Source organism: Chiroxiphia lanceolata, chromosome 2 (genome assembly GCF_009829145.1).
Source record: "Chiroxiphia lanceolata isolate bChiLan1 chromosome 2, bChiLan1.pri, whole genome shotgun sequence".
NCBI lineage: Eukaryota > Metazoa > Chordata > Aves > Passeriformes > Pipridae > Chiroxiphia > Chiroxiphia lanceolata.
In genome coordinates, this window is record NC_045638.1 from 8,033,130 (window position 1) to 8,174,663 (window position 141,534).

The 141,534-nt window shown below is 50.2% G+C and overlaps 1 protein-coding gene across 8 annotated transcripts; it reads left to right on the top strand.

Moving 5' to 3' along the window:
* Positions 1-25,979: 25,979 nt before the first annotated feature.
* On the top strand, positions 25,980-85,650 carry BCOR (BCL6 corepressor). 8 transcript variants are annotated; one of them, XM_032679806.1, is made up of 16 exons: positions 26,013-26,042; positions 26,565-26,614; positions 45,286-45,415; positions 46,960-47,038; positions 47,915-50,737; positions 51,441-51,494; positions 51,947-52,130; positions 60,094-60,375; positions 60,773-61,126; positions 67,182-67,510; positions 67,848-68,117; positions 74,689-74,855; positions 81,639-81,784; positions 82,911-82,988; positions 83,199-83,349; positions 84,518-85,650. In XM_032679806.1, exons 3-16 carry the CDS (start codon positions 45,330-45,332, stop codon positions 84,810-84,812), a joined length of 5,298 nt encoding a protein of 1,765 aa, XP_032535697.1. In that variant the 5' UTR covers positions 26,013-26,042; positions 26,565-26,614; positions 45,286-45,329; the 3' UTR covers positions 84,813-85,650. The 8 variants fall into 8 exon arrangements, with proteins under 8 accessions (XP_032535694.1, XP_032535700.1, XP_032535701.1 ...); XM_032679803.1 differs by lacking the exon at positions 26,565-26,614 and having other exon boundaries at positions 25,980-26,042; XM_032679809.1 differs by lacking the exon at positions 26,565-26,614 and having other exon boundaries at positions 25,980-26,042; positions 60,875-61,126.
* The last annotated feature ends 55,884 nt before the right edge of the window (positions 85,651-141,534 follow it).

The window sequence follows — 141,534 nt, forward strand, 5'->3', positions numbered from 1 at the left end:
CCTATGGTTTAAAAATCTGGCTTCCCCTTCTAGTGCCAGGGTGTACCTGCAGGGTAGTCTCTGCCTTTCTGTCTCTCGTCCCATTATTCCACTACAATCTAATCCTTCTGTTGTGACCTACAGCAGAGCTCTGATTTATTTTTAATGCGTTCCGATTCCTGTTCCGTTGTCAAGAGATGCATTGAGATTCATTTTCCAACCCCTGCTTTTCATACTTCTGTTCTGCTGGAGGGACCCGCCAATAGAGTTTAATTCGATTTGATATGATTTAATGAACACCTTTATCTTTTGTTTTTAGCAGAAGGATAAAGAATACAACTGCATTCAGCTTTTGCTAAATCAGACATGTTTCCCACCGAAATCCTATCTGGTGACATACACTCACTGTAACATTTCATTAACAACCCCCTTGATATATTGATTTTTAATATTTGTATTAAATGTTGTGTAAAATTGAACTCAGGCGTTAGAAGAGATTGTGCAAGTCACAAGACATGACTCCTACTTAATTGTTATTTTTTTTTTCGGTCCTGGAACAACAGTTGGAAAGAGGCCAGCAGGAGGGAAAAAAATTAAAAATAAATTCTCCGGGGGGCCGAGGGAAATAAAGGGCAGTGCCTGGGAGAATGCGGAGGAGATGGGGAGAAAGCGCAGCCCGGGCGGGTAGCAGGGCCTGGCCGATGCCCCGCCGAGACCCCTAGCCTCTGCAGGCCCCTCTGGGGACACTCCCGCCCGCCCCAGCGCCCTGGGCCGACGAGGCCGCCCAGCTCCCCGCTGCTTCCCCTGCTCTCCCGGCTCGCTCGCTCCGTGTCGCCTCCCTCCCTCCTGCTCCATATGGTTTCTCCCCTCCTCCTCCTCCTCGTCTTCTTCTCCCCCCTCCATGTTGTCTCCGTGACTCTCCCCGCTCCGCGTTGCGTCTCCGTTCCCCGGGGGAGTGTTTCCCCACCGCGGCGTGGAGGGGCCCCGCAGAGCGGCCCGGCCCGACCGAATGTCTGAGGGGTTCAACTGGGCCAGCACGCAGCTCAGAGGGGCGAGTGGGGGACACTGGGGGTCAGGAGAGGGCCACGAGGAGGGGTGCCAGCCAAAACTCCCGGCCAGAGAGAGTTTCCCCGGTGTGCGGAAAAAGAGCTTGAAGAAGTTGATCTCCACGCCCTCCCCCCTTCTTGTTTTCTTTCTCTCTCCTCCCGATCTTCTCCGCACCTCCCCCCCCCCCCCCCCCCAGGAATACGAGGCATTCAGAGATCAACATAATTCACCTGCATCAAAAAAAACCTCGCGAGCTATAAACTAGCGGCTGATCCTCCGCTTAGACTAGTGTTTAGCCGTTCATGCATCATAAGTGTCAAATAAATGCTTGATTGAGGCCCTCAGCGGAGGAATTAGCTTTTCTTGTGCTGGAAATGCATAATAGAGAAAGTGCTGAGGCATCCTCCCCGGAGTTAGCTCGGGCTCCGCTCCCTGCTCTCCTCGTTTCGGGAGTTTTCCCCCCCTCATTCCGGCTCCGTTCTTCTGGCCCCCCCCCTGCCTATTGCCCGCCCTTATCAGCATGCCCAGCTGGCCAGGGACAAGGGACGCTCTCCGGTGTGTCCCGGACTGAGGGGGGCCGGCTGAGGGCTGAAGGGAGCAGCCGAGCATCTCTGCCGCTGCCCCGGCGGCGCTGCGGGGCACCGCGGGGAGCGCTGCCTCCGCCGCCCGGGGCCGGGCGGGGGCGGAGGGAGCGGCGGGGGGGGGCCCCCTGAGCGAGCTCCTTGTCGCTTGGCCGCCCTTCCGCGCCGGGGGCCTCATCCTGCCGGCGGGTACGACCCAGCCCCGGAGTTTAGTAGCCAAGAGGGGCGGGGTGGGGGGTGGAAGGCTGGTGCAGTGCTCGGTTCCGCCGTCCAGTCGCCCTCCGCTGTTCCGCGCCCGGCTCGCTGCCCGGGCGGGTCCGAAGTCCCCCCGGGCAGGGGACGCCGCCGGAGCTGGCGGCCGAGGCACACAGGGGTTAACCGGAGGAGCAGTTAAAGTGCACGGGCTGCAGATGCTTTTCAGGCCTCGGTGTCTACCGTTTTAAATTAAAAAAATGCACCCGGCCCGACCATGCACCAGTGACCTGCAATTTCCCCTTCTTTTCAAACTGAAATACAGCCAAACTATCTTCAAGTTAACTTAAGGGCTGGGGACTGGGGGCGGGGGGGTGGGGAGAGGGGGGGGGAGGAGGAAATCGCTCTGGGTTGAGATCTCTGTGTCAAGTTTCATCCCCCCTGACATGTCTGGCTCCGTGCCAAAGTCCTGAAAATGGAAAATTGGGGAAGGGCGGGCTGCGGGGGGGTGGAGGAGGGGGGGGAGCGGGCCAGAGCTCTCGGCGGAGCGGCAGTAGCGAGAGGCTCTGGCCAAGAGGGATGCATGAGCGAGCCCGTGTGAGCGGAGCGCGGCGGCATCTTCCGCCATCCATTCCGCCGCCCAGGCGCGTGGAAAGCCGCCGGCCGCTGCCATTGTTACCGGCGGGCGATGCGGGGACCGGAGCCGCCGCTCCGGCGAGAGATAAATAGCCCCTGACAGCGTCTCTTCGCACCCACAGCTCGGCAGATTGGATTCGGCGGACGGCCGCAGGTCTGTGTCGCTCCCTTTCGCGGGAGTCCCTTTAAATCACCACTCCACTCCTCCCCCCCGCCACCTCTCCCGGGGGATGTTTCCAACCGTCTCCCACACAGCAGCCCTGTCGCCCTCCCGTGCTCTCTCCCCCTTCGCAACCGCTTGTGGCCTTGCTGCCACGGCTCGGCTCGGCTTGGCACGGCTCGGCGCCACCGGCCCGGCGCGGAGCCCCGCCGGGGGGGGGAAAAGTCTCTGCTGAAATACTTTCGGCAGGCTACGACTTTGCCAGGAGAGGTCTTAGCGTCGGATCTTTTGTCTTGGGGCCTTCGGCTGCGTGCCCCGGGGTGCCTGGCGGCTCTCCCGGGAAGAGCCTCCGGGGAAAGCGCTGGGGAGTCCCAGGTTGTGCCGCGGGCAGCAGCGCCCCTGCCCCCGCTGCCAGCGCCCGGCAGGCACTTCTGCAGGGTCGCCCGCCTTCTGGCCCCCCTCTCCCGCCACAGCAGCTGAGGGGTTCGGGCTGAGCCCTGCCCTCCGGAGCCCCGTCCTGCCCACGCCGCCCCTTCCAGTGGGAGAGCGTGACAGTGGCCCCACGGGGGAGTGGGGAAAGCGTGTGTCCCTCGCCACCCGCGGTGCTCGCCTGCACCGGCCATCCTGGAAAGAGGACCAGGGGACAACTCCGGTAGCCAGGGCGCTACTTTCCAGCTGAACCCCCCTCCCCGTGCCCAGTGGCCACGTGCGTTCCGGAGCCGCCTGGCACTTCTTGGGGCTGCTTTCCCCGTGACACCGGGCAGTGCCACATCCTTCTCGGGCTCCTGCGAGCGGCTCGGCGTGAGGCGAGCCCGCACTTTGTTGGTTTCTTTTTTTTTCATCATCCCTTTCCTCACCCCCCCGCCCCAGCCGGGGCCGAGCCGGTGTGCGTGTGTGCGAGACGAGGTTATTGCCAGCCCGAGTCATTATTTCCAGGCCGGCTGCCGCGGGAGTCTCTCCCAGGTGGAGCCGGCGCGGGAGGCCAGTACCCGGGGAGACAAAGGCGGGAGCCGGGGCTGCGACCGGAGCCTTGCAGCGCGGGCAAGTGCGTGCTCGACCGGTCCCGGCTCGGCCCCCGGCCAGCAGCGGTGCTCTGCGGGGTCGCGGGGCGCTGCCGCCGCCCCGGGGAGCCCGGGCTAGGCTTTCCGAGTTACATTTGTTACATTTCCGAGTTATATTTTCAGTTATACTGAATCTACTTTTAGCCGATTGTTTTCCCTTTCCACTTGTTTGTTTCCTGGTAGCCTCGTAAACTGCCTCATGATTTATTACCTAGGCTAAGTGCTTAATTTGTGAATATGAAACAGATTAAAAGGAGATCGGCGTATTTTAGCAGGCAGGCCAGAGCAAAGCCCAGCAGCTGTTTCGAGTTTGTAGGCATCTCCAACCTCGTGTTAAGCAGCCCAGCCTGCTAGTGATCAAGGGGGTATCCCCTGGCTCTCTCCGACAGGCCCACCGCCGCCGGCTCCCCGTGCGCACGGCTGGCGCGGAGACCGGCCACGGGATGGCCGCTCTGGGCTTTTTGGAGGGGGTGACAACCACAGGACTGATGCCGTCCGTCAAAGCGACACCCGCGGTTCTGGGATTTAGGATCCGCTGCGTCCCCGCTGCAGGCGGGCTCTGCCGGCGGAGGGCCCAGCAGGCACGCAGGGGGTTAACGACGACTCTGCCCTCTCTCTCAAAGGACTCAATAGAGATAGAGTAAATACGGTCGGGGCGGGGGGGATGTGTGTGTGTGTGTGTGTGCCGCTCAGGCCACATGATGCAAAAGTAAGACAAGCACACTCCGGAGAACAAAGGCTTCCTACCCCTTTCCTCCCCCTCCCCCCAAAATCTGTCTTAATTCTGGAAGTAAACTTGAGCAGCTATAAAACAAAGGCAAACGATGAAAGTTATAGCCAAGGGACAATCAAAATAAATACCTTTGATGCAGTCCAAGCATGCACTTCGTATTTTTGGGAGCTCCCCACTACCCTCAGCGAGGCACAACATCACAGGCTCTCCCCAGGACAGGGGTGCTGTTCACCGCTGGGGTTGTGGATCAGGCTGATGTAGGCCACCTTCCACGGCCCGGGAAACACCCGCTGCCCGGGGCCAGCACCACTTCGTAGCCCTGGGGGAGGTGGGCAGGGCCGGACCGGGCAGGGCCTTCGGGTCTGGGGCCGGGGGCTGCAGCACCGGGACAGGGATTCTCTGGGTGTCCCACGGGGTTAGCTTGCCGAGAGACATCCCTGTGAGACGTGCCCGAGGCCCTGCAGCATGGGGCCGGCAGTGTGTTCTGGCTCCACCGTGAGCTGTGCCCCTGCCCTGCGGGAGCCTGACAGGAGCCAGCCAGAGTGGTTTGCCCCCCGACCCGGTGGTTGTCCTGGCCCCAGGTCATGCAAGTGACATCTCCCAGCCCGTGCCCCCTGCTCCTGGCTGCCCTGCATTTGCAGAGCAGACCAGCTACTTTCATGCTTGTCACCAGCACCCCTGAGCAATTCCCAGCTCCAGTGTCCCACAGAGCCTACCTTCTCCCCCTGCCACCCCCTCCCTTGGCCCTTGGAGGACGTTTTAACACATCAGGAACGGCAGAGGAAGCGAAGGGGGACAGCAGCAAAACAGCTGCCTGTGCAGCCTGGCAGACAGCGAGGCCTGACGAGTGCAAAGTATTGCTGCTAAGCTCAAAAGTCAGAGAGACGCAAAAATCTATAACCTGCCCTGTACCTCTGAGAACCACTTAAGAAGTAGGAGCAAGAGCAGTTTGCCACTCCTGCTGGAGCACAGCAGAGAGGGCTGGCTAAGAGGTAAATGATTCATGTGCCCTTGTTGCACCAGCGCATTTGCTCTGGTGTTGCAGACGTGGCTGGTGTTGGCACAGTGGAAGGAGCAGGAGATGGGGGCAGACTCTGGGCAGAACATGGGACAAGGTGTGGTGTGGCACATGTCTGGGCAGGCTGAGCCCTGGTCTGCCTGGGAGTAGCAGAGCAAAAGACCATGACCATGGTATTCAAAAAGATCCCTCTGTGTATGTGTGTGTGAAGATGTCAGAATAAACTGTCTGGAGAAAACTCAAACTGTGGTTGGGAAGCAGTCCTGTAGGTACATGTGAGTGAGGGCTTGGGAGCACCCCCTCCCATGACAAGAAAGCATCTGAAGGAAGAGTGCAAGAAAGAGATAACAGCGGATATCTGTGTGTCAACTGCTTCAGATTGGCTTGAGACAAGGTCCTTCTTCTGTATTTCGGGCAAGGTTGGTGACAAACTAATACTAGAACTCATTTCCCAGGGGCCTCATGGGGTTTAGGTGTAGTTGATTGGTCCCTGCCTTGTGACGGGAAAGGTATTGCATAGGTATTATATACCACCCCTGTTTCTAAGTCTTGGGCCTTATTGTTCATCGTCTAAAGGTGAGACTGAAACTTTTGAGCAACCTGAAGAGTAGTAGGCAAAAACGGCCCCAGAGTCTCCACATCTCCCTGTAGGTTCTGCACAGAGCTGTTCTCTGACTAGTTACATCCAGCATCTTAAAAGGGAGAGAAGAACACAGGATCGTGTCATGATGATTACATACATCACTTTTCAAGCACTATTCATAAAAAGAAGCTGGAAAACAAGATGTTAGCAATGGAAAAGGAAAGCAATCCTTTCCAACTTGTTGGCTTGGCCTTTGCAGTCATCCCTACCTCAGGGAGGGCCATGGTCACAGTGTTAAGCCTTGGTTATGCTGCTGAAATTCACCGTGCTAAAAGTCACCTGGTCCCTTGAGCACCCTCGTAAAGCACTCCAAGGCCCCATAGAAAATGGTTTGCGTGTACTTACAACTATGTGGATTTGCTTCCAACTGTTCATAATGCCAATTTCAGCCTGATCGTGTCTGGCATTCACTGAATTAATACCTGGATGGATCTAAATCCCAGTGTCTCAGACCAAAGTAGTTCAGATAGTCCTCCTGCTGCTGTCCCTTGCTGGCCCAAAGGCATTTTAAAATCTCCTTGGAAGTGCCGTTATGTGGCGATGGCTAAGCCTCAGAAACAAAGCAGTGGAGAACACCACTACAGCAGAATGGGCAAACCCTGATGGCTTGGAGCAGTTGGTTGGGTCACCAGAAGGTGTGAAAGCTCCTTCAGTTTGAGCACAGGTGCACCCCAGGCCCCTCTTCTAACCCCAGCCCTTTGCTGCCAGCAATAGTAGGCTGTAGGCACCCCCTCCCCACCAGACTGCAGCCCTTCTTGCAGCTGGGCTTACATCTTTGACAGTTTGTCAAGTCACAACGTTTCTCTTTTTCACTGTTTCCTAACCTTCAGAACACTCCTGAGATGCAGAAAAGCAATTTCAGAAGTCCTGTCACCGAAAATTCTTAAAGACTAATACATGACCACTTAAATGATACCTTCATATTCTTATAAACTGTTTCTGCTGCCTGTCTAGGCTCTGTTTTATTTGTAAGGTCTTCAGGGTAGACTCTGCCTTGTATCATCTAATGTACTGCTCCTATCATATAAACAGAAGTTTTGGACTAGGTAAGGCTCAAGACATGTTGAGATAAACAGGGGGATCAACATATGCTAAATTTCAGTGATATTTTATCTTTCCAGGTTCACAAATATTGTGTTACCTGCCAGCAGCTTTAGTGTGCTGGGCACTCTGTAGGCACAGAAGGCAGATTGCTCCTGCCTGCCCAAAAAATGGAAGCAAAAGTGTAAAATCTACAGCAGTAGATGACCACGAGAGCAATGCCAGTGGTACAGGGAGGCAGGTGAGCTCCCAGACTTAGTCATAGGCTCCTTTGCTGTAGCTTTTTAAGGCCACCACTCCCAAAGTCTGCAGTTAGAAGGGAACAGTGTGTGTTTGTATGTGTGTGTTCATGTGAATGTAATTGTGTTTCTACATAATGTGGATTACCTTTCTTTTGGCAGCAAATCTGTTCAGGGGCTTTAGATAGAAAGATAAATCCTGCAGCCATTCCCTTCCTGGGAAAGGGCATGTCTTCTGTCACTTTCTCTGCTCCTTTTTCCGAGTCCCCAAACATGCTTTTTCCCAGCTCAGCATCTGATATCACCTTGAGAGCCTGCCCACTCTCTGCATGACACACTCCCACATGGGGAACGGGGGAAAATGCAGGGAATAAGGCACAGCAGGTGAGGTGTTGCTCAGAAGAATGGAGGAGAAAGGAACTGGGGTGTATGGCATAGAAGCAGCCCCAACAGCATTGCTTCAAATGGTGCTAATGTGATGGTTACAAATCCACTGTTTCCCGGGAATCCCTCCTGGCAGGGAGGTCAGGTGTGCCGTAGGTGCAGGACACCTAATGGGTTCCCTTCTTCTGAACCCTGGCAGAGCTGCTTGGCTTTACAAAGTGTGAAGGCAACCTTGTCAGGAAAGAGAGCTCCATTGATTTAAATGCAAAATTACCCTCCTGCAGTTCTAATTTCCCAGGCGAGGGCTGTGCAGGCTCTGAAAACATGAAAGTTGTTGATGTATTGGTTCAATTAATTTTTAAAATAAGTTTGAATGCCATTTGTTTCAAATTTGATGGGAAAGCGCTGTGGATTTTTGCAAGCAAAGACTGAGGTGAGGGCAGATGGAGTGTGTGTTTCGCAGAGCCTTGAAAAGAGGGGTTAAACATTGCATTCATTTAGTACCAGGCCTCTGTGCAGGGATGAGTGAGATCCAACGGTGAAAGAAAAAGACCAGAATGTCTGTATTTGCTAAGTGGCACCCAGCAGCAGTCAGCCAGCTCACCGAGAAGAGCAGACATGTGGGTGTGAGGCCCAGCAGAGACCGCTGGGTCCCTGGTGCTTTTAAAAGGAAATAATAGCTTGTGGGGGAACCCTTTCTGGTGGCCTTGGCTCCCGTGACCCCCCTCTGATGTATGATATTTAAACAAGGAAATGTCAATATTGGTTTTCCACATACAGCCTCGTTCTGCTCTCCATGAAAACTAACGACAAACCCCTTAGAGGGTTGGAGGAGAGCAGACCCCAAAACAGTCGCTCAGACCCAAATACTGTTTGGTGCAGCAGTCTGGAAGGAAGGAAGGAAGTGCAGTTGTCATGAGCGGCTGGGCAACGTGTGCTTGCAGGTAAATTAGACAGAAGAGAAGCAATCCCATCCTGCCTCGAAGCTGCAGGTCTGATGGTTTGAATGATTATTGCTTTTTAAAATTATAAATTGCATTTTCGTACAGCGAGTGAGGATAATGTGCTGCTTACTAGAATTAAGTGCAACTCAGGGGTGTTTTGTTATAACAAAGGTGACTTCTCTGTGCTCGCTTTTTCATGGTCAGGTCTAACGGGGAATTTGATTTGAACCTGCTGGCTGTCTAGCAGTGGTTTTGGAAAGGAGTAATGCCCATCGTACGAGAAGATATCCATAAACTGGGCCATGAGATGTGCCTGCTGATATATGTGTCCTCTGAGGTAGGAAAGTGTAAGTCATAGGAAGAGAGGGCAAGTGTGTCTGACTCATAGTAAAACGAGGGCATGTGGAAAGTATAAACGAAGGGAGGGCTGCTACTAGTAGGACATAAAGGCTGTGCTATGTGTCACAGGGAAAGTAACTTAAGCTCATGGATAATTTACGCTTAAAGGGGCAGTTGTGCAACTGCATGGTGCAGAACATGAGGTGGGGCATAAGCATAAAAGAAACTTCACGCTTGATCCTGTGCTGCCCCTGTCTTGGTGCTGGTTTATGCAGGCTGGGCCTCGACAGGTGTTGCAGTAGCAGCTTCAAGGTCCTGTAACATAATGTGAATGTCATCACTGTTCACTCCAGGGTAAAAAGTGTAGTTACAGAAGCTTTATGCTCTAGCATCACGTCCCCAGAGGCAGTAGCAGAATAAGTGGTGTGCAAGTCCCTTAAGCAGCTCTGTGCAAATGGAGAATCACTCCTATATGGGCCAGCTTTCTGCTTTCCTACTGGAAGATGTCCATGGTGCAGGCCCACCAAGCTCACCAGGCCTCCAGCATATGCCATAACCTCTGTTAGGGCAAGATCTCAGTGGGAACAACCCGGGGAACTGAGCGAGCTAGAAGATGCTGTGTGCCAGTCTAATTGGCTTTGGCAGGAAAAGCACATTTGGTTCTGATGCATGACCATGACTAACATGAATCTCCAACTGGGATTATGAAAAATGACCTATTATTTGGGAGGGTGTTGCTCAGGTATGACTCCTGCTAGGAAGCACAGAGTTCATGTATGAAGCTGAGGCTCATCCATTTCCAAGAATGTGTCTGTCCTATATGATTTTCTGCTTTTGAGAATACAAGTGATATGGAAAGATTGTTGGAGTGCAGACTGTTTCATCCTTGCTGTACAAGGCCCAACACAATGCAGCCCTAGCTACAGCTGAGGCTTTTGGGAGACAGGGCACTTTGGCTTCAACTCAGGCCACCTCTCACGCAGAACAGATCAGGCTTGCACTGCATGCAGTGATTGCTGATGTAGCCTGAGAAGATCAAGATTGGGAAGGTACCAGAGCAGTGCAGTTAATCCCTCTATGACACCTCAGTCTTCTGAGATTCCTGCTGTTTCACACTGCACAGCAAGGCTGAGACAGAAGCTGAGACAGACTGAAAAATGGATAGGTATCACCAGGATGGGCAGAGGAAGGACAATTCCTATTTCTTTATCAGAGGACCTGTTTCATCTGGTATCTAGCAGGACAGCTCTACCCTGCTTAATGTCCATCTTTTGGAGCAGACATTCATGAGAAGGTGAATGGGGAATGGGCTTGGGTGTGAGAGCAGACCCTTTGACATGGCTGGAGAAGCCCTCGAAAGCTCTCTGTGAACTGTCAGGAGAAGAGTGTCTCAAAACTGAGCCCCACCACTGTCACTGACAGGACTGAACCACCCTGAGTCTTGTGGGAACTTAACTAGGGCTTTGGCATTGCTAGAGAGGAAGAGGGAAAGGAGGGAATGGTGTAGTGGAAATCGTCTATGCACTTCTCTATTACTGCACAGCCAGGGCTAGTGCCAGTGAGAATATGCAGCAGTTGCTTCTTACAGACAAAAGAAAAAAATGTAGCCCTACTGAAGGGTAGGGCTGATGGAGCACTGAAAAAGCCCCAGCTAGAAAAACTAAGCCAGCTCTGCATTTTGGTTAAGCAGTGCTCAGCATTGTGAATTTGATGAACAACACTAGTCGGCATGAAGACAGGTGACTTTTTAAATGGGATTTTAAAAGTCAGTATTGCTAAGGCTATCTATAAAGGCAATCTGCATAGGGTTTTAAACAAGTAAACTTAATGATGCCATTAATGCTTCTGACATGAATGAGACCGCTACTGGAATACTGTGTCCGGCTCTGTTTTGGTGTTTGCATGTTAAAAGTGAATTGGCAAATTAATATGGGATCAGAAGAGCTAGAAGAGTGATTCAAAGTCTGGGAATCGCATCTTATTGCAAAAGACTAAAGAAATCCCATCTATTAATTTATCCAAGAGGAGGCTATGACTTGGTTTGATCATAGTCTTTAAGTACCCTAAGTGTCTCTATGGGGAGATTTCTTATAGTCAAGATCTCTTTAATGTGGCAGACAAAGGCATAATGAGATCCTATGTTGGAAAATGAAGCTCTATGAATTCTGAGCAGAAATAGGTGCCTTTTTTTTTTTTTAAACCAGTGAGGGGACATAACCACTGGAACAACTGAGGCAAGCAGTGGTTTTTCCTGTTACTTAAAAGTCTTCAGAGCAAGATTGGATGCCAGGTTAAAAGCTCAGGCAGAATTTATGAGTCTGATACAAGAACGTCTGGCTGAAATTCACTGGCCCATGATATGTAGCAGGTCAGACCAGCTGATCATAACAGTCCGTTCTTGGTTTAAAAAAATCTATGAATTAGGTATTTCAAGTCCCCTGAGTCTCGATATTGCTGGAGGTCTTGAGGGAATGCATTATAAGCTGTCATCGTTTAATTGTAAGCAACCAGGGGCATTGCCTTTTTCCTTTTTTTTTTGTTAATACACTTCTTTTCCAAAGCTTGTTAGACACCAGGGTTGAGCAGCTGTTAGCAAACATGACAACATTTTAGAAACAGTTCAAATAATTCTCCTCCTCCCATTTGCTCAGCTTTGTTTCGCAGCAGCACAATTTCATTCATGCTGCATCTACCAATGCTTCTCTAGACAAAATAGCAAATTCCAGCAAAATGAAAAAAGCAACCTCTGTACATAGGTTAGGCTCCTTATACTATGTCCTCTCCCATGTACATCCCTTAATCTCACAGATACATTACAGGTTTTCTCTCAGCACCGTGCACGAGCAGAGCAGGAGTCCATCCGTTTTCTAGCGCAGGCCCCCCAGATAGGTAGGAATCCATTGTCTGTCACAGGAGTGCTTGGCCTACAGAGCTCCTGGTTTGTTTGAATAAATGGCAGAGAAGGAGAAAAAGGTATTAAGGAGACACCTGGTACTCCTGAAATTATTCAAGCTATTAACCTCCTTGAGGTTTCATAAAATGGCCTCCAGCGAATGGTCAGAATGTTTTTCTTACACGGGAGGAGTAGTTTCCAAGACAGCTTAAACTTTCTTAATATCTCTTCAAAGGAGAAAAAAAAAAAAAAGAGAGAGAAAATAAGATAGCAGAAAATTCCAGCCATGGCTCTCGGGAGTCTTGAAAATCATATCCACGGTTGCGTAGACATTCTAAACCTCTGATACATTCAGTGCCTCGTTAGCCCCAGTTATCAAAACTGAAACAAGATGGTAAGGGAGCGCAGCAAAAGATGGAGTTTAAAGTCGCTCGAGGACTGCACTCCCGTCGGCGGGAGCCCTCATCCCCCCTCCGCCTGCGCTCCGAACCCCCGCGGCGTTTGATATGCAGGCAGTGAGTCAGAGGGACGAGGCTCCGCGGGCTCGGCTGGGCGGCCGGGGCGGGGGGCCGCTGCTTCCCCGAGGCGCGGGCGGGGAGGTCGGCGGGGATCCGAGCAGCGGGGGGAAAGGTGAACCCGGAGCCGAGCGGGGCACAAACCCATTAGTCGCACATAACTTGGGAAGACGCTTGGCCTCGCCATGACAACCGGCGGCCCGGGCTGCTCCCACGTCCCGCCGCCTCCCCCGGGAGCCCCTTTCCGTCCCCTTTCCCGGCGCTTGGGGAATGCGGGGCTAGAGAGGCGAGCCCGGTGCGGGTAACAAAAGGGGATGAAAGGAGCTCTGTAGCTCACTTTACACGTCCGAGAGGCATTTTCATACCCCGTAATGAGAAGGGATCATTCCGAGGAAGTTCAGATCAAAGGGGAGAGCATCCTGGGCATTTGCATAATTGCCGGATTTCGGAGCACAGGCTGCAACCTGGGCACCGCACCGGGGGCTGCCCCTCGCTCGTTCAGGGGCTCTGGGGAGGCCCGGAAAGAGGGAGGCTGCAGACCACGCTCCCACGGGGAGAGATGCGAGGCCTGCCTCGCGAACAGGATACGGAGGCCGCGGGGCCCCGGGCAGGTGTTGGGGCACGGCTGCGGTGCCCGACGGCAGGGAGCCCTCGGAGACTCCGAGGGGCGCGAACCCCCCCCGGTGCGCGGCCAAGCCGTGCCCGGGTCCCCGGGGGCTGCCGCCGTTGTGGAGGTGGTGCCGCTGGGGATCAGCTCCCTGCTCCCAACCCGGCGACATCTGCGGCGCCGAGCCAGCACGTCGCCTCCCCGGCGGCTGGCGGGTGGCTCCCGGCCCGGCGGCTCGCACCGCCACCAGCGAGCGGGGATAAAGGGATTAAACGGCACGCTCGTTCCGCCGGGGGGGAGAGGGAAGAAGGGGGGCACTTGGCCGGCTCCAGCCTCCCGCTCCCCCCGAGCTCCTCCCCCGCCGCCCGCACCGCCGGCCCCGCGCTGCCCCCGGCCGGCCCCGGCAGCGGGGAGGCACCGGGCACACCCGCGGTGGCTCATTGTTTCCCCAACCAGCCGGGACTGCCGCCGGCGGCCGCGGTGCTCGGGGCGACGAGGTTCGCCGCCGCCGCTGCTGCTATTGGGAAGGGGATGCCCGGGGACACCCTTTTCAGCCATTTTAAGGAAGCAATGCTGGCGTCTCGCCGCGGGTGCCCCGATCCCCCCCTCCTCTTTGGGGCCTGTTCCATGCTCAGACGACCCTGACGGAGATGCGGGGGTTCCCCGAAGCCGGCACCACGCGCACACACCCCGCACCTGCGGTCCCCTGGCGAAACTCCACCCTGCGGGAACACCGCGCTCTCCCTGAGCCCTGTCCTGGGCGTGCGGCCAGCCCTGGCCCCTGCTCCTGCTCCTGCTCCGCTCCGGTGCAGCCATCTCCCGCTCTAGCCCCAAGGCGGGATGCAGTCGGCCCCTGCCCATGCCCTGGCTTGGGCTGCTGCCAGCCCCAGGTCGGGGTGTAATGTCCTCACGGGAACCACGGTTTTTCCCCTCACGGCCGGGCCCGGGCGGGCTGGCCGGGCGCCAGGGAGGTGAGATTGGCCTCGGAGCTGGCTGGCGGATGGCATGTTATTGTGAAAAGCGAGCGGGGAAGGCAAATAGGAGCATGGCACCGTATAGGCTCGCCACGTGACCGAAATGTGTTTATCTCGCCCTGGAGAAGCCCGGGCTGCCTGCGGAGGCCAACCCTGCCTTCACGGCATAAGCACAAGTCCCGTGGCCGCGGACGGGGCTGGGCCCTGCGAAAGACCACTTCTGTTTGCTTTTGCTGTCGCTTTGGCTCTTATCATTTGCCTTGTCATTCATCATCAACCTCTCCCGGGTTCCCTCCCCCTTGCTTCCCCCCTCCGCCTCCCCCAGGGTCAGTCGGGAAAAGACTAGGAATCCATCTGAGGAGTGAGACGTGGGAAGGAGGGTCGGATGATGATGTGGCTGGGTGGGGGGCGGAGGGGTGTGTGTGCGTGTAAAAGCAGCTGCACGAAGACAAAGGTGCTGGAGGGTGGCTTTTGGTAGTGGAGCAGAACCTCGTAAATGGGATATTTCCGTTCACAAGACTCCGCTTGCAACAGTTTCTGTCCTGCCCTTGAACTGACAAGTGAATATCTGCATTGCAACCAGAAAGTAAATCACACCGAGCCTGGCTCGGGGAGGGCGCACACGACTCCTGAGTCGGTTGCTAAGTGCGAAAAAGTGGAAGATTTCAGCTTCCCAGCTCAGCCCTGCTCCTCCGCCACAGTATTTACTTTGGGAGCCCAGCGAAACACGCTTAGTGTTTATTACGGAGAGTGCCGGGGCAAGCTCGCATTTGCGTGATTAGGAGCAAGCGGAGGAGCGGCCGTGGCGCGGAATATCAAAGCGAGACCGCCTTGGCAGGGCTCCCAGGCAGGGCTTTACTGGCACCCGCGGGATTCCGCGGGGCAGGGCGAGCGCGGCCCGGGCGGCGGCGGCTGCCGCTCCCCGCTCACCGCCGCCGGGCACGGGGGGAGCCGGCGGCCCTTCGCGGGAGGCCAAAAGCAAACATCGTCCCTGCCGTGGGCTCTGCGTTAGCGAGGCTCAGCGGCCGGGCCGGGCCGGGCTCTACCCCGCTGGCTCGGCGCTCCCCAGCCCCAGCCGCGGCCAGCCGGGCGGTAATCTCATTAGTGCCGTCGCGTTTGGGGAGCAAAGCGCCCGCCGTCCCCGCCTGGCCTCGGGAGAGCAGACAAAGGTCTGCGAGGCAAGGCCCCGCGGCCGTGCCATGCCGCGTCGGCCCTGTTAATGTTCAATCGGGAGCCGGGGAGCCGTGCCTCTCCTCCCGACCCCGTGCCCGGGGGGCGCCGACCCCCGCCCGCCGCTGCCGGGCAGCCCCGCGACGGGGCCGATCCACCGCAGCACGCCTCGCCGCCTTGCCCCGCCGGGATGTTTTCTCCCTGGAAGTTATTCTAAAATAACATTTGTGTGCACGTTAATGATTTATTTATGTGGCTAATAACGCTTACATTCTCGCTGATATTTGTCTAGGCGAAAGACCAGCTGCGAAATGCCCCGCAGCTGTAGCCAGTGCTAGAACAGAGTGCCTTGGAACCAGAAATCAATGCTCCTGAAATGAACAAGTGGACAACTTATTAGGCTCAGTCACTCCACATGCCGTCCCCTGATAACAAATAGATGAAGTAGGCGCTGTAGAAGGGACATGCCCGGGAAGGCCACACATGCCCACTCCTTCCCAGCGAGGCTGGGTAACACCGCAGGGCACAACCGGCCGCAAGGACGTCCCCGGGCAGGGCAGGGCCGCGACACGGCATTAGCGGACTGCCAGGGTTAGATGGCGATAAATACAGCAAACGCCCAGGAGAACAGCTCCGGGAGTCATTGATAAAGGTGTCCGGTTTCCCTGCTGCTCCAGAAAGCACAACCGACAGGTTCAGCGAGATCGCGTAACCGTGGCTTCTCTGCCTAGAAACAGTCACGCTAATTTTGCATTTTTACCATCCATGGGGAGGAAAAATACCTGTCGTCCCGCAATGCAAATCCTTAGGCAAATAGATCTGCGGGCACACAGGGAGCTGGTGCCAGCCTGACCTACCAGCTGAGAGCCACTGGCCCCGAGTTCAGAGGTGCTGGCCGGCAGCAGCACGACCCGAAAGCACACGGGATTTTGCAGACTCTCTGTCAGTCCCTCGGCACTCGCTGCTACCTCAGAAAAGTCCGAGAGCCTGCGGGTAATCTCCGAGGCCTTCATGCATCCCTGGCGAGCAGCGCCCCAGCGCTAAGTGCAATTAACATAACAGACACTAAAATAGGAGAGCGGCGCTGAATTTAATTTGCAGGCTTTAAAAAAAAAAAAAAAAAAAAAGAAAAAAAGAAAAAAAAGCGCCCAACTTAGCATTTGGAGCAGTCTGGTGATGAACGCAAGGAGTGATGTGGAAGGCGGCAGAGTTGCCCTCCTGCCTCGGAGAGGGACCGCGAACCCTCTCCGGGCGCTGGGACCACCTTAGTGCGCGCAGCACCGTAAGATATTTCTAGACAGGTAAACTCCTCCGACGGGGATGCCTCCCGCCGAATCGCTCCAGCGCAGCTCCCCCCGTTCCCCCCCTCCCGGCGAGTGCTCCCGTGGTGGCGGGGCAACCGCAGCGCGACCAGTCGCCGGCGCGAGCAGGCACCTCCCTGAGCCCCCTTGCTGCCCGCCCCGACACGCACACACCTAGATCCGGCTCACTTTCCTGCCCCCGCTGCCTCGGGGAAGAGGGAGGAAATGGAAGGGGGGGGAGAAACGGCGGGGTAACCCCCTCCCCTCTTTTCCTTCCCCCTCCTCCCCGATCCTGCAAACTGCCGCTGAAGTTCACAAAAGAGCGAGACATAAAGAGATCGAGATTTCCGAGAAAAGGGAGAGACGAAAATAGCGAGGTAAAGATAAAATTTAAAAAAAAAGAAAGAAAGAAAAAGAAAGAAAAAGAAAGAAAGAGAAATTGTCGCAACAGAGGGACCCACCGAACGGCTGGGAAGCTGGTGGTATCCGGCCGGGGAGAGGGGGAAGGAAGGAGCAAAGAGGGCTTTAAAAAACTGGAAGGCAAAAGCTGTTGGGGAGGAAGTGTAAACCGAGAGGGAGGCTGGGGGAGGGGAGAGAGCGCCATCTTTTCATGTCACAGTCACAGAGACAGCGCTGGGTTCGGCCACAGTGTCTCGGTTTCTTTTTAACAGCGGAAAACGTGCGATTAGCAGGCAGACGGGCGGAGACTACCAGCCCTGCGCGCACACACAGCCCGCAGCTCTGTCTCCGCACCGTGTAATCCCAGCGCTCAGCCCTTCTGCACCCCCTCATTAAAAACCCGGAGATTTCCTCCTCCTCCGCTCTCCGAGGAAAACAACGCCTGCCACTGCCTGAACCCGGGCAGCGCCGCCCGCCCGGAGGCCGCCCAGGGGCCCCGCGCTCCCCGCCGCCCTGCACGGCGAACTGCGCGGTCCTCATCGCTCGGCCCCTGCCTCCCCTCGGGAGGCTGATGCTCATCCCCCCCCCCCCCAGTCCCAAAGGGCCGCCCCCGAGGGGACGCAGGGCGGGGACTGGGGGGGGGGGGGAAACTGGCTACAGACCTCCCGTCTCCCGTCCCCCAGGGGCTGCTGTTCCCCCGCTGCCAGGGCGGCTGCTCGCTTCCCCCCCCCCCGCCGCCCTCCCTTTATCCATCCCGAGGGCGAGGGTGGGGTGCGCCGAGCTGGAGCTCTCCGCACGGGGGCCGGCAGCGGGGAGCAGCACCGGGATCCCCCGGGAGCTGGCGATCCGGCGGCGGAGCCGGGCACCGCCGCCCACGGCCCCATGAACAGCGCTTTATTCCGCAGCGCTCAAACCCCTCATTGTGTTTGGCAGAATCACCTGCCTCCTCCGGAGCCGGGCGATTAATTTAATGCGATACAGAGTGCGCTCCCTCCCGGCCCCTCCTCAGCGGGAGATCTCCGGCGGGCGCTCCGCGCCGCGGAGGAGGGCACGGCACAGCACGGCACGGCAAGGCAAGGCGGGCTGACATCCTCCGAGCACCGGCTCTCCCGGCGGCGCTCGGGGAAACCTTCCCCGCCCGGTAGCGGTGGAGCGGCAGCTCCGATCGGAGTCGCACATAAGCATCCGCCGCGCAGACCTGCTCGTGCCCGGGCGGGAGGGGGTGGCTGCGAGGCGGGCGGGGGCCGAGCCAAGCCTGGCGAGGGGATTTGCTGGGTCGTTGGCTGCGCCTGGGGAAAAGCGGGCGGGGGGGGGGCGGTTGGCTGCGCCTAGCGATGGGGGATTTGAGAGGGAAGGGAGGGGTTGCTGGGCTCGGTGGAGGGGGTGCTCACCGCCGCGACTGCTGGGGACGGCGGCTGTTATTATTATTATTATTACTGTTATTGTTATTTTTAGGGGGAGGCGGTGGTGGGAGCGGGGGGGGTGGGGCGGTCCGCGCTCGGCGGGGGGCGACGTGGAAGGGGGAGCCGCCGGCTGTTCCCGCGAAGGGGCATGAGGTGAGGGCGGTGGGAGAACCGTCTACTCTGTTTCTAATAAAGGAAACGACTTTTATTGAACGATAAATGCAGGGGAACGAAAGTCGTGTGGGTGCGCCTGGTGGGGCGATTGATTTGGAAGGGGAGGGGTGGTGGCTGCCCGTGCCGGCGCGGGCTGTTTGGGGCGGGAGGGGCCGGCTGCCCTCGGTTGCTCCTGCCCGGGAGGGATTACGGGAGGGGCGTCGGCCGCCCCAGTGGAAGGGGACGAGGGCTGCCCCTATTCATGGGGGGCTGGAGACGGGGAGCGCGGGATGCTCGCGGTGGGGGTCCGGCGGGAGGGGGGACGTAGGCCATGGGGTGGTGCCGCCTGCCCCTCTCGGGCAGGGGAGGCTGAGGGGGAGGTGTCGGCTGCGCCTTGCCAGTTGGGATTTGATAGGGGCGGTAGGAGACACGTCTCCTGTTTCTAATAAAGGAATCGGCTTTTATTGAAGGATAAATGCAGAGAACCAAAGTCGTGTGGGCTGCAGCCGCCGAGCTTCGTTAGCTGCCGATGTGACTGTGAAGATAAAACGCTGCACAATAATTCGAGCGCGAACAGCGCCGGGGATGGGGACGCGCACTCCCCGCTGGTCCTGGCCCCCGGCTCCCTCGGCCCCGGCCCCCTCGGCCCCGGCCCCGCGGTGGAAGGTGCCCGGGGAGCCTCAGACCGTGTTAACGGCTCGGCCTTGGGACTTCGCCAAGTTTCTCTGACTTAGGGGAACTCTGGGGATGAGTAATCGCGCCAGGCTAGGGTTTGGGAGGGAGTTTGTTTTTTTTTTTTTTTTTCCCCTCGCTCGCTCTCTTCTTTTTTTCCCCTTCTCATCAGCTGCTGACCCACTCACTTCGAGAGCACGGCACCTACGGGTTTCTGAGAAGGGTGGCGGGAGGACGGGGATGTGGCGAGCCAGGGGAAGCCCCACCACCGTCTCGGCTCCCCGGCCGAGCCACGCTGGCTCCGCTCCGGCCCTGAGCACGTCGGGGCAGCGCGGGGTCGCTGCTATCACATCTCCCGTGCTGTGCCCTCGATGTGTCTTTGCCGGGGGAACAGGGGACGCATACACACCCACGCCACACGCATTCTGCTGCCTCGCGTGGAGGCCCGTGTGGAGATTTCCCATGGCAGCGAGGACACGGCGCTGCTGCGCCTTGCCCTCGGGGGAGGTGTCGGGAAGTCTTTCTACTCGACATCTCGGTTTTATCGCAGGTGGAGACGGTTCAAGGACGGGAGGGGGAAACTCCGGGCCCAAGGGGAGGCCCCCGGGGACGGGGAAGAAGCGTGTAGCCCCGGTCATGGCAGGCGCGGGCGCGCCGGGCCAGGAAGGACGGCGCCCGCATCCTGCCCGCGGGCCCCGGGGCGGGCGTGGCGGGGCCTTACCCGGTGCCGCGGAGGGCAGGGCCGCCGCCGTGTGCTCCGGGCACCGTGCCCGCACCCGGCCTCTGCCTGCGCCTGCCGGGCAGCGGGGTGCAGGCGGCCGAGGGGTAGGAAGTGGCCGAGAGGCTCAAGAGCAGAACCTACTCGATATCGAGCGTGGCCGCCCACAGCAGATCCTGCAGCTTGGCTGGGGACAGGCCGGGGGTGGGGAGTGTTGCCGTCGGGGGTGCTGCAGCTAAACGAACTGGAAAAGGCATCCTGGCTCTCGCTTTGCCTCACCCGCCGCCGCGTGTGGGGCCGGCGCAGGGCTCTCCCTTAGCGCAGCTCCCTGTCCGCTCCACGGGCAGCGAGGGGCCGCGTCCCCTGCCTGCCATGGGGACGGCGAGCGGGCATGGCCGGGGAGCGGCGGGGAGCTGCTAATCTCGGCGCCTGTCAGGTTTCGGTCCTCTGATTACTTGCGTGATTTGGCTTCCGAGAGGAGCGCTGTGAAGCGGCTGCTGCCCTTGTTTGGGTACTGTGGTGGCGGGGGGTGAACGACGACGTACGAGGATGAAGTGAGGACGGGGTTTTAAATGGCACTTCTGATCGGAAAATACTTTTTTTTCCCTTGGTTTTTGAAGCTGCTTTCGAAATGAACATTTTCTGCGATAAGAGGTGACCGATCAGAATCGCTGGGGGGAGGTTGTAAGCAGACGTTTTGCCCCAGCTTACTGTTATCTTATCTTTCACACTTGCAGGGCGAAAAAGTGGCTTATCTTTATACCCACCCCCTCTCGCCTTAATTGCTAAAAAACTGTGAAGTGTTAAGTACAGGGCTAAAGAATCTCTCCGCGTGTCTGCCATGCGAGCGAAGGGGCGGGGGGGCCCTCCGACTTGAAAAATTAGGGGCTTTTTTCTGGAAAGGTACACACGTGTACACACCGAGAGCCCCTCCCTGCCCCCGCTCTGCTGCTGCTTTGATGTTGCAGGCTCTCATTTCATATGTATGCACCCCGGCGAGCCACCCGCCGCTGCCGGGCTTCCAGCCGGGGCGCAGATCCCGCTCGGCACACCGGCGAGCCCGGGGGCCGTGCGCCGCGGGCTGCGGGCGCAGAGGGCGGCGGGGGCCTCCGCTGTCACCTCTGGGGCGAGTGAATAACCCCAGTGTTTATGAACCCCGGCGCGGAATTGGTATTCAGCGCCGAGCCACGGCATCGTCTCCTCGCTTTCTCTCTCTCCCCACCCCCTTCGAAACAAAACACAACACAAAAACAAAACCAAAAGGAGGACGGAGGTGATTCATCGACTGTATCCAATTATTAACATACAAGCTGTAGTCTGCACAACACACCTTCAAACCATGGCGGTTCCCCCGGCCGCCGTATTATATTTAAACTCAGGAGCATGGTGGTTTCCGAGCCTCTGCCGAGCTGCCGCTCGCTGCCGCTCCTTCCCAGGCCGCCGAGGGATGGGGACGGGCCGCAACCCGCGCCCCCGGGGCTGAGGGACCTCCACCGGGAAAAAGGGTTGTAGCCTCCAGCTCCCGCGCATCGCCTTCAAAGGCGAAGGCTCGGCCTCGCCCGCGTCGGTCTCCGGCCGGGGGTTTTGTCTGCCTCCGGCTCCTGTTCTCCCCCTGCGCCCTCCACACCGCCCTCCCGCCGAGCCCCACCGCGCCTCCCGCTGTCCCCCGCCGGGCTCGGGGGAGGCGAGGAGAGCGACAACCTCGCCGGCGCTATTTTTACTCCTCTCCAGACTTGTGCGGCGCACGCCCCCTCCCCTGCAGGGCCTTGCCTAGCGGCTGCATCTCTCCGCTCGCAAGAGCGACCGGGGCCGCCGGCCGCCCGCCTTTCACCTCCGCCCGCCCCCGCCGGCCTCACCGCCGGCCCGGCCCGGCCCCCGCGCCCGGGGCAGCGCCCGCAGCAGCCCGAGGGGACAGGGCGGGGGCGGGGGACACACACACGGGCGCGCCGCAAGCAGACAAAATGGCCGTGGTATGCAAGGGGGAGAGGTGGAGGGGGCAGCTCGCAGCCAGCCTGCCCTCCTTCTGCAGCAGGGCTGCCGTCCCGTTCCCCAGACTGGGGCCCGGTGGCCTCGGCGCTGCGCTCCCCGCACCGAGCTCTGCCCGGGCCCAGCCAGCGCTTCCCCAGCAGCGGGCGGCAGGCCGAGCTCCCCGGCTGGGGGCAGGCCGATAGTGCATGTGTTTGTCCGCCTGTCCCTCCTGAACTGTCCGCTCGGGACAACGGGGGCCAACGGGGCCCCGGGGACCGCGAGCATCTCCGCTGTTTCGTGGAACAGAGAAGGGGTGCGGAGCGAAGCAAACACAGGAACGGTTTATCAATTTGCCTTCGTAAAAAGAAGGTAGTGGCGCTTAGTCCGTGAACTGATCGCTTCTCAGACTCTTCTGGGGAGACGGAGGGAAAATTATGGATCTCCTGTCAACGGAGTAGCCCTGAACTACGAAGTGAAATTAGTACTTCTGCTATGCAAAACCCCTTTGACTGCACGGGAGTTGCATGGCGATGTAACAATATGCTGACGCCGTGTCAGGTCTGAAAGCGCTGCAGACCCTGTATAACGCCAATTGAGGCTTGTCTTGTTTTGTTATTCAGATTTCTACACTTCCATTAAAAACAGCCTTACAATAACCAATGATAAAGGTCTGATTTAAGACACACTCAAGCAGGGCAATTCAGAGCTTAGGACAGTGATCTGTTATTTATAGGCCTTTCCTAGCACTCATCACCAGGCTGTCTGAACACCTCGCTTGCATTAATTCATTTTACCTTCGCAGCGCCCATCTCCCCTCTGTCTCATTTCCCGTGACCGGAGGACCTGCGTACTCCGGTTGCCTTTTGGTGGGCGCGGGAGCGGGGCGTGGAGGGGGCCATGCCTCGCCGCTCATATGGTTTAACCCCCAACTTTCTGAGGTGTGCGGGCCTGGGATACGGGGAGGATGGGGAAGCTTCCAATTAGAGGCGGCGCTGGAGGTAAATGAGAGCCGGCATAAAGCCATCCCACTTGGAAGCCTCCTGCGAGAAGCCCATTCTGCCATTAACAATGGATTTGTCTTTACGAGGAGGTTAAGTACTTAGCATTATCGGAGCAGCCGTTTTTGCGAGCGCATCCTTCGCCCGGCTCCTCGGCGGCCGCAGCGGCAGCGCGGAGCCCCCCCTCCGCTCCCATGGAGAGAGCAGTGTGCAGCGGCCTGACCCGGGGGTCAGCTCCCTCCGGGGCGTGTGGGAGGGGGGGGGGAGACCGCCCGGTAATCTGCAAGGCAAGAGCATGCTCTGAATTTTCCGGGGTTAGCTAGACGGTGCCCGCCGGACCCTCGCAGCCGGGCCGGGGCAGGCCGCGAGAGGAGCGAACTGAAGCCCCAATGTCTTCGCCGGGAGCCGCCAGCCTCCCGCTGCAAAGCTCGGGGACCCAGGGAACAAAAAAGGCACAGAGGCGAACAAGCACCGATCTGTTCCTCCCCGCCACGAAGGAAACTGCGTTCACAAAGAAAGAAAGTTTATGGTTAAAAATAAAAGCGGAGCAAGTTTACCCCGAGATAACTTTAAGTCATTAGTGAAAAACAAAAAAACCCCCAACCATCCCAGCCCCACGCTGTAGGCACACACATGTGATCCGTAGTTCGCAGCTCGGGAAGGGAAGAGGGCGACTTTTGTGATGCAAGTGCGGGCCGCTGGCACCGCGGATCCAGACTTGCGGGGAGAGACAAAGCCCAGATCAATGCAGCCGGAAGCCGCGGCTGCGGCCACCTCGCCAGGAAACGTGCTAGTTCTGCTTTCCTATGGAAAGAAGCAATTTTAATGAGGTTTTCCTAGGAAAAGGAAAAAAAAATCCAACAGAGGCCTCCCCTCCAGCTGTGTGCCTGTAACTCACGTGCGTTCAGTCTAATAACTTTTAATGTCTAGCCCTAAAACATCTTTATAAAAAATAGCTTTACAGCGTAATAGGCCAGGTGTCCTTCTGCTTGTTATCGGAGATTAAAAAAATGTGTGGGAGCCTTTTCAGATGCGTGGCCCGGCGCGCCAGGACTAAACCCGGCTGCTGCCCGGGGCCGTGTTCTCCGTTGGTCAGCACGGTCGGACCGCAGCCTGGTCGCCGTACTCGGCGGTTCCCCGGGTTCCCCTGTGAGGAAGCTGAGCGGTGCCGCTGGAGTTTCGGGTTTCAGATGGTGGATATTTCACTTCTGCTTTAAGATGGAAGAGTTTTTTAAGAGAGACGTAGCGAAACTCTGAGGCCCGTGATGGCAGTTTCATGAAATGCCAACCCTCTGGCCGTGACCCGGGTGGATGTGTGTGTGTGTGTGTGTGTGTGTGCTTGCACTTTGTATCCCCTTCCCGAGCATCGGCCGACCACCACGTTTGTTTTTTTTCCATACATGGCGTAGATTCTCGATTAAAAACTTTTGTATTTGGGAGGGGGAAAGCTTTGTAAGGAGAACCTTGGAGAACTGTTACTTTTTCATCTTCAGAGATAAGCAGCAGTGGCGGAGAGCAGGTAGGCAGCCCCGGCCGTCCTGCTCTGGCGCTGCATTCTCATCGTCCTTCTTGCTGCTCCGGTGCTCTCGGCGAGGGAAGCTTTCGCAGCTCGTAGCGTCACCGCAGCCTTTTCGCGCAGGATCCTGAACGAGGCGATTAAAATTCTCCCCCGGGGCGAACTGTCCGCGTTAATCGCCTGGCGTTTGGCTGGCAGTCGCTCCCACACCGAGCGGCGGCGAGAAGGGCTCGATGCGGCGCCGGCGGCGCTGAGGTGGCAGAACTCCCGCTTCCCCGGGAAGGCGCCGGGAGGTGCGGAGGAGCAGTGGGACCGAGAGCCCGCCTGGTCCTGAGGCCGGGGCCGCCCCGGGAGCCTCCGCGCCGCGGGCTCTGCGGGACTAAACCTGGGAGTATCGGCGGGGAATGGGCGTTATGAACGTGAAATTTACGAGTCGAGCTCGCCGAGCCAAAAGTTGCCTTGCCAAAGTAAATAGATGCAGCCGATAACTACCAACCCGGAGATTAAAGGGCTCCACGTTCCGGGCAGGAATCTTAAAGCAGTCGTAGAAATGCCAGCGAGGGAAACGGCGCTTCAGTCGTCACCCTACCCCGGGTTGCCACACCGCTCACACTCGGTAAAAAGCGCGTTAAGGGCTGCCAAAGCCGGATCAGGCGAAAACGCGCTTTAATAAGGTCCCCCTCGGCCCCCCCGCCCCCCGCAATGCAGACGTTGACAAACGAGTGGCTTTTTTTCCATCCCGATTCAGAGCTCGGAGACGAGGACCGGGAGGAAGCGCGGAAATCAGCGCGGCCGAGCCGCGTACCACGCGAAGCTGGGGGCGGCGGGTGGGACCAGAGAGGGGCCCCGGGGTCGGGGGGCGACACACACAGCCCTCCACGGGTGTGGAAGGCTGCGGACGAAAGGGTCCGTGCGTTAGTGTGACCCCCTGAAGGGGGTTACGACGGCTGCGAGCCCTCGGCAGGTCCTGGGGGAGCGGGGATGCCTTTTCGAGACGGGGGGAACCCGGAGCCCGGGTCTGGTTGAGGGGCGCGGGCTGCACCGCCGGGGGGATTCCGAGCACCACGGTGCTGCGGAGAGCGCGGGGGAGAGCGGGGCGGGAGGGTCGGGGGCGCCCAGCGGAGGGGCCGGGGGCGGGCAGGGTGGCAGGGGGCGGCAGCGCGGCGCGACCCGCCGCGGAGGCTCGCAGCGATGTCTGGCAGCGCCGCCGCCGCCGGGGTTTTGACAGCTTGGCGGAGCGGAGTGAGCGGAGCTTTATGGTAATTGCGGTTCTCCACTGGCCTTCTGGGTAGCGAGAGAGGGGAGTATCGGCGGGGCGGGGGCGGCTTTCCCCTCCTGCCGGCCGGGGATCGCGGGAGCGCGGAGTCCTCCCCGGGGCGCCGCAGCTTGGCAGCGACCTGTGCCAGCCGGGGGAGCGGGCGAGGCGAGGGGCTGGCGGCGCGGCAAGGGGGGGCAAATCAATTAGTCAGGGCAAGAGGGGGGAAGCGGGCGAGCGGCCGGGCGATCCCTGCCTGGGCAGGGAAACGCAGCCAGGGGAGGGGGAAACTTGCTGAGGGAAAAAGCGGTGGCGGCGCTGCTGCTGCCGCTGCCGCTGGCGGCGGCTCCCTCGGTGCAGCGCCTGCCCGGGGGAGGGGAAGGGAGGGAGGCGGCGGCTAGAGGAGGAGGAGGAGGAGGAGGAGGAGGAGGAGGAAGAGAGGGAGGGGGGATGCGAGGGGAGCGCAGCGTGCAGCAGACGGAGCCCGGTCTCCCAGCGGCAAGGTGAGGAAGAGCGGCTTTCCCGGCGGACTAAAGAGGGGAGGGGGGGGAGAGGAAGAAAAAGAGAGAGAGAGAGAGAGGGGAGAAGAGGAGGAGAGGAGAATTAAATCCCCAGCCACACACACACAAAGCCGCGGCGGCCAGGGCACGGGAGACGGCGGCGCGGGCGAGATGTGGGGAGCGCCGCGCTCGCCAGCGCAGGAACTTCGCCCGGAGCAAGCCAGCAACATGGCGCTGCCAAACCAGAGCCGGCAGCCGGAATGAGCATCGCGGGCTGCCGCTCCCACTCCCGCTGCTGAGCCCAGCCGAGCCGAGGAGCAAAGCCCTTCCCGTGGGCACCTGCCCCGTCGGCGCAGAAGGCGGCCGCACTCCGGCGCCCCGCAGCTCCCTGCTCTTTTCGCACCCCTTCCCCGACCCGCCCGCGCCGGGGCAAGCCGCGGAACACGCACCCACAAGAGAGGGAGAGTGGGATCGTGAAACTTTTCTCGCCTCTTCCTCCCACCCCTGACGGGGCTGCCCTTCCAGGGAGAGAGCAGCAGGCCAGGCGACGGTGCGGGGACCCGCGGCGCGGGAAGGTCTGTGCTCCGCTCCGCGAACAGCTCCCGTGCGGAAGAGCCGCCGCCGCCGAGTCCCGCGGTGACGGGGCGGTCGCGGGGCTCCCCCCGACCCGCCGCGGGGAAGGGAAGGCAGAGCGGCGGCGGCGGCGCCGCAGAAAGTTACAGCGCGGGGCAGCGGGGCTCGGGCGGGAGCGGCGGGGTCAGAGGGGTCTGCCGGTGCGCCTCCGGGGCTGCGGCGGCGCAGGGGAAGTTTGGAGGCAGTTGCTGGTAAAGATGCCTGTTTGGGGCAGCGGAGGCGGAGGGGGAAGCACCCCGTCGCGTTGTTGGCTCCGGTGCGTCCGTGTGGGAGTGGTGGCGGTGTTCTCGCTGTCTTCTAGCACTTTTGTGATTGGGAAGGCGCCGGAGTAAGCGGCGTTGCGGAGGCTCCCGTGGGACGGGCGAGCGAGGAGCGGCGCTGCCGACTCGCGGAGCGGGGACGGCCCCCGCGCCGGGAGGCCGGGTTCTGCGCTCCCCGCCGGGAGCAGAGCGCGTCCCGCGGCGCCGGGCAGGTGAGCGGCGGGGAGAACCCGCTGCCGGGCTGCCGTTCCTCTCTCCGGGAGAGCCCGGGCGCTGCTCCCCCCTGTCCCTCCGCCCCGGCGGGGCGGGCGCCGCGGCGCACGTGGGGTAGGGCGGCCCGGGGTTTTCCCGTACGCGGAGCTGTGCTGGCGTGAGGTCCGGCGTGACACGGAAGTTTAGTCAGCCCTAAAATGTAGTTTGGAGTTGGGAGAGCGAGCCAGAGAGAGGCTCGGGGCTTGCCATCAAAGGGCCGGTCGGAGGGGGACGGCCAGGCGGGGAGGCAGCGGAGGCTGCTTTGTGAAGCCGGGGCCAAGTGGGGCGGCTCTGCGCAGCATATGAGGCATGCATTTGATGTTCGCGGAGCGAGTCCGGGGGCGAGGGCTGCGGAACGTTCACGTTCCTCTTTCTCGATGTGTGTGTGTGTTGGGTGGTTGTTTTTTTTTTTTTTTCCTCCTCCTTCCCCCCTCTCGTTTCCGCGATGTCGTCGGATCCCGGGTTTGTTGATTGTAGAGGGGGCGAGGGGGAGGCGAAAAGAACCTCCCCCATCTACCCCGATAAGAAAAAAAAGAAAAGCCCCCACCATAGTGAGCGGTGCAAAACTGACAAAGTATGGGGACTGGCTTTAATGGTATCGCCTCGGAGCTCCTCGCGGCATTAATTCCCACTAATGAATCTTTTCCAGAAACTCTGTTCATTGCTTTCATCTGCTCTTTGGAGCCCGCAGCTTTTGTATTCGTGCTTGTATTAAAAGGGGGGGGGTGGAGGGCGGGGGGAGCCCAACCCGCACCGGGTAGCCAAGCCTGGATTTTTCAAAGGTTTCTATTAACTTTTTTTTTCCCGCCTCCCGGTCCCCGACGCCCGCGGCTGCCGCCGCCCCCCCAGCGCACCTCCACCCTTGTCCCCTACCTCGGGGCGCCAGGATCAATGCCCCGCCAGAGCCGCTTGGGAACAAAGCTGGGGCGAGAGCGGGCGAGCGGTGCTGGGTCTCGGTCCCCCGGGCAGCGTCCGCATCCCCCGCCGGTGACTCTGCCACTCCCGGGTCGCCGCTCCTCCCGCAGCTCCGTGCGGGCCGCTGCCCAACTGAGCCCGGCGTTCCCCTTCCTCTAGCCGCCTCTCTCGCTGACTTTCGTCCCCGAGACGCTGGTGCTTGCCTGTCTGTCTGGAGCACGGTGCTGTCGCCCTTGCGACACACCGATTCATTTCCTTTCGGTTCTGCTGTCGGAGCCCCTGGGTGGTTTTTTTTTTCCCTTTTTTTTTTTTTTCTTCTTCCCGAGAGGTAGCCAGCGCAGCGCTCACTCTAATTGCTTTTAGGAGGATTAGAAGCAAATTCCTCCCCCAGCCCCCCACCCTCCGCCGCCTCTTCCCTCTCTCCGCCCCCCCCCCGCCGGGTTGCCTTCGCGCGCCGGGGTTACAGTTTATCCCTGGTGCGGTTCTTTGAATTGCTGTCACAAATAGGTGACTCAGAGTTAATTAGGAAGTATGCACCGGATCAATGGGCTGCACAGCTCATTAGTTATTCCCCAGCCTTTTGCAGCGTTGGACCTCCGGCTCCTCGCCCCGTATACCTCTTTAATACGCAACCTGGAGGGCTGGCAGGGACCAGGGAGCACTTCGGGTGAGGGGGGCTGGGTGCGAAGGGGCGTGATGAATACGGACATTGAAGTTTCCAGGTTGGGAGGTTACCTACGGACGAGTGACCGGGACCCCCACTGCTTCCCCCCCGAGCCCCTCCCTCACCGACTGTCAAACCTGCCGCCCCTCACGGGCGTGGTGGGTCGTTACCCACCCTGAGGTCGGCGGGACGAGCCCCGAATGTTACCAAAAACAAACAGGCATCAAAAAAAAAAAAAAAAGTGTGTGTGTTTATTGGAGCGTACGCTCAGAGAGCAGACAAAATCTCATTTGTCAGGCATGAAGGTGGGCTGTGTGGAAGGCTATAAATATACCGGGGAGGATTGTATCGCGGTCACTTTTCTGTTCTTCGCCATTTCTAAGGTGAGTGGCGGAGGCTGAGGGACCGGGCAGGGGCTTCTCCTGGTATTGTTTGTCCGTCTGTGATAGATCGGTCTAGACAGCCGCTCAGGCTCCCTGCGAGCTCAAGAACCAGAGCCTGAAAGGGAGAGTGGGGGAGACGGAGAGGAAAAGGTCACAGCGATATTTTTTTTTTTTTTTCCCCCCTCTTTTCTTCCTTTCTTTCTTTTTTCTTTCTCTTTTTTTTTTTTTTTTTTTTTTTTTTTTTTTGGTGGAGATGCTTGTTAACCCTTAAGACCGAGAGAAGATCAGGGCTGGCTGCTCCGGACTGGAAAGCTGCGATAGCAGCAGCGATCGCAGGGATGCTGTCGGAGCCAGGGGTCTGGACGAGGCAGTGCTGCCCGTCCATCTAATGGCTTTATAAGAGATGTTTCCCACAACAGGAAAAGAGTTCACGAGGCAAGCGCCAGATGATTTTGTTCCCAGGAGTTTTCTCTCTCTGGAAACTCCGAGGAGCGCTTGGAGCCCGGGGTCGGGCCCCTCGGGCTCGGGGGCATCGGGGCCCGCCATCGGGGCGTCCCTGGGGCTCTCTGCCTTCCGCGGGCCCGCCGTGCCCCCCCTCCCCCCTTCCTGCGGGCTGCAGTGGAAACCCCGCGATGGATGTTCCCGGCCCCACGCGGGGAGCGAGTTTCCGTGGCCGCCTTCAGGTCCCGTCAACTTGTCCCCCCGGCAGCTCGGTGTTCTCTGCCCCACGGGGCCGCGTGTGTGCTCACAGTGTGGGGCAGCCCTCGGCTCATTGTCTGTGCAGGCAGGAGCCGGGCGTACCTGCCTCGGGGTGTTTGGAAGCCCACGGGAGCACACGTACCTCGTGGAGTGTAAGGGCAGGTGGAGAGCAGGGTCTGTGTTGAGGCTCGGGTGGGTTGGGGGTTATTTGCAGCTCCTGTGTGCATGTGTGTGCTTCCTTTTGTGCTTGAGACGTCCTCGGTGGATGAGATGCGATCCTGGCGTGCAAGCCTGGGCGGTACAGATTAAAAGCAGTTAAGGCTTTAGAACGATAGATAAAAGCTGGTTTTGTTGGATTCGCCTGCAGCGCAGACCATTCCCATCCCTCTTTGTCTGAGCCCTGGTTCCGGGCGCTACAGCCTTATTGGAAATGCTCCCGAGCAGTCCGCAGCCAGGGCAGCAGGCAGCTCAGCGCTTATTTACACGTCACATCTAAATACATCTCTAATTAGATAGAAGCAATGCCGGAAATGGCAGATTTGTTGCATATCTAATAGAGACCAGTGCAAACAGACTCAGCAGGGTTTCCCTCCCTTCTCCCCCCCCCCCCCAAAAAAACCCCACCATCAAGACCAAGGCAGTAATCTGAGAGCGAACAGAAATGACTTCTCCCATTTGAGCGCATTATGAACCACACATTGGCAAATGTCTCTAATATTTAGAGCAATACTTAGGATGTGTGAGCTGAATGCCCAAATATGGACTGGGTCTTGAAACAATACTGGTGCCTTGGCTTTATTCCTGTGCTGGTGGACAATCTAGGCTCCGTGTCACACGCTGTATCTGCCTTTACCAGGATGTGCCAAGAGCTGCAGCTTCTCAGGCAGTTCAAAATTGTCATCCCGTTTCCCTCCTCTTCCTCCACTCCATGATAATTCACTTTTTAAAAAACTGATGAAGCAGCCAAGGTCCCCTAACAGCAATTAAGCTTCAGGGGCTCCTGTACAGTCTGTGCAAGCAAACTTTCTGGATCTGTGCAGCTGCAAGACCGCATGAAGTTGTTGACATGCTTTCGTGTCTCCGTTTGTGGAGAAAATGGACACAGGCCACCACAGCCCAAAATAATGAGTGCTGCACATACCAAAGTAGTCCTGGCACTCTGTGGCTGTCGTTTACAAGGTCTCTCAACTTTGACCGATGAGTGGCCCCTGCAAAGACAGGCAAAAGGCCTGCTCCAGTTCAGGTCATAGCTGTAGCAGCCACATTGCCCTCGGAGTAAATGTGGCTTGGAGTATATCGATGATTGGTATGGAGGACAGGTGATCTCTGATTTCTGCATGTCTTGACAGAGGTCTGGACTCTTACTGGGACCCTGCAGCATAGTTGGGGTGGACAGGTGATGTGTGATTCACACACCACAATAGATCATGTTTTAGTGCGGGCTTAGAAAGAGCAGCATGAAGCCGAGTTTAATACTTCCTCCTTAGGCTGGTATTGCTTTAGAAATAATTGATGGTCAGAGCGGGCCTGCTCCCCTCTTTCTTGGTGTCGCAATAACCTGAGTGGTGGTGTGGAGAGCTGGGCTCACCCTTTTTAGCTCTGCTGAGCAGCGCTCGCTGGCTGCATCGCGTGTGTGTGCCGGAGGCAGCGCAGATGCCCGGGCTGCAGGCAGGGGGAGTTCCCCTGGCCGTGAGCAGATCCCGTTAATCCTCTGGCCTTTCAGGGAACCGGCTTACAGCAACCGCTGCTCCGGAGCGACCTTTCCCTCCAACCCGACCCGCTCAGGTCCCCAGGCTGCGGCGGGCAGGGACGTCTCTGCCAGGGGACTGTGTCTTTCGTGGGGGTTTCTCTGGAGCAGGCTGCCAAAGCTCCTTTGAATGGCTGAGCAGACGAGGTGGGGATGGAAAGGAGGCCAAGAACTCCTTGCTAATGTGGCTTTAGGAAAGTTCTGCTGGTTTCCAGCAGGGAATTAATTTTTTCATGTTTGCTGGACAACAGTTCTTGGCTGAGCGGGGATTTTTTTTTCCTCTCATCTCTTCCACCGCTGGAAAAGTTAGCGAGTGAGAGCACGCCTCTGTACCTGCCTGCCTGTTTTCTGAAACTATTGTCTGAATTATTTGGGACTCTCCCTTTGCTCTTTGCACCCCAAACCTACCTCGTGAGCTGACAGATTTGTGCTGTGTGATTAGACATGCAAGGAAGTCCGCTTGGAGAAGATCCTGACAGCATGAAATATAATTTGTGATCTGAAAGACAGTTTTCAGTATAATCTCATTATGCACCACAGACTCCCGTGTTATTTTGTAGAAGGCGGACAATGATCAATTTACATTGACCTAGGGCTGGGCGAGCTTTTAGATGGTAATTGCCATATTGATTTGCATGCAAAAAGAAGACCTGCTAAAATTAAAGACCGGAAGCTAAATTAAACTAAATTTATTGTCTAGGTGCAAACTAAAAGACTTGTTAAAGTCTAGGGTAGACTTGGAAAGCTATGAAATTGAGAGAAACATGATTCTCATCCCGATCTCTCCGGAAAATGAATCTACATGACGGAGACTGGGGCTGCAAAGACCCCATTGTGAGCGGAGGCACACAAACCAGGGCTGTTCCTTGTAAGCCCTGACTCCCTAAACAATCGGAGAATAAAATATCTCCTCTGTCCAATGAAAATCTCGGCCTGAATGTTGGGATTGTCGTGCTAAGGAAAACAAAGCTTTATTTGGATAAGACAATTAAAGTGGAAAGTGCAGAATCCACCAGCCACACTGGGAACAGCTCGTATAAAGAGCCGAGTGTGTTCGGTAGAACACAGGGGAAAGGGGGAGGTTCGGGGCCACGCTGTGCGGCCAAGCCCACACTGGGAAAGCCTGGCATTGTGCTTCCTCTGCCTGCTCCCCGACCAGGAGAGATGAGAGTGCTCCCAGCAAACATGCTCTCCTTTCCATGGTTCCTGCTGCCCTCGGAGCAATCTCCCACATCCAGGAGCTTCACTGGCACAGTGCTGTGGCAGGGTCATTCCCCACAAACCTCTAGATGGCCCGCAGTGGGTTGCAGTCTGCCAGTCAGCCTGTTCTTTCTCAGAGTGTATTTTGCTTTTAGTTTTCAGCTGGAGTAGCTCTTGCTCTTACCTCAAGTGCTCATTTAAGTCTTAGGAATAGCTCAACTGGACGTTTTGTATGTCTTTCAGTATTTGCATATTACAAAACATTTGGACCTGTGTCCTCTGTTATAAAAGTCAGAATTCCAACTTCATGGGAGTTTTGGAGTAGCCAGTACTTGGCACAGTTGATAGAAGAGAGAAATACACCTGTACTTGCACAGAGAGCAGACTCCATGCTTGGGACAGCCCGACGAGTGTCCTTGTGTTTGTGTGGACCAGGTGCTGTGGGGCTGCCTGTCCCTCACCCACTGCTGTGTTTCCCCTGCGTTCCCTGGGAGTGGGGTGGCATTGTAGCTGGGAGTCTCCTGGAGGGGGGTGAGAGAGCTTTGTGGGGCTTGTTTACTTAGGGCTTGAGTATGGCATTTGCCTATGATGACAGGTGGGGACAGAGAAGTGAAATCAAGCTGTAGGGGCATATTTCTCAGCTCTCCTTGAAATTAGCAGAGAAATTGTTAATGGCACGGGAAGGGATGGGCTGAGCTCCTCTAAGTGTAAATTCTCTCCCTGAGCCAAACTTTCTCCGTATGAAAGCTCCCAGCTATGGAGAGATCCTACAGAGATCTCTGATCCTCAGGCAATCCCCTTTGCTCCCACGCCCCGGTGTGCTGTGTTGTGCTTTAAGCCTCTTCGGCTTGCCCACAGCAGTAGGAGGCTGACCTGGGTGTTGGGGAAAGTCCTTCCCACAGTCTTCGGTCCCCCAGGCTCACCTTGCTCTGGCCTGGTCGTGCTCCCCATGCAGTGTGTTCAGTAGTCAAGCACAAAGTGGATTAGCAAAGCCCCGTGCAGAATTAAGCAGCCCGGTGTGAAGTTATGCGGAGCTCTGCCTGGAGGACTGGCCTGCCTTTCCCCGCAGACCTCCTCTGCTGTGCCATGCTGTGCTTTGCCGTGCCAGGGCAGCCCAGGGCCAAGAAGCAGGGATGGAGACCCTGGGGTCTCCACAACGCACTGGGTGAGGAGAGAAATAAATAGCTCTGGCTAAAGTGGGAGCAGCAGGGGAAGCCGGAACAATACTTGCAAGCAGGAAGTGATCTCCCAGGGTAAACGTTTAATGGAAGTGTAACCTGGCATTGCACCAAAAAAACCAAACCCAGGGTGGCTGCTGCCAGCTGGGGAGGATGGCAGGGCTCGGGGAGATGCGTGGGAGGCTGTGCTGTGCAGTGCCAGGGGCGCCCACAGCGGAGCCATGCGTGTGGAGCTGGAGGCGGCTGTGGTGCAGCCTGCCCTGAGCAGGTGGCTGAAGGTTGTCTTATTTTAGCTACAGAAATATCTCTCTAGATCCATTACTGCAAGATCTCGTTTGCAATAAACTGTATTGGCTCCCCTCTTTATACAAATTGCTGGTATGAAAGAAAACCCAGCCTATATGCATGGAGGCAGGCATGAGCTAGTGAGATCAGGTTCCTACTGAGCTCCCGGAGGAGAAGTCAGCATTTGATTGAAGCTACACTTGGTTCTTGGTTCCCAGGGGACAGCAGCCCTGAAACACGAGAGCCCTCCCTCCTTTTTTCCCCCTTCTCTCTCTCTTCTTTCCTCTAAAAGCCTTTTGTGCTGAAAAAGAGCCTCAGTAGGCACGAATCGCCCGTCTCTCACAAGACTCTGTTGCAGCCTGTGCTGACATTGTTCTGTTAGCAGTGGTTTTTACCAGGCCAGCAGGATTCTAGCTACGTATAGGCAATGAAAGAGTCGATGATACTGACCTGCGAGTCATACTGGCATCTTTGGTCAGTGAATCAGATTCAGAAGTCGATTGGGACTTATCACGTTGGTGTGAAGCACCTCACCTGCCTGGGGGAGTGCTGCCCTTTGGCAGGAGTCAGGCCCAGATGGAGACGTGCTTCCAATAAATCAGCTATTTTTCCTTTCTTGTGCTGGCTCTCAAACTGCATATAGGTACCTAGAAAGTGTTACTCCCATCTCCTATAGCCTCTTCAAGAGTTGTGTGGGACACAAATTTCAGAGGAAGTTGCTATGTCTTGGATTTCACTTAAAAGACGCATAATTTGGGTAATGCCAGGAGTCAGACTGGGTACAGAAAGATTCCTCGAACAGATTATTTTTCCCTTGCTTCTGTAAAGTAAATTCCACCTCTCCTCTAGCTTTGCTGCAGATGTAAAAACAAGTAAGGGCAGGGAAGGAGGTACGAGGATTTACACTCAAATTCCAGCTGTGCCCAACAGAAGGCCCACTGAGAGTGTGCAGTGCACTCCTTTGCTGCCAGGTGGTTGTATCGTGAGCGAAGCTGGGAGTCGTGCTTTAGGTTATCGGCATCTTTTTTCCTTGCCTTCTGATGGAAAGGGGAGGAAGGTGGAAGTGTCTCTCAGCCAACCGGCTGCGCGGACGGGGCCGGGGCCGCCGCGGGTTGCGGGGGTCACCGCCCAGGGCAGGGGCGGTGGAGGGGCCCCTCGGCTGGAGGTTCGCTGCCCCAGCAGTCGGACCGGCGGCCCGGGGCGAGGCGAACCGGGCAGGGACTGTGAATAACCCGACTTTCCCGGGGAAGGGCTGCTCGGGGACGCGCCGCGGGGGCGAGCTCGCCGTGTGCCGCGGGGCGCCGCGCAAGCTGCAGGCGCGGCTTTCCCCGCTACAGCGGGGTTCCCCCTCGCCCTTCCCAAAAGCCAGACCGAGAGCGGAGCTCAACTTCTGACTGAAGGCGTTTCGTCGGGCGTGAGTGCTGACTGGAAACCCCTCTCCGCTGTGGGGAGTAGCTCCGCGGCGCTCGGGACCCCGCGACATCGCGTTGGCGGAGCAGCACCCCCACCTTGGCCCGCAGAATCCCCCTGGAGCAGCGCGGCTCCGCCTGGCCAACCGCCGGGAACAAGCACGTTTCTGGCCCCTGGGCGGGGGAGGTGGGTAGAGGGTGTTCCTTGTTTCGAGTAACCAGCTGCAGTAGTTGATGGTAAAGCAATGAAGGCAGACACAATGCTGCTGTTGTTGGTTGATCTCTAACTGAGGATTGTTAGTCTGGGTTTAACTCTGTGGCAAGGCGGGGTGGGGGTGGGGGGGGGGTAAGGCGAAGGCTGTTTACAGCCAGTGCAAATAATGTGACAGCTGTTGGAGCGCGGAAAAGCCCGCGCCTCGCCGGCACTCGCACACAAAAGCTCTCGCTGCGGCCGGAGCGGCCCCGGGGCCGCTCCGCCGCTCCCGGAGGCACCACCCGGCGCTGCGGGGCCCGGCGGGACGGCCGCGGGGCTCTGCGGAGCATCCCGGCGGCGGAGGGGCGCCCAGCATCGTTCCCCGGCCGCCCGCCGCGTCGCTTAAGCAAAACGCCACTGGGCGGGGAGAAGCGTCCCCCCCCACCTCCCCCGACCCCCCTTTCCTCCTCCGCTTGATTTACAAGCGCAGAGAGGCAGCGGGAGGAGCGGCCGGCTCCGTGCCCGGCCCCGGCGCTGGGAAATCCCCCCCGGCGGCAGGTTTGCGCCGGCCCTGGTGACTTCGCGGGGAGCAGCGGGAGAGGCGTCCCGGCAGCCCGTGGGAGGAGGGGGCAGCCCCACTCCGAGCCGCTGCTGCCTCGGGCGTAGGGCGGTGCGGGGGCTGGCAGCCCGTCTCCCTCCCAAACACGTGTTGGCAGAGGAGAAGTTGTTATCGCTTGAGATGGCAGCATGCGACCCCCGATAACCTGGATTCGCAGGGACCCCTGGAGAAGGTCTTCAGTGTAAAACTCCTCGTGCATAAATTGCCCGAGCGGCTATTTTCTGCTCAAAGCCTCTGCATCTAAGCCCCTCGGTTTGCCATCTGAGCGTAGGATATAAAATGCAGTCCGTTCTTGAAGTTTGCTCCAGTACCCAGAGTGATCTCCTGGCCCTTTCAGAAGAGCCTCTGGAAAGTCAAGGGAACTTGGAGAACTGGGTTCCGGCCTATATTTGTACCTGACATAATTTCGCTACCTACGAGAATCGCTGTGTTTTATATAGTAAGTGACCTCCACATACTATTGTCTTTTTTGACTACGCGGCCCTGGGTGGGAAAGCAGGTGGTAATGGGAGACGTTTATTTCCTCTCCCCCCCCCCCTCCCCCCCCCGTGTTAGTAATTTTGGTCGATGGGTTGTCTTATCTATTTCTCTCCAGTCAATCTAATTTTTTTTTCTCTTTTGGCCTGTGACTGTCCCCTTGGTCCTTTATGGATTACGCTGTGCTATAGTGGCAAAAGTACACCAGTAGTCATTCAACAATTTAGCATCAATTCCTATAAACCGGTGTTTTATATGACATGTGCCATTTTTCTGCAAGAATACTGCTTGTGAAACTAGTTTCGCCTTGGAGCAAAGGCGGAAAGATAAACAAGCCTGCATAGCCAAAACACTTGCATAGCCAAAACACTGGCAATCGTTGCCTCTTTCCAAATCTTTTAAAGTCACGGAGCAATATTTTCAGGATTATGCTGCCTGCCTCTGAGGAGGGAATGTCGCCGGCGTTAAAAAAAAAAAAAAAAAGCTAATGCAAATTAGAGAAAAATAATTTTCTTTCAGCGATATGCAATGTATTAGTCACTTGTTATCATGCTTAGAGGCAGACCTCATTTGCGCGTCTGCCAACTCGTTCACATCTGCTCAGAGCTGTTCAGGGCATTTTAACCTTGGCGGTGTCGTGTCGTAGTCCCACGGATCAAGAACGAGTAATTAAAGCTCTAAGCAGCAGCAAAAAATTCATAGCCGCCCATCTGCATCGCAGTGATTCGCTGCTTTGTTTCGGTGCGGAGCGCCGGGATGGGAAGGCAGGGCCGGCGGCGGCCTCCGTGCTGCCTCTTCTCCGCCGGGGCACCGCCGCCACTGGCACTTTATGTCCTTTTTTTTTTTCCCCCTTCTTTTTCTACCTTTTTTTTAAAATTATTTTTATTTTACAATTTTTCACGGAAAAACCGAGCGTTGTTGTTGGGATTCCTTTCTCTTTCCCCGGTGTTTTCCGCACGCCGAGGCGGGCGGTGCTTGGCGCTGGCTGTGCCCATCCTGGACGTTTGCCTCTAAAGGTCTGGAGAAGGTTGATGTGAGGTCGGGACACCGGAGTTGCAGCGACGTTTAGTCGAGGTGCTCGTAATGCAGCTTTCGTAACCGAGGCTCGCCAGCGCTTTCCAGAAGTGCTCGGGAAAGCGTTCTCCGTTAAAGAGAAACGTTAGCGCCATAAACCCGACATAAACTTGGGGCGAGGCTAATTTTTATGCATTGTTCAGCAGAAACAGAGCTGTTTGTTTGTTGTTGGGAGGAGGAGGGGAATAAAGAAAAAAAATAAAAAAAGGAGGAAAAACCCCCAACTTCCCAAGCACTTTTTCTTACATGTGGCCGGCGAAGGTCCCCGTGCCCTGGCCCCGGCCCCGCCGTGGCTGTGCAGACAAAGCCCTGCGGGGAGCGAGAGGCTCCCAGGCCGGCGTCGCTAGGTAGAACGAGAGACGGAGGCACCTAAGTTTAATATTTCCCTGTTGTGCGCCGGCCATTTGCTGCATGAGGCGCGGGAGCCGCCGTCCCCCGGCGGGGCTGCGGGGCTGCCGCTGCGGGGAGGGAGGGAGGACCCTGGGGGGAAGCGGAGGGAGCCGCTCCCCATCCCTCAGCTCCGCGAAGCTGTTGCTCCGTAAATGAGGGAACCACAGGCCCTGTCAGCCGCAGTTATGCAAAATGAAGTCGTCCGTGATCAATATCTCCCAACGTCCCCGACGGATGCGTGGGGGGGCCGCCCCCGCCCAGCGTGCGGCGGCGGCTCCGCGCCGGGGAGCGGTGTGCCGGGGTGGCCGGAGGGAAACCAAGGGCGTACGTCCCATTAATCACTACACCCCCCCCCCCCCGGGGGTGCGGCGGGGGCTGGGGGAAGGAAACGGGGGGCCGTGCTCCGGTATTTCTGCAAGGATAACGTTGCGGAAGTGAGCGCAGGCCTTCGCCCAACTCTCTCTCGCAGGAGCGCTGGGACTTTTGTATTCGCTGGGGGGGGGCTCCCCCCCCCGTCCTCTCGCCTTATAAGTTTCCCGAGCTATTGGGGGCGGGGGGGGCTTGGCGGAGCCCGGCTAATGGCGAGCCCGTGGCGCTGCGCTCGCCCAGCCTCCCGCGGCCGAACAATGGGGGACGAGCGGGGGGAAGGGGCTGGCTTGGTGGTATTTTTCTTTTTTCTTTTTTTTTTTCCCCTCCCCTCTCTCTTATTCTTTCTATCCCCCTCCTGGAAAGCAAAAGCCATACGGAATAAGGCAACAATGAAGGGCTCCCGGGATGCCGAGTGCGCGGCGGGTTAATGGGCTTGGGGGGGGGTGTCGCGCAGGCCTGCGCTTTTCCTTCCCCGCTCCGTGAATGCGGCCTTAGATTACCTGAAACGCACATTTCTGCCTGGCCCGCGGTGCGTGGGTGTGGGTGCGTTTGCATGTGTATGTGTCCCTCTCCTACTGCTGCCGCTGCTCCTCCTGCGCAGCCCGGGCTCGGCTGCTGCCTGTTATCTCTGGCAGCAGCAGCAGCGGAAACCTCGCTCCCGTGCGTGTGTGTGTGCGAGTGAGTGAGTGAGTGTGTGTGTCTAAAATGGCGCGGACGGCCTGGGTAGGGAGATGCCGCGGCGGGTGGGCGAAGGAGGGAGCCCGGGCTCTCGCCGGGGGCCCCCTCTGCACGGGGGCCCGGGAGGTTCCTGCGACTGAGCCGGTTTGCGGCTCCCTCCCTCCCTCCCTCCTCCGCCACCGCCTCCTCCGGCAGCCTTGTTCCCGGCACGGCCGGAGCGGCGGCAGGAATCCCCCGGCCCCCCGGGGGGAGCATCCCGCCCGCCGCCGCGATGTGCGCTGGCGGGGGATGGAGACATCGCCCGCGCCGGGGGGGGCGGCTCGGGGGCGGACGCCGTAGCGGCGGTGCAGGGCTGCCAGTGCGGCGGACGGGGTCGGTGTTTCCCGCGAATCTCTGGGAAATCCTTCATGCAGTGATGCCTCAAAGTTGGGTACTAGCTGCCTCACCTCTCCCCGCTGTGTGCGTGGGAGCCTTTGCAGTCTCTCCGTCGCACCCCCTCGATGTGTTTTAACCGGAGGGAGGGAAGGGGGGGATGGGAGCGAGTGCCCCCGCCATGCAAAATGTCCCGTAACATCCAGGTGTGGGCATCGCCGTGTGCCGAGGCAGCTTTGCCCCCCCGAGGCAGCCTTGGCCTCCAGGGCGCCCCGACGAGGTGTGCGGGTGTGGGTCCGGGTCTTCCCCTGGGGCTCCACGGCGGGCAGTGCCGTGCAGGCTCCGGGGGAAGGCAGCCAGGGTTATTTGAAGGATCGCCAGCCATTTTAACTTTCCCTCATTGGCCTCCTCCCCCGCCCCCTTCCCCAGTTCCTAGGCTTATCATTAATTGAAAACTTTCCCCCCCTTCTCTCTTTTTGGCTGCCGCCGGCGCTGAGAGCGATGCAATGATTCGCCTCGCAGCATATGGGAGAGGGGGAACGCGCCGCTGCCGCTACGGCTCTGCGACTGTCTGTGCAGGGTCCAAGGCGTGACAGGCGGCGCGGGGGGAGCACGGGGGCCGCCGCTCCCTCGGGCCGCCTGTGCCGGAGGGGCTGCCCCCGCCGGAGCCCCCTGCGGGCGGGGGTGTCTCCGTGGGGCCGGAGCCAAGCGCAGCCCGGCGTGGCGGTGCCCGGGGCGGGGAGGATGCCCCGCTGGTACTGGTGCGGGTGTTGGCTCTGGCTTGGCGGCCCCGGGTGCCCTCGGTCGGCTCCGCCGCGCCGTGTTTACACGGCAGAAAGTCCCGGTCGCTGTTCGACACGTGACGGTGTGGGAGCCGCGGTGAGGGGGGGACACGGGGACGACGGGGGTGGCTGCGGCAGGAGGCTTAAAAATAGACGCCGACCCCCTTGCGCTGCCTGCACGCTGCCTAAACCGAGATGCACTAGTCGTGCATGACTCAATATGTATTTTAAATCGGTTTAGCGATCTCGCTGGCGCATTGTGCTTAGCTTTATGGTTAAATGAAATGCCACACGTCCCGGGTAAAGGTCAAACTTCTTCTCTAATCCGCGGATCCGTGCGGCGGCTACTTAGTCTGCAGCTTCCTCCTCTGGTTTACAAAACGTGTCACTAGCGGTGACTGCCGTGTGGAGGTTGCAAAAAATAACTCACAGTATTTTTTATTTTTTTATATATATATGTATAAAAAGCGCAACCAAGCCTGTTCTTTAAACACTTGTCTAATATTAGATCGCTGGCTGCTTCCAGAGCTTTATACGGCGCATTGTAAACGGTGCAGCAATACGGTGTCTCTGAAGTCTCCTTTCTAGCAGTGGCACAGGTCGTTGTTTTTGTAACTCGTAAATATGTAAGTCGGAGCTACAAGATAAACGAGGTACCTAAACACATTCATAAGCATCAACTCTGTATTTAAGCTTATAAATACCGTGCGAGCGCTGCCCTTTAAATCAAGCTCCAGATGAACGGGGCTGAGGGCTAATCGAAATGGATCGCTACGAGTCCCCGATTGCTTTTCACTTCTCTCTTAGGGATTTTCACAAATCTAGAAATGATCCTTTCACTGGCCTGGAACCGGGCGGCGGCGGGGCGGAGTGGGGGGGCAGCGGTGGCGATGTGGGGGAGGGATCAGAGCCGCGTAATTTATTGCATCGTTTTTAATATCCGAAAGGCCGGGTTGTTTGCCTGCCGCTCCGTCGGTGCCATCGGCGCTCGCAGAAGTCTTTTTTTATACCCCTCGCAGCCCTCCCCGCCGGCTGCCGCTGCGCTGCCGCTGCTGCTGCCGGCTCCGTGGCTTGTGCAGTGGAAACTGGCGGGCTGCCAGGCGGAGCTCGGAGGTGGAAAAGAGTAAAGGCGCCAAAAGGGAACTCGTGCGCCGCTGCAATTCTCCTCCCGCCCCGCTTCCTGGCTCGCTGCAGCCGCCGGCCCCGCCGGGCTTCCTCCAACCCCCCCACCCCCCACCTCCCCCTACCTCCCTCCCCGCTGAGACTTTCACCTCACAAACTCGGCACTGGGCACCCCGGGGTCATGGGGGGGGGGGGGGGGCTGGGAGGGGAGGGGGCAAAAGAAGGCTGTTTTGGCCCGAGTGGTGATGCCATCCCCTCCTCTTTCCCCCGGAGGCGCGGAGAAGTGGAGGCTTCCACCTCCTCCTTCTCCCCCCTCCCCGCGGGCATCGGGTTTTTCTCGTTTCCACGCCAGGAGCGTGTTAACAAAACTTTGCTGCTGCTGGCGTCAATGGCTGCCAAAAGTCTGTTGACGTTGCGAGGGAGACCCAAACGTTTCCCTTTTTAATCAGCGCGGTGTGTGTCTGTGCCTGCCTCTGCGGCGCGGGGCCGGCGGGGCGCGGGCTGCGCGGGCCGGTGGGTGTTCCCGGCAGGGCTCGGCTCAGCACGGCACGGCACGGCTCGGCACGCCGGGGCCCCGCTCAGCTCGGCAGCACGCCGGGAGGCAGGTTAGTGCTTGCAGGCGCTTTTCACAACTGGTTTCGCACGGCGGCATCGCTGCGGAACCGCGTGTGCGTTGCGCGTCTCACTCCCGCCCCCCTCCCCCCCTCCCCGCGCCTCCCTCCCTCCCTCCTCCGTGCATCACCGTCTATATTTAGCCGCAAATGGCTTTATCGGCCAGACACCTCCCGGAGGAAATGCCGTGCGCGCTCCGGCTGCCGAGCCCCGATCCGCGCCCCGCCGCGCAGCGGGGCGGGGGCAACCGGGGGGGCTGCGGCGCCCCGAGACGCGCCGACGGTGGCCCGGTGGGTGACGGGCGGGGAGGACGAGGACGAGGAGGAGGGAGGGAGGAAAAGAGAGACGTGTCCTCGGTTTCCTCCGTGCACTGGGGCGCTCAGCCTGCCGTCGAGGTTGCATAACGGGACCGGCTGCGCCCTCCCCCGCGGAAGCTGAGTATAAATAGGTGCGGTGCCCCCCACGCCCCCGCCGCCGTCGCTGCAGCGCGGAGGGCTCGAGGAGCTGCCGGCGTTTGGCCGAGCCGCGGAAGTCCCGTGCGAGCCAGCATCCCCGACGGGCTGCTGCCTGTGGGGAAAAAGAGGGGGGAGAGGGTCGGGGTGTGCGAAGAGTTAAGAGCCTGCTGCTTATTACAATGAAATTATGGCTGGCAGTGGCGCCGCTTCTCGTTCAGCAGACCTCCACTTTTAAACAGTTCACAAGAAGTTCATCAGGGCGGTGATGATTATAACTGCACACATGCGCACCCAGGGCGGGCAGCGACAAGGGGTGGCTTTGGGGAAGGGACTGGCAGCCGTCGAGGGTGCAGGCTCTGACGTGCCCAGTGGCTCCCAGGGCAACCCACCACCTCCCTGCGACCTGATGGGCTTTGCCCTTGCTCAGGTGGTGGGACATGGAGCCTCCAGATTACCCGCTGTGGCTGGGGAAGCTCTCGGCCCCCTGTGCAACTTCAGCCTTTCACTATCTGCACGTGTCAGGGGATTGATGGGCTCTAATTCAGGCACTGTGCCTTATCTTAATGATACACTTCCACCGAGGAAACCAGGCCGGGCACAGGGATCAGGGCCATGTGCCACCGAGGCCCTTCTCCGAGCTGGTGTCCCGGTGTCCATCCCTCACAGATAAGGCAGCACATGGGGTGGCTACTAACCTTACCTAAAACCCTAAATCACTCTCTCCATGCTGCTGCTGCCTCTATTGAAAACATTACGAGCGGCGCATCTGGAAACCAGTAAATCTGTCCAGAAAACGTCTTTCCAGTGAAATAGCTCCTTTTGAATGATAGTGCGCTATCTAACCTCCACGGATTTTTGTTTCCTCACAGCAATTTGTGCGGACTTCATTAGGGAAAGCTAACCGTTGTGGAGAGAGGAGGGTCAACATGCCGTTTCATTAATATACATTTGTTCCAGACGTGGAGTTTTGCACAAAAGGCCTCTCTGAGGGGAGAAAAAAGTGTTGGGGAACAAGGCTTTCCTGCCGTTTCAGTTCTTAAACCTCTCTGAAGGTGTGTGAAGTATTGTGTTAAAGGCCCAATCTGGGCTTCTTCCCCATTAAATGCCAAAGTGATCATTTGCATATTTTGTAGTCTGACAAAGGATATGAGTTTGCTGGGGAAGCATGGATGCTTTGGGAGACGTTAAGCATTAAACTCCCAGTGGTCAATCACCCGTTACTGGTTTGTGTGTGTGTGTGCAAAAGGAGTATCATGCCTCCTGCTTAAAGGCTTCTATTTTTGTGAGAGAGGAAGAGCTGAGGGATATCCTGTGCATTAAAGGCTCCCCCTACTTATTAACCCAGCATTTAGCAGCAGGATGCAGGCTGAAGCTCAGTCAAAAGAAACGACTCAACCTCCGAAGAGCAATTAAAATCTTGCACTGGAATAAATCATGCGCCGCGATAATCCTGTTAATAAAACGCAGCTTGTCCTGACACTTCGCTCATGCAGCAAACTAGAATTTAATGTGAGCGGAGGTGGCATTAGGCAAGGTAGAGGGGAGGAAAAGCCTTTCCCTCTCTGCTGCTGGACGCGAAAATGTGGTTACGTTTCACCTGCCTCTCCGGCTGCACACGGTGCCGATCCTCTTGGACTGCTAATACTTCTCCAGTGAGCCCGCTAATGATTTCTTTCCCTAGAGTGAGCAGGCATCATTGAATTACTGAAAGCACTCGCAGCAGCAGCAGCAGCAGCAGCAGCAGCAGCAGCAGCAGCAGCAGCAGCAGCAGCTCCAATGCAGAAGCCACCAGGGCTCAGCACTTAATCAAATCAAGGGGTGGGGAGTTTGCCAACCCACTTACTATTTTTAACCCCTTTCTCCAAGTTAGTCATGTGCAGATGCTAAAGGGGAGGTTTTTATTTAGATCCCTTCTGTAGCAATGTCTCTTCAGTTTTAAGTCCTCGTGTAAAGGCCTTATCAGCGATCAGCATAGTGAATACACGGGGTATGTGGTTGTTCTTGCCATGCTCTCCTGCTCCTGTGTGTTCCTTATACAGGGCTTTAGTGACCACCTGTGGGTAGTTCACATATTCCTCCAGGCCCATGGGGTCTCCCTCCTCAGTTCAGTCTGTGTAAGATGAGGATTTGGGGGCTGGTGTGTACTTGACCAGCTGAGTCATTTCTTGTGGAAATGAAAGGCTGCAGAGAAACTTTTATTTGTCCATAGCCTGGAATGATTCTTAATTTTCTGGATGTGCGCTGGGGAGAAGATCCATCTCCTCTGACCTATAAATGCCCTCAATTTGCTCCTTTATTGCTGGGTATCTCCCTTAGCGGTTAACGGAGGCAGCTCACTCCCTGCACCAATCCTGCATTCATTATTAATTACCCGGAGGGAGGCTGGCTGCTCCGCCGTGGTGTTTGCACTTCCTCCTAGACAAATCTGCTCAACTTTTTTTTTCTTTTCTTTTCTTTTTTTTTTTTTTTTTCTAATAGAATATAAAACCGTGAAGAAAAGCGGTGATTTTTAAGAAGACGTCATGCTTTCTGCAACTCCCCTGTATGGCAACGTTCATAGTTGGATGAGCAATGAAAGGGTCCGCATGTGTGGAATTAATGAAGACAGGTAAATATTTAAACTTCTGGCAAGTTAAACCACACTGTAATTCTGCAGAGTGAGGTTCTCGGAGTTTGCTCGCTTCCCTAGTAGTGGAGCAGATAGCTGCCACCTTGCATCGAGATCAGCCCAGCTTGGAGGGCAAGGGGAGAGAAACAAGACGCTGCCCGAGAGCAGCAGAGCAGATGCTGATTTACTATTTAACAGGCAACCTGGGTCAGTGAAGTGGGGACACCCTTTAAAGGGATTACTCCCCAAAGCAACCCTTAAAGGTGCTTTTACAATTAATTTATTATTTTGTGTTTATGAAAGGGATTTAAACCAAATAGTGCATGTGTTCTCGTGGGGACTCTTTGTGGCAGAGGGGCTCCTGCCTCAAACTCCTGCCTCATGCCTGTGACTTTTGCATTCCCTGCCTTTGGACCAACAGCTTGTCCTGTGAAAGAGGATTAGTAGTGGCCTTTCCATCTCCCACATGTGAATTTCTCCTCCCCTCTACCTTTTTTCCTCTTGAGTATAATTCAGTTGATGGTTAAAATTACAGTCTTTAATAGTTTCCTTGGGGTGACACAGTCACTGGCTGGTGTCCTTTTCCTTTAAATCCCAGCTTTCTAAAAAGCAGAATGATGCTGAGCAGAAGCTGCAGATACGCCTGTGGTTCTCTGTGTTGATTTTGTGTGGTTTTAGTGTTTTTCTGTCTTCTCAGCCCTTGTTCTCACTGTTGTGTGAAAAGCCTTCAAGAAGCTGGGGAAACTTTTTGGTCTTTGCGGGGAATACTATTTGCAAACATGAGCTAAAGGAAAATGGCCAAGTGTCTCACTTTGCTTTCTCACCCTTCCTCCTCAATTTCCTTACAGTTATTGAGGGATAATAATTTTACATGTTATTTGCAGGAAAGGCAAATTTTTTTAAAAACAAATGCGTTAAAATCGTATTTCTGCTCTATGGTGATGGTGTACCTTTAAACACTTTGATTGAAAGAAGTTCTTTTGGGTAATGCTGAAACTTTCCTTCTGCTGCATGTCAGCAATTTTTATCCCTGGGAATTGCAATTTGGTGCTAAGGTATATTCTTTATTGGTGATTTCTGTGATAACAAGCCCCAGTGCTGCAACACTGGTATAGCACAGATGTGCAGCTCCCTCTTTAGCATGGAAGAGCTGACGTTCATATGATATTAGCATGTGTGTTTTAATTTTTTTCCTCAGCAGTGTTTATGGGTGATACATGAACAGTGTATATTTAAAATGGGTTATTCTCCCCTTGGAAAAAGAAAAGGGCAAGGGGCAAAAGAGAAGACCTTGACAAAAACCACTTGCCTTGGAAGAGGCCGCTCTGAGATGTGCTTGGTGTGTTCTTGGTGTCAAAACCCTTTATGCTTATTTTCAAATGGTCCTTGCTTTTCAAAGTAGTCTCTGTGCATGAGTACAGAGGAGGACAAATACGTTGTCTCATGGTACTTCTTGAGGGGGATCAAAATATGGAGGTGATATGATCTTGTACTGATCTGAGTTGTGCAGTGTTTTCAAATGGTAAGTTTCTGTTTTTTAATAGGAAAATTCCAGTTAATGATGGCGATGCACCGAAAAGCAGACTGGAGTTGAGGGAAGAAAATCACCTGAATCACAGTGTGGTAAGAAGTTAAAAGTTTCATGCTGCAGATGAATCTGTGCTTGTCCTCACCACCCCAACTCCTGCCCCTGGATATTATTATGTGATCCATTTGGAGAAATGATTAAAACAGGTTTCTGTTGCAGCTCTAGCAGGCTCGGGGACATGAGTGAAACTGGGGCTTTGTTTGTTTATCTCGTTAATCTCTTGATGCTGGCTTTGTGTTATATGTTGTATGACGTCAGATTCTTAATTTTGCTCTTAGAAATAATGTCATGCAGAATACAGGCACGTAACAAAAATAGTTCATGTAAGCATTAAGTGCATCAATGTTTCAGCAAAGTTGGTGGGTTTTTTCTTTCTTTGAGTGTACATGGGGAGTAGGAAGTGGGAAAGAAATTCCATGGAGGACCTTTCTTCATGCTGCATCCTCAGAAGTCTCACCCTGTGAAATGTGGTGGTGAGTCCTGGAGCAGAGCTGTGGCGAAGGGAGAGATCCTGGAGGAGGAGGAGGAGGAGGAGAGGCACTCCATCCTTCTCTTTCTGGTGTCCACGCCACAGCCCACATGCACTTGCTCTGGCAGGGCTGGGGCTGAGAAGCCTGTTGTCACACAGAAGTGGTGCCGCTGAGCATCGTCTCTGGACCACTTCTGGCTGCTTGGGTCTTCACACCTTTGTTTCTGGCTGTTGAATTTTGGATATGGAGAGATTGGTGCTGACATTGCTCCCTAGGTTCCTGTTCTCCCATTTTCAAGTGTGACCAGCCTCTGTACATTTTCAAAACAAATACCGTGTTTCTGTTGTTACTGTTTATCTTCTGAAATGCTGATCTATCTGTAGCTTGAGTGGCAGTCGTGTTAGTTAGATGTGAAAGTAACATACTTCTTGTTCTGTAAAGGTGGATGCGACTACAGCACATCGCATTGACAGTCTCGCAGCTCTGAGTATGGACAGGTCTGGCCTCATGCGAGAAGGACTCAGAGTCCCCAGTATCTATTCCAGCTTGTGTGGACTTGGCTCGGAAAAATCACGGGATGCTACGAGTTCGATAGCCGGTCTCGGATTTACTCCTGAAAGAAATCCAGAGATACAGTTTAAGTCTAATCCCCCCGAAGCGGTAGAAAGCACAGCTGTCTCTGGAAAAGCCCCGAATGGCTTCAGCGCTATTTACAAAACGCCACCTGGAATACAAAAAAACTCTGTCCCGACGGGGGAGACACTGGGTTTGGACCGAGCTGCGGGTGACAGGCAGAGTCCTCTCGGTGTCAATGGTGCTAGTTACCTAAGGCTCCCCTGGGTAAACCCCTATATGGAGGGCGCAACGCCTGCCATATACCCTTTCCTTGACTCACCAAATAAGTATTCGTTGAACATGTACAAGGCATTGCTACCTCAGCAGTCCACCTACAGCTTGCCACAGCACCTGGCTTACTCACCTGTATGTACGAATGGTGAACGTTTTTTATACCTGCCTCCCTCCCACTACGTTGCTCCTCACATCCCTTCGTCACTGGCGTCGCCCATGAGGCTCTCGACTGCTTCGGCTTCACCGGCAATCCCACCTCTGGTGCACTGTCCGGATAAGAGCTTGTCGTGGAAGATGGGTGTGAGCCCAGGCACCCCTGTCGACACGCACGCCTACCCCCACATCCAGAGCAGCAAGCAGTCCCGCGTCCCCGCTGCCAAGCCGGCCCCTGCCAACATGCCGGCAGATCCCGCGCTCCTGCTGCCACACTCGCCCCGGCCGTCCCCCCGCCTCCCTCTGCCCGCCCAGGTGGGGGATGCCTACACAGATTTCCACAAACACTTCCCCAGGATCACCACCTCTCCCTCCTCCGCTGTTACTCTCCCAAAGCCCTACGTGAACGTCGGTGGCGAATTTCCACCCTCTCGCCTCTCCAATGGGAAGCTTCCCAAAGGCAGCGATGCTGGTGAGGCACCCCCACCATCTGCTCCCCATGCACGGAAAGCTGGCCACGACCGGAAAGACAGCAGGTCTCCCCCACTCCTGGAAAAGCAGACCCCAACTAAAGATGTCACCGACAAACCTCTGGACTTGTCGGCGAAAGTGGTTGATGCAGAAACTGCTGGCAAGTCAGACCATGGTAAGAAAATTATGCCAACAGTGCTGGTGCATGGAAGAGCAGGAGGGGGGACGCACTTGCCTGGCAGTGACATCATTCAGAAAGAAACTATTTCTCCTGGGAACAGCTGCCCCATCTACAGGCCTGAAATTATCAGCACGGCACCATCCTCCTGGATTGTTCCTGGTCCCAGCCCCAGCGAGGAGGCTGGGAAGAATGTCCAACTGAAAAACAAGGCACTGGAATGGGTTATCCCACAGCAACGGAGCTCCTCCTGCCCCAGGATGGGTGGCACGGAGGCAGTTGTGGGCAGTGTTTCGGGGACGGTGTCGGCAGGAGGGCGGCCGGCGTCAGCATCACCAGCTCCCAACGCCAACGCGGACTGTCCCAAGGTGGCCCGGAGCTCTGCGGAGAGCACCGCCTCGGTTATCCAGCATGTCGGGCAGCCCGTCGCCACCCCTGCGAAACAGAGCAATAAGGTGGCCAAATCCTGTGGCCAGGAAGCCAACTTCAAGGCGAGTGAGACTGCCCTGGCCTCCAGCCCCATCTTCCTGCCACCCAACGAGGCGTTTCGCTCTCCACCTCTGCCCTACCCCAGGAGTTACCTCCCATACCCGGTGCCGGAAGGGATAGCCATCAGCCCTCTCACCCTCCATGGGAAAGGACATGTGTATCCACATCCTGTCTTGCTACCCAACGGCAGCCTCTACCCCACCCACCTTGCTCCCAAACCTGGCCTCCCCTACAGCCTGCCAGCAGGGCGGGGGGAGTTTATGACCTACCAGAATGCACTGGAAATGGGAATGGTGCACCCCATGCTGCTGCAGCATTCAGCTCTGGAGATCAATAAGGAGGAGAAGCCAGAAAGGAGGTCACGGTCTCACGAGAGGGTCCGATATGAGGACCCGTCTCTGCGGGGCCGGTTGCCAGAGCTCCTGGAGAGTGGCGGGAAGATGCACTTCGAAATGCCCAGTGACAAGAGCATGAAATTGCACCAGAGCTCTGGCCATAATAAAAACTCGGCAAAAAGCGACAAACACCTCTTCCCGGATCTTCTCCGAGACGAGCAAGAGGCTAAAAGCGAAGCAAACGTAACGAAAGCCAGCTTTGCCACGGAAAGCAGTAATCAGACTAATGACCCCACAAAGCACAAGGTAGAGCAGGCGCCGCAGCACAGAGATTTTATTGTAATGAGAGAGGAGTTTGGAAGAAATAACGATCTTCATGAAACCTATAATTTCAAGCAGGCCCAGAGTTCATCAGTGTTCGGCTTAAGGAAAGAAGATTTGTCTGTGAGCCAGCCTAAAGAGAGAGTGGCGGTCCAGCCTTCGCCGGTTTTCTTGGAAAGCGCTCACGAGAGTGATGCTCCAGCTCTGGCTTTTGGCAAGGTGCAGGAGGACGCGAAGCCATTCTGCATGGGGACCGCACCGCCGAGCATCGACACCAACCAGACCTATACCAAAGACGGAGCCGACGATGCAGAATCTGCCGATGGCAAAATACTGAAGCCCAAGCCGTCTAAGTTGGCCAAGAGGATCGCAAACTCTGCCGGTTATGTAGGTGATCGATTCAAGTGCGTGACGACTGAACTGTACGCCGACTCCAGCCAGCTCAGCCGGGAGCAGCGGGCGTTGCAGGTGAGTCCGCGTGGTCCAACAACTGCCGCGCTTTTTGTCGTTATTTCTCTGTTGCGAGTCACAGTTGAGTTTTAAAATTGAGAGAAGCAATGCAGGTGGGAGAAAAACAAAAGTTTTTTTTCGTTAGGAGCATACTCTCCAGAAACGGTTTTAAATAGCAAAGTAAATCTGTTAATGAGAGCGAGGCGATGTAAAGAATAGTACGTGTGGCTTTTAGGTATGTACGGGCTAATAAGCTTTTAAGGGCTTTTACTGAGATCTGATAAAAATGTTAATGCACGTTAATGAAATGTTTGTGCAGTTACGAGGGGAGTCGGACAGGCATGCATGTTACCTTGGCGCTAGCAATGGCTGTAATTTCTCAGCTGGCCTGTAGTGCCAGCTAGCAAAGCATACCCAGAAGTTGTGATTAGTATGCCAAATGTGCCATTTGATGGAGAGGAGTCGCAGTCATGTATTAGCGGGTCTCAGGCAACTTTTGCGCCAAGCGAACGCGTAGGAAAGAGTAGGAGCGGTATTGAGGTTGATGCTGAGGGATGATAGACAGATATTGTGTAGGAATATTCTTAGGGTGTTTTACTTTTAATGAAGGGATGAGTTAAGCCAAATTGTTTTGCATTGTTAAGAAAAGAATTGGTTTATGCTTATAAAAATGGATGAAATTATCTAAATGATCCATTGAGTGCCCATTTTAATTACATAGATGGAAGGATTACAAGAGGACAGTATTTTATGTCTACCTGCTGCTTACTGTGAGGTCAGTTCTTCAAATTTTTATTACTAGACTCTTACATAAACCTTTGAGTTAAATTTCATTTCCAAATACACAAAGGGAAGTTTGTGGGCCATGGTCGTCCTTATTCATTGTACAGTTTTGTGTTGTTGTTTTTTTTATTTTATTTTATTTCTTTTTGTTTTCGTCTCTTTTTACCTCCAAATGGAATGTTTTTGTTTTATATACAATATACATTTATATATAATCTTTTATATATATATACTTATATATGAAAGAATTGTGTGGCTATTTGCTTATAAGATGCTAGAACACTGTTTTATGAGTCAGGTGTGTTAAACTCCTACCCTTAGCTATCTATCTGAAACCTTTGGTTTTGAGTCAGTTTTTCTTTGGAAATGCTTTCATGTAAGGTAAGGTAAATGAAGTAGTTTTTATTGCAAGACTTTTTTTTTTCATATCAATTCTCTTTCTAGCGTGCAATGATGCGCTTCTCAGAGTTGGAGATGAAAGAGAGAGAAGGCCAAACAGCTACCAAAGACTCAGAGGTCTGCAGATTCAGCCAGGCAGACTGGGAAAACTTGAAAGGAAACAGTGAAAAGAAGCCAAAGTCTGTCGCTCTGGAAGATGCCATTGCTGACCAAAATGACAATGACAGATGTAAGCGAATTTAGATGGCTTTCTGAAGCGTGTATGTGTCTCTGTGCCGTGGCAGCTTGCAGGAAAGCAAGCATATCTGTGTGTTCTCGTGGTGTTGCTGGTTAAAGTCACTGGCCTTGGCCTCAGCAGGTGCACAGCTGCCACAGATGGTGCCTTCTGTGCTTTGTTTTGGGGTTTGCAAGTTACTGGTTACCGCTGTACCTGCGTTTCAGGAGATAGTTGACTAAGTTACTGCCGTAAAGAGATCCTCCCTTTAATTGGTGTGGTACCACATCAGCCAGTGAAAACAGAGGTCCAAGGTTATATTTTAAATACAGAAAGGAGATGGGGGAAGAGAGGGAGGCAAGAAGGAGTTCAACTTTCTGAAGTTGCAGCAACACTGGGAGATGCTAACACTGTAGCTTTCAGGCAAATCAAGGATGGAGGACAGAAGAGTGATGGGGAGTGGGAAAGGACATTATCTGCTAGGCTGGCTTATCCATGAAAGCTGATGGTAACAACCTCAAATGATGAGAAGCTAGTTTGCCTGGGTGTTTTCTTGCTGCAGTGGCTGGGGAGGTGCATGTGGCACAGGTTCTTGCAGGCAGGCAGAGTCTGTGAAATTCCCCATGGGGCTGGCAGTTCCCTCCAGGCTGCGGAAGGGTATCAGAGGACTATGGAAAATGCAACATCCTGAAAGTAAGATAAACTCAAATAAATAAATAAATAAATAAATGGTATTAGGGGATTTTTTACTGTATGCAGGAAAAATCACTTCTGTTTTGTTTGAACTCTCGGTGACCACGTGGCTTCCATCAGTTTCTACAATTTTTTTTGCTTTACCTGTGTATTTAAGGAATGGATCAGTTCCTCCTGTTGCTACTTTATTTTGAACAACTCCAAAAAAAAAAAATCTGTGCTGAAAGCATTTCAAAACAAGAGGAAACACACTGGAGACTGCACCATGCGTGTGTGTGTGCACTGTGTAACTCAGTGGTTAAGTGTGCTCTTCCGTAGGTGGAGATTCATGAGTAGGGCTAGTAGAAAATTCTGTTCAGGCAATTTAATAACTTTGAATTATTGTTCTGGTCTTTGGTTAATGCTTTTGGCGGAGAGCATGCTGGTCAATCGTACTTGCTCAGTTGCTCACCTAAATCAAGTTACTGTGGTGTTGCTGTCTCTGGAATAACAGCCTCAACAGAAATCAGCCTGGCAAAATAGCAAGGGAAAGTTTTCATTGTGGAACTGGAGAGGGTACCAGAGTGGGGAGGGGCAGACTGAGCCCCTGGAGAAGCTGAGTGGCCTTTTCCTTCTCCAAGCTATACCAAAGGAGCCTTGGAGAGGAAGGCACAGCTGCATTTGTAGTCCCTGTGTTAAAGCTGAGAGCTGGGCAGGCTGCTGCGCTAGCTTCCCCCCTCACCACAGTCTTCCTTGCCCCTCAGAGGACTTGGGATGCCCTCGTGATGTCCTCTGTTAAATTCCACCCCGGGTGGGCTGGAAAGCTAGAAGAGCAGCAGCAGCAGCAGTCTTGCTGGCTAGTTCTGGCTGCAGGGCAGGATGGGTTCAGCAAAGAGGGGGATGGTGGGCTGAGGGGTTGAGGGATGGATGCAGGGGACTAACAGAGAGAGGGAAGGCTTGCTCAGGGGCATGTATGTGCTCCTTGGGACGTGGGGAGGTCAGTGAGGGGCTGTGGAGAGGAAGAGTATTAGAGCATCATTGTGTGCCAAAACACCGTCCCCCCATCCTTGCAAAAGGCTGATGATATGGTTTGTCTGTAAATTCATTTATTGAGGTCTCTGGCACTTGAATCTGCTGGCTAAAATGTGTTTGAGACTGTTAAATAACTGTTGGAAGCAGGGAAAGTATGTTCAGTCTTAGGTTAGTTCATTCCTCTCCTCTGTTAATTAGCTCTGACTTAACAGGCTATTTCAGAGTTTGGCCGAATGTCTGAACTCCTAAAAGCACAGATCTGTTCTGCTGAGGGAGCTCCTTCTCTGTATGCCTGCCTGGGCAGCAGCAAATACTTAGCAGTACAGATTCAGGTCTCAGTAAAAGTTTTTTTATCGTGGTGGTTCACCTCCTGCCCCTCCGGATAGCAGCTGATAAATCAGGAAGCCGAGTTTCACACCTCTTGAATGCCTCTGCTGTGGTGGCTTGTGCTCTCCGTTGGGGCTTGAGCCACCAGTGGTCTTAATGCATCTCTCACTGAGCAACTGGTGAAGGGGCGATGAGTTCTGCCTGCTCTTCCTCAGCAAGAGCCAGGGCTACTTACCTCTTGCCTTCTCTTTGCTTTCAATTTCTAACCACGCTGTTGGTGCCTTTGGCTTTAAAGCTCCTGAAGGGGAACGAGCTGATGGTTTGCAGCCTCATCTGTTCTCCTTTCTGCCTCCTCCTGCAAACGATCTTGCTGCTTGAAAAGTTGTTACAGCTTGTTTTGTGTAGCGTTTGTCGGGCTCTATCTTAAAGTGAAACACTGTGCCTTTGCCTGTGTGAGCAGGGAATTTAGGAGTGAAACTGGTGAGCTGTTAGGTGTGACCCCTACTGTGCCAGCACTTCACCTGCCCGATGCCGGCAGGGAATTAAAAAACCTGCAGCCAAAACTGTGCTTGTGGCATGGAGCCAGCTCACAGGGCTCCCCCGCTGCTGCCTCGGCACAGTCGCAGCCGTGCTTGGCTTGGAGCACTGGAGCCGATCGGGGCCCTGGCAGCTGCTCGGCCCCTTGGCTCCTCTAAATCTACCAGTGCCACAAAGGGCTAAATAACACAGGCAGGTGATGCTTACAGAGGCATCTGATGGGATGGAAACTACTTTTTTTTCCCCTAACTGTACTGCACATGTACAGACTTCCTTGGAAGCAAATGAAAGCTCAATACCCGATGCCTTAAACTTTTCCTCTGACTTGGCAGTGCATGGCTTTGTTGTACTAGGAGTCTTCTTAAACTTCATCATGCCTTCTGGAGAAAGGTGAAAGAGGTGGTGGGCTTTTGGGTTTTTTTAGGGGTTTTTTTTCTGTTTTGGCTTTTTTTTTTTTTTTTTTTAAGGCCCAATGTAAGGGAGGTAGCCATGTTAGCTAATTAATGAGCAATTAAAGCCAAACAGTAAAAGTAGAAGTGCTTCGGCTCTCTCCCATCTCGTTTAGGTTTTGCCGGGCATCTGAGACCGGGCATCTGAGAGCAGCCGTGAAGCTGCTTTGTTGCCAAGGTGACTTGTAAATGTTGCTGAGGCAATGCTGCTCTGGTGCATTTTCATAGCACAAACATGATAAATTATGGGATGCATATGTCATGAGTCATAGGATTGTTCAGAGATCAAGTGATTTAAGCTATGGGCACGGACACACGCATCAATACGGGCATGTGATGATCGCATGTTGGTTCGTAACAAAGCTCTCCTAGAATTGAAAATCATACCCGAGTGTGAAAGATTGAATAAATTCTACAAGCCATGAATTTCTTGGCTGGGCAGCATGGTTTTGCCTGTTCATTTAATTTTCTAGGAGGAAGACACTGCCTGTTTAAGCCTTAGCTGGGAAAAAATTACCCCAGTATGTTAGAAGCCTGATCTTAAGGCATGAGGTCATGAGGAAGAAGTTAAAGCAGTTTCTATGTGTGAAGGTAAATGGTGTGATGTGCCAAAGCACATTACACTATTGATCTTCAGTGCTGGAGAGGTGCTGGTGTCCCTTTGCATGGTAATCCCCTGCTTTGCTTTACTCTTGCTGAGCTGTGTGTATACTGGAACAAATGAAAGCTGGAGACAGTAAACATGTCCTTTGCTCTGGTCAGTTATTACCTTCCTGCCACGGGACCTAGTGCAATAAAAAGAAGAGAAGAAACAGAAAAGTCTGTACATTGAGACTGGTGGTTGCTTGTTTGTGCAGTGTGGTAGTCTTGGGCAGAATGAAACAAATGCTGAAAGCTCCCAAACAGAGGTACTTGGAGGGAAAAATGAAATCAGCTGGGTTCCCTCTGCCCCACAGGATACTCAAAATTGAATACTGAAGATGTCTTAGGGAATTTCTTACGGTTGTGATGTCTGTGCTGAATACTGGGTTTTAGCACTTGGATAGTCATTACCATTCTTGGATGAATAAAGGGTGCCTTGCATAAGTGAGCGCAATGAGAGGTTGCTCCTGGGAAGAGGAAAGGCTGTTTTTAGCTGCCATGTTATTTGAACAAAAGAATCGCAGCTTAAATACTAAGATGTGTTTCCTTGTTTGCATTGCATGGGAGGGCTTGGTCTGAAGCAGCTGACAGCAACAGGAAGATGGAAAAATGAAAGTAAGTTTTTTTTGGGTGGTGTGTTTGTGCGTATGTGTAACCATTTCTCGTTAGATTGTAACCCATGTGCTGAGGAGGTACTGCTTCAGGCCGAAACCAGATGTTTCTAGTTTGGTATGACGGTGAGAAATGGTTTGGGTTCTTGATGCTAGTTCTCACAGCTGTTGTGAGACTGGCAAATGCTGGAGACTTGAGGAAGGAACACAATTTAAGAGTTTAATCTCCTTACTCATAGAGGTGTGTTGCTATGAGAACTCAGCATTCATCCTGTGTTTCTGGCTACCTCATCACTGTTTGAATAATGATGATACGAAAACTCCCAAGTATTTTGTTGTTGTTTTCTTCCTCGGGTGGAGGAAAGGATGTTGTAGATACATGGCACGGGAAGAGGTTGGTGGGAACAAAAGCACGTAAATTCTCTTCATCCTTGTCGGGCATGCACGTTATGCTTTTGTTGCTGTGCCTCTTGTTGACATTTATATCTTAATTTGGGGAGACATCGTGTCTGATCCGGGTTGCTTGCAGAACAGTTTGAGGATAGAGTGGAATCTGGTGGTAAAATATTAATAGAGCCTGTGCTCCGTGAGGCGGTCACTGCTGTGCCAAAGGGAAGGACCTCTGGGCACGCGACGTGCCCATGCAGGCTGCGCAGAGCCTGACAGCCTGTGGGTTACGCCGTGTCCTGAACAGTGGCTGACCTTTGTCCTTTGGCATTGAAAATCTGGCTGTGGGAGAGGTGGGGAGCATCGGCGTCGGAGCAGAGAGGCAAGGACGCGTCCTGCGCGGCTTCCTGGCCGCGCTGCCGGTGTCCTCCCGTGTTGCTGCAGGATGATTACACAACCGGGATTAGTGTGCGGAGATGCCGCTTCTCTAATGGTCTTAACTGCATCTAGCGGGACGGATTTCAGAGGCGCGTGTGCCGCAGGCGGTCCTTGAGAGGGATTTCTGGCTCGGCAGCCAAGGAGATGTAGCTCTGATCCCCTGAGGGGTCCCTCTCGGATGTGACCGGGGCGCAGAGGCCAAGGTGTCACAGAGCTGCTGGCAGCGGCGGCCTTTTGGATGAACCTCAGCAGGTGTGTGCTGTTCTCCTCAGCACGTGAAGCCCTGGAGAAACGCTGACAGTGACAAACTGATAGTGAGGTCTCTCTCCTCTTTATTTTTTTAGCACAGTCTGAGCGAGCAGCGCTGGCATCCCTGTGCCAAGTTCTCTTGCAGATAGAGAAGGAATTAATCTGCAGCAGGTCGCGTTCGGTGGTGGCAGGCTGGAATTAGCTTGCTGTTTCCTGCAAGCTGTAAAGATTAAGACCATCATCCCCCCTCCCTACACCCTGCTACTTCCTCTGACCCTGCAAGAGCTTCTCTGGGAATTGGTCAGGATGTGCCTGCCTTTTCTCAGGCCAGACAGTGTTAGGAGCAGGAAAGTTATCCTGACATAGAGACTCAGCATGAACCGTGGCATGTAGCTGTTGGTACTGCTGGAGTTAAGAAGGCTCTGAACAGCAGGAGCGTGGCTGAGAGTGCCCTTACTTGATCTGTTCAGGGAAACTGACCACAGGAGTATAATGTTTCCTTATGAAAGGAGGAAAATAGCAGATTGCATTAAAAATGTAAAATGAAATCTGATACAAGCATTTATTTCTAAAGTGATACTTAAAACGTGGCTGGTCCAGCTTCTTTTATGCTGTGTGAAACAGGACTGCTGGTGCTGTTGGTGTGGTTATAGGGTAAAGCTGTGGGGTAGCATCTTCACACCAGATGTGCAACCATAGGGTGTTCCCAGATTCATCCTGGTTTGGGGGGACATAGCATTTTAGAGGCACAGTCATAGTAAGCTGAGATACCTGTTTTCTGGAACATGTCAGCATTGATGACTGGAAGAAGTGTGACGAAGTGTGTTTTAAAATCTTGAAGGGAGCATGTGTCGGCCAGGCAGCCTCTTGGAGAGGAGCATCACCAAACAGCAGAACAGCCCGAGCGTCCTGCTCGCCTGCAAAAAGTCAACCTCTGTTTTGATTTTTCTTGGCCAATATCTTCTGTTGTCTTATAAGCAGCCCTGCAGGCAACTTCCCAGGCAGCATAAAAATGAGGGTGGGGTGTCTTCTGGTGCTTGCAAACTTCTCCAGAGCCCTTGGTGCTATTTGGAGCCATTTCCAAATTGCAGTGAAGAGAAATTTCATCCGAGGAGTTTGTTTCCCCCTCCCCCCTCAGCCTTCCATTGCTGACAACAGGTATTTCAAGGACAGTCACGAAATCAGAAGGTGTTGTCAGAGCTGTAGGAGGGTGCTCTCAAGATAAGGTGGGATAGCGTTGGGCTGCATCCAGAGGCTGCCAGTGCCTGGATGCTGCTGTGGTGGGGCTGCAGGGAAGCAGTGTTTGCCCTGGTGAAGGGGAAGAGCAGAAGTTGAAGGCCAGGCTGAGGGAAAGGAGACTGAGTAAGGTCAGGGAGGATCGGGGGAGGGAAGGACAACAGAGCTGTCAGGAGTCCAGGTAGGAAACCAGCAGATGTGTTTGCAGGAAGGCAAATGGGAGATGGAGGAAGGGCAAGAAGGGGGAATAGGAAAAGGGACAGTGAACCGAGGAGGAGTAGGATGGAGCATAGTTTGCCAAGCAGCAGCAGTGATGCAGAAAGAGTATTGGTCAACCAGGAGAGGAGGGCTAAAACGCATGGGAAAACTAACTTGTTTGTGAGAACTGTAAATAGGAAGTTGATTATCTGTGTTGCAGTCTGTACTGCATGTTTGCCTAACCATGCCTCAGCTAGTTTGGTTAAACCCAAGAAAAAACACCTTTTCAAGATGATGATAAAGTGTAATTTTAAGTCAAGCATCCATTTAAAATTGCTTAAGCTGTCTCTGAATTTGGGTGAACAATAGTGGAGAGAAGCTGAAGTTCAGGCAGGCAAGGCAACATGGGTGTTTTTGTGGCTAATTTGTCAGACTAGTTTCTAGTAAGCTTTTCAGTGCTCACCCGCTTGCTGTTGCTCGAAATATTCCCTGAAAAAAGTGAGATCTATTTTAAAAGGAGGTGACAAAGATAATATGAGGTACAGTGACTGGCTGGTTACTTGGGGTGAGGAAGCCTTTTTATAACCTTGGATTCAAGTAGCGCTTTTTGCAAAATATCACAGCTATTCTTAGTGGTATTACTGTGTCTGTGTGTGTGTGTGTTCTATATCCAGTTTATACCTCCAGAAGAAGGGACGAATGCTTTTAAGTCAGACTCTGCAATTCAATGGGAGAAGTTAGCAAAAGATAAGGATTATCATCAGAAGATATTTTTGAAAACAAAGTTGCAAAGTGGGGCTTGGATTGTTACTTGCCACGGTTTTGGGGGATGAGGATGCTTTCTGAGAAGGATCTGTGTTTTCAGTATCTAAAGATGTTTCTTTATTTTAAAAAATATATTGTGATGTTTCTATGGATGCAAGTATGGTGAAAATTGTGCTTCTTCAATTAATGTAAAAACAACACAAAGTAGTGTGCTTTTGAGGGTTTTGTGCTTAACTGTTGAGAAAACTGCTACCTTAGGATGACCAGAGGTGACTTGTTCCAAAGTACAGTTTTGTGTTTATTTGCATGTCTCATGAGCCATCAGTCATGGTGGAGATGACACTGAAGAGATAAGAGAGCAAAGCTTTCTCACAATGAATTGTGCTGTATTTATTAGGTCTTGTAGAGTTTGTTTCTTTTTTTTTTTATTTTTAGGTAACTTTACTAGTACAGAAAACACCCGGAGTCATTTTCTTGAAACTCCAGCGGAAAAAGATCTCTCAAGTGAGAAATGTTATTTAGAGAGACATTCTGTATATGAAAAAGCAGAAGACCAGCCAACAGAAGATATTGGCCAACATTCATGTCCACGTCTGGACAGGAAACGTAAACACTCTGGTGAGAGAGTGCAAAATGATGGCAGCCAAAATGAAAGCTTTGTGGATGAACAGCAGGATGAAGTTATATCAAAAGCAAAAAAGAAGAAGAACTCCAAAGGTAAGACAGCATTTTGCTTTGGTCTCTCTTCAAGGAATGTCTTGTGAAAGGAATGTCCCTTTGGCTTAATGTGTTTCCATTTTTGAACTTGCTAGTTACTAATGTGAGCACTGTCATTTCACTTTAAATTATATATATGTATATATATGTATGTATATATATGTGTATATATATATGTATATATAAAAAGCTTGGTATATAAGGATAAAGCACTAGTCATTGGACACTGTAGCCACAGCAGTGCAAGTTACTGTAGTGCATGTAACCCTTAATGAGCGAACCTTTAAAATGCATAGTGTGGTGGTAAAGCTGAGACTATATGCCCCGAAAGTGAAATGTAGCTTTTGTTTTAAGTTGAGGGGGCTTTTTGATTAATTTTTAGTTATTTTTCCATTAGATGACTGGCCTGAGAGGGAAATGACAAACAATTCCTCTAACCACTTAGAAGAGCCCAATTGTAATGAGGTGACCAACCTGAAGGTGTGCATTGAATTAACAGGGCTCCATCCCAAAAAGCAGCGTCACCTGCAGCATCTTAGGGAACTATGGGAGCAGCAGGTGTCACCAGAGAGATCCCCGTCCGGCAAGTTGGGCCGGCAAAGCAGGAAAGATTTAGCTGAGGCTGTTCAGCCAGAGGCCACTGCAAAGGTCAAAGACTTCACAGAAGAAAGGCACACCAAGAAAAGGTCAGAGGCCAAAAGCAATAGAAGTTGGTCTGAAGAGTCCCTCAAAACAAGTGACAATGAACAAGGTATGCAGAGACTACTAGGGAAACCAGCCGGCTTTAGCCTTTACAGTGACGCATGCTGCCACCGATGTTAAGGAATTGTTGAGAGCTTTTTTTGTTTATTTTCTTTTTAAGTTTTATATATATATTTCTGTAGCTGTCCATTTGTTTAAGGACTGACACCTCCTCTTTAAGAATTGCGCTGTAGCTGATATTTGTCAGACAAGAAAATGTGTTTGTGTGTGTAACTATGTGTTTGTGTGTGTGTGTGTGTGTGTGTGTGTGTGTTTTGGCTTTAAATACTTTAATAGATGATGCAAAGATGAACTTTATGTTTCTAGAGGAGAGCTGGGGGGACATAAAATGCAGGCATGCTTCTGGGTGAGGGAGGGAGGGAGCAAACAGGCTGCTGGTTCATGTAAGGATGTTTAACCATACATAGGATTTGAGGGGCTGTGAGCCTCTGAAAAAGCGTCAGCACAGATAGCAGTTCTTGATCTTGTGGAACCCAACACCTCCAGCACCCTCAGCACCGCTGGGTTTCCCTGCATTTCCCAGGCTATATGCTCAAGAGCAGAGCTCATCCTCCACCCGATGAGGATGCCTTGCTGGTTCATCCTGAGCATGTTCTGTAAACCCCTGTCACCCCACTTCCTGGCTCCTTGGCAGAGATCTTCCCAGCAGCTCTCTCCTAAGGGGTTGCTTCCTCAAAGCACATCAGCTTTCCTTGATTTGTTTCTGGCTGCTTCTTTCCCCCTAACTCCACTTTTTCCTTTTCCCCATCCTTTCTCCCATTTCTGCCAGTTCCCTGTCCTGGGGGAGTGGAAACCGTGGAGACGATCTGTCAAATTTTCATTGGGATGGACAGGTCACTCTCCTGTCTCTACTCTCCTCAGCCCCTAAGCACCTTTTCTGCTCTGATGCTTTTCTCCTTCCCTGCTACATTTTGCTGCTTAGTTGGAGAACTGGTGGGGAAGAGCATCAGGCAGCCCACATAGCAAATCCCCTCGTGCATCCCCTGTACCTGTGAATCCCTGTCTCCTCTGGGCACAGCAGCAAGACTTTGTCTCCTCTTTTGACTTGTCAGGTAGAAGGTTGCAAATACTCTTCTTTCCTTCCTCCTCCTGCCTCTTTAAGTCCTCTGCTTGTTTTTGAGGAAAGGCTGTTTCTGGGAGGGGGAGCTCTGAATTGGATGTTTGGGCTCCCTTCTCCTTGACAAACCTGGGACCTTCATCAAACTTGGAAGACACTCACACTCCAGTTGGCCTACCCTGTAGTTTAGCTGAGATCCCCTTAAAAGAGAGAAGCGTGAAGAGAGTGGATCCTCTTGTCCCATATCATGGAAAGGACTGAGTCCAGATGATCCTGTGCCAGTGAGGGTTTTCCTGGGTAGTGTCTCTGAAACAGTCACAGGCAAAAGTATCAGCTTGTCTTCGGCCCTAAGGTTCCTCATATGTCCTTCCCCTTGGTAGGATTGTCTGAGGGCAGAAAACCTCAAACTTTGATGCTTATTGATGGGGAAGGTTCTCCAAAAGGATTTGCGGAGCGGAAGATCAAAACTTGGTTTAAAAGAAGCTTTGACTCTTACTTCCTTGCTTTATGTGCTGCCTTGGTGAGCATGGTATCGGCTCACACACCCCTGCCCATCACCTGCCCCCCTTTGTACTTTCAGAGAGAGATACCTTGTAGAGATTAAACAAGGGTCACTATCAAGAAGCTGCATTGTGTAAGGACGCTCTCACTTTCCCCTGCGATGCCTCCCGTGGCAGTGACAGACTTTCTCTAGCACATGACCTAAGGGAAGAAAAGGAGGTGGCTCCCGATTTATGCACCGTTCCCAGTGGCATTCAGGTTCAGTCGCCTTATGGCTATGAAAAACCTCTTGGTTTTGGAAACTGCTGTAAAATCGTAAACTTGACTAAATTACGCCTTCCTATTCATTGTACAGGGGCACTGGAGATCGTTCAGATCATTTTGCTGGTGCTCCAGCAACTCTGTTGAAGTGTAAATCTTTGAATCTCCTTGGTTTTAGTTCACGAGGATGAGGACATTTTTCTCTGTTGTATGACAGCATCCTCTGTGTGATAGTTGCATTGAGATGGAGACTTCCAGCTTGTCTGTCTTGCCTGGGACCAGTCCTCAAACTTTTCTTAAACAAGCAGATATTGTCAATGTGAGAATACACACTGTCATTTGTAGCTTTCTTTTTTTAATCTGGAGCTGGGAACAGCTGTTTCCTGTGCCCAAGCACTGCATGCAGATGTGGTAGTCTCTGCTTGTGGGAAGCTGGTTGTATCCCAAACAGCGAGCCGTAGCACGACATTGAGGTCTGCCTCTATGCCGGTGAAGCCTTAGTCTAACAGCAGGATGATTTGCTGCCTGTGCCTGCAAATCTCTTGGAACACGGAGGGTTCTGACTTCTGTGCTTGTTGCGCCAGTCGTGTTGAGCCTGGGATTTTAGTGTGGGAGGAGTCACGTGTTGCATTGTAAGCTGCCACCGTGCTGTCACCCCTTTGTTCCCCAGTCAGTGCCAGAACCATGAGAGCTGGCATGTGACTTGCCCAAAATAAGTTCAGGGGAGGATGGATTGAGAGCAGCCCTGTGGAGAAGGACTTGGGGATGTTTGGGGAGGAGAAGCTCAACATGACCTGGTAATGTGCACGGGCAGCCCAGAAAGCCAAATGTGTCCTGGGCTGCATCCAAAGCATTATGGGCAGCAGGTCGGGGGGGGAATTCTGCCTCTCTACTTTGCTCTCATGAGATCCCACTTGGAGTGCTGCATCCAGCTCCTGGGCCCCCAGCATAGGAAGGACGTGGACCTGTTGGAGCAAGTTCAGAGGAGGCCATAAAGACAGTCAGAGGGCTGGATCACCTCTTCAATGAGGACAGGCTGTCAGAGGTTAGGGGTTATTTAGCCTGGAGAAGAGAAGACTCTGGGGAGACCTTATAGCATGTTCTAGTACCTAAAGGGGACTTACAGGAAAGCTGGTGAGGAACTTTTAACAAGGGCATGTAGTGATAGGACAAGGGGGTAATGGATTTAAGCTGACATAGGGCAGGCTTAGATTAGGTATTAGGAAGAAATTCTTGACTGTGAGGGTGGTGAGACAATGGAACAGGTTGCCAGAAGAAGTTGTGAATGCCTCATGTCTGAAGTGTTCAGGGTCAGGTTGGATGGGGCTGTGAGCAGGCTGACCTAGTGGAAGCTGTCCTTGCCCATGACAGGAAGGTTGGAACTAGGTGATCTTTAAGCTGTCTTCCAACCCAAATTATTTTATAATTCTGTGATCCTGCTTGCAAAGTGACGTTGCTGCACAGAGTCTCCAGGATGTGGCAGGTCTGTGAGCATGGGGATGTCTGCAACCTCAGGGCATCATGCTGCTTCCCCAGACCCATGACCAAGGTAAAAGCCACGGTCTCTGCTGGGGTCCCAGCTGAGCTCTAACCTCGTGCTGCTGGGGGTGCAGTAGCCAGCTCTTTGGATGGTCCCCCAGGGAGCCGCAGCCGTTCACCCGGTGCGAGGAGAAAACCCAAGCTGCGTGGAACCAAAAGCTCTGAGGAGAGAAGCCAGGAGGATCTTGCCTACCAGCAAGCCTCTGCCAGCCCCTTGGAGCTGCCTCGGGTTACAGGCAGTGTGGCAGCCGCTGGCTTGGCAGGCAGGAGGAGGCAGCTGCTGGGATGGGAGCTGAACAAGCGAGCATTCGGGTGACACGGCAGCAGCTGCTTTTCCGTGTGGACCTCTCTGCATCCTGCTGCTGTGGGAAGGGAGACAGGTCCTGCTCTAAGTCAGACTTGCCACAACATACATTAGTCAGAGGTCTGGGTTTTTGGGGGTTTTTGCTTTGGCTTTTTTTTTCCCATGGATATTTGGGGATATTCCTGCTCACCCTTGTTTTTCTTCTCCCTTCACGTGGTTAGAACAATGGGGTGAGATTCCAGGTTTAATCACTTGCCTCTTTTCTGCCAGTGTTGTCTTGCATTTCCCAGGCTGATGCTTGGCTTGTTCTGTGTGGTGCTGGCCTCTTGCAATGTTATTGATCCTGAAGCTCCTGGGCATAGTGTAGCTACTCTCCATCACTTAGCTCTGCCGCACGTTTAGCCTGGTGCCTGCTGTCACCACCCCAGTGGAGGGTCAGAGTGGAGCACAGTTTACATGGAGCTTGCAGGTGGGAATACACATTTTCTTGTGGTTATTAGACTTCTGCTTTCAATACCTCGGCATCTCTGCATGGGAAAGCCTGCAGTTCTTTGAGATAGACTTCCCTTCCTGTGTTTTTCTTCTCCATCCTTTCAGTATTTCTGTCATTCTCCAGACCTGGGAGTTTTTCATTATCTTCTAGTTTTTCTGTGTGCAACAGTTTGTTCCGTTTGCACTCACCAGAGCTCATCACTGCTGCTTGCCAGCTTTTCTTTTTTAATTTTTTTTTCAGTAAGTGATTAAGTAGATAATGATGATACTTCTGTATTGGAATTGGGCTTTTTGTGTACTACTTCAGTTAGGTTGGTTGGGATAAAACAGGAGAATTAAACACTCCTTACTTCATGCTGTCTACTGAGTTGGAAAGACAGCCTTGCATCCATAGGCTCAGCCTACAACTGGGTGCCTTCCTTCAGGATTGCAAAGCCTGAAAAATTTACAGGATTTTTGCTGAACAATCTGCACATCCTGTGTCCCATAAATTCCCTGACATCTGCTTGGCAAGCCACAGTATGCGTCTTTCTCTAGAAAGTGTCTCGAAAGAACTGAGGGATTTCTGTTTTCATCTCTAATCTAGAAAGCCTTCTGTGAGTTGCTTTCACAGATCTATTTAAAGGAAGACAAAAGTGTGAAACTGCCCACCAAGAGGATTCTAGATTTTATTTTCTTTTTTACCAACTGGCTCTGGATCTCTTTAAATAAAGGTGTCTCTTCTGTGAGCACCTGCTTATTTGCTCCTGCCATCTCTTCTGTTCTGAAAGTAGCATCACTTCAGAGACTTTGGAGCAAAGGAACCTCTTTCAAGTGCTCAGGGTTTTTTCTGCACCTTCCCTCAGTGGTGTGGCATTGTTTGGCCGAAGTGTCCCTTCCTTTCCAACAACCTTTAATTTTTCTGCAGAGGAGTTGGTTCTGAGGTCACCTCAATTCTCTTCCCAAGGGAAATTTAGACTATAAAAAGTCAACTTTCCTGTCCTTGTTTTGTTGTAAACCTGCTTGCACTCTGAAAAAAACCCAAAACTTAACCATGCTTTTTGCATGTGGCCCAGATTGTGGGATCCAGCTTGTTGGAGCTATGACCCCTGGAGAAAACCCAGCCCTGCCAGTATCCTGCCACGGGCAGCAGAGCACTGGCCTCACTGCCCCAGTGTCCCAGAAACAGTCAGTTCTGGATGGAGTTCTCGGGAAAACACATCCGATTGCTTTTCCTGCAAAATCCCTGCACTTTCTGATAGAGCTTGCACAGAGCTTCTGTAGGGATGGCTCCTTGAGTAGTCTTTCTTCTCTTGGCTTGTTTTTGAAGTCAAAATGCTGCTGAGGAGATGTTCCCTGTCTTATGGCTATCTTTGGGCTAAGCTCAACGTTTCCTCTGCTGCCCCATTCAGACCTGATCCACGCTCCCACCTCTCTTCCTTTCCCCTCTTCCCTTGCCACCCTTGTATCTGCCATTGCACCCCACCGAGCCAAGGGCAGACAAGCCCATCTGGGCCCAGGCTGCCGGAGGAGTTGGTTCCCCTTCAGATAAAGCAGTTCCCAGGTAAGGAGGCGAGTTTTTCTCCAGCGGCGTTCCGCTCCGCCCGTGGTGGCCGGGCTGCGGCACTGCCGAGCTGGCATGGCACCGCCACCGCCCGTCCCCGGCGCTGCCCCGGCACCTGGCACGGGGCACTTCATTCAGGGATTTTTATTAGGGCCTGATAAACTGTTAACGTAACGTCAACTGGTGAGACGCTGTTTACAGTTGGGATGTGGAATGCTTAAAATATTAATGATTTGAAAATGTAATTGTAGATCTCTTAAGCAGACGAGGAGCTTGTGTTAAGTGCTAGCAATGCATTTTCCTTTTAACGCACCATGCGATGTGTAATGCCTTTCCTTCCCATTTAGGCTTGCCCGTATTCCCGGTGTCTCCGCACATGAAGAGCCTTTCATCCACCAATGCAAACAGCAAAAGGCAGGCTCAGCCAAGCTGTACTCCAGCCTCGAGGTTGGCTGCCAAACAGCAGAAAATTAAAGAAAGCCGGAAGACAGATGGGCTGTACACAGACGAAGAGGAGGATTTCCAACATGCATCTCTGCTGCAGAAATACAGCGAGTGTGAGAAGCCATCAGGGAAACGTCAGTGTAAAACAAAACACTTGGCACTGCAGGAGAGGAGAAGGAGGTCATCTCTGACAGGGGATGACACCACAGATATCGAAAATGCTGAAGATAAGGTATCTTTATTTAGACTTAATTGTCCACTGGCCTCTGAAAAGGCAGAGCCAGCCTGCTTAAAACTAATGCGCTGTTGTGCATGCAGGGTAGCAGGAATTGCATTCAGATTCATCTGTGGATGCTTTGCACATTTTGTATTTGTTTTTCTTAAGCTGAGCTAAAGGCACTATTGCTGGGGGTGAGGCATCTTGTGTTAAAAAGCTCTAGCGGGTCTTTCTTAAAAAATTAAATATGAGTGGAAAAGCGTAATTCTTTGCTGACAAAATATAGTCCCACTGCTGTACTGTAAAAACAAGGATAAAAAAAAAAAAGCCAACACCGTAATGGTTTTGACAGGTAACGGTAACGAGGAAAGTCAGGAAGCGACCGGAGCCTACTTCAGACTGCGACTCCTCGCCAGCCAAGCCGTACGAGCAGAAGCCGTATGATCGCCTGCAGCAGACTCCCTCATTACTACCCGTCTCACAGCCCTCGCAGCTGCCGATTGCCAGCCCCCCTCAGGAGACCACCCCGAGCCGGCCGATGCCGCCCGAAGCGCGGAGGCTCATTGTCAACAAGAACGCAGGGGAGACGCTGCTGCAGCGGGCGGCGCGCCTGGGGTACGAGGTAAGGCTCCCTGGGCGCCCCGCGGGACGATGATGGTTTGGGTTTTTTTTTTATTTCAAAAGTTAAAATCCTCTTTCCAGTTTTATCGGTGGAAATTCTGCGAAGTAGCAGCTTTCAGCGCGCTGAAAATTTTCAGTTGAATTTGCTGCCCCCCCTTCCCCTGCTGAGTTCCCTTCCCTGGCATGTGGGGTTCAGAGGCAGGTTGCTGCAGGAGTGAGTCCCCACCGCTGTTGGGTCAGCTGGCAGGGACACAGGGTGAGCAACATCCTGTGGGAGTGAGCAAATGGTAAAGTTTTATTGGTAACCCTCACTTCCCTTTAAATATAAACCATCTGCAAACAGAACGAATGCCTTTTTTTTTTTTTTTCTTTTTTTTTTTCAAGTAATCTTTATGGTGATCTTTAATGAACTGTATGTTTTCTGCTTTTGTTGTTAGTGAAGAGCGTGTAGTTTAGGAGAAGGGTTTTATTTTATATTCTTTTCTCCAGGGAGTATCTGGTATGTGACACAGGATGTAGCGCTTGGAGTGTCCTCTTGCATGATCAGACGCATCATAGGAGCACTCTACTTGCTTTATACTTGGAGTCTGGAGCTGCTTGGCGTAGCTGGAACAATGTTGTCTAATGAAACGGGCCCCCTGTTGCTCCAAAAATCAGAAACCGATGAATCCTTCAGCTCTGCCGTTTTGAAGCATGCTTTTATGGGGGAAATATGGGCATGAGCGCTGTTGTTGCTCCATGTCACGTCTTGCACAGAGGTGTTTCATTGCACAGAACAACTACTGCTTTCGGCAGAGCTGCAGGGTTTGCCTTGGTGGTAAGAGGGCTGCCTGGACCTCAGAGCTGGGCTTGAGCCCCACGTGGGAAGGTGGCATCAGCCCAGGTCGGGGTGGGGCTGTCCCAGCCTTGGGAATTTGTTGAAACCTTGAAATGCCCTTTGTATAGCTGGAGACCTTTGTGTGGAGAGAGGCCTTGTCCAGCTCTGGAAGGGGGGGGTTTGTTGGAAAGGTTTTGTTTACCCTAGACAAAGGCTTCTTCTAACTCGGGGCACTTCAGCTCTAGCTGAGAGGAGAAACCGTTGTTACAACATTGCTGTGGTATTCTCCGTAATTTAAATGGTTTAATTTTCTGTGGATCCAAAATCAAAATATGTTGTAGGATGTGCTCCAAGCTATCGCTGTGTATTTTCTTCCTGTGTGGGGTCTGTCAGGGTGAATATGCTTGGACACTTCACTTTCTGTGCCCAGCACACTCCACTGGGCACAGCTTAATGGGAGCAGCTCCGAAACTTACTGTTGGGGCGATGTCCTGCTTGAGAGGGGCCCAGGGCTCTCCATTCCTTTGATAGCAGGAGCTCTCTGCAGCATTGGCTGGTTGCAGAAAGCTGGAGATGCCCAGGCTTGCCAAGGTGGGGGGTAACCTTGTGTGCCACCCATGCCTTCCCATGATTAGCTGATGGGGGATTTTGATTTTCTGACTTGAATTCACCCAAAAGTTCAAGTGAACACCCATGTTTTTAATAGGCTTAAATATTCAGATCATTTGATTTGGTTGCTCAGCCGGTGTTGGCAGCAGTTGGTTTCTGTTGTTGGGGGAGAGAGGAGCAGGAGAGCTGAGTGGGGGCAGGGAAACAGGCTGGTCTGTGCACCTGAAATCTGGGATCTGACATTGTCTGTGTCTTTCAAGGCTCAGAGTAGTGGGTGACTGTACCATCCTGTTGGGGCTTCATTTGGCCTGTGGTGAGCTGTGATGATTTTTAGGCCAAGGAGGCTTGTCAGGGCGATGAGGCTAGTGAAGGATCTGGAGCACAAGTTTGATGAGGAGCAGCTGAGGGAATTGGGGATGGTTAGCCTGGAGAAGAGGAGGCTCAGAGGAGACCTTATTGCTCACTACAACTACCTGAAAGAAGGTTGTAGCCAGCTGGGGGTTGATGTCTTCTCCCAGGCAACCAGCACTAGGACAAGAGGACACAGTCTTAAGTTGCCTCCCCTTAAGGGGAGGTTTAGGTTGGTCATTAGGAAGAAGTTCTTCGCAGAAAGAGTGATTGGAAAGGGCTGCCCAAGGAGGTAATGGAATCACCATCCCTGGAGCTGTTTAAGGAAAGACTGGATGTGGCACTTAGTGCCATGGTCTAGTTGACAAGGTGGTGTTAGATCAAAGGTTGGACTCGATGATCTCAGAGGTCTTTCCCAACCTAGCTGATTCTGTTATCAGTTGTGGAAACTCTGTAGGTGAGGAGTTTTTCTTGCTAGTAATGAGACTACAGACAGTTAGAAAAGCTGATTTTCCTCTGTGTCCAGAAAACATGAGAATGCTCAAGAAGTTACAAATTCCTTTATTAAAGAGGAGAAATCTGAATGAGTCAAGGTAATGTGCTGGTCTGTGAGTTGTGGCAACTGCGCATGTCTATTTTCTGCCACCCCGGTTATCAGGGCAGCAACCTTTGGTGGGCACACGAGGGCTTCCCATAGCTGCTGCGAAGGCAGCGGGCAGCCCCGTGGCCAAGTGCCAGCTCGGTGGCAGGGGAGGCAGATGAGTTTGCATCGTCAGGGCCACAACTCGCAAAGGGATGCCGGGTGCTGATTCAGGACTCAGAGCTGCAAGTGGCTGGCACCGCAGGGCACCACTGAGCCCTGGCAGTGGCAGGAATGGATGAGCTCGTGCCTGCCCTTGGCAGCCTGCCCGCCTGCCTTTGCAGCAAGGGATGCCCTGGGGCCGTGCAGGGATCCCACTCCAAACCCAGAGGCGGTGCTGGCACCTTCAGCAGGCAAAGGTGCTGGCAAGCTGTAAATGCCACTCCCGGACCCATGGGGAGCCCAAATGCTGCCAGGTCATGTGCCTCTGCCCTGCTCTCAGTCCCACAGCACAGATATGCCCCAGATCATTGCGGGGAGCACGACACAAGCGGTTACAGTTTTGCATGTAAAAGCTGACGCGAGAGTGAAATGTCGAAGGACAGATGTAGCTTGTGTCTGGTCAGATAAACTGCAGGGCTGCAGCCAGCAAGGCTACTTAAAGACAGTGCAGCAAATGGTCTTCAGCTCTGGAAATCCCTGCTGAAGCTTTGCCTTTTCTTCACTAGGCTTCTGCTCCAGGCCTTGCTTTGGCAGGGTGTTAGCAACCCATCCCAGTGTACGGGCACTCTCCAATCCATTCTGTTTTCCCCGTTTTAAACAAGTGACTTGAGATAATGGTAGTCTTAAAACTGTAATTTACTTTTTGTGAAGAGGGAATTACAGGGAGAGTAGAGTCTTTTGGGGGGAAAAAAATTACAAAAAGGCTTGCGTAATGAATTTGATGTGAGAGGAAACACTGGCTGTCTTTGTGCCGCTTTTTGGTGTGTGTCTGGTTGTGGTAGTGTTGGCTGGGGTAGAGTTAATTTTCTTCACAGTGGCTGGTATGGGGCTGTGTTTTGTGTTTCTGATGAACCCAGTGATGATAATACAGAGACGATTTTGTTATTGCTGAGCAGTACTTACACAGAGCCAAGGCCTTTTCTGCTTTTTGTACTGCCACGCTGCTGTGAGGAGGCTGGGGTGCGTGGGAAACCGGGAGGAGACGCAGTTGGGACAGCTGCCCCCAGCTGACCAAAGGGATAGTCCATACCACATGACATCATGCTCGGTATATAAAGTGGGGGGAAGGAAGGAGGCGGGGAACGTTTTGGGGTCATGGCATTTGTCTTCCCAAGTCACCGCTACGCGTGATGGGGCCCTGCTCTCCTGGAGATGGCCGAACCTGCCCATGGGAAGCAGTGAATTAATTCCTTGTTTTGCTTTGCTCGCATGCACGGCTTTTGCTTTCCCTGTTAGACTGTCTTTATCTCAACCCATGAGTTTTCCAACTTTCACCCTTCTGGTTCTCTCCCTGATCCCACCGGTGGGGGAGTGAGTGAGCAGCTGCGTGGTGCTTGGCTGCTGACTGGGGTTAAACCATGACAGTGGACTCGCAAAGTTCTCTGGTCAGTTTGGTATTAAATCCTTCCTGCGAAGGCAGTGAAATTAGAGGAATGTGTGGTGTATGATAGGGGGTGGGGGATAGAGGATATTTGTTTCCAGAGGGTTTAAACATACATGAAGGTAGGGCTTATCCGGGCATGGGGAGAGGGTTTGCCCTGGGAATATGCCTCATATTCCAGGATCTGGCCCTGAATCTCCTGTGTCACTTCCACAGGAGCTCCTGAGCATCATCCTGCCCTTGCAGTGCTCCCCTAGGGCTCCTGCACCCTGCACAGAAATGGGCATCACTCCTAGGCTTGGTGTGGTGCTGTGGGGAAGTATTAAGGCTCAGCATAGAATACCTCACCCAAGGGCAGTGTTTTGAGGTCGGATGGAGGGGAGTAGTGCATCTTGGTGGCAACAGGCGTTCTTGGGGCATGGGGGATGTGCAGGGGGATGCTGACCTCTTCCCTTGGAAAAGGAGTGGGACTTGCTGCAGAGTACAGGTTGGGTGGGAGACTGATGCAAAGGGCACATCTTTGTAGATGAGGATGGAGTATGCATATTTGCATATTTTAACGCTGCTGTTTGCAATTTGGCTAACAACCTGCAGGCAGTGGCAGTGGCTGTGGCACATACCTTGGCTGGTGAGGTGCTAGTTTGACTCTTTGGATTAACTGCTAGTGATTTTCAGATTGCTGATTTAAATAGAACACCTGAGCAGACATTAAATTGCCCCGTGGCATTCTCATAGCCTTTCCTGAATGTTAGTGAGAAATGCTTGTGAAACCAAAAGTGTGTTTGTGGCACCACATGTTCCTGTATTCGGCAACGATGGCTAATTTTTTTGTAAATTGAATAAATCATGTTAAAAAAAAGTAAATGAGGCATTTAATTAATTAACAATGTAGAGTTTTATGGTTTTTATAGTTACATTTTGTGGTTAATGACATTCTTCTTATAGCCTCTTAACACAGAATTGCCCGACAAAATTAGCCTTTTTGTCCAGTAGTAGGTATTCCACCCTAGGACAAGCCTTTGCTTTTTACAAAAATAGATGAAAGGTCTTTTATTTTGAGTTGCAGAATCTATTTTAAATGATAACTGCGTGCTAAAAGCAGAGCTGAATACGGCAGCTGCTTCTGCTACCTATATCCATCTGCTAATTTGCCTGGCAGAGTGGTCTGGTTTTGAAGGAAAATTCATACCTCCAGAGTATTATTTTGCACAGCCCTTTCTTCTGGGCTTGAGCATGTGTAGGGTAAAAAACATCCGTTCTGGACCAATTTTTGGCCTTTGGGCTGGTTAGCAGGAACATAAAAAAACCCTGTTCTCTTTGGTGACAGGGGGAACTGTGAGGGTCCCAGGTTAAACCGGTGGGTGAATCAGGTGTAGGTGGGTGCATCACTGGTGGCAGGTGCAGGGGATGCTCTGGTGCCTGGGACAGGCAGCTCATTAGCTCCTGGCTTTAGCCTGGTTAGTGAGGGCCTGCTAAAAGAGCAGCTTCATGCTGTATCCTGGATACCGGCTCTCGAGTCAGGTATACCCAGAGCACAGATTATTGTGGGCTTTCCGGTAGATTCTGAAACGGGAGGAATAAATGCATCATCCCTGATGTTGTTTTCTTCTCTTGTTTTGGCAAAGCAAACACTCACCCCTTCCATGCTGTACCTGGCTTTGCAAGGGTGTCAGCCTTGGAGAGGAGCAAATGCCAAATTAATGGTTTACCACTAATCTGGGAACGTGTGGGCTATTTTATACATTGAGCATCTCTTAGAAATGTGTTTTGTTTTGTTTTGATTTCTTTTGCGTCTGACACAAGTTGAGGAAGATTCGCACCATCCTGAATTTTTAGTTGAGTGATGGAGCAGTCATTGTTTCAAGGCTGCAGGACAGCGAAGAGCTGAGTCTGGCCTAGGCTCTCGAGCGTGGTATATTTGACTGCAAGATGAATCGTGTTAAATTCACATGGCTTCCTGCGGCGCCGGGCTCGTTACTGGAACCTGGCGCCTGGCTTTAGTTCTGCATGCAGAAACCGGGGTGGATGAAAATGGGATTTCCCCGATCTTGATAGAGCCGGGCTGGTTTTTGTTTGCCGATAGCAAACCATCCTTTGTGTGTCTTAAATGTGTTTTTGTGTCGGGTCACGCACTTTTTCTTTTCAAAATCGAACCGACTGTGTCGGCTGTGCTGCTGTTGCGCTTGCAGAATTTTCTGCTGAAAAATGTAGATGTAAGAGTAAAAACCTTCCAACTAGCTTTACGTGTGGAAGTTTTGAGAAGTGGAAGGTTATGGGTTTTATCTGCAAAGTTTGCACATTCCATCTCTGTGATGATTCCTGAGGTTGCGGGTTTCAGGAAGGTCCCCGTGGGGTGCAGAGCTCTCGGTGTCGCTTTGCCCAAACTAGTCTGCTCAGGGAAGTCGTGGTCTCTGCTGTTTCCTGAATAAATAGGACTTTCAAGAGCTCCCCCTTTTATTTTCCCTTTGACTGACCCATCTCAAAGAGGGCATATCACAGGGATTTTCTCTTTTGCCCTTCTCCCCCCCCCCTCCTTTTTCCTTCAAATAGAGAAACCTGTGCGTTCACGCACCGAGAAATAACTCTGATGCATTTGTTTTTCCTCCTGTTTCCAGGAAGTGGTTCTGTATTGTTTGGAAAACAAGGCGTGTGATGTGAATCATCGTGACAACGCGGGTTACTGTGCCCTGCATGAGGCCTGTGCCAGAGGCTGGCTGAGCATCGTGCGGCATCTCCTCGAGTACGGCGCCGATGTCAACTGCAGTGCTCAGGATGGAACCAGGTTAGCAGCACCTCTGGCCCCGGCATCGGGTGGTCACCACCACCGGACCCCTTCCCTCTGTGCCTTCTCCATTATCCCCCCATTGTCCCACCCTCCCCATCCTGCATGAAACCCTCGAAGCTACCAAGGTCCTCCTTGTTGCTGGTCGTTTGGCAGGCGCATGCAGTTAACAAAGCAGTGGGGGCACACTTCTGTCGTGACTTGACTTCAGTGTAATTTAATTTTTTTTCTTCTGGGAATTTTCATATGTTGTGCCTTGGTTGTTTTTTGGTGGTTTTTTTTTTAGAGTTAGTGAAATTGCCAGCTGCAGGGCAGGAAGGAGGGATACTTGAGCTGCAGCCCTGCTCGCTCGCCCTCCAGTTCCTTTGAGTTGTGCCAAAAGAGTGGGTTTTGCCTTGTTAGCAGGGTTACTTTAAAGAGCACTTCAGGCTTTTGTGGCGATTGGGTGTGCAAGTCCTGTATATGCCGTATAAAAATGTTGTTTTGCTGAACTGTTAAACTATCTGCTCATTTGATATTTTGGATTTACTTTTTTCCTAAATCCTGAATTAGCCTTTTTTAGTTTCCTTCACAGAATGGTAGGGGTGCTTAGTTCCTGTGCTGGCAGAATAGATAGCAGGCTTTTCTTTTTTGCATTGTGGAGATAAAAATGCTGCTCCCACCTTTTTTCAAGCTTCTTGTGTATCTCCTAAAGTACCTCTTTGACCACCTCTGCGGGGCTGACCTTGGGGTAACTTGTCCTCAGCACATGCGTTATTCAGTCTATGCATTTTGGAGACAGGTCGCTTTGTATTCTCTGAATCTCCTGCAGCTTGTTATCTTAAATGCTTTATCGCATTCCCTATCACCATCCAAATAGCCAGGGAGGTAAAATTAGCGTAACTAAGAGCCTGCTTTTGTTTTTAAGCTCTTTATTTATTAACTCGAGAAGGGAGGAGTCAGGAAAACAAAAAGAGGGCTGGTTAGGATGGTCCATTAAAAGTTCATGATGGTCTATTGTTACCGGCCCATCACTGGCCCATCACGGCCCAAAGGAAGCCTTTTTGGAGAAACATTGAGATCCCGACTGGATTCTTCCTCTGTCGCCCACTTCTTTGTAAGAATTCTGAGTTCTGTAGGTTACCAAACAGCCTCGCATTTTCTGCTGCCTTCAGCTTTAATACATGACCTATGCAACAGCGGCGAGTTGCCATAAAAAGAAACCTAAATTATTTTTGTCTCACTTGCTGGAATAACCTATATAGAAAATTATCCCCAGGAAGTTTCTGATCAGTCTTAATCACCCGCCAGTTTGGAGTCCACCTTTGATTTCTATTCACAGATGGAGCTGATTTCCAAGAAAGAAACTTGGCTAGTGTACCCTGAGAAATTGTTTTGGGGAAAATGCATTTTAGAAATGAACATAATGATGATCTGATCATAGGCGGTAATGTCAGAACTCAGCTTGCTGTTACCTCTCTTTTCTGAGGACAGACTTCGTATTCATTTGGAAAGCTGCCCAACAGACAGCGTGAATACAAACCACATCTAATATGCAGATGAAAGGTGGTCTGGATGCCCTGAGTTGGGCAGGACAGAGAGCAGAAGCTTCTGTAAGGAACTTTGGATTGGTGTTATCCCTTTCCTTTTGGCAGGACCAGACTTCTCTGCCTCTGTAGAGTCAATCAGGACATTCATAAGATAAATCCCATTTCTCTCTTGAAGTTTTTCTCCTTTAACTTTTAGGAGGAAAGAATCCTCAGTCTTCCTCAACCGATCATCAAAGACTTGTCCCCTTCCCCTGCTTTTTTTAACGACACTGAATATGCTTTTTATTGTCCCCTCTGCCACCTCACCTGGAAGCCTTCAAGTCTGCAGACAGTAACAGTGGATGTGTGTAGTTCTGTTCAGCACAGAGGAGTGACTTAACTGCATGTGCTTGTTGGTTAATGTGGCAGTCTGGGGTGTCACTTGGATCTCAGCTGCCTGAAGCTTTGGTCTGTGTTACTTGCTGCCTCTGCGGTCAGCTTTTTGGAGGACACTCTGAAAAGTTGTGACGAGTGAGGATGTGTCTTTAGTCTGTACAAAAAAATGTCCACGTGAATGTGAAGGATGTAGTGAAGTTCTGCAGAGTCAGGGCATCTCTCCTTCCAGTCCTGCCTGAAGTGCAGCAGGTGCTCTGATCGGTGTGCTGGTTTTGCACATGTGTGTTCTGGGAGCGAAGCAAATACCTGAGCCTCTTGCTTTGGTGTTGCCTTTTATGTAGCCACACAGCCAGTCTGCCTTAAGTTTAGTAGGTAAGGCAGGCTTTCAGCCTCTGGTTCCTAATACCATCACATATCTTGGTGAAGCCAAAAACAAACAAAGCACCAGACTGTAGTGGCAGTGCAAGGAGGTGACAGTGTTTGGGAGTGTAGGTGTGGTGCAGTCCTTCCCTTCACCATCAGCTAGGCGCCAGGGCTCTGCCTGCAGCGCAGGATGTCCCTCTCTGCCCTATTCACAGCACATCTGGCCAGGCTAAATGTGGTAGGTTTTCGACGTTTTTCCCCTTAAACTCTGCTGATAGACCACATGCAGCGCCTGTAGACCCTGAATACACAAGCAGTCTGCTGCTCAATTAGTGCCTAATCAAAGATTATTGTAGAACCCGGAGATCTTTAAGACCTGTCTCCGAGGTGCCGCAGTCACTAAGGGCTCTTAATCGTCTTACCTATAAATAATAATAGACCGTGCTTAAGAGTTGAGCGCTTCCCTTCCCTTACAGGACCCCAGTAAGTGCAGTAGATTATCAAGGGGTTGTTCGTCGACCGGTGCCAGACATTAGCAAGGATGTTTGCCGAGTGTCTTTGGCCTTATCTCCTTGTTCTTCTCCTCTTACCTCTGCAGCACACCCTAGCTGAACCGGTGCCAGTATAGAAACAAAACCACATGCCAAAAATACAGGCATCCCCTGCCTGTTAGCGAGGGCTCTCCATTGCTCCAGAGTTTGTTCCCTGGATTTGCTCTCCGAAGCCAGTTTTGCTGTATCCTCCTTGCTGGCAGCTGATGAGCTCAGCCTTTTTTTATTTTTTTTTCCCTGGGAGGACCATGCCAAGATGGCTCTCTTCCTGTGTCCTTTCATCTGGTCTTGGCAGAGCCATACCTTCCAGCAGCTAATTGCGTTAAAGAAGAGTCAGCCTGCGTAGCTGCCCTCTTGCAACTTGTGCCTTGCCTCTTCCGAGGGGCAGCGTCGTGTAACGGAGTGGATGGAAATTAAAATAAAACGCCAGAATATGGTATTGCTCGGCGAGTTACAAGACCTCTTACTGCAGTGAGGAAAATTCTGGTGGTGCCTGAAAGGCTGGGAGCAAACCCTGACTGGTCTAAATAGTTTATAATTTTGGTAGTGGAATGATAAACCCCCAGTGAAATGTTTTCTTAACTGTAGTGGTGGTAAAAATAGTACGAAGATTTCGACAGTACACAAGAGAGGGTTGAGATGTGTGTCTTCTGTAGGATATTGCAGCTCTTGAATGTCCCCAGATCCTTCTGGGGCCTTTTGAAGGGTTTGTTTTAGAAACGAGCTGCACTACGTTAACTGTACCATTAGGGATAGAGAGTGTTTATTTCCACGATGCTCAGGGCGGAAAAGATTGTATGGGCAAATCCTCTCCAGGAGAGGACTCCCAGGGATCTATTTTTTTGACATCTGAAAAAGTTGCCTATTCCAATAGTCGCTTTTGCATCCTACAAAGAGGATGGTTAAACTCTGCCAAGACTGAAAAATACTCCCTGCTCTGCTGGCCCTGCTGGGAGAAGCAAACGAATAGCTCTGCCTTTGCATGGTCCCGCTTGTGAGCTTGCCAAGAAGCTGTTCTAGCCAGTGAAAGAGTCTGTCAGTGCTCTGTTTTTGCCTTTTTTCCCCGACTTATCTATGGGGAATCTCCTATTCTCCCCCCTCCCTGCCAGTGTTTTCTTTCCTTCCTTCTATTTATTGTTCTTCCTTCTTCCGCACGGCTTTACTACGCCTTTCCTTCCTCATGCCTCTGTAAAGCCCCCTCTCATGCCTGGGCAGCCTCCTGGTGCACTCTTAGACAACAAAGGTGAGTCTACCTGCCCTGCTGCCTCTGCCTGTCTGCACCACCACACGGGGCTTGGTGACCTGTAGAAAGGGAGAGAGAGGTTCCATCACGGGGTTGCAGCCCATGTGCTGCAATTTTTCCTTCCTGGGGAATGCCCAGGCACCCTTTAATAAAATCGTTTGAGTGTCGTTAAATCAATTGAAACACTGAGTGGTGATTTAGATGCTGTTTTTAATAAGTTAAGGGATCATCTTGAATTCATTACTGCTTCAAAAGCCACTTAGGTAAGTCAGTTTAAAAAGAAGAAAACCCCAAGCAACACAAACAAGTAAACCCACAAGCCAATAATCCTGCAACACTCTTCAACCCCCCTCCCCAAACCAGAAAATCGTAATTCTGAAATTAAATTTAAAACTGTGCGAAATTAAAGACTCCAGTGAAGTGAAGGAGTGGGGGAGAAAAAAGCGTGATTTGGCAGCAGCCGTAACTCTCGTCTGTTCCCGGTGTCTGTTGCCAGACTTGCAGCCAGGGATGCTTCATGCCCAGTGGGGGACAGGAGGGTTTGCAGCAAGGCTGACCTTTCCTGCTGTAGATGGTCAGAGTGCCATGACCTGGCAGCTCCGGCCTCAGACGCCTGCTGACAGCCAGAAACACCCGATACTCCTTCAGCCTCTCTGTCGGCACCTCTGTTATTTGTTCCCTCTTGCTTTGTGTCGCCTGGGATGTTCAGCACCGATCCTGGATGCTCCGGCTGCCGCGTGGGCGCGTGGTGCTGCGACAGTCCCTGTGCGGAAGCACTGAGTCAGGAGGTGGAGGTGGGAGGGTGAGGCTTGTGGGGGATCCCGGGAATGCTGGCTTCTCCAGCACTGTTCTGTCTCAAAGGCGTCATATAGTTTCAGTGTTATGTTAGAGATGTTCCCTCAGAAACTGAGAAGGGATATCCTGACCCCTTTGCAAGTGATCCTTGTGGACCTCTCCAGTCTTAAAATGTTAAAGTGGCTTTCCAAAGAACAGGATGTTGGGCTTTGAAGGCGTCCACATCTTGTGCTCTCTGCTGCCGGGGTTCTGAGGGTTAGCACAAGCTGGATTGAGGACTGCGCTCAGAAGCTTGAGGATCACCTGCTTCTTCCCTGATGGCATGGGGTGTGCAGGAGGTAGGAAGCATGGGATAAACCCTCTCTCCATAGGGAACGAGCTGCAAAGCCCCCAAGTGCACCTCCTCATGTCAATAGTATCGTGCATGTGTAAAGCCAAAATGGCATACAGCTCTCCAGCAAGATAGGGGCAAGCAAGAGTCCTTCACGTGTGACAGATGTTAATCACCTTAAGTCATGCCCTACTGAAAAGTACTTGGAATAAACACATCTGGAGCATCTTTTTGAGATGTGTCAGAGTCCCCCTTCTCCTTCTCCTCCCAGCAGTGCTGTGTGATAGATGGGAAAACAGCGGTGTGCCGTCCTTCTGACTGATTTGATCCTCCCCTCCTCTGCCCTCAGCTCATGTGGGTGCCAGTTCATGCCAAAAGAGTGGTGACATAGAGGGAACATTGCCACGTGAGGCAGAAGGAGTGGTTGGACGTGACCTCTTCTCAGGAGGGAGTTTAAGCTCTGGTTGTTAGCTGAGCGTTGCTTGGCAGATCAGTAGACAGAGCGGAGAGGTTTGCTTGGCTGTGCTTCCAGATGACTTCCCCTTGTAACACCATTCTGAAAGCTTTCCAGGAAGGCAGTATGTGATCCTAGTTAAAGTCCTTCCTTGCCTTTTAATACAAGCTCTGTGAGAGCTTGAAAGCCTTGTTGGGGGCAGTGGTGTTGACGGCCTAAAGGAGGAGTGCTGAGCTGAGCTGAACGGCCATGATCACTGTCCATGCATTTGACTCCCCTTTCAGTTCCCTGCACTTGTTGTCTAAGGAAAGGATGGGATTTTAACACATCTTCATTGGTCCGAAGGGTAATATGTTCTACTCCCAGACAACTCCCCGTTACGTATAATCAATTTTAAAGGCAAAAGTTAATGCGATTTATAATTAGCGATAAGGAATTCTAAACCTGGAATTGCAGGCATGTGTATTAATGAATAATCCTTCTGTAGGCTCACAAAATCTATGTCTGAGCTTGTATAGATTGCTCATGCCATGTTAAATATGTTAATTTCTGGGTGGACTACACTTAAAATAACATGTTTTTCTGTTCTCTGATTAGGAGGGTGGAATTGTGCTGCAAATATATTCACGAGTACTGTTTAAAGAGGATATTCTGCACGGAAGTTTAATTCCTAGCAAATTTTCATAACTTATTTCTGTGTACATAATTTAGGAGCTTTGGGTAACTGATTTCCGTGCTTGCCCAGAGGCAGCCTGAGCGAGCCTTACTCCACAACACGCTGTTAAATTGGCAGAGATTTGGAACGGTAGAGTGACTTGCAGCAAAATTATGTTTGTGAGGCTTCACACAAACTCCTGCTTTCTGTAACAGCGGTGTAATTATTTTACTGGCCCTCAAAATGTGTGCAGCAATGAATAGACGTAACAGAAATATCTGCCCTGAGCACTCTGACTGTGAAGACGAGGGGAGGGGGTGATGTGCAAGTAAAACCGACAGTAAGGTGATTGGCAGCTGTATTAATAGTGCTACTTTCTATAAATAACTTTGATCTACAGTCAGAAGTTTCTTGTCAAACACATTTGCATAATACTGTTGAGTCAAAATGTAACGCTGTGATTCTTTTTTTTTGTTTCTCCCTCCAGACCAATCCACGACGCCGTCGAAAACGACCACTTGGAAATCGTCCGCCTGTTGCTGTCTTATGGTGCTGATCCAACACTTGCAACCTACTCTGGGAGGACCATCGTGAAAATGACCCACAGTGAGCTCATGGAGACCTTCCTCACAGGTCAGTGCCCACATTGCCTGGGGGCTTTGCTGGTCGTGGCAAATGGGGGGTTTTGTTCCCTGGCCTCCCAGAGTCCCTCCTGCCTGGCGGGGATGGCTCCACGCCAAGAAACCTCGGGGTGAGCAGCAGCTCCCTCTCTGCCTGCAAAACCCCAGTAGCTGCAGGTGGGAAGCACAGCCATGCATGGGGGCTCCTTCTAATTGAAACTCTTAATAAGTCATAAGGATTATTCCACTGTCAGATTTGCTAGGTAGGTGGGAGGTCAGCGGACTGTTTCCGTGCCTTCGGTTTTCTGTTTGAAATGAAAATAAGAAACTTGCCAAATCGAATTGTTGCTTGTTAAACATACTCATATTTTCCTGTGGTCTTACTTTTTATCTTAAAGTGTTTTTCTTTTTGCAAGTTCTGCCTTGTTTTATATCTGAAATGCTATGAAACTACATTAAAGGTTCTTGTCTTTAAACGTATCCATGTTGTAACATGGATTTAGGGTTTTTTTTCCTCTTAGTGTTGGATGAAGACACTGCATTTCCTAATAACTTACCTCTGAAGGTGTTCACAGTCAATCAGTTTAAGAACTCATCCACTTATCTCTTCAAATGGTGTAGTGTAGAAATCCCATAGGTGTATCAGGACTCCAGAAAAATTCAGTATCTTGGACTTCTTAGCATTCTGAATCACAGTATCTTTTCATCAACGCAGTTAGTAAATCTCCCAAATTATGTCTGTAGAAAAGAATTACATCTTCTGAACATATCTGTGTGGAAAAACCTTTTTTATCAGTTTATTTGGGGCCACAGTTTCACCCCCAAGCTGGTGTCCAGAATAATTGGGAAGGCCAAAAGGTGTGATGCATCCTGTTTTCACAAAACTAAAATGCTGCTCTCAGTTTCTGAAGCTTAGGGTTATGTCTGTCCCTGTTAGACCCTGGCTGATTGTTTGATGTGGTGGTTCATTATTTGATGTGAGAGAATGGTGTGTGGCATGTGTACCAGGAAAATAGTGTGGGATTTTTTGATGAAAGGTATGGAGGATGCATATTGAGTCTGTATGACACGCGGTCTGCTAAACTTACCAGCTTTTTGTTCTCATCAGTATGTTTTTGTTGTTGTTTTTTCCTCTCCAGAGTATTTAACTGACCTGCAAGGTCGAAGTGTTGATGACCCTGGTTTGTACTGGGATTTCTATGGCAGCTCTGTGTGCGGTGAGCAAATGTTGCCCTTTATTTCTTTGTATGCGGAGACTTTAAAAACATGCGGCACGTGGGGGTGGGGGCTGTTTAGTTTTCATGGTGGAGGAAGCTAGGAAGGAAGCAAACTGATTTTATTTACAGATCACGTTATTTGAAGAAAAAGCAAGGCCTGCAACAGTCTTTTCAATGCTGACTTGGCACCTTTTATTCAATTTTATTCAGATCCGAAAGATGAATCTGGATTTGACATCTTGGCAAATCCTCCTGGCCCAGGTGATGAAGATGAAGATGGCTTTAGCGATGTGTTTGAATTTGAATTTTCAGATGAGCCTCCCTTGCCGTGTTACAACATTCAAGTGTGTCTCTCTCAGGGGTAAGAACAAATGCAGGTTTCGGGCTAAAAACAGCTGAGGCGATCAACTTGGGCTGGTGGCAGTTTGTGTCTGCGGGGAAAAGCATTTGCATTTATGCAGTGTGAATGAAAGATCAATGCCGTGATTGCTGGGAAATAAACTAATGGGAGGTGAGAGGGGGAAAGGCTGATTTGTCAGGGCTGAGTTTTGAGTGCCATACTCTCAAGCGGCGCAAGTGACATTTGAACACAAGTTCCTTCCCTCACCCCAGACAGCACCTTGTTAAAACATCCCAAAATACCAGTGTTTCTAGCACTTAATTTTGGATACTGTGTTTGTAAAGTATTGTTAATTGTATTTTATGGGCTTTTCTGTTCTGCTGAGTGGACACGCTTTTGCGGATGACAAAATGACACCATTACTGCTTTTCTAGACTTTGTAGCAAAACTGGTTTAAAGCTGTGAATTGGAACAAACAAATAAGCATCTTAGAGAAGATTCTATGATGTTTAATAATAAGCAAAGACCTGAAAAGTTGTGTTATCTATTATGTTCAAGATACAAATTAGCTTTGTAAACAGCTACTGTTTACCATTTGCACCAATTTCGATGACAGCTGTGAGAAAAATAGTTTTAAATATTGATCATGAAGGAGTGCAGATTTTACCATGTTTTTTATTATTTGGGTGATGGATGTAACTTAAGTTCCCCGAAGTGGACAAGATTAAATTTAAAATACCTGAGAAAAAAACCAACTCACTGTTTACTTCTGTTTAATATCAGCATCTCTGGAAGTCAGAGGTGCTGAATTTTGTGGTTATAACTATAAGCCATCTCCTAACTTGCTAAATGGGGGTTGGGCTCAGCCAGGTGAACCAGCTGTACGAGCAGCTGTTGGGATGGCTGCTGGCCCACATGTGCACTCATGAGCCCAGGTTTTATAGGCTCCAGTGCCCCTGCATGCCTGGACCTCTCCTTCCTCAAAGCTGTGGGCAGCAGGACTCCAAATAAATACGTACACTCCTGCACATCTGTTATATTCGACCCCCTGGGTGACAGCCTTGATGTCAGAGAGGTTGTTTGCGAGGGTGTGGTCAGGGAGGGTTTGTCACGCAGTGACACAATGACAGTCAAGAAGCCCATGACTTAATGTCAGTTACTGGAGCCTCTTTCTCCTTCGCTTCCACAGACCACGGAACTGGCTTTTGCTCTCGGACGTGGTGAAGAGGCTAAAAATGTCGTCTCGCATCTTCCGCTGCAACTTCCCCAATCTGGAAGTCGTCACCATCACGGAGGCAGAGTTTTACAAACAGACTTCCCTCAGCCAGTTGTTCTCTTGTGCTACGGACCTTGAAGCGTTTAACCCAGAGAGCAAAGAGCTGTTGGACTTGGTGGAGTTCACAAGCGAACTCAAGACTTTGCTCGGCTCCTCGCTTCACTGGTTGCATCCGCAGGAGGACCCTCCCTTTGACATCCTCTGGTGAACCATCAGGCCATTTAATGTACAGTGCTCTATACAGTTACTTCTTTATTATGTATATGTGTTCAAATTAAATTGTTTCTGTAAAGAAAGGACACTATTAAATATGAAAATATCTTTTCCTTTATATAAGAGATCTGAATTCCAGTTGGATGGATTTTGGAAAAATTTTTTTTTAACTTCAATCAGTTTTTACAAAATTGTTATATAATGTTTCTTTAAATGCACACAGGCTTTGGGATAAGTTTGTTATTACTCGGAACACACTTTTTTTTTTTAAAGAACACACCCACACATTGACTTTGTTTCATACAAAGCACTGATTACACAGAACATACTTTTTCTAGGTGATGTGATCAAAGTCGTGTGGCTTGTTTGGGAGATAGAATTTGGTAAGGCACTTGGTTATATTATTTTTGGTTTTTTTGTTTACAGAATTACCTGCTTTGGCCAGGTAAGCACTATTGAATATAATTCAATAGTTTTAAATATAAATTAAACCATATCCATACGCATCAACTAATTGTAAGAACTTTTATATCCTAATTTAAAAGCTGTGAAATTTAGTTTTCACACATCAAACCGGATTGTTTATATATGTTTAAACATTTTATGCTCTTTATTTAAAGAAGACTTTGAACTATTTTTTCTGTACCTTGTAAAATATTGAAAAACTAACATATGTTGAAGTTGCTTGAAACTGTACATAAACTAAATTTTCTGAATTGTGTGTTTATGTTTGAGATCTGTGTTTTAACTTTGTAAGTAAATCTTCTGCCTTTGTATTTATATTTTACAAAAATTTTCTTAAAGGCAATAAAACTGTTGAGAAATGAAGAGGCTAAAGTGACTCCCGTTAATTCCATGCCTGGCTGTGACATGAGCTTTGCCTCATTAACGTTTATGAAAAGAGGCTCTGGGAGTAGTTTCCAAAGTGGAACAGGGCTGGCACAGGTGCTGGTGAGGTGCTGATGAAATCTGAGGTAGAATCTGTATCAGCTTTCTAAATTCAAGGTTGCAAGAAAACATCAGGCAGACGTACTCGGTGGGACAGAATTTTAAAACTGGTGTTCACTATACTTTCTGCATCACCTTTTAGTTAAAGAATTGTGAGTAGGCTCAATTATTTTCCCTCCTTTGTTATTGCATTAATTTGAGTTGGCCGAGTTCTCCTTCCACCAGAGTCTGCAGAGGAGAGAACAGTACCAGGGGAAATGCTTTAATGTGGAGCATTAAAGCTATGAGCACACTTGGGGGGGATCTGAAGTGACAGTGACCCAAATGTCACTTTTACACAGCTCAGGAACTTGCATCTGAGAGTCTGGGCACCCTGGGCCTTGGGCAGACCCTCTCTTTGGGATCTGGATCTGCCCTTCCCCTTGTGGAAAGAAGTTGTTGCTGTGAACCCAAACTCCTGAGTTTTACTTTGGGGCTGTTCTTACCAGAAGTATGTCTTGTGATAGCCAGTTACCTCTGAGGTGTTTAAATCGTGGTGCTCTTCTGGTGAGGGCCAGGACCCACACCAGAAGGGTCTCGAGCAGAGCACCTGCTCAATCTTGAGAAAAGCACCTGGGAAAAAGTTTCTCCATTGTCCTCAAGGCCTGGGAGAATGATGCCTCATTTCTGAAGGTGCACTGGAGGGAGGGACTCAGAGCTGGTGCTTCTCATGGTGTGTTACCAGAGTCTTTTGCCAAACATTTTTACTGTGTGTCTTACAGTGGGGCTGTTTCTGTGGGTAAGGTGGTTTTGTAGCCAAACCAAGAGGTGAGAGAGGGGTCAAAAATCTGTCTGCTGCTGGCAGCTGAAGTTCCATTTCTGCACAGGACAGGGAATTTTTAGTCCTTATGCAACTACCGATGTCTCGCTTCAGACTTTGGATAATGTGGATAGTGATCTCTCCTGCACGGGTTATACGGGCATGCTGGGAGAATGGAAACACAGACATCTCTACTATTCCCTGTTACCGGCTGCTTTTACCCCCTGATTTTCCCAGGAAGAAGAGATGGGCCAGAAAATTAAGGCAAGGGAGAACATTAAAAGCAATTGTTACAGACTCCTTTTATCTGGCCAGCTATGTAATGCTTGGATGGCTTGAGCTGAGTATAAATCAGCTTCGTGCTACTTCCAGGGTTGTGTGGCAAACACCTCTCTGAGCCCCTCAGGCAAACAGAAGATTGACATGGCTTCCTCTTTTTGCCCAGCTCCTCCTCAAATAATCCTGAGCACGTGCTCCCCAAGCATCTCTGCTTAGTCAGCTTTCCACTATCTCCACCGAGTACAGTTGGGCCTTCTCCATGCTGGCGCTTGCATCCGTGCTCAGATACAGTAACAGCCTCATGCTGTTGTAATGCAAGTGTGTGCCTGTCCCGGGGCTGTCTGTGCTCTAAAAATAGGGTCATGGCGGGGAACACCTGATCCCAGTGCTGTCCCTTGACATAACTGTAACCATTTCATCTTTTAGGATGTACCTTTTTAAAAAAGATTTGCTTTGTGAGGGTGCTGGAGGGAGCATGGAGGGTTCAGTGAAGCAGGAGGGCAGCATCCCACGCTGCTGGGTGCAAGAGGCTGGCTTGGCTGGCGCTGTGCTGGGTGGTTTGGGAGAGATTGTCACGGGAAAGGCAGGATGCACGAGTAGTTTTGCAGTAGGCAAGCCCAGGGGATAGTTGCCTTGTGGAGAGGAGAGGTGGCAGCATGCTGGCAGGGACTGAATTTGGTGACAGGAAGTGAAGGCAGGGAAGTTGAAATGCTGGCTGCCTTGCCAACACTGGGATTGTCTAGACCCCACACAGTGGAAAGCCAGGAGTGGGGTAGCTCCAACCAGCATGGCTGAGCAGGGCTGGGAGGAGGCTGTGTTCAACATTTCAGTTTCTGAATTCATGCTGCTCTCCTTTAAAGCACTTTCCTGTGCATCCTCCTTGGGCCATGGATGCTTGCTTTGCACCACTGGCATTGCTCCAGGTTAATAAAAAATAAGGAAACAGAAACGCAGCCTTTGGGGATGGTAAAACCCTGCTGATCCTGTTTCTTGCCTTCTGCAGGGTGGAAGTGCAGTGTTGATGCTGCTGGAGCCAAAGCCGAAGTGTTTCCTTGAATTTCCCATGCTTATCACTTGGATTTGCCTGGCTGTGAGCTTGTGCTGCCCTGTGGAGGTGTTGGGAGAACCACTGGTGCTATAGGGAAAAACCCCATCTCCAGCTAGAGCAGGCAGGTGAGTCTCACTGAAGGGAGGTTCCTTTGTGAAATTTTTACTTGTTGCTAGCTGGGAAATCCCAGGAAATACCCAGCTCCAGGCTGGCTGCCTGGGGGGGGGGTACAAGGGGAAGCCCTGGCATGGTTAGTGCTGAGAGGTTTCCCCTGAGATGATGCTACTGAGGGCACAAAGTACTAAACTCCTCCTTTGCCTTACCCAAGAGGACTGGGTTCTGCAGAGTGAGGTCAGCCCTGGGAGTTTCCCCTTCGGGTTATTTGTCCCTTCAGCCACTTCTCTCATTTCTTTGCTCTGGTGTCATAGCAGGAATCTTGTGCCAAAGACTGATACAGTGTGACAAGAAAGGGCCAGAGGAAGTGTTCAAAAAGATGTGTAGATGTGACTTAGGCACATGGCTTGGTGGTGGACTTGTCAGTGCTGGGTTAACAGTTGGACTTAATGATCTTAGAGGTCTTTTCCAACCTTAATGATTCTATGATTCTGGTTTGCAGGATCACAGGAGCAGAATGGAAATTGTTTTAAAAACTGCTCCCAGGGGCCAAGCTCACTCCATGAATAAAAAGAGTTTGAAGCTGACTCCTCCCTTCATTTCTGGGCAAAATAATAAAACTATAGATGAGGCCCATCATTTGTGCATTAATATGAACAAGGTGTCCGGGAATGGTTAGTGCAGACAGCTGCCATTCCCAGGCTCTGTGGGGCTGCTGGTAAACATTCAGCATAATTTCTTTAGTTCACACAGGAAAAAGGCACACATTACTACTTTAAACTTGTACAGATGCAAGGTAACAGGAAAAATTGTTTGAAACAACTTGAAAATTGTTTGTAGAACATCTTATATTAGTTTCAGTATGAGTCCAGTGTTTGTAGGAGAGGTCTTGGCACCACTACACAAGAAAGAAGAGTTGAATGCCATAATTGTGAAGATACGTATTAGATGTTTTCTTAATGTGCTCATTCACCATTGCATTTCTGCTAGAAGGAGAAGTAGGAGAAGAAAGTGCCTGGAATCCAACAAGTTTAACTTTCTGAGCTTGAAGTGACATCAGGGGCAAAAATCCCCAAACAGATCTGAAGCAGATGAAATTCTATCTGCACCATGATGTCCACCCACATCAGCCTTGCTAGTTCTACATTTCACCCCTTAGTGTGCTTTTCATGGGTTCACCGTGATTGCAGAGTGAAGGGACTATTTTCCTGTGGGTTAAGTGTGATAGATCATTAAAAGCAACACTGCCTTCTGCCTTTGGGGTGAAGGCAGCACATTGCTTGTTTCTGGTTTGCCAGTCCTGGAGCAAACCTTGTCCACACCATGTGCACATATCATCCAGCAGACTGACGTGACTGTAGATGGTTGCTCTCTTGAGCCAGGTATGAACCACAAATCTGTCACTAAATAGATTTTCCTTTTGTTGTCATATTAATTTGCAACTCATTAATAGTGACAGCAGTGAGGTACTGCGCTGATGCAGATTTGCATATTCATGGTAACTTATTATTAAACAAATAAGATTTCCCTAGCTTAGGAAGCACCCAGAGTAATGCCACATTGTGCATTATAACAGCCTGAATGTTTTATTTTCTTTTTAATATGTTAATAGATGCAAGGGGTGCTCTTTTTTTTTAAGTAAATGTGCATCTATAAAATAGTGTGTAATTTAAAATATCACAATTGTTTAAACAGTAATCCATTAGCAAACCTGCCAATAATTGAGCACAAATACCTATTTAATGTATGAATCAATTAATCAATTCTAAATGCTGGCTTTGTCGCCTGATGACCGTAACACAGGCAGTACCAGCAAGGCACAACCAAGTCACTGTACCGAGGAGGTGAGCCAGAGGCGGGGAGATGATCCCATGTTTTATGGTTCATTACAGCCAAATTGTTTGGTTTTCATAGTTGCTTTTGTTTCTTTGCCCCAGAGGAGTGGTGGGGGAGAAAGCGAAGACTGAGCTTGGTGTGATACCTGCTGCCACCTTCTCATCTTACTCAGCATGGCTGAGGAAAACATGACCATCTCAGTTCCAACAGGGACACCCCCATTCCCCCTCTTCTCTGCCAGCAGGCACTTCCCACAAGTACTGCCTGAACACCAGCTGTGGCTGGGAAGGGGGAGGGCAATGCCCTGGCCCCCAGCATGACGGGTGGGCAGTGAGCAGCATGCTCCCCTGGCACAGTGGGTTCCTTCTCCCTGTGCTGAAGAAACCATGGTGGAAAAGCCCTTGGAGTTCAATATCCCCTCAAAATCTGCAGGTGGGAGGAATGGGAGATGTGGGGCCATCCAGCAGGCAGGGGTTTTAGTTCATTTGCTGGTAACAGTGAAGATCCTTTGGCCGCAAAGCAGCACAACTTTTTTCTATTGAGCTGTTCAAGACCAGCCAGCACTCATAGCAAACCTCTTCAGATCCCTACTACCACATTTTCTGTATAGATCTTCTAACAATTTGTAGGGTACTGGGCATAATTACGGGTGTTGGAACCAGCTGGTTATTGCAGTTCCCCTCAGTCCTCAAGTTAGGTTTTTTCCTGAACTTGACTTTCCAGAGGCCTTTGACGGTGTTGCCTGACCGCAAGGCCAAATGTGGTTCTTACCCCATCCTGCTGTTTCCTTGTGAGTCACAAGCCACCCCCTTTGAATCACTGGCCTGTGCTTCCAGACTCCACAGGCTCTGGAGCTCCTGTTTAATTGCAAAGGTTATATGGCCCTGAGGAGACACAGCTAAAACCAAGGGTGGAGAAATGCAACCATAAGTCACCCCAAAGACTGTATCCCTACAAGTGCAGAGTAGGGTGAGGCTGTTTTTAAAACTTGTAAACAGCAACCTCATAGTGCCCTTCTCCATCAGGGGATAATTTCATTTTCTGATGTGGGATCTGTCTTTATCTTCTTCTCCTTGCTCAGGTCTTTCCCTGGCACAATGAAGGGTGCCAGTGGGATTGCAGCCTGATTTCCACTGCTCTGTGGCTGCAGCCTTTTCCACACACTGAGGATGTAGAGGGTTAGGCAACACATGTGGCAGACACTCATGATGTCAGAGACAGTGTTTAGTATTTGTAGCTGTCGAAATTTCAAGGAAAAGGCTACCTAATGAACCCCCTTTTCCAATATGCCATAAACCTCCTGTTTAAGTACAGCCTATGTGAAGACAAGTCCTGACAGGCCTCCTGAAATGAAAAGGGCAGATTATTTAACAGCTGATCAACACTAATAACCCTTGGCAAATACAGTATGCAAATTCAGCGCTGGAGCCAACGTGTGCCGAAGGGACTCTTCTCTGACAGCCTGGCCTGGCTGCTCTCAAACCACTGCTGTTAATCACAGAGCCCAGCACTGGGAGTGGGGAGACCTGGGCTGCCACTGCCACGTGTTGTGTCAGTGGTCTGCGGGTGCTTGTTTAGGAGAAGTTCCTCCACCACCACAGGAATCTAATGGGCATTTGATGTCCACTCAGTGGGGCCGGTCTCGGGCTCCCTTGCTGAGGTGCTGGAACTGGTGGCACAAAGCACTGAGGGAACCAAAACAAATAGTTTGAAGCTGGGTATCTTATCTCCCCACTCCATGACATCTTGGGCTAAATACAAGTATCTTTGTGACATGCCAGTCTACACAAAAATAATTCTCCTTTCTGCTTTGGGCCAACCCACGGGTAGAGTTAAGCAAGGGATGGAGCTGGGTGCAGAGTGGAGTTAATCCTTCTGTCCCCTAGCCCTATGTCACGAGGGTAGCTTTGTCCCTTGGCTTCCCCAGCCCAGGGATCCTACCTATGCTACCCACTGGCTGCTGTGAGCACCTGGGGATTTGGGATACCTTCCTGCAGGGCCAGCTCAGAATAGGGCAGTGATTGCAACAACTACACGATAGAGCACTGCCTGTCTCAGGAATTACTGATGCTGGGTGGGGTGGACCGCTCTGGGAATGTCCCCACATGGGCTGGTTGCTCTTATTAAACAAGAAGAAGCCAGAGCCAGAAGACCCTCAGGGTTAGGGGGTACAGTGTGGGAGATCACCCCAGCCTCCTGCAAGGGGAGGAGAGAGTGCTGCCTGGGCCTGGGAGCAGGGCAAGGGGTCAGGGACAGTGAAGGAAGTGTTGCCCCTTTTGGTGGCAGTGTGGCACTACCTGGGCTCAGAAAGATGGGTGAGCCCGTGCCTCCGGAACCTGGATGCTCTGCCCATCCACCAGCTGGTGCTCCCAGCACAGCCCTTAATAGGTTAGTGACAAAAGAGTGCCTGGTCCCCAAGGGGTTACCTCTCCTGAAATGGCTGCCATGCCCAAAGAGCCAGAGTGCCTTTGAGTACTACTGCTTTCAAAAGCTCAGGAGTGAGCTTGATTAGCAAAGTCAACAAAGAGATGCAAATATGCTGCGGCAAAAAGGTGTTTTGTAAGTCTGGGAATCAAGGCCCCGGGTAGCGGGAAGCAGCAGCTCTGTCTGTTGGGAAACATTAGAGAAGGGAGGATGTGTTATTCCGGAGAAACCAGCGGCTCAGAGCAGCGCTCGGCTCTGCGGACACAAAGTAGCGTCTCAGTCTTCAAGGTTATTTAATAGTAAACAACTGCTGTCAGGAGGGAAAGAAACCACTGCCGCCCAAGCACTCGGGCTGGGGCTATCTTGTGAGCACAGCAGGAGATATGACATGAGCTGTGCAGGTTGGAGAAACCCAGAAAGCCCCTTCCCAGGCTTATTTCTATAGCTGCGGATCACTTTAAAAAGTGCAGCCTCATGCTCAGCCCACGTTTGACTTTCCAGGGCTTCAAACGTCCCACAAGTTTCTTACGATGTTACAGTCTTTCCTGCTCAGTGTTTGCTTAAACTTCACCTGCAGTAACTCTCAGTGCTACGGGGCCCTGGGCTTTGCTTTAGAGGCAGAACAAGGTGAGTCAGCCCCATCCTTCACCCAGCCAGCGCTGGAGGAGGAGAATGAGGATGAGGATGTGGAGGAGGAGGAGGAGCACAGTGGGTCTACTCGGCAGCTGGTGCCAAATCACAGCAAAACAACCCCAAGGACGGTCCCTCTTCTGCTGCTGGTGGCTCTCCAGCACGGAGGAATGCAGTATCCCAGGCAGAATGTTTGTGAAGGCGTGGGGCATTTTTTAAAACACACAACAGAGACTTCTGCAGGGCTTGGTCTTTTCGTAAAGTAAATGCATTTGACACGTTTATTTCTTTATCGGGTATTTGTCTAACCCCGTGACACTGAGAGAGCCGATTTCCTGGTACAAACATTAAAATGTAAACTCCCAGAGATGTGTACTGTCACAACCAGTGTCCAAAATATCCTCACCTCGGTTTCTAGTTAAGAGTCCTGGCGTGACAGCAGGGAGACCCCAGAGATGCTGGATAATCTATGCTGTGATCACACCGGGACACCGTGATGTGCAAGAGCCAGGAAAAGAGGCAGCCTCGGTTAGAGGAAAGGAGACGGGCTTCCCTCCGGTCCTGTCTGAGTGGCTGGTGGACTCAGGGGTTAAAAACAAGCCTTTTGCAAGCGGTGCCTCCATCCAGCAGGATGGGGAGATTAGAAACACCTTAAGCGCCTGAAGGTTTTGCAGCACCGCTGACTGATCAAATAAAAAGACATGAATCATAAATCAGTGTAATTTAAAGCAGACTTATTTAGAGATTGAGATCGGGCACTAAGGGACTTATTCAAATCACTCTGGCTTGCCAGTAGCCACTCCCCCCACAGTGCATAACTCCCTTGGGGTAGGTGAGGTGGGGGTGCAGATGTGCTGCCTCCCGTTTAAATCAGACCCGGGCAGGGAGCTGGGACAGGGCGGCTGGGAGGGTACTCAGGGTGAAGGAGGGACTCAGCTGCCTGCTCACCCCGGGTTGCTGCCTGGCGCTGGCTACCGACAGATGACAGCCAGACGGCAGGAGCAGGAGTGCAGTGTGGCTGCGGGATGACATGAGGTCTCAACGCAGTCCAGTGTGTCAGGGACCACAGTTGGTCCCAGCAGAGACAGACGCTCTGGTGAGTCCCTTCCCTCGCTCATTTGGCTTAACAGGGAGCTTTTACTGTGCTTCTGCCATCTTTTGCCACCTCCCCTCCTCCGTATGCAGCAACCCTGAGCATCTGAGGGGGGGCACACCGAAGTTCTACACAGTGTGTGTGTGTCTGTGTGCGTGTCTGTGTGTGTGTGTGTGTGTGTGTGTGTGTGTGTGTGTGTGTGTGTGCACGGGGTGCTGGCTCCTTGGTCCTAACCCCAGCTGTGCAGGAGATCCTATTACCCGACCCAGAGCAGGAGCTGGGAGGGGGAAGGTTGGCTCCCACTTCCCATCAGACTTGCAGCCACCCTGCAAACACTTTAGTTTTCCTAAAAAGGCACTGGAGAGCTTGAACAGCAGTACCACCTTGGCATTTATTAATTTTTTAGCTTAGCTCTCCCCCCACCTCCACTGTGATTTGCATACCTGTTAATCCTCTCCCTGCTGCAATAATTCTGTGAAGGATAGGGAAATTATATCTGAGCAATAACTCCTTGACTCTGAAGCTATGGAAGACCCTGCATGCCATCATGATCAGAGCAGAGACTTTCAGTGAGTAGAAGCAGGAGGTTTAACCTCCTAAGAGCTGCATGTCACCTACCAGACCCAAAGAAAGCCATCCCTCTTGAGTATGTGAAACTCAGCCCTGCCAGTCTCAGATGGCTCTGGCTCCAGGAAAGCCCTTGGCCTTGGTAATATTTTGCCTTGACAAAATTGCTGTTCCCTACCAGCAGCGTCCCCGCTGCAGCAAAGCTGCTTCCCGTGGGAGAGGGGAGGAAAGATCTGCACTCCGGAGGTTTCATCACTTCCCCCAGCCCTGCCTGGGGAGCTGGGAACACCACCCGCTTCCTGCACATGCTGGGACTGAGCATCCCATGGCAGGGCTGTGCTGCTAGGGTAGCTCTGCCCCTGGCCCTTCAGATGGCTTATGATGAGTTCTGTGACAGTTTCAGCCACTGAGAAGCTACAGACCCTAGCAGCTTAATTCATCACTTTTCTTACTGCTCTCTTTATCCTCTTCCCCCCAGCTTTTTATTTCATTTGGGTTTGTGGATGAAAAACATCTCTTCCAGTAAAAATCCTAAAGATGAGTCAATCAGGTCCAGCTCCAGGTCCAGGGGGAGAGAACAAATTGCTCCAGAAATCCCTGGAAAAGCTGAGCCAGTTTGTCATGTCATCCTTCTTCCTCTGTGACCAGGAGGGGACAGGGTAAGTAGGCAGAGGAGGAAGGACAGCAGGGTGATGAGTAGGTGGTGGAGAGCTCTAGGGAGCTCACTGTCCTTATTTGGAGCCAGCAGTGTGGGTGGACAACAGAGGAAAGCACAGGAGAAGAGTAGGAAACTAAGTTTCAGGAGGCAACTTTTATCACATGATGATAAGTCCCCAAACAGCAAGCATCTCTCAGTGAGAGAGTGACTAAAACCCCGGTTTGCTGCAGCTCTGATAAAACTGTGCTGTGCTCTGGCTCTGCTGGAGAAATAAATAATTTTTAAGGCCTGAAAACTGCATCTTTGAAGGCTCTGGCATCAGCACAGCATCCTTGTGTGCTGTACGTGCCCTTACTTATACAGCTGTATAGACTCAGTGTGCAGTGGTGAGGGAGGTGAGAGAAGAGAGGTGATGCTCACTATCATCTCTGTCCTGTGTTCCTGAGAAATAGCCCCTGTTTGTTTTTGGTAAACACAGGCAGTGGCTGCTGGTTGGGGCATCAGAGGCATCAGGACAGCACACCCAGCACACGAGCCAGGGTGAAGAAAGACTTCACCAACGTCCTGTACGCCCACAAAGGGAGTGTCCTTGGGCTGCCTAGGGACAGGCCCTGAGCTCAGGGGCTCATTCCACAGGCAGGGGGAGCTGGGAGGGTGGGCAAGGCACACCAGGAGCAGGCAGGCTAACACAGGCAGGCTGGGTGTTGATGCTCACAGAGTGCACAGCCTTTCAGCACACTGGGACAGTCGTTCACCAGGCACATCGCCGCTATCGGCAGCACTTGCTTCATCAGGCACTGGCAGCGAGGTCTGGGAGGTTCCTCTTTCTGGGCTATATTAAGGCACACACAACGGCTCGAGAGTGGGGTGAGAGGACAGCAAGAAGTTGTGAAAGAGCAGCACGCCAGAGCCTGTGAGTAACTAAGGCCTTTTGGCAGTGTTTCAGAAAATGGGGTGGTCCAGTTAGGGAGTTCAGGAAATTGTCTGAGTTAGATTAAACATTTTCTAAAACCTTCTGGGTGCTTGAGAGCTGACTTGAAAGTTGGCAAAGTTAAATAAAACAAAAGTTAACACATTCCCCTCAATTTATTTTGTTACAGGGCTAGTATAAAGTCAGCCTATTTTTCATTAGTTTCAACATCCCCTTCCATCTGAGGGCAGGCATATCTGCACAGTAAAATCCCGGGATGCTTGCACAGCAGTGCAGGGGGCCACATGCGACATATAAGAGATTAGAATACATTCCAAAAACCATAAACCACACAACTTTCAGGCAGAAAACCAAATTTCTCTGGTTGAAACCTGGGTGTAAAAGAGTTTCTGTGGGTCTGTGGCTCACTGGAGTCTTCCTTCAGTACCAAACCCAGGGAGCACCCCATAGCATACAGCTTGCTCTGGACATGCTGCTTGTTCTCTAGTAGCCACATGTTGTCCCACAGGAGACAGGACAGCCACAGTCTGGGCAAGAGAGGCATCAGATCTCACAGCCCTGCACAAAATCAGCAATGGAAACAACAGTGGTTTTTCTCTCCGGAGAGGACAGGGAGTACTGAAGTGCATGGTGTCTGAGCAAAGCAAGAGCCCCTCTACCCTCGTGCCCAGTGTTTGAGAGGGCTGACTTCAAGTTGTGTGTCTCCCCTTTCCTTCACAGGCCAAGTGATATATGAGCTGCCTGGAGAAAAGGATTTCCACTGCTCATGTAGACTGTGCCAGGAGTTGCAGAGCAAACCTTCACCGTGCACCTATCCATCTCCCTGGTGGAAAAGAAACAGAGTCCCTGATGCAAAAACCCCACCAGCCTGGGAAACTACCTGCTCCTGCCTCTTGGGAAATTTTCCACTGGTGGAATCGGAAGTGCTATCAGGCACAGAGCAGATGTTGGCAGCTTCCTCACTCCATGGAAGTACGGAAGTAGGAAACCCATTTAGACAAACAGTTCCACATAAATCTTAGCCTGATGTTTCTTGCCTGTACAATCTCTGCAAAGGGTAAATTGAACTCTGCTTCATTGACGAAGCCCGGTGTTATTAGTTATACCTGTCTTTACAGCAGAGCTGCTTTGGGTGAGAAAAGAAAAGCAGTATGGCCCCAGGAGAGAGAAAGAAATCAGAACATAAATGCAGGTATCAAAGCAGAAAAATGCAGAGAGGGGTATTAGCTCAGGGTATGTTGGAGAAGAAAACAAACTCTTATCACAGCAAGAGCAGAGGAAGCCGTCCCACTGAAGGGAGGAGACAAGGAGGACAGCTGACATCCTGCAGAGAGGGAATCTAAGGTTTGAGGGAGGGAGAGCACAACCCCAAAGGCATGGCATTGGGAGGGCATGCAGCTCTTAAAGACACAGCTTCACTGAGCGCCTCTGCTGACAGGCAGCCAGAGAGAGCCAAAGGAGCAGTTCCCAGGCAGCCAGGGGGGCTGAGAGCCGGTCTATAAGCACTCCTGTTTTCAAATGATGTGGTTTACAGGCTCCTTGCCATCCACAAAGTCCTAGGAGAAAGTGGGAGCCTAAACGCTCACCTGGAATCTGGTCAGATGAAAATGAATTATAAAAGAAGTGAAGATTTATTGCCTTTAAAAATTTATTAACAGGACAAGGAGAACAACTTTCTGCAGGAGCAATGGTGGAAGGCAGCAGTAAGAAACGGAGTTTTGCCTTTGAAGGTGGTCATCTCTAGGGAGAAGCTGGTAGCCTGTTTCTGACCACGTAGGGGCCAAAAGCTCCCACTCAGTGCCCAGTCCCTTCTGACAGATGCTGAGCATCCACAGGGCAATGCAGAGGGACCAAGCAGAACCATTAAGGACATATCTCCCTTCAGGGTACAAACCTCACATCACAAAGTGATGGGCACTTTGGATAACCCCTGCAAAAGGCACAAAAGCCTGTTTGTTCCCCTTTTGGAAGGAGCAATCGCTGATCCACCCTCAGACACCAGATTTCCAAGATATCACTCTTTTTATATTTTTATAGCCAGGAATCAAGAAGCAATTCCTGCTCTGACCTCTAGCAGAGGAGGACTGATGCTGTGGGGATGAGGGAAGGAGGAATGATCCAAGGGAGGATTCCCAGCAGTGAATCAGAGGGGAAAGAGACTGAGGTGGAACTGATAAAAATAGTTTAGGGAACAGGGACAAATCTTAAAAGAAAAGCGTCTTTGTGCAAAGAGGATAAAATAAAATCAGAAAGGGCTGGAGCAGCACTAAAGAGATAGAGCTGAAACTGAAGACTAGGAAGAAAAGACAGGAAGGGAACACAGAGAGGTTCCGGTCAATCCTGGTGGTAACCTTTTAACACTATTGTAGCATTTTGTAACGTTGTAACACAAAATACAATATTTTAACACCGGGGTTTATTGGAGGTCTTGCTATTTCTAGAAATCTGTGAGGGTTGTCTGCACTGACAGGCGGGGGTGAAGACACTTCCCCTCATGACTTCAGCTTCCAATTACGTTCTTCGTGTCCACAGGGGGGTACTTGAGGCAGAAAAGCTAAAGGAAAACCCTGTTCCTGTGTACAGATACACACAGCACACACAGACCCCCAACCCTAGCACACCTTACATACGGCTGGGTAGAAGATGGAAGTTTATGAGTCAGGAGTTAACCTTCAGCAACTCTATTGCAAGAACATTTTCCCATTAATGCTGTTAGGGGGATTGTGATTGCATTGTTTAAGAAAGCCACAATCAGCTGACAAGCAGAGTTGAGCTCTGTATGTGCACTCTGTGTAAAAACATTTTGCTTCTTTTGCTGCCTAAAATGGGGGTCTTGCTAGAAGAGGTGTTGAAGACAGTTCAGTGGTTTAGGATCTTGATCTTGCCCTGTCCAGTGACCAGAATTCACCTGTCAGTGTTCAGTTCCTTGGTGTGAGACTGACCAGCCAAGGACACACATAGTGCTTTCTTGCAGGTGGAGTGGTGGGCCAGCGGTGTATGTTCAGAACCAACCTTAGTCAAGGGCATTCGTGTACAGCTCTCCCTCCCAAACTCTCAGGTTGATAACGCACAAGGTACTCGGCAGCACAGAGACATGTTTTCTAAACTGTAACCACTTTGTCAAGCTCTGATATTAGTTGTAGTCTTGTAAGTATTTTCTGGTGAGTCCACCTCATGTTGGAGATGGCAAGGAGTAAAAATTCCTACTGGTGCCCCTACCCATGTGAAATACCACAAGACAACAACTACCCTACCATTTTGGATTCCACTCGTTAGTACCCAGACCTACGGAAATAAATGTAGGCATTTGTCTTCCCCTTCTTCTCCAGGGGATCTGTCACATAAGCAAATTACAATTACAATGAGAGGGACAAATCCCATCACGCTCTTGGACTTCCCACAAATCCATCCCTGCTCTTCACCTGCTCTCCATCTCTGGCCATCCACTTCTGTGGGCCCTGCTCTGCCTACATCATGCATTTTCTTTTGAACTTTTATTTTTCCTGTCTGTGGTTGAACATCCTTCCATGCACATAACATTTAATTTATGTCTGTCACAGTGATGTTTGCCACACCATTCTCAATGCAACAGAAGCCATTTTTCTCTTGTTGATTTACTGTAAGGGCTGCTTTCATTTGTTGACTAAGACGTGAACTTTTGCTCATTCCTGTTGGAGTGCACAGAAATGTGTAACGATGTTACTACAGCTCAGAGCTGTGACCTAGGCCAGAGGAAAGCGTCTTGGAGCTCTGACAAAAGCTGCAAGGGAAGTCCCCCTCTGATCCCTGAGCTGTGGTTTACAAGCCAGATGGTAACTTTTATGTATGGACGGCCTTTAACCACACTAAGACACTTATTTGCAGAAGACCTGGCCTGCTGATAGAGGCTCTGTATTTGCAAACAAACAAACTCGATGAGATAAAAACAAAGTTCTGCTTTAAAGTGTGTTTCACTGGAAACAATACCAAAACCAAGTCCAGCCATTGTATTCAAAAGACAAGTAAACTCTCTCCCCAAGCCCCATATCTTGGAAATCCCATTATCTCAGGAACAAAAACTATCAGGGACCAAGCTCTTTGTCAGAGCTATTCTCTAGAGCTAAGTCACACGGTGCCTGCATCAGGGTGCTTTGTAGGTGGGGGAATACCACAGTTCTGTACTGGCAAAGTGCTTCTACTGTGGATGCAGATGTAGCAGCAAAGCTACAAAACCAGCCCTGACAAAGAGCAAAGCTTCAGCAGCTGTCAAGCTAACTGAGACTGGTTAGCTTGATGTGAGTGTGCCTGCATGAGGCAGGATCACACCAATGCTCACTCACAACTGGCTGTGGTGGACACGCTTGGTGCAGAGCTGTCTACCTTATAAGAACTCTCAAGTGTTATATTATTCCTTGCAATGGTGTGTACAAATACTTATCTGCAAAGTAAGTTAAGATAACAAACCCTGTGGTGACTACTGCACACTCGATGAGAGAAGAGAAAATGGGATTTTTCTGCACTAAAAAAAATAGGACAAGGCACCAACTTGTCGATATTCTTATTATGCTAGTTAGCCTACCTCAGACAGGTACACAACAAGGCCAAGCAATTGTGGAGTGTGTTTGAGATGAGAAAGAAGAAAGGGAAAAAAAGAAAAAGTTCTCTAAAGGAAAGTTCAGGTACATTTCAAAGCACTACAGCTCTAAAAACACCAAAGGAATTTGATAAAACTTCCCAGCAAAACTTTCCTCTGAGAGGAAATAGGGCAAGTGAGATTTCAAAGGGAGACATCTGAAATGATGACTGAAAAAACCTCCAACCCTGAGCCTCCTGAATGTGCATTTGTCCTGAGCTGTACGTAGCATGGCTACTGTCAGGCTGTAATTAAGATGAGAATATGCACTAAACTCATTAACTAAAGTTCTGGATTAATCTTGGCTATAGTTGAGACCTTGGATTTAACCAAAGCAGCTGAGTTACCACAAAGCACTAATTCACCAACCCTTAAAAAGAGTGTAGCCTTTTTTATTTTATTATTTTTTATTATTTAATTTCTCTTCTAATTAACAGCAGGTAGTGAATAGGAAAGTGTTTATCCTGCCCCCCCCCCCTCAGCTCACTACCCTGCTGTGTTATGACAGATGGAATGTTAATTAACATGACCTGGCAGAGAATATTTAATTCGAGACAGAGTATCATGGAAACATCTGACTGCCTCAGGGCTGGTCACCTACCAGGTACACCCTGAAAAACCCTCCTGTGCGCTGTCCCAGGGGCACCCACGGCTTTTAGTGGAGCTAATCCAGGAAGAGGCTAAAGGCTGTGCCTACACTAGGTTTTCTGGGGGATCTGGAGGGCCTGGAGTTGCATGCTGAGCGATTCCTCAGGGAGGAGAGGTTTATGGAACTGCCTCAAGTCAGTCTCCGGGTGTCCCTGCTCCACTGCCTGTGTGCCTGGCCTCCTCCTCTCCCTGCTCGCAAGCCCAGGACTCCTTGTCCTTCATCAGGTGTTTCACTAAGTGATTGCTGCTCCCTCACCGGTGTGCCCAGTACACCCAGTGTGCCCAGACGCAGTCAGCTGGGAGCCAGAGGTCAGGACTCCATCTGGCCTCACGAGCTGCCAAGGGACATGACCCTGAGCACAAGGCCTGGCTGGTGCAGATCGTCCCTCCGAGACAGACTGTCCCTCCAGCACATGCCTGAAGTCTCCTCAGACAGAAACTGCAGGGAGTATTTAAAGAGAAACCACACAGAGCATGGCTTTACAAAGCCTCGGACTAATGCCAGTACATCCACGTGGTGGAAGAGTAAAGCAACAAACAAACAAACAGTCAGTGGAGGCTTTTTAAAGCTCTGTGTTGCTACAGAAGGATTTGAAAGGGGATTTGACTGAAAACTTGAGGTGAAGAAAAGCATCTGACTCCACTATTTTCGCTCTGCTCTAGCCCTGTGAAGGCAAGGAGGAAGCAAGTGCTGAATTACAGGTTATCATATTATTTTTGTAGTAGTTGGTGTGAGGTTATAAATAAAAGTAAGAGAAGAAACTCGTTCCCTAGGCCTGATGGGAGCACCAGGACAACAGCTGCTTGAAGACTGAGGGATATTGAGGGCCTCTGTGTCCTCAATGTGTTTTGCTCAGCAGGAGCCATGTGTGCACAGCACCCTGCAAGTCACACAGTTCTTACACCAGTGTCAATATGCGAGGTGTTCAGTCTGAGCAACTTAGCTGTGATTTTAAATTGAGGGTATTCCTTTAAAATAGTGCCATTCATTTGCAAATACAGGAAGATACTGACATGGTGAAGAATCTTTGTCAAGCTGCACCCAGCCCCGTATGTGAAAGATCGAACTTTCTGTTATCCTTGAAAATACGAATTTAACAGACGAGTTACCAGATGCTATCTCTTAAGAGATTTGGGACAGTGATTTCTAATAACTTTTACAAATAGAAGCAGTATCATGCACACAGGCACACACATGCACACACAAATACATCTTGAAATGTAGGAATCAAAAAGCTTCTCTATCTGCAAAAAACTACATACTGTTATTGCCAGGAGCAGCCTTTCTGACCACAGATATCTAAAAGACAGAGTGGTCTTTGGGTACTATTTAGTTCCAAAGGGGCTATAAAAGGCAGATGGTCTCATTAGAAACAATTTATGCATATATATTTCTAGGAGTTGTACACTGCCAGAATAGGTTTAGCTCTTTCACCATACTGAGGAAAATATCACCACTTGCAAATGTTTCCAGTTTGCAAAATAATGACCTATCCAAAGTAGCTAAGCAACTAATTACTCAAATACTAGAAGGTTATATGCCAATATTATCACATTGTTGGTCTCCTGGGCAAACAACTTCACATTCCTCAAACTGCCATACAGTGTCATTAGATTGTGCAGGAAAGTCCTTTCTTAATAGTACAGCAGCAGCAGCCCCAGTGCCCCTGCGCTTATGCCATCATTTCAACTATTATTTCCAATCTCCAAGTCAAATCATTTATTAATTAGAGAGGCAACTCTAGCAAACCCAATTACCTGCAGGCAGTTTCTTCCCAGATGTGAAGCCCTTCTTGGAGATGGACCATGATGCCACTTGCTGGGGAATGTTTGTGATTTTTCTCTCCAACACAACAACTTTTACACTTAACTCTGGCAATACCTCTTCTGGCCGCTGCCCATGACATGTCTGCCTGATGCATTCCTCCCCCAAGCTCCAAATCCTGGAGAATTCAACCTATACAGCCTCAGGATGTGTAGAGACAGCCGTGTGCAGGCCTGTGTACTTTTAAGGCCTGTACTCAATGTCTTTGAATGTTTCTTGGGGGTAGAGCAGGCAGAGCACAAGGCAAGCAATGATGAATTGTGTAGAGAAGTGGGGTTGGCTCAGGAAATTGCAAAAGACAGCAGTTCGAAGACTGGGTTTCTGGATTCACTTAAAACAAACAAATACTTTTGATGATGGATTTTTCATCAAAAAGGCATAGAGAGGACCTGTTTTGGAAGGGGGAAGGGAGAGAGTGCTTTTGTGGAAGATATGTGAGGAGCTGTGTGGAACACTGGGTTTGCGTGCCCTCATCTCCACTTTTTAGGATGTTCTGAAGACAGAGTTTTTAACAACAAACACAAACTATTCTTCCTTGTAGATTAATCACTAAAGGAGCCATCACGCCTATTTAACAAGTACATTCCACATGCAAAGACTCCTTCTATGGGACTTGTGCATTTGACTTGTATGGTGGTTTTGGAAGATGGGATTTGGTGCTTATAGTGAACCCTATGGTGTGCTTTGTGTTGCATGTAGGGTGGCAAATAGCAGGTCTATCCTTCATAATAGTTGAGGAACTAATAAATACTTGGGTCTGTATAAAGGATAAGGAGATGAGGACGATGGAGAAAGAGACCTGGTAGGATGACTAGGAGGATGTCCCTGTTTCCTTGGATAATTTTCTTATTGTGTCTTCAGGATGGCTGAGTTCCAGTTCAGACACTCCCTCAGCAGACGGTCAGTGACACTAATTATGTCCATGCAGAACAGAAGTGTGCTTGAGACATGAGACTATAGAAAAATCTGTGTCAGCATGAGCAGTTGCAAATTATGGTCTAGACTCCTGAAAATAGCCTTACCTTTGCCAGGCACTTGTATGGTACCCATGCCCATAGCATCCAACAACCTCAGTTTGTAGCACATGTCTACACTACCCCAGAACTGTAACAAAATATTTTGCCATCCCCTTCTCTTCCTCACTCACTTCAGGTACTGTCCCAGTCATCTTCTGCCTATCGTGTGGCTGTGGGCCAGCAGCCTCCCTTGTAAAGAAGCCAGGATTACCCAGCTGAGGCTGTGTGCCTTCATTCTTCTCACCTTGCCCTGAGAGACAAGGTGATGCTATTTTGCAGTCTGTGAACTCAAGCACAGGGGATAGTGACCATATTCAAGGATATTTACGCATCAGTGTCACATGGAAAATCTGCAGCAAGCAGAGACTCAAATCCATATCTCCTAAATCCAAGGTTAGTAGATTAATCATTTCCTTTCAGCCATCTGTCCAACAGCAAAGTATTTCTGAATTTGTATTGGATTTCTCCAGGAGGAATTAACCACTGACACACTTTTACCTTACAGGTGATATAAAAATATAAAACACAAGACAAAAAAAAAGGAAAAAAGATGGAAGTACTTAATTACATCATAAATATGTATAACTTAAACCCTTGGCTTAACCTGACCTCTCCAAGACTGATCCTCAATTTGCTGCAAGTTATATTTGCTAATAGAAAACAAAATGTATTGCACCATTGAAAATAAGTAACTAAAAAAAAGTTACCCTCACCAAACAATATAGGAAAATACAGGAAAAAAAAGGATGTAAGTTGAAGCTCTCTCTCCCTCTGTGTTTGTGAGTCAGCCTACCAGATTTCTGGGAGCAATTTCCAATTGTACAGCACCATTGAATAGGTGCAGCATAAAGCACCCACTATATCTTTATGTACTAGTTCATGCTCTCACCCATGTGAGGTGATCCCCATAGCAACATACTGCCACGGCAATACAGAGCCTCTAAAGGTCAGCCCAGAAAACAACAACAGTATTTCACAAAATCTCTAAAACAAATACTATTTTATTTCAGCAACATGGAAATTAAACACACTCTAAATTCTATCAGACCAAGGACATTCAGGCCTCCTTTCAAAGCATGACAAGGGAAGTTCCCCAGCCTTTTTGTACTATGGAGAATCCACCCGACAGACACAATCTGCCAGTGAAATTTCTGATTTAAAAAAACCCGACCGGACAGAACATAACAGTGTCCTTCTTCCATAGGAGTAAAAGCTGCAGGTCTATCTTTTACAGCCCATCACACTTGATGAAATAAAAGAATTATTCAGAGGATGTTCACCTACACTTCTGCAAGCAGTCACTACTTATTCACAGGAAGGCCAGTGGTGGCAACCATGAAATGCAACCATACTCATTCTTTCTCACACTGAGCACATCAAGGAAGACACAAAGTCCTTACCCAAAACTGAGAAACGAGTTAAGTAGCATTTCTTCCAACAACCATAAACCAGTGCCATTTAGAGAAAGTTCATACCTCTTTTATCAGTTGTGCCAAGGGGGCTTTTTAGCTATTAAGAGACCATCTAATTGCAGCTCAGAATGACTGGGAGGGGCAGGTGTGGGTCCAGACAGTACAAACTAACGTGATGCTCATGGGTTAGGAATGGAGAACATGAACTTTCAAGGTTTAATTCACAGAAGAAACCTCTCCTGGCATCTTTGATTCGTGATCAGCCATTTGCATTCCCACAGAATAGCCCTCCCCTTCAGAACTGTCCTCTGCTGCTGTGACTGGTTGGGGTAGGGAAAGTCAGGAGTGAAGAGCTATGGGAACACCAGCATAGCATCTCTGGGTGTTATCTACACCAACTAGCAAACCAGATGTAAGCACCCAAGGGGAGAGTTTCTGGAAGCCAGTGTGCTTACCTCTTGTAGAGTGAATGCTCTGGAGAGAACACTCATTGCTCCTGATGCCCTGGAGATGGGAAGATTCACACACCTATCTATTTTACACTGGAAGGTTGTCTCCAGAAATGTGTCCTTACACTATTTTTTCTGCTCTTGTCAGATTTGTCTCTGTTAAATCAACATTACTGGCTCAGGACATGAGATAGAGCCAGAGGCAGGGGCAGTCAAATCAGGTTAGGACAACGCAAAATTAGGACTCATTACAAAAAAAAAAATCAGCAAGAGGGAGAAAAAGGAAAGGAGACCCCTGAGCATTTCAGTGCTTTGAGCTTGAGCACTAAATATTCTAGGGAAAGATTTTTTCTAGTTTCTTCAACCTTTGTATTCTACTTGAGTGTTCAGGGGCTGTGAAAGCTCCAAACCCAGAATTTGAGCCCTCTCTTGGTTAGGACATTATAGCAGGACACTGTAGCCCAAGTTGCTCTTCTTTTCTTCTCCTCTACCCCCAGGCCCAGGAGTACTACGAGACTGAGGAGTTTCTGCGAGGCACCTGGGGATGAAAACCCCCTTCATATTGGAGGAATTGATTTTGTCAGAGGGCTGCACAGTTCCTTATTGTGGCCTGGGATTAAAAGGGCACAAATCCCTCTTTGTCCCCCTGCTTCACTTCAACTGTGTGCCCTTTTCTGCCATTCCCAAAGTCAGAGAAGAGAATTTTGGCCCAAGCCTTTACAGAAGATAAAGTCTAAATGTCAGGTGTCTCCCTAGGCAAGCAGCAAACATTCCTTTCACCACAGAGCACTAGAGGATGAAAAATTAAATCCAAAAGAAAGCATGAACCATCCATATATCACTCCCTAGGCTTCGCAGTACTAACCTCTTACCAGTGCAACAAACATTCTGTGCTCAACCTGAGAAACAGTCAAAACGCTAAAACATTTAGAAGGCAATAAACCAGGTCAAGGAAACAACCTTGAGCACAGCAGGTTACTTCTAAGGAAGTGACCCAACCTTGTGACAATGGAAAGGGTGTAAAAAGGGGGTGAAATCTTACCAAAGACACTACTGTGACCAGAAACTGGTGATGGAAGCCAGGAAAAATCAAGGCAGAGTTGATTATACCACCAGTATGAGAGAGAGAAAAAAACTTGTGGTTTTTTTTTTTTTCCTACTGTCCAAAGCGCAGGAAGGCATAAAGCAGCCCACTGCAGTGTGAAGAATGGAAATTCATGTGACAAAGCGGGAGGAGACAACAGAACAACTCTACATAATGCCATAATCTCTAGTCCTTACAAGTTGTTGTGTCTTCTTACCCAGGATATATTCTGTCTGGTGCAAGGGTCAGCCCATGATCTATGTTCATACAACATCAGACACAATGCTGCAAAAATAGAAATAAATATTACATTTTTAAAAATAATTTTTTAAATACAAGTGGACAAATTAATAAGCTGAATAAAGCCCTAAGCAGTCTGAATCTCCATTCCAGGCAAACTGCATCTACCTCTAATGAAGATCTAAGGGATCTGTTTCTTGATTTGGCAACCACAGTGTAACTTTCCCTGCCAGTAGAGCACTGTTGACTTGGATAGCATGAAAATCCATGTGGAGATGTGGATGTACTTGTGGTGCCTGAGTTGCAGAGAGGGCTTTGGAAAGCACTCCTGTGGAAGTGTAGGGGTTATATTTGGGATGTTCACAGAAGAATGTGCAGTTTGTAAAGTGTACAGGTGTGGGGCTATGTGGAGAGTTCTTGGGAGATATGCAGCACAGTCCCGGAGCCAGGGCTTGTGTATTTGCACATGGGGAGCCAGACTGGTGGGGAGATATGTGTGATTCAGAACATTTGCTTCTGCAGTAGGGTTTGTCCATTACAGCAGTGTAAGAGAACAGCCTGGATGATAAATGTCAGTGGGGTACAGGCAAGTGGTGAGTACAGATGAAAACTTTGTGACATTGTGTGTAATGGAGCTGGTTGTGTGACTGAGGTAAATGCAGTTGTGAATGTGGTAACAACATTTCCTAAGAGGGAGCATGCTGGGTGACCAGGTTTTAAGGTCTCTCTCTACTAATGGTCTGATCACACCTCCTTGCTGTCTTTCCACTCAGTCTCCTGCCTGTACAAGGTCGATTATATGTACCTCTACTGTTCTGAATCCACAGGTGTGTGCATGCTTCAGGTGCCTGGGCTGTACTGGGGAGCGAATGGGTCTATCTGTGTAGGGTGTGGAGTAAATCTGGTATGCAGACAAGGCCAAGAGAGAGGGAACCCTCTGCATGGGGTGGGGTGCTGTCTTTGGCAGTGTGTAGAAGAAGGGTATGTCTTGTCCATATTCTGGAGGGGTTTGCAGAGGCTGCTCCTTGTGTAAAGGGTTGTCTGAGCCCTGTGAATGAGAGAGGCCTGTGTGCAGAGGAAGGAGGGCAGAGGGAGAGGGGCTGTGCAGAGCTTGAGGGTGTGGGGAACTGTCTGTGTGGGACTGTCTGTGAGCCATTGGGGAGTCAGGGCAGGGGGAGCAGGGTAGTGTGGGTGAGGTGTGGGCAGCCTGAGCAGGACATGCAGTGGGGCAGCACAGGCAGCAGCGTGGCAGAAGCAGGGCAGGCAGAGAGTGGGTGGCAGAGGCAGGGTCCAGGCAGGGTCCAGGTAGGCCGAGCATCAGGGCAGTGTAGGGAGGACATGATCCAGCCCCGGGGGCACTGAGCCCGCGGCTGCGCTCACAACAACAGAGGCGGCAGCGCGGCAGTGGGCACGGAGCCTGCCAGCTGCCCTGGCTCTGCAGACACCCAGAGCTGCGTGGGCAGGGCTGGGCTGCCTGTAGGGGCACTGCCCTGCCCCGGAGCTGTTGTGTGGCTCAGCCCTGTTTGGAGAGGCGCCCTGCCAAGGAGGGGTGGCCGTGCCGTGTGCCACGCATCACTGTAATACTTGGCAGTGCTCTAATTGCCACCTTTTGGAGTGTGTGCGTCCCATCTCTGGCAGGAATACAGGAGACTTGGCAAGGCAAGGAGAGGACTCGCTGTCATGCTTCGAGCAGTACAGCCCTCACCTCTTTAATGTCACTTGCATTAATCCTCATGGCCATTCCCATCAAGAGCTGTTCCCCTCTCATAAGAGGGAACTGGAAGATTGAAAAGATTGAATGATTTTTTCAAACTATTGGGCAGAGCTGAGAATGGAACCTAAATCTTCGAGGGCTTCCTGCTGTGCTTTAACCATGAAAAGAATCCATCCTTTCCTGGTGTGCTTGTGCAATGCATTGTTATAAAATTATGTCCTCACGAGGCTGCACAGATGTTGCTGGGGGTTGCATTAGACCTCTAGAGTGATCTCTGATGGGGAAGATGTGGAGGAAGGACAGAATGCAAACTTGGGTCTCCACGTCTCAAGGTGTTTGTGAGTGCATGAAGAGGAATCATCATATAAATACTCTGAGTGCTACACCCATTTCCTCTAGGAATAAACCAAGGCATAGAGAAGCCCAGTATGATTTTAAGTCATGTTGAAAATCTTTTCCAGAAATTGAAGTTAAACCTACTGATGTTGATGTTCAGTTCACATCACAAGCCCACCTTCTTCCCCAGGTAGTTTAGTCTCCGGAAAAGGACTAAGTCCCTTTACCTGCCACACAAGAATGTCCCCCACTGCTACACCATGTCCCTCGCCATCCACAAGCTCACTGGAAGGTTGCTCTTGGAAAGTGGTGTCAGAAGAAAGGTACTCTGACTGGTTGCTATGTCTTTCTATACTGACTTTCCCTCTTTAGGTGGATAAACATAATTGCATGTGCTCCTCCACCAAAAGAAAGAGAAAGGAGGGATGAAGAAAACTGGAGAAAAATGAATGCCTGTGTAATAAATCAAATAGTAAAAGGGACTGCGTGAAGGCATCCATCCTATAGGAAGAAGAAGTTACCTAGATGGGGATGCCAAGCAGATGACTTGTGTCAGCACCGTCATTCTCTAAAATAGTTGAAGGTACCAAGTGGTGCAATTGCTGTGAGATGCTGGAAACATGACTAGCAAGAGAATAGATGGGGACTTTCATCCAGATTTCTTCTGCTGGTGTTGTGGATGGCCTCCACTTGGCTTAGTGGAGGATAGGGAGGAGATCCTGGAACATTTTACACTTAAGGTGTGAATATTCTGCCCCTGTTAGGCTTGTGGCTTTTCTTGGGCAGTAACACGGCAAAACATTCTCCTGAGGAGTACGGACTTTCTCTAGCAGCTTGCTTAACGGTTGTGGAGAGGGAAGATCCTGAACTCCTCCTTGTCATGAGCAGCCTTTCCAGCCATCTGTAAACCTCAGTCCAGTTCCAGCAGGGCACAGAGGGCCCTGGGCTGCTGGAGCTTGTCTTTCTCAAAGTAGCAGTTCTGGCAGACTGGTGGCCCTGTGGCCATGACAAACTGCAGCCCAGCCCAGGAAGAACAATCTTAGCCTCAAGCCTTGCCTTGCTGCTCTGTTTTCCTCGATCCCACATAGTGAGTCAAGCTTCCCACTGCCACTGTCTGTATAGGGAATCTGAGACCAGGAGCTGGCTCAAAATGGCCCTTGGCCTGACCTGCTCCAATAGCCATTTGTGCCCTTACATGCAATACTAAAACAGAGGCACCAGGTCTCTGCAAAGACTTTTTCTATACTTGACATTTTTTGACCTGCAGTCATTCCCAAAGCAGAGAAAGTGATTGTAGCCCTTCTCTTGCCATTTCCATCCATTCTGGTATGGTTATTTCTCATGTCATGGTACTGGAGGTCTATGGAGCTCCTCCTCCTCAGATGGTGTTTGTGACTTGTCTTTCTTCAGATAACACCTGGACAAGAGAATGGAAAGTCAAGAGAGCAAAATGTGATTTGGTGTGTTTTGTGGAAAAGTGGGAAGACCATCTTCAAACCCTATGCTGTTTGCAGTCTGTTTTGGTTTTGACTTCAAGGCCTGTTAGAAATCCTCCTGCAGAAAGATACATCTTTCAAGGAACTCCAGTATCTTGAACAAGGGGAAAATACCTGATATTCCCCATTCCCTATTCCATCCTCTGTCCATAAAATCTGTGGGCACAGAGCAGTAATCAGAGAGGGTTCTTTTGGGGGGGTAGAAGGTACACAAAGCCCACAAGATCAGTAAGCTTTCTTAGTGTTGAATTTGAAGTCTGTTTCTGTGGTAAATTAAAAGAGAACTGCCACCCAAAGAAAAGCAGACAAAGAAACCCACATTTGTCTAGTGTGTTGGTCTTTACAACTCATGAGTTCAACACTAATGAGTTATGGGTTGGCCCATGAAAACATAATGTGTAAATTAGGAATTTAATGATGTGTAAGATTAAAAGCTGTGTGGGGTTGCATTTATTTAAGGCTGCCATCTTGTGTTCAAAGAGGAATTACTTTATCAGACAATGTCCCTTTCACTAGGTTTAAATTGATTCCGTTATGCATGTTATGGAGGGTACTCAAGTGCCCGAGACTGCCAGCTGACAATATTTCCCCACTAAACGCCCTTTCTGTAGCTCCATTTGCAGCTTCATAATAGCAAACATACTGTGCAAGCCATAATGACTTCATCTTAACTTCCAGGAATAAATAAGTGTAGATTTCCCACCCTACATCCCTCCCCATAAATTTAGTTGCAGGAAAGATGGGATTAAAGACGAGAGATGTAAAAATGAAAGTCCTTGTTTTCTTGTCTATTTAACTTGCTCCTCTGATGCTTCACTGCCAAGTCTTCTACACCTACAAAAACCCTCTTCCCTTTCCAAACCCAACCCCCAAACCGAAACCATACTAAACAGTGGGGGACCTCTACAAGTCCATTTTCATTGCAATGTGTGCAGTTAACTTCTAGCTACTTGCTGGATGGCATCATGGAAGTATTTTGCAAATGAGGGCTCCTAGTTCTCAAGTCATGCTCTGCTGATGTCGGTAACCAACGGGAGCTCTTTCTGGGGCTGGACACTGAGCCAATCCTGCATGCTAGAACTTCCTGGGATGGCAAAGGGACTCTTGGTGGGAAGGGCTCAGTCTGTTTGGTATCCTCTGATCAGCACAGTTTTAAATTGCATGACTCCTCCTTGATGCAGCAAAGGAAAGGAAAGGTGGCTGAGTGTTCTGCCTATCAAGGAGCCTTGATGAAGAACAACTCTGATCTGATTTGGTTCATGTACGTACCAAATTTTTAAGATAAGACGCAAATAAACCAAGGCATTCAAGCATCTAGTTAGGTAAGCTGAGAGGCCCATGTGCCCCACTTAGCTACTTCCTGAGCTTGTGGGGAGGTTCCACCCATCATCCATTGGTTAGAGCAATCTCTTAACAGATGGAAAACCTGTTTTTAGAGCCTCACCCTGCCTAATTTGGGCAGATCTAAGTGCTTCTCCTAGTAAGGTGGCCTGATCGTCAAGCTCAGGACTGTATAGACTGCTATTAGAGCTAAGATGATTGCTAATTCTGTGGCATCTCCCTGAGCTAGAGCTGAGAAAGATGCCAGTCTCTGCTTCAAGGAAAAGTGAAGTGAAACGGCAGCATGAGGAGAGGCTGCACCCATAGAGATTCAAGCCTCTGCCAAGTGGAGTTTTAAGACAAGTGACCCCTCTACCAGTGAGTGTCCTGAACCCATGGATATTGAGGAAAATATGATGGATGTTTAATGACAAGGCAGTGGAGTGGTGAGTCTCTAGAGAGGATAAGCTTCTGCTGCCAGTCCGAAGTTGGGAGGTTGATGCTGGTTTAGGTCTTACCACTTTCATTAGCATTTCCTCCTGAGAGTATATGGGGCTTTGTATTTAATATTTGAGCTACCGTGAATGCCTTTTTCTAGCCATGTATGTTTCTAAAGTTGGGTTCAGATAGGACTAGTTCATATCTCTCTTTTCAGCTGATCAGATATGGATGACCCCAGCCTGAAGCTGTACCTGTGTTTGTGTGCCATGTTTGTGAGCAGTTTATTCCTCACTGCTTATTAGAGGAGCCGTTATTTTTAGTAGCAGAACAGTATAGATTTCCATACTTTACTTTGCCTTCTTTAGCTGGAGTAGAGACCACGCCTTACTATCGTTTATACAGTGTTTAGCATTGAGTTGCTCAAAGTCTCAGGGGCAAGTTCAACAGAAACATTAGCAAGAAAGACATCTGTAAACATGCTAACAGGACATAGTTCATATTCCTGTTTTCAGCCTCGTTTCCCAGGGACACAAAAGTTACACAAACACACTGTTTGTCTGTTAGTCCCCAGCTATGAGCTTCTGGGCTCCACTGGTCAGCATGGAATCAAACTTGGCAGAGGGCCAGGGCACTGGTAGTATTTGGGGAAGAGAGACACCAATTAGTACTCCCACCAATAAAAGCTGGAGAGAAGATGCTACCCATGCTGCCTGGCATCTGACAGCCCTCCAGTCCAAATCTACATATTTTTGGTTGAGTCACAGTGTGTGCTGTCTCTTGCCAAGCTGAAAGGCTGGAAAAGTGGTGTGAGGTCATACGTGGGCACAGCAGGAGTCACACAGGTCAGGAGGAGAGCCCTTCAGAGATGAAAAGATGACTAGGTTTGGGTGTTTGAGGAGTGTGGAAGAGACCTGAAGCTAGAACAGCCTGGAGACTGCGGACTTGGAAAGGATTTGGGATGTTACAGTGAAAATTTCAGAGTGAGATAAAGTTTTAAGTGTCATAGAGAGGAAGTTTAGGGGTCTGCAAATGAAATTTGCAACATTTCTTTAGTTCTCCTGCATAGAGAGCAAACCACACAAGACACATGTACTTAGTTTGTAGTTTTAAGCGTTGAGAGAATTATTTTGAAAAGTTTGCTGTTCTGTCTGTAGTCTAACGACTGTTTTATAGAAGTTCTTATGAGGGAGAGAGTTACTCCAGAAAACTCACAGTAATATTTGTTTATTACCTGCACTATGGGAGTCTGAGCCTCCAGTGCAGCAGGCGCCATGCAAATATGCTACTGTTACAGTAAACGCAGAAACACTGGTGGAGGAGGCAGGGAGGCAGTTTTTTCCCCTGAGTACTTTATACAAAATAAGGATTTGGTGGTAAAGCAAACAAATTTAAATGACGCCCATAGGGAAAGACTTGATTTTGGCCAAGAGAAGCTGGCTGCAGTACCTGCTGTATACAAAATCCAGAGTCAACCAAAACATTCTTCTGGGCTTGCTTCTGCCAGCTCCTGAGGTATCCAGAGGAAATTCAATGTGTACTGAAAACCAGGTTACTACAGAGGTTGTTCACTTGCAAGAATAGCCTGAAAGCCTGTTCTGAAGCTGAACGCCAAAATGCCTTGGCAGTACAGTCATTGACTGGCATTCCTCCTCAGCCAATGTATCTGCCTGCTGCTCTGCTGCCTATTTTTAACAGGATGCAACTATTTATCATGTTTCTGGCTGAGATTTTTATAGTTGGGGCTCCTGCCATCCATCAACTCCAGACGATTTATGTGGGATATGGGTTTCTCCCAGGATCGCTTTGAGCTCTCCAGACTAACAAACTGGCACACGAGTTTGCCATCAGATCTGGGGAGGACTCAAGTGTTGCAGTGCAGTCCAAAGCCTCCATCTGGTCCAGTCACTGGTGTGTGTCATGCAGCCCTTCTCTTGCTCCTGATGACACCAGCATTCGACAGGCAGCGAGCTGTGCCGGTGAGAGTGTCCTACCTGCTGCCTCTGCTCATCCAGAGTCACAGTTTTGCTACTGAGTAGGGCTGGGAGCAGGCCAAGGTTTCCTCTGTGTCTCCATCTCCTTGATGTTGCATCTATAACATTCTATTTTTAATTTTTTAAAAATGTTTGGGTCAGAGGTGTGAGAAACAGAAACATCCTGGTTGCTGTTTCTAATGTAAGGCAATGTCAGGGGACATGGTGATATCCAGCTCCCGTTTCCTATCCCTCACTGAGAGCTTTCCTGTCTTCAGTGGGGCTTGGGTTTTCATCCCCTCTGCTCTTAAAGCTTTGTTAACATGAATTTAACAGGCTTTGAGATCCATGGGTTGCGCATGGAACAGGATATTCTATTTTTTATTTTGCTCTAATTTCTCTTCAGCAGATATAAGATTGCTGCTGTTGAAAATGTAGGGAAGAAGCCAAACCAAATAATTTTGCCTCTGCCATGACGGACTAAAATAAAGCTTTCAGCAAGCTGAGAAGTAGAACCTTGTCTCTTATGCATTATAAGACCAGATTCCAATACCTACTCTTTAGTCTGCAAAATAACCTGCCCTGCTTATGGTGTAAAATACACAGAGAATGTGAAAATATGAAGATCTGGTTTATATTTACTAACAAAAATAAAATACTTATTTATTTTTACTAGGACCTACCCCCCAAATGGTGTGATGATGAAAAAGACCATAGATTTTTTAGCTGCTTTAACAAGTCAAATACAAAAACCATTTATTTTACTTCATTACGCTTTCAGACTCTCACCACAACACTCCAAATACAATGACAAGTCCTCCTTTGGTGTTAGACACTACAGAAAACTCATCCCTGCCCTGGTCCTGCTGTCTCCACATCATTTTCATGTATGGATATTAATTTATGTGTTCAGTAGAATACAAACGCTCCCCTGTCTCTATAAGTTATAGAAGCAATCATCCAAGGAAGCATCAGAAACTCTAAAGTCAATTCAGGTGTCGTAATTTCATACTCTAACCTGAGATGCCAAATCATGGGCCTTTATAGATGAGACGCCGGTGTGTGAAAGCACTCCCTTTTCAGAATTGCAGACTTTATTTCTCCATAAAACATATTTATGCTGGGAAATAATAAGTGGCTAACATGGCAGTGAAAAGGGGGATCTGTGTCCCTGGGGACAGCTTTGGGAGCTTGCTCTGGTTCCTGGGGAAAGGGAGCACTCGGAGTGCTCTCAGACAGGGGCTGCTCTGTCTTGCTCTGCATCCTGTGCACGTAGCACAGAGAGACTCCCAGAATCAGCCATGGTCTCTGATACAGATGCATTAATAAATAAACAACAGCAACAGCAGTAATAACGTTGAGTAACCCTCTTAGCCTACCCCATAATGTTATGAGCAAGCTCAGGAGGGAGGGTTCATCTGAGCCTTCTCAGTCACATAAATCAACCAACCTGGCAGAAGGTTTCTGATGCATTCAAAACGCCCACTCATTAAGTCCTTTGGGTTCCTGGTTTTGCAGCAGTTGTCCCTTGGCTAAACTTGACCATTTCTGGGGCGGCTTCACCCTCACTTCTCAGCTAATTTTACACCGTACACTTTTGGCACCTTGACTTATGATACCTTTCAGCATTTTCCTCCCCAGAGTAACACAAAAATCCTCTAGAAAGGAAGTCATAGAGCAGTAAATGCTACCTGGGATAACATTTCAGTAAGAAGAGCTCTTTTATGGACCACCTAAAACCATGTCTAATGCAACTATGGTCAACCCTTTCTCATATTTGATTTGTGCAGCTGGGAATGCAATTTTTCGTAGTGGTGAAAAGGAAATGCCTTCTGGGATTTTTTTGTGTTTCATTCCTTTCCTTTCTCTTCCACACTGAGCTCCTGAAGATGATCAGCTCATCACGCTTGCTCTCCAGGTGTTTCTGGAGTTACTCCAGCCACTGGCTACAGCTGGGGGTTCCTGAGAGTTGCTGGTGTCTCATCTCGCTCCTGGTATAGATTACACCTTACCCAAGGCACATCTGACTCCTGCCAGTCAAGAGTGTTTGTAACTGACTTGGATTCCCAAAGTTAGACCATAATCCTTTTAAAACTGTGCTCTGGCTGGAAATCATGCAGCACCTTCAGTCCCAGCATCCACAGCTTTTGCTATCACAAGACTTGCTACAATGCTGATGAGTGCCAAGTAATTTTGGATGATAACTTATTACCCCACTTACAGAACCTGGTTTAATTACAGAGTGCATGTGTGGAGAAAGCAGGTGAGGGGACACAGAAGTAGAATCTTTCATGTAAGGCAAAATTCCCAAGCAACCAGCTAATAGGAGAACATTGAGGATGTTAAGTAGATTAGACACATCAATAGAATCAACATAAGTGATGCCAAATTTAGTAACAGTAAAAGGGAAAACAGTTTTATTTTGTCAGATTCTGCTAAGCGGTGGCACCAGGTCTATTCAGGGTTATGTACTGTGGTTCTTTGTATCACACAAAGTATTAAGGGCAGAGGAAGAGTTAACTAAAGTAAATGGGGTTGAAATTTCTGCAAAAAGAATGATGTACTGTACCTATGCATTTTATAGCACTAGGTAAGTAGTTTAATGTCTCAGCCAATATCAAACACTTCATTTGCAAATCTTAGTGTGCTGGGCTCCCTGGTGATTTGTGTAATAAAATGGGATGGTTAAAGGGCATGTCCTTGCATTGACTATTCCTTCTAAATTTGAAGGGCCCAGGCGTTATGTAAATATTTACTATAATTAACTGCTGGAGTTCACTAGTTCCTAGTTTACAAGAGTTTTCTGAAGTTACTGTTATCCACAGGCAGGGAGATGCTATCTGTAAATAGCCAGTTTTACCTTACACTGTCAAAGTGTTGTGGAAGGGGAGGTTTGCCTTGTCTTGCTCATCACACTTGACCACTACGGTCATAATCGCCCTGTTCTAGAATCCACTTGCTGTCAGTTCCTCATTGTCTGTAGTCAGTCAGATTGGTTTGTGGATTATTCATAGTGAGTAGGAAGCTGGAACTGCCCTTGTGCATAACAGTCTGAGCTGGACTCTGGCACTGGGCTGTGAGGATGCAGCTTTCTGCTTCCAGACCAAAACAGACCTAGACCCCGTGTGTCCCCAGAGTGCTGAGCCTGTACTACTAATCTCTGCAATCCCAAGATGGCTTTGAAGGCAGAGCTATTGGGGTGTCTCTGCACTGCGTTCCCAAAAGCACAAGTTGGGGCTGGAGGGCAGGGACACTTGACGGAAGGCACTGCATGAAGCCAGCTCAAACCCAGCTAGGTTTAAGAGCTTCATCTCAGTATGGGCACTGCTGCACCTGAGTTGTTTCCTGAAGAGTCACTTGGGTATCTCTGCATCGTGCTCTGCAGTGCTCTGCAGCACTTCACCTCGCTGAGGGGCTGTGCAAAGGCCAGCGCTGGGCTCATGTGCCAGCCTGGAGCCCAGAGTGCAGCTCAGAGACACCTGGGAGCTCCTGCTAACCCAGGTCTGGCAGAAGTAGCCCCAAGCCAGAGCTAATGAGCTCTGCTGGATCTGACCAATTCTTTGTGGACCGTCTCAGCTGTCTTCATGTCATGCAGACTAACATATTCGGAGGATTCTCATTACTTATGTTTCTTCATTGCCTGGGGTGCTCCAGCCCCTCTGACTACACCGCTCTGTAAAAAAAGAGAAAGAAATCAATCTTGAGCTTACAGGTGGAAACAGGAGAGGCAGGGAAGGCCAAAGGGTAGCAGATGCAGCATGTGTTGCCATGCTTTTCTTTGCGCTGAGTGCCAAAACATTCTGGCTGTGCTTTTTTATTCCCCCGTTCTCACTTAAAATCTCGTTTGACGCATTTGGCTGCTACACTGCACTGGTATATATGTGTGGGCTTCTGGAGCTGTCTCGGAATCTATGCCTGGGAGGAGGAAGGAGTCTTTAAAAATTAATACTGCAAGGCAGCTTTAGTGGCAGCGCTGGTAGTGCAAGCGGAACCGCTAGCAGGGAGAGCCCGGGATCTGTGGTGGGGATCAGGACCCGTGGCTCGGTGCCAGCAGAGGCAACACACTCTCGCACCCGCTGGGGGGAAAACTGCCCGCTAGCAGCGCTGGTGTTTGACCCTTCTGTGAAGCTGTAAGGATGAAGGCTCTGAAAATAACCACTAAAACGTCCCTTGCCTGCCCTCCCTCTGATAGAGGCCCTCTCTCTGTCTCCCTTCATCTGCTGTGAGATCAGACATTCAACAGCATTTCCTAGTGTGCTTTGCCTTGTGCTCCTCAGCGTGTGCCACAGTGCCTGGGAGCACTGGGTGGGGTGGACTGCCTGGTCTTTTTCCTAACACAGCATCAGCTGGCTTTAGTAGTCTAAAGGATTCAAATCTTGGCCCTTTCTTTACCTCATATTCAAACCTTTTCTCTGTGTCTGGACACCAAGCTTGGAGCAGTGATTTGACCCTGCAGATGCAGCTGCAGTGGTGGGTGATGTCCATGCTATGCTAACACTTGCTCTTGCTTTGGCCAGCGCTGTTTGTTTTTTGCCAGCTGTGGGTATCCTTTGGCTTAGTGGATGGGGTCAGTGCTGACAAGCAGAGCTGGCTGGGAAGGCAGGAATTTAACTACTATTTATTTTTATTCCATCTTTTTTTTTTTTTTTTTAATCTCGGGCTTTATTAAAGCTTCTAGCATTTCATCTCAAATACATCTGGAACACCTTTAGCAGTCCTCGCATGCAGCTAAAGCACAGGGACATTGAATTGTCTGTCTAAAGGATTTTGGCTGGTGTGACCCCTGCATGTCTGATGACTAGGCTGCGGAGGGAGACGCGGTTTTATGACATTAAATATTAACAGCTGGATATTAATAATGAAGGCTGACAGCTCCTTTCCCAGTTTCTGAGGTTGTTTCTCCCCCAGCTGCAAGTCCAGCAGGATTTGTGTTTTTTCACTGCTTGAGTATTATGGTCAGGACCCCCTGATCTCAAAGGGTCAGGGAAGGTAAGAAAAATAGCACAGAGGTGTCACTGCTGTGAAAAGGAGTCTCTGTGGCCTGACTGGGCCCTGCACTGCCTGGGCTGTGGCTGCCTCTGGTTAGCCTTGTCACGGCATGATGATTGGGAAGCAATTTGCCATTAAAGGCAGAGAAAATGTAGGAGGTTAATAATAAAACAGTGGAGGGGAAAAAGTGGCATCGGGAGACCTAACAGCTGATCTTCCTACATTGCTTGAAGCCAGAGGAAAACAAGCTATTCTAACATGTTTGTGCTTTATTGCTCTCTGGCCTGAGCAAATAATGCAGTCAAAATTTTCATACCAAGCCCTCCAAAATTACATTTTTCTCTCTTCCTTCCTTCTTTCCCTTTCTTGTTGTCGGCTGTAGCTTTTCTCCAGTCTGGGACAGCTGAAATGCTGCTTCAGTCTGTAGCTATATCAGTCTCATTCCTAAGATAATTTACAGGAGACACTAATGCACAGGCCAGACTATTCCCTCCCACCAGCAGCATCACCACAGCTGAAGAAGTTCATGTCTATAGCTCAGATCAGGTGGCTGGAGGACAGGGGAGAACAAGTCCTTTCTTGAACTCATGACCCTCAGGCCCTGCCCTGCAATGTGCTAAATGTTGTTGAAAAGTCACCTCGGAGGAATTTAAACAGGGCTTTGTTTGAATAAAGAAATAAGGCACAGAGCACACAATGTCGCTAATAAATCACAGGTTAGTTTTATTTTGCCAGTGAAACTCTGTCTTATTTTTTTCCATATTGGACTTTTCTACAAATTACATTTTCCCAGTTGTGCACTTTTGTTCTTTTTACTATGTGACAAATGAAGGTGCTGTTTATTATTTATTCTTTGGTTTTAATGTTGTGCAAGCTAGATCAATTCAGTTTTTGATAAATAAGTCTGCTTTTTGCAGAAATTACCTAGTTGGATCAGTACTCTTTTGTTCTTTCTCTGCACAGGCTGACCTCTAACCCTGTCTATTCTACGGTGAAACTCCATTTATCCAGACCACTTTCAAACTCTGTCTTGGTAAAATCTAGACCATGTCCTCTACTCTGACCCCTGTATCAAATACCAGCCTAGTACATTTTTATGGAAATAATTGCTAATGTTCCCCATGCCAGTGGTTAAACAGAGTGAGCTGATGCTTTTGATTGACAGCACACACTTTGGAATAAAAGTCAGTTTTATTCTGAGTAAAAGCAACTTACAGCAGATGGCTAGAAATACATGCAGGGAGAGCAGGACAGAAGATTTGGGCTGCTTGAGGAAGAGCTGGGCTGTGATGTGAAGTGCTGGGCATGAAGAGAGACCTTAGGAAAAGGTAAGGATCCTTTCAGCTTCTTAACTGCTCTTTGTGCTAAGGTCTACCTTCAGTCTGATATTTTCTCACATCTGAAGACAACTGTGTTCGCTATGTTATTTGACACAACATTAGACATCGTTTTTGGGTCAGAGTCAGCAAGGAAAAAGCATTTTGGAAGTTCACCTGTTGTCTGTATTTGAGTCACTGTGCTTATAGTATTGCTGAGTCCAGCTAGTGTAAAATCAGAAGCCCAGTTTCTCCCCGGGTCATGAAATAAAAAATCTCAGTGAAGTAGAGAGTCTTTCCCTATTTTTTGAAACATTATGATTAACAAAGTCAGGAAGCTGTATGAGGGAGACAAGAAGAAGACACAAGGACGTATATCTGGAAAAGAGATCGAGGTGAGATTTCTGTGTACCCAAATCTTGGAACACAGGCTTTAAAGAGTCTTTGGTATCACAAGGTCTTTCGTAAAATTATGAGACTTGGCAACATCAGTTAAAATTGATCCTGATTTGCTCTTGTCTGCACTTAAAGCCAAGATTTGTTCAGTAGTACTGATTTGTAAGTTGTGGTCATGTTTAAACACAGTTATATGATGTAGTAAGACTAATCCTATGGACTTTTTTCTTTTGTATTTTCCATCCATGTGCCTGTACCCTGTTCAGAAGAAGTACAGGCTGTAATGAGATAAGCACCAGCTTTTGGAGTTCTGACTGCAGATTGTGCCTCTCCACTTAGCTTGAGGGATTCTCTCCCCACCCACCTCTTTCCTTAAACAGCAAGAGGCTGAGTTCCTTGCTGGCAGGAGCAGTCTAGAGCCTGTTCCCTGGAGGTGGAAGCGGCAGAAGAAGCAGGAGGGGGAGCGTGGGTAAGGATGATACCCAGGCCTGGTGAGACTTTAGTTGGAGAGCTCGGCCACAGAAACCCTGTGAGGGAGGGGATGACAGGGTCCTGGGAGGCTACATGGCAGTCCCTGGAGGAGGACAGGAGGAAGGGGACAAGTAGCTTGATTCTCCCCTACCTAGGACAGCAGTGATCTTACAGGAGAATCCCTGAGACTGTGCTGCTCTTGGTCAAAAAGATGGTCAGGGAGGACTCATGCTGGAGTGAAAGGAGTTTTAAAATTAGATGGAGACAGAATGTTTCTGTAAAGGAAGCACTCTGGGTCAAATCAGTGGGAAGCCAGGGAAGCCCAAGGGCCTGCAAATCAGAGGGTGACAGAACTTTCTTGTAACCTTGTGTCTCTGTAAGTTGCCTCTGCTCTCGCTCAAGATGAGCAACGACAGCTTCAGGAAGCAGGTTAGAGGGTGTTGCCCTATGATAGGAAGCAGGATTGGTCTGCAGAGAAGAGGCAATCTCCTTCCTTACAATCCTGAAACCCTTCCCTTTCCTGTGTGCAGTGGGTGCAAACATTTTGATGCCCAGGGGCTGACAGAGTTCAGGCACCAAGTTATAAAGGCAAAGGGATATAGGGTTCATGCATGGGGAGATGGCTGTTCTGGGTTTCTGTTCCAGTGGTTGGAGGTTAGGGATGAGAGGCAAGGGGAAGCTGGACATGTTTAATTGCCTGTAACTAATCAGGGATGTACACTCATCCTTCCCCTCCTCATTCTTCTGAAAAAGTACCCTCTCAGACTCTCTTTCCTGATTTCTGAGGAGCCAGCGGTGAGGCAGCTTATACGGACATGGACAGTGAAGCACTGAGCATCACTGGTCTCGTGCTCAGCCCCTGCAGTCAGGCCAGATCATTAGAACTGGCACCATCAGGATGGTCATCATTTCTGTGCCCTCTCACTAAAATGAATAGCAGCTTTAACAAACCCCAGGAATCGTTAGGAGGAGAGCCTAGGTCTGTTTGTCATAAAACCACGTAGTATTGCTGGAGCATAGTTCTTTGCTGAGACCCTGAGGTAGGAAAAGGAGGTAGGATGAAGGGATGTTTGTTCATAGCAGGAGCTTAAAACGATGTGCTTTGAATTCCTTCATACTTAGCATTGGCTTTGAGCATCTTGGTACCTGAATTTTCAGTGGAAATAATTAACTATGACAAACTGCAAATTTTAAATCAAGTTGGACAGAAGTAATTTTAGGTAAAATGGGAGCTATTCTTCACAGGAAAATATTGATGGCACAATTGCCAGTCCTTGTGACAGTGAGCGAAAATCAATTATGAAAATTCTGGGGTAACACTCATGGCACCCATTCACGTATTTAGCTGCTCCTTTAAAAACATCACAGTTTCTCAGTGGAAGGGATGCCTCCCCAGCATGCACACCTTCCTCGGGAACCCTCCACAACAGCCCGGGAGCTCATAGAGGGAGAGGGAAATCGCCTGGAATGAAGCGGTGAGCAAATCTCTGTTCATCCTCCCTAGCTCTGAGCTGGCTGCTCTTCTGAGTCACTGTTCTGAGAAGGTTGAACCCCTGGGCTTACAGCAGTGATCACGATCCCCTGATTTGGGGTGAGACTCTGGCTTAGAGTGAGACACGAAAAGCAAACACACAGCGCTGCCCTAGGGAGTCCGGTTGGTTGGCAGCATTAGCAGTTAGGTGGCTATATTAGCATTTTAATCAAATAACTAGATATCCCAGAATTATATGTTTGAATCTCTGTAGGCTAAACATAGCTTCAGAGGCAAATAATTTCCATGTAATTTTAGGGTGGAGAATGTCCTTTGGGTAACAGCTGCCTGCTCTGCATGGGCATTAAAAATCCTGTGGCACTTTATTGAAAGCAGAGGTTTGTCTCAGAGGCCTTGCTTAAAACGCCCCTCAGCACGCTGGCTGTCTGCCCGCCTGCAGTCCTGACACCCAGGAGGACACGCAGTTCAGAGGGAGATACTGCAGCTCCTGTTCACTATATTGTTTGTAGGGTGTCGTGGGAGCCTTGATATAAACACGGACAGCCTGCCCAGGTCACAGCAGGAGCGACCTTGCTGGCGTCGGTCTGAGCATATTTGCTTATGTGGTCAGAGGGTGCCCAAGCCCTGGGAAGAGTAAGATCTTTGAGGACAGGCAAACAGATTGCCCAGTCACAGGCTGGCCCTAATCCTGCCTTGTCAGCAATATCCCATGGCTCGTTCTATTTACCTGGGGTAGTCCCCTGGTTCCTGCAGTGGATACACATCCATAGACCCAGGTTCAGTACAAAAAGCTTTCAGGAGCATCCAGGCTGTGCTAGAACTGACCTTACAGATTTTTTTCCTGTTTTTTTTTTTCATATCATTGGAGATTAAAAAAGTTCTAATGACGAACCATCTGGAATAGGTTTCTTTTCAAAAGAAAAGAATGAAATAGATGTGAGTTGGCAGGAGCTTTCAGAGAGATTTCCCCCACCCCCCTCTGCTTATATATTATGCAGAGAACTCTACAGGAAAATGGGATAGATGAAGTTGAGCATTTCATGACAAGTTGTCACATTCTGTGCATAAATTTCTCTAAAGTGTTAGGCACCAGTGGTGGGAGGAGATATTAGGTCACTCATTGCTAATCCTGGAAAGTTTAGGGGACTTTGCATGTCCTTTGAGAGTGTCCCTTTGATGGAACAAACATCACCTGTCCAGAATTATTCCTTCACAGTGCATATAATCCATCCATTTATTTGATAGAAGTACCCAAAAAAACCACAGAAATGACCCAACAACACTCCCAATACTTGTATCAGTTCTATCATCTTTAACTCCTGCTTTCTACTACATGAAGTAATGTAGAACTAAAAGTAATACTCAGTCAGCTTTCTACTGAAAAGCACATTACAAATACAAACGATAATTTCTCTTCTGCCTGTTTTCAGAAGGTTAAATATCAGTTTTTCAGAGGATTTAAGGACCCTTTGAGGTGCATTTGAGGGTCTTTTAGTGACAGATGTTAAGAACCTCTGAACATCTGAGCCCTGTTAACTATTCCCCAGGTGCATGTGAAGGACATATCAGAACCAAGATCAGAATTTGGGTAGTCCCAGCTCCAAACTGTGGTCTAATCACACCTCTCTCTTTCAGATGCTGTTCTTAGCTGATGGCAGAAGGGCATCACATTTCTGATGACTCAGCATCTGCAGAGGAGACTTGCTTCAGGACATAGCTCTTCTGCAATTATAAGCTCTTGTATTACTCCAGCGTTATTCCTGCATGGCATCATCATCTTTGATCCCTAGGACGAGGGTAATACTGGATCAAGTACTGCTATGAGGGGTTAGTAGGAAAAAGATTGATTTTTTTCTCTTAGTAGTGTTAGGACACAGTTTCAGGCTCTAATTTCTCTTACCCCAGTCCCTTGCCCCTCTATTTCATGTAAACCTCTCATGAAAGCAATAGTCTTTCTGAGGGTGTGTTTGGAGTGTTATTGCTTAAGCCCACAGGGAGAGCACATCCCTCACATAAACTGTGGTTGATGGTGAACCCGGACAGTGCTTGTACTGTTGCCCAGGCACTTTCTAGATGTGGGTGTGAGTTGCTCAGGTCCCCAAACCTGCAGTTTGCCCAGACATTTTTAATGGTATCCTCAGAAGGCAGCAAGTACCGATAAAACCTGGAGAGCTGCTCTGTAAAGCCCGGGACATATTTCCCTTTGACTCTGTAGAACCCCTGTCAGGTAGAACTACCCTGTTGTAAGTGCCCTCTCCACAGTCTGCCCAGCTGTGGAAAAGGCCCTGGAGTAGGGGACTACCCAGAGCATGAGCAACATTGTGCACCCAGCCTCTTCTTGGTGAGAACAAGCGCTCTAATCACCCCAGAACTGAAGCCAAATCCTCTTGGTCAGCTAGTTTGCTCCCACTCAAACCTCAACCATAATATTAAATCTACCCCCTGACTCTGCCCTGCTGTACTTTCTAGGTGAGGAGGAAAGGAGAAACTTTGTTTTCATTCCCTTCAAAGTAATTAGAGATTGATGTGAGGGGAGAATGCATCCAGACAGTAACAGGGGTTATTGTGTTTCATAACTGCATCTAACCAAGGATGTGTTGTGCAGAGTTCAGAGTCAACAAGAGTCTCTGGTATCAGGGTCAAGTCAGTACATCCTCTGTAACCAAAGTAATTCACCTCAGAATGATACCTGTGTGGGAGAGAGGGCTGGGTGGCCTTTCAGACTTCAGCTCTCAGAGAAGGCTGGTAAGGTATTGCTTCCTGGCACACACAGCAGTTCTTTCCAAATCTGAATTCTCGGTGCTACATTTTCTCTTTGCATATGTCTTATCATGAATGCAAGTGGTTAAGCTTTCCTCCTCCCTTTTAAAGATCACATTTAATTTTTCTTTTTTTGCTCTAATGATTTAGATGAAATATTTAAGCTTACTGCTGCAAATCCCCTTGGGGCACCTGCCAGAAGGTTGTGAAACCTGGGTGAGTGGATGGTGGAGGGGTGTATGCTGTTAATTAGTGGAGGTTGGCAACCCCCTAACACTTCAGCTCACGCTCCTGTCGACGGCTCTGGGGTCTGGGTTTGCAGGATTCATGCAATGTTAGGAAATAACCGGACTCTGGCAGCAACTCCCACTCTGACAGAAGAGACCATGACAGCCAGCAACCAGTTTAATAGGTTGTTGCAGCCAGCGAAGTCCTCCGGTGAGGAGCAGTGAAGTGAAGAAAAACAAAGCTCATTCCAACCGCTGCCACAGCAGACAAGAGTTGAGAGCAAAGAATCATTTTATTGCATACGGAGTGGGGGAATGAAGGAAAGAAAAGAGAATGAAACAGCATTTTTTACAGCTAAGGGTTTAATGGTTTCTTTCCTTTTCCCCCTTCCCATTAAACAGGACAAAAATACACAGAGAGAGAATTCCACAGATTTTTATTCTTCTTGTAAGAAAAGATGGCACAGCCGAAGCTTCTTCCTCGCATTAAGTTTTCAGAAGGGAAGTCTGTTCTCCTTTCTCTGGCTCCTCATAGCGGCATTTTTCTGGCTCCAGCAACCTAATAGGTTGATTGCTGAGCCTCTTCTGTTTCAATTACTTTTGATTGATTCTCAGGTCTGTGTCAGCCACTCGGTGCAGTCACCATCCCAGGAACAAATCTGCAGCAGCTGAAGATGAAAATAGCTTCCATGACCACTTAAGAGTGGAGTTCAAGCATCTTTTCTAAGCCTGAGGTTGCTGTAGCCTTCCCTCAAAATCATCTTTCTGGCCAGGGCTGCTCATGATGAGGTTCCTGTTTCTGATGGCTCACTGAGCTGTGCTTAGCCTCAGTTGCAGCCAGAGAGGAGGGTGGAAGGAGCTTTAATATCATCAGGCAACTTGCAGTTGCTGAAGGGCACTGACGTTACCCCCCAGGAGAGGGACTGTGGCACAAGTGGAGAGTGGATGGGGGCATAGAACCTGTAAGATGAGTCCTGAGGGCTTGCTTTCTTGTTTGGGTATTTACTGAAGGAGCAATGAGCCAGGGAAGGGAGAGAAAGGTAGTTGGGAAATGGAGTGGAGGTGATGGTGACCGGTACCTCACAGAAACAGGCAGCCTCTGCACTTGCTTTGTACCCATCTGACTCTTTTCTTAGCAGTAGCGGCCTCCAGCCTCCAGACTGGCAAAAGAGTAGTGAGGACAGATCTGTACTGCTGCCCTGACTGAGAGCTGGTCTGGCTTCCTGAGAACAAAAGCAGTCTGGAGAATTGGGGCTATTTGTGTCAACAGTAGGATTATATTTCTGCATTTTTAATTTCCTACTGTTGCTTTCCAATTCAACTCAGCATGGGATCACAGCATAATTCAGGCTGGACAGGATCCTGAGAGGCTCAGAGCAGGGTGACCTCCAGACCAGACCAGGCCAGGTTGCTCAGGGCTGTGTCTCGTTGGGGCTTGAAACCTCTCAGGATGGAGCTTGAACAGCCTCCTGGGCTGCCTGCTCCACTGCTAGACTGTCCTCATGGGGAATTTTCCCCCTCACATCTAATCTGAATCTCTCTTGTTTCAATTTATGCCCATTGTCTCTAATTCTCCTGCCACACACACCAGTGAAGTTCCCAGTTCCCTTCTCTTGATGACTTCCTTATAGGTATGGACAGGCCTCACATTTGCCTTTAGTTGTCAGGGAAATCCCTGGACCTCCACAGTCTTTTGAAATGGTTAGAAAGTGACCGTGCAAGGACATGGGCCAACTCTCTTGGCAATCTTGGATGCAACTGTTGAGTCTCACGGGCTTGAAGAGACCAAGATCTCTCAGGCAATCCCTGAGTCAATACCTCTCTTCTTGCTGGTAGTTCTCCTCTGAGTCCAGAGTCCTGGGAGACCTCATTGATGAAGACTGAGATAGAGAAGGCATTGAGTACCTCAGCCTTCTCTGTACCCTGTGCCATAAATCACTTCCCCTGTTCAGGAACAGGTCTGCATTTTTCCATTTAGCCTTGCTAACGTAGTGGTAGAAGCTCTTCTTGTCATCCTTGATGTTCCCTCCAAATGACAACTCTGGGTGAGCTCTGGATCAAAGGTGGGGGACCCTCCAAAAGGCAACCAGCTCATCACATGTGAAGAGCTGGGCTGAGATGGGCTGATGCAATAGGGTGAAGCTTCAAGTGACCCCTGGGGAGAACTTGTACCATTGTCTAAAGCAGTGGGTGTGCAGTGGTAAAAGCTTTCCTGTAGGAAAGCCTGGTGTACCCAGAGCTTGGAGCAGCTGTGCCAGGGACCTGCCTGTCTCCCAGTAGGTTGTCCTCAGCAGTCAGGCAGGAGGAGAGGCATGCTCCTGTGCCTCCTGACTGGTGGAATGGACAGGTTCTGGGAGGCATTGGTTCTCTGACAGTTAATGTGTTTCCTAGAAATACACTCTCCTGTCTTTTGGGAGGACTTGGTGCAAGGTAGCAGAGAGGAATTTTGGGGTGTGGGTTGACAGACCTCACTGGGGCTTCTTTCCTCCCACTCTGAAAAGAGGCAGCTGTGGTGCCCTGAGGTAATCCAGCCCCACACTCCTGCCAATGCCCCAGGAGCACTGTGCTCCCAGGGATCCAGGTGTCCCACTGCAGATGAACAGCCAGAGACTAGGCACTTCCTCCTCTCGTGTCCCTCCAGTATGCAGGAGTGGCAAGGAGGGAAACAGACTGCAAGGGCAGGTTAATATGAATGGACATGCTGTGAAAAATGGATCCTAAATTATCCCCTGATCCAATAAACCTCTCAACCTACATTCTCAGAAAAGCCTCGGTGAGTAGACAGGCCTCACAAGTTGCTCAGCAGCTCAATAAAATCTGTTTCTGCCCTGACAGATTGCAAAGGGAAACAAATGGCAGAATTTGGGGCCCTCCCCCAAGGAGGTCTTGCTCCTGCATGAGTGGCTCTGCCTGTGATGCCAGCCCTCTGCCTGCAGCCTGAGCAGACCACATCCCAGGCACCTTCCTCAGCAGGACCCTGAGCCTGTGAGTTCCCTTCCTTGTCCTTGGCTTCCAGGTGTTGTCACAGAGAGGGATTTCACCCACACTGCATGATTGCTTTGAGGTGCAGGAGCCCCCAGAGTCTTTGCAGCCAACCTCAGCAAAGCGACTGCAGCAGGGGTGAGTGGATGGAGGGTCAGCCCCCTACACCACACCACAGCAGCCCTGCCACGCACCCCAGGCTGCTCAGTTGTCTGAGAGCAGCTGCCTGGGATGGGAGCACCCTTACAGGGCTGTGTAGCCCTCCCAGGGGGCTACAGTCAATGCCCTGCCTGGAGAAAGGGCTTGATCCTGTTACACCAACATCAGGTTCTTCTGCTGTCTCTGATGGGGGTCATTACACCTTTGCACATAAGTGTAGGATGATTCATGAGCATGCATGTGTGCTGTATCTGCACTCAGGTTGTGCTAATCCTGTTCAGTCATTTTTCAGAGGATTTCATTTAGATACTGGGCTGGGGCTCTGCATGCCCTTGACAATACTGAGCAACACCATTGCTCATATTTAAACTCTCTGACATAGCTAGTGATGGTGAAATTAAAAGAGACAATGACATAAAGCTCTCACCCAGCAGCAGTTTCCCTCCTGCCAATCACTGCTCTCGTATTTTCCCCTCCCTTGCTAAAACCCAAGGATAAGGGGCAGATTTTGTGGCTTACCTGAAAGACCAGCAGGTCTGAGCTCTTCTGGACTGACCTGCATGTCCAGGCTGCTCCAGCTAAACCTGGCAGAGCACCGAGGAGGATCGGGCACCACTTGCAGTGAAAAACCTCTGCGAAGCCACAGCAAACCCCTCGCAGAATGTAAAGCAGGTGATTTGTGCCAGCAAAGACTTTCGGCCTCGCTGCTGTGAGCAGCTCTCTCGAGCTCACCCAGCCAGTGTCAGAGCCAGAAATAACCCGGGCTGATGGGGCACAGCACCTGGCTCTCACCTCCGCTCCGTGGCCTCTCTCCAGCTCTGACTGTACACATCAGCTCACTGTTGTGGCCCCTCTTGCTGGCTGGTGGAAGGACAGGACTGCTCCCTGAAATGGCAGCTGAAGACACAGATGTTCCATGTTTTATTCCGTGGCTTTTGATACAAAGCAAATAAATCACAAGTGGTTTGCCACATTTTTTTTTTTTAAACTGTTATGGGAGCTGAAAATATGTCTTCAATTAACAGCATGGCAAAGGGAAGAAAAGGCTTGTCCTGCATCTCTGTTTTAAAAATAAAAACAACTGGAGAGAAACATTTTGTTCCCCGTGTAAGTAGATTTAGGCTGTAATTTCATCTCAGGTTTGTACAGTCGTAACACTTGACAGCAAATGTTGTAGTCATGAGGATCTAGATTTGGAAGGGCATTGATAGTGTCTACTTTTTGTTGTTTTTAGTGAGCAGCAGGTACCTAAAAGCCTTTACTATCAGGTCTAGGATTTCTGTGACTATGCCCTTAGAAACTGCTTCTTTCTACTAGATACACCGTTTCCTCTACTGTTTTTAAAGACAGCTATAGAAATGGGGCTCTGTGAAACTTAGCAAGTGATACTAACTGGCCCTAACGCCTAAGTAATTATTAGCTACCCACAGAATAAATGAAAGATTAAAAGGTAGTAATCTTCTTTCCTCTTTGTTGCTTGCTATTAATGGTTTCTTAGTCTACATACTAAATGGTTATCAAGACACTGCTCTGTTGCAGAAAACCTGTGGCATTAAAATTTGAATTTACTGAGAGCAGAGAGTAGGTACACTTGAACAGAGAAGACGAAATGATAAGGAGTTTTGGTTTACAGGGACTTTGTCCTAGTCTAAATCCAAACAATGCTTTTCACATACTGGTGGTCATTAGTGTCTCTTGAAACTGGGAGCAGGCAAAGCCTTTGTAGGAGCCAGGGGCAGTACTTGGCAGTCCACTCTCTGTGGACATGTAAGGTAGCCCCACGGCTTCTGAGTTTCTGAAGGGGTTACTTCTACCTTAGAAGATGTACGGGGTCTGCAAATTAAAAAAGGTTAAACCCCAGGGCACTGGGAACAAAAGGAACCAATTGGCAGCCGTCAGACATGGGAAATACTGAATGCAAGATGAGGAGCCATGGCTAGGCTAGTCATTGCCGTGTAATGAGGAGGGAGAAAAAAAATCAGTCTTTCCAGCTCCATGCCTCATAAAATCCAACTGAAATCAATCCACAATTTTGCCAGTCATGAGTTATTCAGTAAACCCAAGGTCAGACCAGTGGAGTTTCCATCAAACATCATTGTCTGTTCTCTTTATCCCTGTACTGCAGACAGGAAATCAAGAGACAGAACTTGATCGCTGCAATATAGGCTAACATTTGGACCCAGCCTGCAAGGTGATTAAGTGTGCATTAAAGCCCACTTCCATTTAGCAAAGTCCTTATGTACATGCTTTAAGTGCCAGTGGAGCTAGAGACACACAAAGAGACACTTAAATTCCTTGATCACTGCTAACTACAGTATAATTATTTACGAATGAATTTAAAGACTCTCTGTATTGAATACAACTTGTACTACACAGACAAGGCTGGAAGAATTGGGAGTTACAAGTTGCCATTGCAAGTTGAGGTGCATGGAATGTGCTGGGGACAGGCACCCAGAATGGAAATGGGGCTTTCAGAGGGAGCAGGAGAGCAAAAGTGAGCAAAGAGAGGTAGCCAAGGTCTGCAGAATTACAAGTGCATTTTATGTGTATTTAAAGTTGAATGTTTATACCGAGATTACTACATCTATGCTGGGGGTGATCCTGGGAAATTGAAAACGTAGAAGCCAAAACAATTGCCTCTTCTCTCCCACGATGTATTCTTTTCTTCTCTAATACAGCCTCCCAATTTCCATAGATGGGAAGGAGGACAGGGACCTGATGCAGGGTTTTGAGCTCGCGGGGTGTTAGTACAGTGAGTAAGTCAACAGCAGTGTGGTTTCAGGGATATATCACCTCTCATCTTTAAAAGCACACATGCACATTCATCCAATTAATATTCTTGGTACAAATGGCAAATGATTGCTTGAACTGCTAGACAGGGAGGAGGACCAGGTCCCTGCCCTGAAGAGTTTGCAGATGAAATGTGAAGAGTACAGTGCTGCAGGCAGAGGGGGAACACAACATGAGCTGAGGCACAGTTGTTATTCCTGGCACACTCTGAAGCCTCCTTCCCAGTCTGTTGCCTGCCTTTGATGTGAATCATTCCTCCTTTATTGAAAAACTCTCTTTCTGAGGTGCTCCAGAGCCTTTCATGCTTCTGGTTTTCATCCTACCTCTCTAGGTATTTCTGCATTGTCTTCTTTCCACACTTTTCTCCTCCCTACTATCAGACTTCCTTAGGACATTACCTTAGTCCCTTTCCTCACTTTGTCCCTGGATATCTTTATCCTGTCACCCACTTCAGTGAGAACTCACAGACTTATTTCCTCGATGCTACTTTGTCTGTTCTACAACAGCTCCTGCAGCACCTTCTCCTTCATGTTCCACCACCACCCCCTCACCAAGAATTGTCTCTTTCCAGGTTGGCCCTCAGTCCTCTCCTTTTGCCGTGGAAGTGTCAGCAATCCTCCTACATGTCCCAGAGGGTGACTGGCTCACTGTAGTGTGTCTTCTTTGTCCTCTTCATCCCATACAGCAATGTGGGCAGGCTTAGGAGCAGCTACCACGCTCAAGGTCAGTGGGCTTTGTGTTCCTACACCCCTTGGGGAAATCCACCCCCTTGGAGAGCCCGCCTTTCTTCCTGCTGGTTTGTCCTGGCTGGTTTATCTGCCCAGCAGAACACTAAGAAACCCTTTTCAGCTAAATTTCATGCCTTTCTGAAAGAAAGGCCTCTATTTAATCATTCCAGCGGTGTCTAAACCCCCTAATTCCTTGAACACAGTGACAAACAGTTCTGATTATTGGTAGAAAAGCTTGAAAAGCATTGAGCATATTTTATTACCCACGAAAGGTACCAGACTGGCAGCCATGGAGACTTGTCCTCTATTTATCTCTAGAACTGGACGGTACAAGCAGTACACATTTCTCCAGAATGTCTCTCCACTCATATTTTGAAAGGCACATGGTGGCCTGCCACCATGAGATGATGGTACTTTCTGTTCAACCCACTGAGTATTTGTTCAGTGCCTGGAACATGAGATAAATACATCCAGTTTCTTGTGGGAGCAGCGAGGGAAGCCCCAGAGGGACTCACTACAAAAACAAGTGCCCTCCCAGAGGCTGTGGGTGATTTGGTGTGTCTGCTCCTGTCTTTTCATGCAAGCCAGATCTCATCCAAAGTCAACTATGATCTGTGATAGTGCTGCTTAAGGGGCTGTGAATTGTCATCTGGGGATGTATGGAGGGAGCAGACCCTGTGCTTCCTCATTAAAGCAATAAATGCAGTAGATTTGCTGGAAAAAACCCCGGAGCTTCTCTTTTGCCACCAAAAGAAGGATTAGAAGATTAGTTTTAAGAACACTTCACTGCAAAGCTTAGCTGTTACTGCTGTAAACCCACAGAAAGGCAAGATCTAGCAGATTTTATCTGCAGGGGAAGCAGCAGAGGTTATGGGCAGCCTGACCAGGTCCTGGTGGCAGTGCTTTCTCAGGGGCCAAGTGCTGCAGCAGGACCTGGAGCTTTCCCGCAGAGGCACTGTCCTGCCCATGCAGGGGTTCAAGGCTATGCAGCAAGTGCCAGGGAAATTATTCAGCAGAGAGGTAAATAGCTTGCAGGATCTCTACTTTTCACGTTCCCCCTTCTGCTGCCCCACTTTGCAGCGACACACACCAAACACAGATGTGCAGTGACATTTTTAAAGCAGGCATTGATTTGTTAGGTTTATGCAAAGAGAATATTGAGCACTCATTGCAACAATTCAGGCTGGGCCTTATATTTTCTTTATGTGCACTGGTGTTAAAAATACAAAGAAGCAAAAGTTTCAGGCGCTGCCAGTTTGGATAGAGTTGTTTTTATTTCGTGAAACGAAGTATAGCTTGGTTAGAGGATTTTTTTCTTTGTCAATAATTAAACAGCTCTGCACTTGTTGAAGCAGGCCTGAGTGTAGGCACCAGGATCAGCCAGCCTTGACCAGAAGAGGCTAAAACTTTCTACCCTGCCTAGAGTATGGATTTTTTTTCCTAAAAAAAAAAGTCCTTTCAGTATTTACCCCAACAACTTCACTGGCAACAGCATACCTTTACAGTAGATGGGGTACCAGGTAGCCACGTGGATTGAAAGAAATGTTTGATTTTGGCCTGCTTTGAGCAGAGTTTCATGTGAAGGTGCTTCCTAGAAACAAGCTGGGCACAGCTGGTTTCTGCTTGGCCTCTTAGTGTTGAGGTAGAATTCAGCTGCTGCTAGAGGTGCTGAGACTGGATTGCAAAACACCTTTAGTGCAAACAAAGGGGAGGGATTTCCGTCAATGATTGGAATTTACGTTTCCCTCAGAAAGCATTTTTGAGGCATGGTACTGAAGGATCAAACAGTATAGCATTTTTTGCAAGTTCATCATATCCTTGAGGACGTCACTGTGAACTCACCTGAAGACAGGCATGTGAGAGTGTTGGTACAGAAACAAAAGAATGTTCGACCTCTGGCTAAGGCCCCTGCTTTAAAGAACAAAAAAATAACTGTGAGGATTTGAGGTCTTTATTTGTGGTCCAGAGCAGTCAGGGAACCCTGTGCTGTGCTCTGCAAGGCACATGATTTATTTATTTCAGAACACTGATGGGCTATAGGTCATTAGCATGTACTGGGTAAGGGAGTGTGATGTTCCTGCCCATGTAAAGGGTCAGTCCTGCAGGGCTGAGGAGCAGTGGAATGGGGAGCTTTCTGTCTTTGTCTTCAGGCAAAGCTTTCCTTCCCCTGCACCGCCATTCTTGTTCATTTGTTCTTTTGCCTGTCATCATTTGGCAACATAAAGTTCTCTTGTTGTGCGAAGGGCTATGTCCCAGTCAGGGGAAGGGGGAAAGGGAGGAGAGCTGAGACAGCGATGTCTCCCTTGCCCAAGAGTAACAGAAGAGGTGGAGGGTTAATATACCAGTGGGAAGCTACTGTGTAAAGGCAGGTCCCTGAAAGGCAGTCTGGGGTTGGGGCCGTACTGGAGTCACAGGCATGGAGGGCTGGGATCAGGGAGAGAGACCTACTTCACCCTCAGACACTGAGCCTGTGGCAGTCACTTGCAGTCAGAAGAAACCTCTGATGGCCTGGAAGGGTGCCTCCTCCAATGTAAATGCTCTGGAAAATGTGGGGACAGAGGATTTCCTGTGGCTAACTTTTCTTCTTCTCAGGGTCTGTGGTTCTGCAGATGGCTTCATTAAATCCCCCAACAACCAGTCTCTTCTTCCTCTGCTCCTCAACGTATTATATGTCTTTATCACACTGGTTTGTGGTTGTCTGACCATTATTCTACGTATACTAATTCCCAAGCAAGACCCACAGGGTGGAGGAGGCTGATCCTACCTGCTGGGAGCAGATGGGCAGGCTGTAATGTCCAAGCAGGGCTCCGTGTCCTCTGTAGAATGACAGCGAGTCAGGGCTGCTGCCAGTGGAGACAGGTGAAAAACAGACCTTTCTCCTCCCTCCTTTCCTGCTTTCTATTTCTTCTCTTTATTTATGTTAATGTGTTCTGCATTGGAGTCATAATTAAATACATATTCATATAGAAAATGTACAAAGCTTCTGCCTGTACTGTGAAGTTCTCTGGAGCTTAACTGCTTGAGACTTGTCACAGGAAAATATTTCTCCCCATGAAAACAGGCTTCCTACAGCTGGGCTATATTATTGCCTTTTAATATCGCTGGTTCTGCCTACCCTGGGAAGGATTCTCTGACAAACTCCTACTGGAGATACAGCTTTTGCCGGTATAACTTACACCAGTTTCCTAAAGAAACTGGGGCTTTCATTGCCAGAGGTATCTCACTGATGTTGTAATTTGTTCCCACACTCTTTGCTATGCTGGCAAAACTTGAAAGTGCGGTTCACTGTTTTTCCCTCTGAGTGCCTTTTCTCCTAAGTTAGCTTTTCTATCCCTGTGCTTACCCCAGCTGTTTCCCTGGGCACATCTGATCATCTATTGTCTTCAGAATAGCTCTGAGTAATGAGAGGGGTGGGAAGCTAATGCTATTTGGAGGGTCTAATCAGACACTGATTCCCTGTAATAGAGCTGTATCGAAATCTGGAGCCTGGTGACACTTTGGAAGGGAATGCAGTGATGGAGGGACCCAGGACAGCAGAAATGGAGTCTGGCAGTTGGTTTTAAGTAGGAAGCTGGATCGGTATGGCACGGAGGAGCTGGGGACAGCCTGAGGGGAGAAAACTTTCAGCAGAGGGCAAAGGCTATGGTCAGTGAAGGCAGCTAGCAGAGACAGAAGCGTTATCAAAACAAGGCAGATCATGCTCATCATCCTATGTCAAGGCCGTTTCCATTTGCAGTATCTCAACCTGATGTTGGAATCAGTTTTGTTTGGATCTGGCAAGATGACTGGCATCATACATAAATAGGCTCTGTCTCAGGTATTTCATATCCTTAGTCAAACACTGCACATTAGGAGTTGGGAAATAGAGTCCTGAATGTGTCAGTGATGTGCCAAAACCCTAACCAGCATCACAGCTACAAACCCAGGATACCAGACCCTTAAAGTAGTTTGTGCTCTTTAAATAAAACATTCTGTTCTTCTCTCTTTTTTATTTTTCAGTGCTGATGAGATTGAGGAGAAAGGCCTGAAAGTTTGAAGTAAGTTCCTGGACGGAGCCCCTTACAGGTGAATTCTTTAATAATATCCTTATTGCAGTGGATATTTTCATTGTACTGCCTGGAAAATGGAAGAGATGTTGAGACTATTATCGGGTGTCTGCTTGGTCCAGGGCTACATCTCAATCCTTCCTTTACAGCAACCATCCTATCTAAGAGGGTCCAACCCCTCCTCTTTCACATGCATATGCCTCTCCTCACTTCCTGTGGTCTGACTCATCCTCATATAAGTGATGCAAGTCTTGGCAGATTAAAGTAGTTGTGTGATGAGGTGACACACCAACCCCCCACCCATGCCAGGGACATGGCAAGTGGCAGTGTCCTGTGGGAGGGAAAGGAGCAGCTTCCTCCATCCTTAAGGGAGACTTCCCTTGCTGTGCAGCAGAACAGGTGAGGAGCAGCAGCTTCTTGCAACGGCTCCCTGCATCACTGATTCCCTGACCCCTGCAAAACCACACACAGCTCCTGGGTGCTCACTCTGCTGGAATGTCTTTGCAGGTTGGCAGCTGACTTGGCACAGTGCTGCCTCCGGGCTCCTGATTCAGTACTTCAGGGATCAGAAGGTGATGTTGGAAGAAATATATAAATTTTGGGGTTTCATGATCTTGTTAATGAGAAGAAAGTGATGTGGTTTTGGGTAACTTCTTGGTGTGATGTGCTTATTTTCAGAAACTGCACAAACCCTGTTCCCTGAGCAAGATAGGGACTGATCAGTCCTGAGCTTCACACTCATTTCAAGCAGACGTATATAGCTACTGGTGCTGAAAACAGTGGTTGCACACAAAAGATCAACCAGACTGAGTCAGAACAAAGCCAAGTGTCCTATTATGCTTTTCTTTGCCAGTCATCAGCAATAGCAGCTGCACACAAAATGTTTCTGTACCTGCTGTACTGCTGTAGGCTGTCCTACAGCAAAAGTATAAGAAGTCCAGGCTATCTTGAACTTCAGACAATGAGATAGATTAGCTTTACACCCAGAAATTTGACAAACCACCAGAATCAACATAAAGTGTGTTCCCAACATGACTAAGGAGTTCATACTTTATGCCCTAAAAGTTTTATGAGGTTGTCCATAACACAGAAGCATGTTAGGAGAGCCTGTGGTTGGTCCACATCCATGAGAAAGATTCACTTGAGTTTTTCTTACTTAGGAGAACAAGATCTCTGTGAATGTGTTGGAGCCATAAGCAGAGAGCCAGAACTTGAATGTTTTGTCCTATAATTGAGAGGTCCGCTCTGAAAAGCCCAAACAAAACCCAAAAGTCACAGTGGCAAAAAGCAGTTGCTGTAGTAAGCAGAAAACTCTCCTGTTGGCTCTCTGGTCTTGCTTCCCAGAGTTCACTCACTTACTGGATGCAAAAGCATGTGAGGCCACACAGAGACCTGAATGAAGGAATTAGTCTGGATTAAAAATTCACCAAGAAAAAAAGTGTCTCTGAGGGATCAGTTCTTGTGAAGCCAAAGATGAAGATGACCTCAGGGTGAGAACTAGTGGAAAGAGGCAGGGGAGGCCAGGACTTCTTCCTCTGAGAGGGGGTGGCATAGTCTCTGATCACCAAGCTGGAGAGTCAGCTGCCGTCCCCTGCCAGGGCCAGGCTGCAAATCTGTCTCTCCTTGGCCTCACAAAAGCCTACAGACCGAACCAGTTCCTGCAGCTCAGTGAATGCAGAGAAGTGTGTTGACATGAACCATTTGCTGCTGGTCTCTTAACACTCAGAAGTGTGAACAACCTGCCTCGTGCTTCTGCCCCAGCTGTGCGTGGTACCTGTGGTCTGGAAATGATCCATCTGGGCTGTGCTTTTTCCCTCTGGGTAGATGCCGGCAGTACAGAACTTAGCTTTTCCCTGTCTGACTGGAAGACTGGGTTGTTTTAGCCTTTTTAAGATGTCTCTAGCTGAAGTGGTTGCATCAAAGATCAAACAGGGCTTGTGTGGCAGGCTGATAGCAACTTCCTCTGAGATTGTGCTATTGCAAAGCACAGCTCAACTGGTTGAGAGAATCTGTCCCAAAAGCTCAGGGCTGCTGCAGGGAAGAAACACAAGTCAGGACAAAAGTGCTGTCTTATAATTTTTCTACCAATGGTTCCTTATTTATTAGGCATTTCAGGCGTGCAGAGGACACAAGCAAACTAGAGTGTATTGCAATGTCTGCATGGATAAATTGTAAGCAGACTTCACCATCCTGGTGATGTTTCCTCTCCTAATGTCCAGACCTGGATATAATCCCTTCATCTTGCCTGCGCCTGAGGATGTGAAGGCTTGTACTACATTTCATGTGAGATGTTTAAGGACTGGCTTCTGAGAACAAAAACAATTGGACTTGTGTGACTCTTGTCTTTTTACTGACCGGGGAAGATAATCAATAATTCAAACTTAAAGCAAACCCATAAGACACAGAACTTTACTTGTTCCTCCTTTGAACTTCTTAGAGCACTCTGGTCTGAGCCTTTGTCATTTGTTTTGCTGCCCCACACTGTGCTACCTGCCAGGCTTATGTCTTTACTAGGTACTGCTTGACATTCAGTAGTACATGAGGAATCACATAATGATCAGGGTGCTGTGGTTTAGGCGTGCTTTAAAAACAAAATCTAATGGTTGGGATTTCGCTCTGGGTTGGGGACTTCCTTTAAAGGCTCTGGAGCTACTCCTGGGAGCCAGAATTTTCCCTAGTGGTGGGTATTTCTAGGGCAAAAGTGTTTGTCTAGAGACCATGTCTGTCTCCATGCTTGGTCCCTTACCATGCTGAGCACATTGCTGGCTCTTAAATAATACTAAAAATAAGTAATGATTATTATGAATTCCTAGGATCATTGCTTCCCTGAACAAGGTAGATAGCGGTGGTTATTGGTGAGTCTAAAGTTCTGCTCAGAGAATTCAGTATAGAATGAATTTTCTACACAGGAAAAGAAGGATAATCAATGATGTAAGTCAATGGCTGGGGATGGGAGGGTTCCAGTTAAAAAAACCAATCATGTGCTTCAAGAAGCTTCAGACATGGTTAAATGCAAAAAATGCAAAATTAGAGGTGAGGTGGACTAACCCTCCCTCTGCCCCTCCACTTCAGAGAAAAATCAGAGGAGGAATCAAACATTGTAGCTCCAGTTGTCAAAATCACCCTTGGAGAAAAAAAGCTCAAGATGTACAATGGGCTTAAGGACAACCAGACAAACACAGAGCATGGAGGCAGCAAATCTTCAAATGAAAAAAATAAACAAGCAAGCAGATAGCCTTGTGAGAATGTCTGCCTGAAACACGCACTTACAGAAGTTTCCAAATCCTAGAAAGTCCGTGTTTCTCCCACCTCATACATCTCCCTCTGCTCTTCATCCCTCACAGACAGCAACAGAACCCCCCTGCCTTTGATTTACAATTAAATTAAGAATTACTTTGGTAAAAAGCGGTGCTTTTCCCCGCCTGCTTTGTTTTGTGCCTCCAGGCTGTGCAGACCCCTATTGCTTGCTGTGCAAGAGGCAGCGTCACACGGCTTGTGAGGAGCTGCAGGAACTGAAACCAGTTCTATGATTTATAGCACTAATAAGGCTCAACTGCCATTTCTTGTGGTTTCCTCCCAAGTTGTCTTTGATAATTTCTGCTCGTATCATGTTTATTGTTGCTGCTGCTAGGGATCAGTTGGCAGGTAACTTGCACTGTTTCACAGGGTCTGCTCTTTTTTGGCGCTCCTCGTTGTGTTATTAGAAAACATTTATGTTTGGGGAGTGCCAGAAGGGGTCAGTTAGGCGCTGTCCCCCTACTCCCCTCTGTCATGCTCTCTGCTGTCAGGGGGATGAAAGATATGTTGTGCCATGAGGAGTTTACAGCATGGTGACAACTCCTCTTTCCAGAACACCTCCATGTCAGGAAGGCTGTGGTGGCTCTGCTGGTGGCCATCTCATGACCAGCCAGCCCGTGCAGGGCTGTTCAGGCCGAGGGCTCATAAGGCCCTGTCAGGTCATGCTGGGATGATTTCTAAGAGCACACGCCTTGGCGTGCTGCTGGAGGGCATTGCCTCTGCAGGTGAGCAGCTGCGAGGGAGTTGTGGCTGGTTCTTTCTCTCCAGCACAGATTAGCACCTTGGCTGTGAGATGCTGCAGCAAAGAGTCAGTGAGCATCAAAGGAGAGGTCCCAGGGACAATGCACAGCTGCCTGCATTAATATAACCTCTCAAACTGCCCCAGTGTGAATTTGCATGGTTGGCATGTGGATGCCTTGCCCTGACAGAAGCAGGTCTCTGTGGTGGGGCTGGGTCCCAGCCTTTTTGTCACAGGTCATAGTTGGCATCAAAGAGACTGCAATGGAAGAGAAGGAGGATCCTGCTGCTGACAGGGATGAAAAGTGGTGTTGAGGGGATTGGAAATATATTGGAAGTGGAGAGAAGAGACTTCTTGGGGAGTGGTAGCAGTGGAGGTACACTGCCTTCTCATCAGTCTGCTGGCTGCAGCAGAGTTGAGCAAGAGAGAATCCAT

What these genes read in the sequence shown, in the direction of transcription:
- BCOR (XM_032679803.1), top strand. Translation starts at nt 45,330, where the DNA reads ATGCTTTCTGCAACTCCCCTGTATGGCAACGTTCATAGTTGGATGAGC. An exon ending in CCAAAATGACAATGACAGAT is followed by an intron (nt 52,131 to 60,093) that starts GTAAGCGAATTT and finishes TTTTATTTTTAG; the next exon opens with GTAACTTTACTAGTACAGAA. An exon ending in AGTGCTCAGGATGGAACCAG is followed by an intron (nt 74,856 to 81,638) that starts GTTAGCAGCACC and finishes TTCTCCCTCCAG; the next exon opens with ACCAATCCACGACGCCGTCG.